At 33.7% G+C, this 144,179-nt stretch overlaps 1 protein-coding gene, 1 non-coding gene and 3 pseudogenes across 2 annotated transcripts; 4 read left to right on the forward strand and 1 right to left on the reverse strand.

The window, feature by feature from the left end:
* The first annotated feature begins 8,921 nt into the window (after nt 1-8,921).
* On the forward strand, nt 8,922-47,531 carry LOC147789926 (exopolygalacturonase-like; annotated as a pseudogene).
* A 13,089-nt stretch (nt 47,532-60,620) lies between these two features.
* TRNAT-AGU (transfer RNA threonine (anticodon AGU)) lies at nt 60,621-60,694 on the reverse strand. Its single transcript has one exon. It is a non-coding gene; the product is annotated as a tRNA-Thr (tRNA).
* Nucleotides 60,695-80,530: 19,836 nt separating this feature from the next.
* On the forward strand, nt 80,531-110,452 carry LOC147789928 (exopolygalacturonase-like; annotated as a pseudogene).
* Nucleotides 110,453-127,854: 17,402 nt separating this feature from the next.
* On the forward strand, nt 127,855-128,396 carry LOC147789929 (polygalacturonase-like). Its single transcript, XM_087129410.1, has 2 exons — nt 127,855-128,001; nt 128,088-128,396. Exons 1-2 carry the CDS (start codon nt 127,855-127,857, stop codon nt 128,394-128,396), a joined length of 456 nt encoding a protein of 151 aa, XP_086985536.1.
* A 368-nt stretch (nt 128,397-128,764) lies between these two features.
* On the forward strand, nt 128,765-129,526 carry LOC147789930 (exopolygalacturonase pseudogene; annotated as a pseudogene).
* The last annotated feature ends 14,653 nt before the right edge of the window (nt 129,527-144,179 follow it).

Raw genomic sequence — 144,179 nt, forward strand, 5'->3', positions numbered from 1 at the left:
ACATGTCGATATCCTACCTTCTCTATTATTGATTCACACCGTGAGATTCATGCGGGACCTCGTGGCAGCTTTTGGACCATCCCCCCACGGAAGGTGTTTGCATGAGTGAATATCAAGGTGAATCTTGAGAAAGTATTTATAGTAAATGAGAGAAGGAAATGTGTCAACATATCCTATGGTCTCCATCATTGGTTCATAACGTGAGATCCATGCGGGGACTCATGGCGGCTTTTGGACCGTCCCCATGCGGAAGGTGTTTGCATGGGTCAATATCAGGGTGAACTCTTGAGAAGGATAAGATAGTAATTTTCCAATACTTGACCTACCCTACGGTGGCACTTGTTGGTATAAAATTACAAGATCTAAAATGATGGGTTACATTTACGAATAGATCATTAAGGTTGTTAATGATGTTCTTGACCGAACTAATGGTAATTAAATATTATAGGAATAAGAGTTATTCTGATATAATGTTTGGTTGAGATTGTCTCAGTTTAGTGAAGGAACACTTGACCTACCCTACGGCTGCACTTGTTCTAAATCACTAAAGTACCATAGCATTAGAAATTGTTTATAGGGTTCATTTTATAAAATTGTTTGTTCTCATGCTCAAATTGAATGGATAGTTGATTGTTTGTAATTAAATAATATTTTATATATTTCAAATATAATATTCAACATCTCCATTGTTTAATTTTCACTACTGATAAGTCATATTGAGAAAATTTTAATACTTGAAAAAATAATATTAGCACTATGATGGAAGTGTATGATTTTTTTTTTCTTTTGTCTTTATTTTGCAATGTTCTCAAGACCTATTGTCAATGTAAATCGAATTATTCGAAGAGCACATGATTGATGAATCAAAGGTGATGAGAAAGCTTTGTTCATATCTTCTAGTTGATAGGTTGGATGTCATGACTAAAAGATAAGAAAATGACAAAAACATATGAGATGTTTAAGTCCATAGAAGCTAAATTTAGATAATTATTTAAATGATCTCCAAATTAAGTATTATAAAATTTAAGAAAAATTTTATGACCAAAGCTATTGATAGGAAATAGTTCCTAGCTTATAGTGAAAGAAATTTTCCAAATTACTCTATGGAAAAAAAACTAAATGATTTACTAGATTTTTTGTGGAGACTAGATGACACCCCTTATAGCTGATATAAGATCTACTATCAAGATTTGTTTTTCATTACACTTGATATGTAATTCTTGAAAAATACTTGATGAGGTAGATGTCAGAATTTAGTGCAAACTTCTCTAGTTTGAATTAATTATGGAATATATGTAATCATTTAATATTTGAAGAATATATTAGTTAGGGAATATATATTAGATATTTTAAATTTGAATAGTAGTATATTTTATTTTATTCACTAAATTTAGTTAGTTTATATTTGTGGTAGGTATTAGGGTTTAGGGTTTAAGGTTTAGTTGATAGTACGAGAAGGACATCTGTCAATAGTATGAGAACATTGTGTACTAAAATTAGTTGATAGAAGGTGGAATTTATTTCCAACTCTCAACGTAATACAATTTTGTAAAATTGTGATGTAAGAGGAGAAAACAATACTATATTAGATATAGTCACGTATTAAAAAAAAATTATACACTATTATTGAACTCTTGTTACGATATGCAACCGAGATTGCATAGTGAACATGATTGCCTTCAAAATTGTCTATGAGACAATTTTTGGAATTATGGAAATGTAGTAAACTTAGTGTACAACACTTCAATAATTGTAATCAAGCATATATGCTAAGACAAATATGTTCAAAATTATGCCTAAGAACATTGTGTACTAAAATTAGTTGATAGAAGGTGGAATTTATTTCCAACTCTCAACATAATACAATTTTGTAAAATTGTGATGTAAGAGGAGAAAACAATACTATATTAGATATAGTCACGTATTAAAAAAAAATTATACAGTATTATTGAACTCTTGTTACGATATGCAACCGAGATTGCATAGTGAACATGATTGCCTTCAAAATTGTCTATGAGACAATTTTTGGAATTATGGAAATGTAGTAAACTTAGTGTACAACACTTCAATAATTGTAATCAAGCATATATGCTAAGACAAATATGTTCAAAATTATGCCTAAGTGTAGGCTACTCCTAAAGATAAACAAAATAGTATTTTTGTAACGCCCCGCTAGGTTTAATATATATGTATTAGAATAAAAATAACAAAATAGAGAAGATGGTTTAATATATATATATATTAAAATAAAAATAACAAAATAAGGAAAAAAAAAAAAAAAAAAAAAAAAAACTGCCCACCTCTCCTTTAATCTCTCATCCCCTCCCCTAAAATACCTCTCTCATCGTGTATCAATACTTCATCAAACAAAACAGAAACGGAAAGAAAATATTGTCTCGAGGAAACAAATGCATATGATGGAGAGATGGTTAGACAATAATGGATAGATGGTTAGACAATAATGGAGAGATCAGAAGAAGGCAGATAATGGAGAGATGGTAGGCAGATAAACGAAGATGGTAGGCAGATAAACGAAGATAGATGTCATTTCAGGTTAGTAGTTTTACTTTTTCCTTTTATGGAGGATATTAGCAATTATTTAGATCTGGGTTAGAAATTTAGAAATTAACTGTTGGAATGATCTGAATTAGAAATTATCTATGTAGTAAGAGTCCTGAGCACGAAAAAAAAGAGATAGATAAGAAAAAAGAGATGAAGATAGGGAAAAGGAAGATCTGGAAAACATATCCAAATAAAAAAAAATGAAGTTTTGGAAAACAGGATAAAAAAAAAAAAAAATAAAGAGAGAGAGGGGAAGATTAGGAAAACAGATCCAATAATAATAATAATAAAAACAATACATGGGAAGAGAAGAAGATAAAAACAATACATGGAAGGAGGAGAAGATTAGATTTGGAAATAGTAAAGCCAAAAAAAAATATATATATGTGAGAACAGAATAAACTGCTGAACAGGATTGAATTAAACGATTTAGAGAATTAAACTATTTAGATATGGGAGTAGACTATTTAGAGAATTAAACGATTTAGATGATTTAGATATGGGAGTAGAGTTAAACTTCTGGGAAGAAAGTAATAAAAGAATTATAGAATTAAACTCAAATTGATTAAAAGAGTTAGATTTAAATTGCTTAAAATAACGAGATAGGGAGGTAGAATTGAACCGCTTAAAACAATTAGAGTTAAAAGAAAAAAAAAACAAAAGAGAAATTTTAGGAAAGAAAAGAAAATTAGAACTGTTTGAAAATGGCAAGTACTATTCAGGTGGCACTGTAAACAGAATTAAAATATAACATAAAGTTAGAGAATGAGAATGGAAGATATAGATATGAGAACGTACTGTTTAGGTGGCACTGTAAACAGAATTAAAATATAACATAAAGTTAGAGAATGAGAATAGAAGATATGAGAAATTATTATATTTGTACCTATATGATATAAAATTAAATGTTGAACTATCCAAGCCACTTGAAATATTAATAATCTTGACATATCTTTAGTTTAAGTTTTAAGTTTTATTATTCTATATAATTTAGAAACAATGAAAACATGGAACTCGATTTTTATTGAGGCCGTTTAGGTATTTTATACTGTTAGTTGGATTATTAATTAAAATGTGAAATACTAACAAAAGGTGACGAACGATGCGATAAGAATCAAACCTTAGCAACCTTTGGAGCAGCTCTCGAGGAACGGGAGCTTATGTTAATTAAATTAGGGAATACTTCGGCTAAGGCCAACCAGGTAAGTGGCCTTACTATAGGATAGGCTAAATAAATTGTATGATGCTTGATGATATGTGCCAGTTTATACATATTTTGTTGAGTGACGCTTAATATGTTTGACGCACGTTATGGCATTATGATGAGCATGATGATTGCATGATTTTTACCTTAATATGATGATGTTTTCCATATTGAGCATGCTAGATGATGATGAGTGCCATATTGCATCATGTCGTTAGATCGATGTAGGACACAACACTAAGAGCATGAAAATGATATTAATATAAATATCCACGATATGCGTTACCTAGAGTAACAAAGAGATGAGACTAGAGGGTTGTGTCAGAAGAGACATTACGATGGATTTAGAGGGACCTCATGCATTTTGTATGTTCATAAGCATAGGGCTACTTCCCCTAGAGATGATGAGTGCGGACGCGCACCTTATGATGAGCGCGAATGCGCACAGGTGCGAAAGCACACAGATGAGGGTGTTCATGAGGCGCATGACACTATGGGGTTCCGCTGACCTCCGGACGTCGCTACAGATTAGCTTGACCAGAGGGTCCAGGGGGTGTGCGAGCGCCCTGGGGACTCACACTCGCACGTGTGAGTCGTGTGTAGGGAAGTACTACACATCCAATTTGTCCGAGACTGGAGGCCACCCCTAAGATGATTAGAGATAGGTCCCTATTCATGATTGCATGTGTTTGCATTAGCATGGCCCCTATAGGTCCCTATTCATGATTGCATGTGTTTGCATTAGCATGGCCCCTATAGTGGGGTCACTTACTGAGTATTTTCAGGCCGTGTACGGTTGACGGTGGCAGGCCGTGTACGGTTGACGGTGGCATCGTGATCAGAGACTGTGGCGCGTGCATAGGATAGTTGCATATTTAAAAGCACGATGTTTGAAACACGTAAGTCCGGCAGTGTTTTCCAATGTTTAATGTATTCTGAAGTTTTAAATTTTTCCGCTAATAAAGGTGAGCATGCCCCTATAGTGGGGTCACTTACTGAGTATTTTCAGGCCGTGTACGGTTGACGGTGGCATCGTGATCAGAGACTGTGGCGCGTGCATAGGATAGTTGCATATTTAAAAGCACGATGTTTGAAACACGTAAGTCCGGCAGTGTTTTCCAATGTTTAATGTATTCTGAAGTTTTAAATTTTTCCGCTAATAAAGGTGAGCATGCTTAGATTTTTATTCTGCATTAGAGATGAGCATGAGACGTTAGTGGCGACTCTAGATATGTGGAAATTCACTTATAATAAGGTGAGATATGTTAGACGAACACGACTCTCCACAATGGTATGATATTGTCCACTTTGAACATAAGCTCTCATGGCTTTGCTTTGGGCTTCCCCAAAAGGCCTAAATTAGTGTTAAATTAGTCGATGTGGGACTTCCATCATAGTCCCATCATCCAACAAGATAGTGTTAATTAAATAGTTCCAAGTTGTTAACAATTTAATTTCGCTTGAGAGTCAAGTGGATCCTAGTCATTAATTCGATAAGTCTCATCGTAGTGGGGGAATTATGAGATGATTCAATCCTACTAAAATTCAAATTGTCATGTTAGATGACCAATTTAAGGACTTATTACCCTCAAAATAGTTATGAGGGATGATGACGAAGGATAAATATTTTAAAGTCATAAAATCCAGAGATTTGTAGATATTCTTGATGAGGTTAAACTCATACGATATGAATTGACCTACAAAAGGAAAATTATGTATAGATAAGAAGATATAGATCTTCAAAACAAGACTCATGACAAAGAGTTGAACTTAATGGGAGAAAGTAGCTAGAAGTAGACTTTCTCTCCTATTGTAATTCTAGAGTCTATTATTATTCTCTAATTCATTTTTGTATATATAAGATATGTTAAATAAATATTTAGAATTCTTTTTGTGAAAAGAAATCTAAGAGGATACATCTGCACATATTATTATATGGATTTATTATTAAAATTCAAAAGCAAAATATTTGCTAAAGGAGTAAAAGTTAATTTATGAAATGAAACTTTAAATAAATTGTAATGAGCTTGTGAAAACAAGAAAATTACTAATTGATGAGTGAATTTTCTCAATTTTTTTTAGATTGGAGACATATTACTCCTTATGAATTGATGTGATCTTTCACTCTACCATAAATAGATTTGGAATAATTTTGTATCTCCTAAAAATAGAAATTTAAGGATAAATGTCAATATTGACTCATATATATTATATTGACAAAATTGTCAAATATTTGATGCAAGACTTCAAAGAATGATAATATCATTGAAATATGAAGTTAGAGGAATAGTATCCTAAGTAACCTCAAATGTTGAGAGTATGATTAATTATTTTTCCTGAGTGGGAGATAATTAATGCATAGATGAGAATTAACCTTAAATATATAGTTAATTAAATTATATTAGTTAAACTAATGTATGACCTGAAAAATTAAAGTTTTCTCAAAGTATCCATGGATAATGAGAATTTTTTTATTGTGTATGGAGTTAAAGATTTGATCTTTAAGTGATACACTAGTTACATAAATTTAGAAAATTTAGGTTAAGATCAATTTTACCTTAGATTGTGAAGTATGGTATACGGAACATTTTTTACTTTTAAAGCAACAAAATGACTGGTATGACTATAATAATTTCTTAAACATTTGGAAGGTGTTTCACATGTGATTTAGTTTGTCACTCTCATTGTGATGATAGTGATACAAAGACTAATATTAAGGAAATTATAAAAGATCAATCTATAAAGAATGATATTGAGAGAGAAAGCATCATTGGTAATGACCAAAATGACTTTTAATGATAATTATTTTGTTTTATATAAAATGACTCTCTAGGTTTAAAGTGTTTGAGGGTCATCTAGAATGTCTAAGATTACGAGACATGTCCCATCTTCAATAGGGCAAGTGAGAGAACATGTTGGGTATAGAGTAAGTGGGAGATTGTTGGGATTTATGCCCTAAAGCCCGGTAATTAATTTACTTTTTAACTATAATTTTTATTATTTTATTTGTAATTTAATTGTTATCCATGGTATCAAAATCCAACATTATTAATATACTTGAACCGTATGTGGTTGACATACAAGAGAATTGTGTTCAAGTAATAACCTAAAGAGTCTATAGTATATGAATAAAGTTAGGTGCTTTATCGTGGTAACACTATTGATATGGCTCACTTTGTAATGGTTACAAATGATTTGATCCAAATCGTTCCTATGGAGATATGTAAGTGGGAGTATACTATACAATGAGTTTGTATAAGACTGAACTAAGAAATATTTAATCTTTCTTTATAAATCCGTTAATTGAGAAGATTAATATTTCACATTATGATCATATGCGACTCAAACTTAATCCTGAGTGAGTTATGAACTCCTACATGTGAGAGATTGTCCTTTAATTTACATGGGTGAGTATGACTCTTTTAGCCCATTCAATATGCCTACCATTTGAGGGACATACCATACTTTGAGACAAGCGATTTTGTTGCTTTATTATAGTCATACAAGTCATTTTATGCGTATGCCTACTATAATATGCCTATAATATGCCTACCATTTTAAGCATGTTTAGTTTGGAACAATATTATGTTAGGCAACCTCTTGAAATTTTCTTAACAAACATGTGGGTAAAGCAAAACATGCTAAAAACAACTCAGGTTGATCGGTAAGAATAATCTCTCTTCTTTGAAACACTTTATGAGGAATAAATAATGTGGTCATAGTGCAAAAGATGTCGAAAAATGCTGGAGCCACTGGGTGTCAAATTCATACTAAAAAATTTGGTTCAAATCCTGTTCTTGGGACATTGCACTAATCGGTTTAACGGGTTCTTGCTTTTTTTTTTCCCCCTTTTGTACAAGTCTTATTTCTAACGATTTTAGGTTGAAAACAGTCTCTAACCAATGTAGTCATAAATAAAAATGTTTGTGGCCCCAAAGCTAGTACTTCGTTGGGTTTGGCCAATGCCCAGTTTCTTTGAGATTCAACCATTCAAAGGCTAGTGAGAGAGATATTACAACACACCCATTAATGAACAACTTACAGAAACAATAAACAGCGTTTAGTTATCAATTTATGTTTGGATTAAAAGAGGGAAATGGATCCATAACTTCTTTTAGTTCCATCCCAACTTATTCCTATTTTTCAATTTGTATTAAATAAATAAAAAGTTCCAAATCTAAAACGAAATATCATTGTCTCTCACTAGTTTTCAAACCATATACATAAAAAAGAAAAGAAAGCACAGGCTTCATGAGTACGATCAAATCGAGTTTCTTGGCTGCTACAATTTTGATGTTACTATTGTTAGCTCTTACCGTCGATGCTCAATCTAGTGCCGATGTTGTTTTTCCTTTGAAAAGATATGGTAACATAGTGTCTGGTACTGACATCACGAAGGTAAATATACAATATGAACATCAATATTATCACTAGTTGAGATGATCAATTGTTTGATATAAGTTTGTGTTACTTGTGAAATGTAGGCTTTAGGAAATGCATGGAAGGATGCATGCACGTCCAATTGTTCTAGTGCAATTTTTATTCCGAAAGGGATATTTAAAGTAAAGCAAGGGAAGTTTGAAGGACCTTGTCATAGCCAATTGACTTTCAACTTGGAGGAACATTGCAGACACAAAAAAGTCTTCAGGGAGATAATTGGATCACTTTTGCACGTGTTGATAAATTGACATTATCAGGTGAAGGAGTTTTTGATGGCCAAGGAAAGGCAGCTTGGAAAAGGAATGATTGCCACAAAGCATAAATTGTGCCCAAACTCCCTGTTGTAATATGCCTTTAGCTTTCCTTCTCAATCTCATGCATCTTGTTGTTTTTGAAAGGGCCTCTTACATGTCTTCTCTAATGTTCTGACATTTACGATTTGGTAAATGTTCTTCATTTTCTAGAGGATAATCTTTAAACAATCAAGTAAAGAAGTTAATTTTTTTTGAGTTTTCAATTTTATTGGGTTCTGTTCAAATTTTTAGCTTCATTACCGACTCTCACAAAATATTATTTGATTATACAAAATGTTTAGAGTTTGAGGTTCAACTTCATCACCAATTCAACCGTTAAGAGAATAACATCACTTGATAGCAAGAACTTCCATATCAACGTCCTCAGCTGCAACAACCTCACATTCCATAATATCAATATAATGGCACCAGAAAACAGTCCAAACTCTGATGGAATACACATCGGTCCATCCAATAAGATCACAATCACAAAGTCCAAAATTGCAACTGGAGATGATTGCATTTCTCTTGGAGATGGAAGCAAACTAATTGAAGTCACCAACGTGACGTGCAGACCAGGACATGGAATAAGCATCGAAAGTCTTGGAAGATACACTAACGAAGAACTTGTTGAAGGTGTCATCGTAAAGAACTGCACGTTAATTAACACCACTAATGGTGTTAGGATCAAAACGTGGCCAGCTTCTGCTGCTAGCAGCACCGCCACCAATATGCACTTTTTGGACATTATAATGGTCAATGTTAGCAACCCTATTCTAATAGACCAAGAGTATTGTCCGTGGAATCAGTGCAATCGGCAGGTATGGATCGCATTCTCGAACCTTTCATTCATTTTTTTTCATTATAACTTAACAAATAAACCATTTGTTGTCTCATTTTAATTTTTAGATTCCTTCAAAAATTAAGATTAGTACAGTGAGCTTCAAGAACATTAGAGGAAGTTCTGCAACTCTGCTGGCAATCAAACTTATTTGCAGCCGTCACTTACCATGTGACGATGTAAAAGTAAGCAACATTGACCTCACTTACAATGGAATAAAAGGTCCTATTTCCTCCCAATGCACGAATGTGAAACCTATCATTTCAGGAAGACCGAACCCCAAGATATGCTCCTGTCCTTATGTTGTCCAATGGATTGTTCATTGCCATAGAACTTCAAATATAATAGACAACCTTAATTAAAAAAGAAGACCGCCTCTATCCATTTGACTCTCATTCTTTTGAGTTTCTTTTGTTGTACTTTTCGAAATAAATAAGATGGTCGACTGTTTGAAGGAGACTTTGTGTCGTGAACAACCTAATGTTTTTATTACCACCACCTTATATAATAAAATTGTTCCAAGTCTTGTTTTTTCGTTCTAGTTTTTTATTGGAAATAAGACAATGTAATTGTAACAACCATTATTAAAAAAAAAACTAATCCATTACTCAAGAAAAGAATCTTTAACCAACAAAAATATCTAACTCCTCTTTCAATTAGTTACCCTAAACAAATCAATTACCATTAGAAATCTTTTAGACAGAATGGATGAGTTAGATTGAATCTCCTAACTACTTCCCATATTGCACAGATCCATCATTATTGTTAAAGAAGAATTAAAATTTGAGGTGACTAATCCAACAAGTCGTGTCCTTAAATCTATCTTTTTCGTCAATGGTGTAATTTTGGTTGCAACTTTTGGATATGACTTGTTAAAATTTAGCTTTCAGATTAGAAAATTAAGTGACAAGTATTAATATGTATTTTAGGAATTTACATTTAATATCGAATTATCTACCTATTTATCCCGACCAAGTTTAGTTATAGGAAAAATGTCGATAGTCCTAGAAAAATTAAATATCAAAAGTAGCTAAATGTTCTAGGAGTTTAATGTACCAGAACTCATCAAAATTTGCCCAAATCCATGGTAAATAAGGCCAAAAAATAACAGAAATCACAAAAGAGAGAAAATAAAAACAGAATTTGGTCTTGATGGATGATGCTATGTTTCCTTTTTTCAAGTCTTAAGATATTTGTTGTTCATGAGTTTAGCTGGGTTGAGTTGAGATATTTTTAGACCTAGCGCAATTAATTGGATCATAAATTTATTCAACTGAAACAACCCTTACTACATAATTAAATCTTTTGATTTTATTGTTTAGAATAAAATCTTAAGAAAAAGAAAAAAAAAGGGAACTAAGCCATTTGGAAATGGCAAATGCCCCTGCTAAGATTTGGACCACGATTTTAAATTTGGATTCAGCAACTAGCAACTGATACCCTTGACGTTCCCCTGCATCTACCATGACATACCTACATTACCAACTTATCTTGAATTGCTTATAAGAGTGAAAACTATCCACACAAACCAACACCATTTTTTGTAGCATGCTTTTTCCTTACTCACATGCCTCCTAAGATGTAATCTCATACCTAAAATTTGGACCTTGGGAATCCAAATTTGGCATCTGATGGCCCCCACAATTTCTTGCATCTTCAATGATATGGTCACATTAGTTACTTGTTTTGAATTGCTCCTAGGAGTGAAAACTATCTCTAAAAATCATGTTGCCTACTTTGGTGCTTCAAGCATAAGACTCAAAAGTTAAACGTGTTTAGTTTCGAACAATATTATGTTTGGCTACCTCTTGAAATTTTCTTAACAAACATGTGGGTAAAGACAAAATATGCTAAAAACAACTCATGTTGATCGGTAAGAATAATCACCCTGCTTAGAAACACTTCATGAGGAGTAAATAATGTGGTCATATTCCAAAAGATGTCAGGAAAATGCTAGAGCCATTGGGTGTCAAATTCATACTAAAAAATTTGGTTCAAATCTTGTTCATGGAACATTACATAAATCGGTTTAAGAGGTTCTTGCTTTTTTTTTTTTTTTTTTTTTTTTTTTTTTTTTTTTTTTTTTTTTTTTTCTTCTGGAGATGTAATCCATTTCATGCCTCCTAAGATGTACTCGGTTTCGAGAATTTTCTCGAGATGTAATCCGTAACACAGTCCCCTTTTCCGATTTTCATATCTTTCAATCTGTAGATCGGATCAATATGATTTCTTAGGCAAAATTCTAGATCATGTTACGGGGTACATCCTAGTATTTTTTTGTAATTTTTTCTTGACTACCGGATGAGTTAAGAGCGTCGAAAGTTCACTCACCATTCTCAGACGATTCTCAGATCTCCGCCTTCGGGTTGAGGTCTTGGCCAAACTTCTTCACTGATCGTGCATAGAGTTGTTCCTAGGTGAATATTTCAGCATTTTAGGACTTGATTCACATAGGAAAAGCTCAGATCTGAGAAATGTCGTTCATAACCTTACCTCGCGAAATGTTCTTGGGTCTTGATGGAGCGTCGGCCTCACTAACCTCTCAATCCTTGTACAAGTCTCTTCCGAAGGTGGATTCCGACGGTGGTCCGTTAAACTTCACGGCTGACTCCTCTCAAATTTCTCTCTAACTCTTTTTTTCTTTTGCAGGGGGTGTGACGGGGTTCTCCTTGGACCCCTATTAGGGCTGGAGTGGCAAAATGACATTTTTGCCCCTCAGTTGACTTAGCCCCCCCCCCCCCCCCCCCCCCCCCCCTTTTTTTCTTTGTGTTACAAACTCTCCCCTCCTTAGGAACTTTCGTCCCCGAAAGTTCCTATCTCTTGGAAGAGTTCGGGATAAGCTTTCCTCACAACCTCTTCTCGTTCCCAAGTTGCCTCTTCCTCACGACAGTTACCCCATGAGACCTTTACCAAGGGAATATCTTTGTTGCACAACCGCCTAGTGTCTCAAGCAAAAATTCTGCTAGACATTTTTCAAAGAAATTCAACATCTCAAGACTTGTTTACTCGAGAAATTTCTTATCAAAGATTTAGGGAATTTGTAATATATTATAGGCATTGAATTTTCTAGGTCTAGAAAAGAAATTTTTATCTCTCAAAGGAAGTATGCTCTAGACATTTTTCAAGACACTGGTCTTACAGGAGCACATCCAGAAAGATTTCCTATGGAGCATAATCTGAAACTTTCTTTAACAGAAGGGGAGAAGTTGAATGATCCAAGTAGATACAGACGGTTGATTGGAAGATTAATATATTTATCCGTTACTAGGCCTGACATAGTGTATTCAGTTCGTGTGCTTAGTCAATTTATGCATGAACCAAGAAAACCACATTGGGAGGCAACTCTTCGAGTTCTGAGATACATCAAAGGTATTCCTGGTCAAGGACTTGTAGTACCACCTGAAATCAACTTAAGATTACAAGCATATTGCGATTCAGACTGGGGCGGTTGTCGAACTTCGAGACCATTAATTTCTAGGTTCTGCATTTTCCTTGGAAATTCAATTATTCCTTGGAAGTCTAAAAAGCAAACCAATGTGTCCAGATCATCAGCAGAAGCCGAGTGTCGAGCGGTGACAAATACTTGTTTAGAGTTAGCTTGGTTAAGATACATTCTTCAAGACTTGAAAGTTCCACTGTCCGAACCAGCATTATTGTATTGTGATAATCAAGCATCATTACAGATAGCAGCCAATCCAGTTTTTCATAAACGTACGAAACACATAGAAATAGATTGTCATATAGTTCGAAGAAAATTACAAGCTAGAATCATCAAACCATGTTATGTTTTGACTAAAATGCAATTGGCGGATATTTTCACTAAAAATTTGGGAAGAAGTCAGTTCGATTTTTTGAAAGACAAGTTCGGTGTGATTGACAGCCACTCTCCAACTTGAGGGGGAGTATTAAGATATAATATTAGGAGAATATATTATAATAATTAGTGTTGGAATATATCTTATACATTCTTAATTAATATTTTTTTTACTTTATGATTTGATTAGTAGTATATTTTATTTGACTCTCAAGATTTAGTTAGTTAATATTTTCCCTTAATTTTAGGTATTCGTCGGTAGCTTGTATCCTATTTAAACATTGTGAATATTAATGAAATTTTAGGTATTCGTCCGTAGCTTGTATCCTATTTAAACATTGTGAATATTAATGAAGATGTAACTTTCTGTCCCAATTCTATTTCTCATTCTTAACATAACTCCAAGTCAGAAATAGAACGGGCCTAATTACTTACAAAAGAAACAAGAACAAGAAAAGAAAGAGTGTGGTGTCCTAGCTTATCAAGGACACGATAAAGAGCCTACAAGTAGGCTACTTGCTGAGTCTTGTACTCCTTCCTTATTTTGCATTTTTTTTTTTTAGGTAATAAGGAGCTAGTCGAGGTTGGGAGCGGACTCCGAAGCAGGTGTCATAGACAAGCCTCACCCGTCGTCTTCAACCCATTTGTTTTGAAATATTTTGTGTTCGTTCCTTATTCGGTGTTTTAACTATTATGTTGTGTTTTAATTACTCATGTATGAACACTGTTTTGTTTTAAGTAATGTTATGTTTTAAATACTGTTTGTTTTATTTCGTGAAAGTTTACTCACCTTTTTGGAGTATCGAGTCAGACCGGTCCTTACATATGATGACCAGATAAAAGCCTCGTTGGGCTAGGTCATGAAACACTATGAAATTAGTCTAGGTGAAGGACCCGAACGACCATGACATAAAATTAATTTTCATATTATAGTTTTACTTTTTTAATTAAAAATTTTAGAGAGAAATAACAGTTTCAATCATATATTTTTCCATTTAAAAAATAACAGTTATCAATCACGGTTCTATTTTTATTATAAACTATTTAACAACAGTAAAAAAAATAATAATAATAAAAGAATTAATTAATAATAACTAATCCCTTCCCTCTCCCAATAACTACCACCCTAAAATACTCAACTAACTTCTTCTCACAAAACCATATGTTACAAAAAAAGAAAATAATGAATTAGAAATACAAACAAATGGGTTAGTTTATTTATTTATTTATTTTTGGGTTATTACCAGATCAACGGTTATCTTCCATTACACTCCTTTTCAACTATAAAGAGTGAAACAAATCATGCACAAACAAATGTGTTCATACCCATCTCTTTTTCTCTCCCATTTCAACCACATGAGTTTATTTTCAACACTTGCACTTTCTCTCTTAATTTCATTATTCTTTGCTAACCAAGTGACTACCATCGAAGGATCATTCCTCCAAAACCCAAAGATTATGGTCAAGATAACAAATGCTCTAAAATCTAAAAATCAGCTCGCTGTTCACTACAAATCAAGCAATGATGACATGGGAGTCCACATGCTGACTCCTTTGGCCAGCTACGACTTCAGTTTTCGTCCAAATTTATGGGGCACAACATTGTTTTACTGTTCCTTCCAATGGCCTAGCTCGTTTCATTACTTCAATGTCTACATAGATAAGAGAGATAGAGATAATTTGAAAGTATGCTATGTTCGTGGCATATGAGTGAGGAAAATGTCTGTATGTTCAACTATAAAACCGATAATTATGATATTTGCTACAACTGGTCAGGCAAAAAATTCATGTATCCATAAATTTGAAAGTTTGATTTTAATATTTAAATAAATAAATATTTTTTATATGTTGTTTATCTGGGATTATTATTATTATTATTACTTTTTTTTTTTTAAAGCTTGACATGATTAGTACGAGTGAAATATAAACGATGTTAATTACCTATCGACATAAATTATAATATGAACATTTGTTAACTTATTTTGGTCACGATTGATAATCAAAACAACTATATCAGATGGGACATTGCATTAGAAGGATTTTGAGGTAGGGCAAAGGTGAGGTAGAGCCTTAGGCTTGGCCTAGGGTAGAGGCAAGTCGGTTAGAGTTGTTACATGTATGATTGAACAAAGTTTAGTTTCTATATAAGTCATGTTCGGTTAGTGACCAACCTTGTCTAAAGTCTAATGTAGCCATAAAGTCAGGCAAAAAAAAGATTTTTCATGAGTGTGACAAAATCGTACCCATAAAGTCAGGCAAAAAAAAGATTTTCCATGAGTGTGACAAAATCGTGACGTTGTATGGTTGAAAATGTACGACTGTGACAATATTTGAAAATGCTAACACAATGTACAGGGAGGTCCATCGAATCAAGTTCACAACCAATTGTTATTAGAAGACAGTCACGGGGTAGTAGTCCCATTTATTTAAGTTCCCAACTTTGGGAGAAATTAATAGAAAATGTTGGGTTTATATAAGGAAATGATAAAACAAATATATGATACAAAAGGCACTTTACATCATGTCATAAGGTAATAATACATACATTTTCCTTGAGAAATGACATATTAGAGGAGGGAAATACGGACTTACCCTAAGAAGGCATTTCGCAACTCGATCGTAGACGGTAAAATAACAATTTAAAGGGTCATTATTTTTTAAAACAAATTGAGAACGAGGAGTTTCCAAAATTTCTAAACCATTTTGGATTATAAAGAACAATAAACGGGGTTTGTCAAATAGTTATCAAATTGTTGTGTCATTTAATGAAAGAAAGTAAGAACTATTTCAAATGAACCCTATGTAGCTGATCTGGATCTCTTCGTGGTGGTTTGGTTTAAGTTTTTGTTTACGATGCTTATGAATGAAATAATTATGTTTGGTGTAGTATGGAAAATGTTATAAGAAAGAGAGGACCAATTCATCTTAGGATCATGTATTCATGATACGTAGATGTACGACATAGAGACTAGTAAAGAGTTAACCAATTCATCTTGGGATCATGTATAAAACTGTGATTGATAAATACGATTTGGGGAGCCAAGTGATGAGATATGATGTAACGCCCAAAAAAAAATAAAGGAAATTAGCTCCAAAAATAACAAGCGCCCCATGTAAGATCCAAAGGATTCAAGGACTTGAAATTAAGAGGATCAAGCAAGTATGCTCTAGACATTTTTCAAAGAAATTCAACATCTCAAGACTTGTTTACTCGAGAAATTCCTTATCAAAGATTTAGGGAATTTGTAATATATTATAGGCATTGAATTTTCTAGGTCTAGAAAAGAAATTTTTATCTCTCAAAGGAAGTATGCTCTAGACATTTTTCAAGACACTGGTCTTACAGGAGCACATCCAGAAAGATTTCCTATGGAGCATAATCTGAAACTTTCTTTAACAGAAGGGGAGAAGTTGAATGATCCAAGTAGATACAGACGGTTGATTGGAAGATTAATATATTTATCCGTTACTAGGCATGACATAGTGTATTCAGTTCGTGTGCTTAGTCAATTTATGCATGAACCAAGAAAACCACATTGGGAGGCAACTCTTCGAGTTCTGAGATACATCAAAGGTATTCCTGGTCAAGGACTTGTAGTACCACCTGAAATCAACTTAAGATTACAAGCATATTGCGATTCAGACTGGGGCGGTTGTCGAACTTCCAGACCATTAATTTCTAGGTTCTGCATTTTCCTTGGAAATTAAATTATTCCTTGGAAGTCTAAAAAGCAAACCAATGTGTCCAGATCATCAGCAGAAGCCGAGTGTCGAGCGGTGACAAATACTTGTTTAGAGTTAGCTTGGTTAAGATACATTCTTCAAGACTTGAAAGTTCCACTGTCCGAACCAGCATTATTGTATTGTGATAATCAAGCATCATTACAGATAGCAGCCGATCCAGTTTTTCATAAACGTACGAAAGACATAGAAATAGATTGTCATATAGTTCGAAGAAAATTACAAGCTAGAATCATCAAACCATGTTATGTTTCGACTAAAATGCAATTGGCGGATATTTTCACTAAAAATTTGGGAAGAAGTCAGTTCGATTTTTTGAAAGACAAGTTCGGTGTGATTGACAGCCACTCTCCAACTTGAGGGGGAGTATTAAGATATAATATTAGGAGAATATATTATAATAATTAGTGTTGGAATATATCTTATACATTCTTAATTAATATTTTTTTTACTTTATGATTTGATTAGTAGTATATTTTATTTGACTCTCAAGATTTAGTTAGTTAATATTTCCCCTTAATTTTAGGTATTCGTCGGTAGCTTGTATCCTATTTAAACATTGTGAATATTAATGAAGATGTAACTTTCTGTCCCAATTCTATTTCTCATTCTTAACATAACTCCAAGTCAGAAATAGAACGGGCCTAATTACTTACAAAAGAAACAAGAACAAGAAAAGAAAGAGTGTGGTGTCCTAGCTTATCAAGGACACGATAAAGAGCCTACAAGTAGGCTACTTGCTGAGTCTTGTACTCCTTCCTTATTTTGCATTTTTTTTTTCAGGTAATAAGGAGCTAGTCGAGGTTGGGAGCGGACTCCGAAGCAGGTGTCATAGACAAGCCTCACCCGTCGTCTTCAACCCATTTGTTTTGAAATATTTTGTGTTCGTTCCTTATTCGGTGTTTTAACTATTATGTTGTGTTTTAATTACTCATGTATGAACACTGTTTTGTTTTAAGTAATGTTATGTTTTAAATACTGTTTGTTTTATTTCGTGAAAGTTTACTCACCTTTTTGGAGTATCGAGTCAGACCGGTCCTTACATATGATGACCAGATAAAAGCCTCGTTGGGCTAGGTCATGAAACACTATGAAATTAGTCTAGGTGAAGGACCCGAACGACCATGACATAAAATTAATTTTCATATTATAGTTTTACTTTTTTAATTAAAAATTTTAGAGAGAAATAACAGTTTCAATCATATATTTTTCCATTTAAAAAATAACAGTTATCAATCACGGTTCTATTTTTATTATAAACTATTTAACAACAGTAAAAAAAATAATAATAATAAAAGAATTAATTAATAATAACTAATCCCTTCCCTCTCCCAATAACTACCACCCTAAAATACTCAACTAACTTCTTCTCACAAAACCATATGTTACAAAAAAGAAAATAATGAATTAGAAATACAAACAAATGGGTTAGTTTATTTATTTATTTATTTTTGGGTTATTACCAGATCAACGGTTATCTTCCATTACACTCCTTTTCAACTATAAAGAGTGAAACAAATCATGCACAAACAAATGTGTTCATACCCATCTCTTTTTCTCTCCCATTTCAACCACATGAGTTTATTTTCAACACTTGCACTTTCTCTCTTAATTTCATTATTCTTTGCTAACCAAGTGACTACCATCGAAGGATCATTCCTCCAAAACCCAAAGATTATGGTCAAGATAACAAATGCTCTAAAATCTAAAAATCAGCTCGCTGTTCACTGCAAATCAAGCAATGATGACTTGGGAGTCCACATGCTGACTCCTTTGGCCAGCTACGACTTCAGTTTTCGTCCAAATTTATGGGGCACAACATTGTTTTACTGTTCCTTCCAATGGCCTAGCTCGTTTCATTACTTCAATGTCTACATAGATAAGAGAGATAGAGATAATTGTGAAAGTATGCTATGTTCGTGGCATATGAGTGAGGAAAATGTCTGTATGTTCAACTATAAAACCGATAATTATGATATTTGCTACAACTGGTCCGGCAAAAAATTCATGTATCCATAAATTTGAAAGTTTGATTTTAATATTTAAATAAATAAATATTTTTTATATGTTGTTTATCTGGGATTATTATTATTATTATTACTTTTTTTTTTTTTTAAAGCTTGACATGATTAGTACGAGTGAAATATAAACGATGTTAATTACCTATCGACATAAATTATAATATGAACATTTGTTAACTTATTTTGGTCACGATTGATAATCAAAACAACTATATCAGATGGGACATTGCATTAGAAGGATTTTGAGGTAGGGCAAAGGTGAGGTAGAGCCTTAGGCTTGGCCTAGAGTAGAGGCAAGTCGGTTAGAGTTGTTACATGTATGATTGAACAAAGTTTAGTTTCTATATAAGTCATGTTCGGTTAGTGACCAACCTTGTCTAAAGTCTAATGTAGCCATAAAGTCAGGCAAAAAAAAGATTTTTCATGAGTGTGACAAAATCGTACCCATAAAGTCAGGCAAAAAAAAGATTTTCCATGAGTGTGACAAAATCGTGACGTTGTATGGTTGAAAATGTACGACTGTGACAATATTTGAAAATGCTAACACAATGTACAGGGAGGTCCATCGAATCAAGTTCACAACCAATTGTTATTAGAAGACAGTCACGGGGTAGTAGTCCCATTTATTTAAGTTCCCAACTTTGGGAGAAATTAATAGAAAATGTTGGGTTTATATAAGGAAATGATAAAACAAATATATGATACAAAAGGCACTTTACATCATGTCATAAGGTAATAATACATACATTTTCCTTGAGAAATGACATATTAGAGGAGGGAAATACGGACTTACCCTAAGAAGGCATTTCGCAACTCGATCGTAGACGGTAAAATAACAATTTAAAGGGTCATTATTTTTTTAAACAAATTGAGAACGAGGAGTTTCCAAAATTTCTAAACCATTTTGGATTATAAAGAACAATAAACGGGGTTTGTCAAATAGTTATCAAATTGTTGTGTCATTTAATGAAAGAAAGTAAGAACTATTTCAAATGAACCCTATGTAGCTGATATGGATCTCTTCGTGGTGGTTTGGTTTAAGGTTTTGTTTACGATGCTTATGAATGAAATAATTATGTTTGGTGTAGTATGGAAAATGTTATAAGAAAGAGAGGACCAATTCATCTTAGGATCATGTATTCATGATACGTAGATGTACGACATAGAGACTAGTAAAGAGTTAACCAATTCATCTTGGGATCATGTATAAAACTGTGATTGATAAATACGATTTGGGGAGCCAAGTGATGAGATATGATGTAACGCCCAAAAAAAATAAAGGAAATTAGCTCCAAAAATAACAAGCGCCCCATGTAAGATCCAAAGGATTCAAGGACTTGAAATTAAGAGGATCAAGCAAGTATGCTCTAGACATTTTTCAAAGAAATTCAACATCTCAAGACTTGTTTACTCGAGAAATTCCTTATCAAAGATTTAGGGAATTTGTAATATATTATAGGCATTGAATTTTCTAGGTCTAGAAAAGAAATTTTTATCTCTCAAAGGAAGTATGCTCTAGACATTTTTCAAGACACTGGTCTTACAGGAGCACATCCAGAAAGATTTCCTATGGAGCATAATCTGAAACTTTCTTTAACAGAAGGGGAGAAGTTGAATGATCCAAGTAGATACAGACGGTTGATTGGAAGATTAATATATTTATCCGTTACTAGGCCTGACATAGTGTATTCAGTTCGTGTGCTTAGTCAATTTATGCATGAACCAAGCAAACCACATTGGGAGGCAACTCTTCGAGTTCTGAGATACATCAAAGGTATTCCTGGTCAAGGACTTGTAGTACCACCTGAAATCAACTTAAGATTACAAGCATATTGCGATTCAGACTGGGGCGGTTGTCGAACTTCCAGACCATTAATTTCTAGGTTCTGCATTTTCCTTGGAAATTCAATTATTCCTTGGAAGTCTAAAAAGCAAACCAATGTGTCCAGATCATCAGCAGAAGCCGAGTGTCGAGCGGTGACAAATACTTGTTTAGAGTTAGCTTGGTTAAGATACATTCTTCAAGACTTGAAAGTTCCACTGTCCGAACCAGCATTATTGTATTGTGATAATCAAGCATCATTACAGATAGCAGCCAATCCAGTTTTTCATAAACGTACGAAACACATAGAAATAGATTGTCATATAGTTCGAAGAAAATTACAAGCTAGAATCATCAAACCATGTTATGTTTCGACTAAAATGCAATTGGCGGATATTTTCACTAAAAATTTGGGAAGAAGTCAGTTCGATTTTTTGAAAGACAAGTTCGGTGTGATTGACAGCCACTCTCCAACTTGAGGGGGAGTATTAAGATATAATATTAGGAGAATATATTATAATAATTAGTGTTGGAATATATCTTATACATTCTTAATTAATATTTTTTTTACTTTATGATTTGATTAGTAGTATATTTTATTTGACTCTCAAGATTTAGTTAGTTAATATTTTCCCTTAATTTTAGGTATCCGTCGTAGCTTGTATCCTATTTAAACATTGTGAATATTAATGAAGATGTAACTTTCTGTCCCAATTCTATTTCTCATTCTTAACATAACTCCAAGTCAGAAATAGAACGGGCCTAATTACTTACAAAAGAAACAAGAACAAGAAAAGAAAGAGTGTGGTGTCCTAGCTTATCAAGGACACGATAAAGAGCCTACAAGTAGGCTACTTGCTGAGTCTTGTACTCCTTCCTTATTTTGCATTTTTTTTTTCAGGTAATAAGGAGCTAGTCGAGGTTGGGAGCGGACTCCGAAGCAGGTGTCATAGACAAGCCTCACCCGTCGTCTTCAACCCATTTGTTTTGAAATATTTTGTGTTCGTTCCTTATTCGGTGTTTTAACTATTATGTTGTGTTTTAATTACTCATGTATGAACACTGTTTTGTTTTAAGTAATGTTATGTTTTAAATACTGTTTGTTTTATTTCGTGAAAGTTTACTCACCTTTTTGGAGTATCGAGTCAGACCGGTCCTTACATATGATGACCAGATAAAAGCCTCGTTGGGCTAGGTCATGAAACACTATGAAATTAGTCTAGGTGAAGGACCCGAACGACCATGACATAAAATTAATTTTCATATTATAGTTTTACTTTTTTAATTAAAAATTTTAGAGAGAAATAACAGTTTCAATCATATATTTTTCCATTTAAAAAATAACAGTTATCAATCACGGTTCTATTTTTATTATAAACTATTTAACAACAGTAAAAAAAATAATAATAATAAAAGAATTAATTAATAATAACTAATCCCTTCCCTCTCCCAATAACTACCACCCTAAAATACTCAACTAACTTCTTCTCACAAAACCATATGTTACAAAAAAGAAAATAATGAATTAGAAATACAAACAAATGGGTTAGTTTATTTATTTATTTATTTTTGGGTTATTACCAGATCAACGGTTATCTTCCATTACACTCCTTTTCAACTATAAAGAGTGAAACAAATCATGCACAAACAAATGTGTTCATACCCATCTCTTTTTCTCTCCCATTTCAACCACATGAGTTTATTTTCAACACTTGCACTTTCTCTCTTAATTTCATTATTCTTTGCTAACCAAGTGACTACCATCGAAGGATCATTCCTCCAAAACCCAAAGATTATGGTCAAGATAACAAATGCTCTAAAATCTAAAAATCAGCTCGCTGTTCACTGCAAATCAAGCAATGATGACTTGGGAGTCCACATGCTGACTCCTTTGGCCAGCTACGACTTCAGTTTTCGTCCAAATTTATGGGGCACAACATTGTTTTACTGTTCCTTCCAATGGCCTAGCTCGTTTCATTACTTCAATGTCTACATAGATAAGAGAGATAGAGATAATTGTGAAAGTATGCTATGTTCGTGGCATATGAGTGAGGAAAATGTCTGTATGTTCAACTATAAAACCGATAATTATGATATTTGCTACAACTGGTCCGGCAAAAAATTCATGTATCCATAAATTTGAAAGTTTGATTTTAATATTTAAATAAATAAATATTTTTTATATGTTGTTTATCTGGGATTATTATTATTATTATTACTTTTTTTTTTTTTTAAAGCTTGACATGATTAGTACGAGTGAAATATAAACGATGTTAATTACCTATCGACATAAATTATAATATGAACATTTGTTAACTTATTTTGGTCACGATTGATAATCAAAACAACTATATCAGATGGGACATTGCATTAGAAGGATTTTGAGGTAGGGCAAAGGTGAGGTAGAGCCTTAGGCTTGGCCTAGAGTAGAGGCAAGTCGGTTAGAGTTGTTACATGTATGATTGAACAAAGTTTAGTTTCTATATAAGTCATGTTCGGTTAGTGACCAACCTTGTCTAAAGTCTAATGTAGCCATAAAGTCAGGCAAAAAAAAGATTTTTCATGAGTGTGACAAAATCGTACCCATAAAGTCAGGCAAAAAAAAGATTTTCCATGAGTGTGACAAAATCGTGACGTTGTATGGTTGAAAATGTACGACTGTGACAATATTTGAAAATGCTAACACAATGTACAGGGAGGTCCATCGAATCAAGTTCACAACCAATTGTTATTAGAAGACAGTCACGGGGTAGTAGTCCCATTTATTTAAGTTCCCAACTTTGGGAGAAATTAATAGAAAATGTTGGGTTTATATAAGGAAATGATAAAACAAATATATGATACAAAAGGCACTTTACATCATGTCATAAGGTAATAATACATACATTTTCCTTGAGAAATGACATATTAGAGGAGGGAAATACGGACTTACCCTAAGAAGGCATTTCGCAACTCGATCGTAGATGGTAAAATAACAATTTAAAGGGTCATTATTTTTTTAAACAAATTGAGAACGAGGAGTTTCCAAAATTTCTAAACCATTTTGGATTATAAAGAACAATAAACGGGGTTTGTCAAATAGTTATCAAATTGTTGTGTCATTTAATGAAAGAAAGTAAGAACTATTTCAAATGAACCCTATGTAGCTGATCTGGATCTCTTCGTGGTGGTTTGGTTTAAGGTTTTGTTTACGATGCTTATGAATGAAATAATTATGTTTGGTGTAGTATGGAAAATGTTATAAGAAAGAGAGGACCAATTCATCTTAGGATCATGTATTCATGATACGTAGATGTACGACATAGAGACTAGTAAAGAGTTAACCAATTCATCTTGGGATCATGTATAAAACTGTGATTGATAAATACGATTTGGGGAGCCAAGTGATGAGATATGATGTAACGCCCAAAAAAAATAAAGGAAATTAGCTCCAAAAATAACAAGCGCCCCATGTAAGATCCAAAGGATTCAAGGACTTGAAATTAAGAGGATCAAGCAAGTATGCTCTAGACATTTTTCAAAGAAATTCAACATCTCAAGACTTGTTTACTCGAGAAATTCCTTATCAAAGATTTAGGGAATTTGTAATATATTATAGGCATTGAATTTTCTAGGTCTAGAAAAGAAATTTTTATCTCTCAAAGGAAGTATGCTCTAGACATTTTTCAAGACACTGGTCTTACAGGAGCACATCCAGAAAGATTTCCTATGGAGCATAATCTGAAACTTTCTTTAACAGAAGGGGAGAAGTTGAATGATCCAAGTAGATACAGACGGTTGATTGGAAGATTAATATATTTATCCGTTACTAGGCCTGACATAGTGTATTCAGTTCGTGTGCTTAGTCAATTTATGCATGAACCAAGAAAACCACATTGGGAGGCAACTCTTCGAGTTCTGAGATACATCAAAGGTATTCCTGGTCAAGGACTTGTAGTACCACCTGAAATCAACTTAAGATTACAAGCATATTGCGATTCAGACTGGGGCGGTTGTCGAACTTCCAGACCATTAATTTCTAGGTTCTGCATTTTCCTTGGAAATTCAATTATTCCTTGGAAGTCTAAAAAGCAAACCAATGTGTCCAGATCATCAGCAGAAGCCGAGTGTCGAGCGGTGACAAATACTTGTTTAGAGTTAGCTTGGTTAAGATACATTCTTCAAGACTTGAAAGTTCCACTGTCCGAACCAGCATTATTGTATTGTGATAATCAAGCATCATTACAGATAGCAGCCAATCCAGTTTTTCATAAACGTACGAAACACATAGAAATAGATTGTCATATAGTTCGAAGAAAATTACAAGCTAGAATCATCAAACCATGTTATGTTTCGACTAAAATGCAATTGGCGGATATTTTCACTAAAAATTTGGGAAGAAGTCAGTTCGATTTTTTGAAAGACAAGTTCGGTGTGATTGACAGCCACTCTCCAACTTGAGGGGGAGTATTAAGATATAATATTAGGAGAATATATTATAATAATTAGTGTTGGAATATATCTTATACATTCTTAATTAATATTTTTTTTACTTTATGATTTGATTAGTAGTATATTTTATTTGACTCTCAAGATTTAGTTAGTTAATATTTTCCCTTAATTTTAGGTATCCGTCGTAGCTTGTATCCTATTTAAACATTGTGAATATTAATGAAGATGTAACTTTCTGTCCCAATTCTATTTCTCATTCTTAACATAACTCCAAGTCAGAAATAGAACGGGCCTAATTACTTACAAAAGAAACAAGAACAAGAAAAGAAAGAGTGTGGTGTCCTAGCTTATCAAGGACACGATAAAGAGCCTACAAGTAGGCTACTTGCTGAGTCTTGTACTCCTTCCTTATTTTGCATTTTTTTTTTCAGGTAATAAGGAGCTAGTCGAGGTTGGGAGCGGACTCCGAAGCAGGTGTCATAGACAAGCCTCACCCGTCGTCTTCAACCCATTTGTTTTGAAATATTTTGTGTTCGTTCCTTATTCGGTGTTTTAACTATTATGTTGTGTTTTAATTACTCATGTATGAACACTGTTTTGTTTTAAGTAATGTTATGTTTTAAATACTGTTTGTTTTATTTCGTGAAAGTTTACTCACCTTTTTGGAGTATCGAGTCAGACCGGTCCTTACATATGATGACCAGATAAAAGCCTCGTTGGGCTAGGTCATGAAACACTATGAAATTAGTCTAGGTGAAGGACCCGAACGACCATGACATAAAATTAATTTTCATATTATAGTTTTACTTTTTTAATTAAAAATTTTAGAGAGAAATAACAGTTTCAATCATATATTTTTCCATTTAAAAAATAACAGTTATCAATCACGGTTCTATTTTTATTATAAACTATTTAACAACAGTAAAAAAAATAATAATAATAAAAGAATTAATTAATAATAACTAATCCCTTCCCTCTCCCAATAACTACCACCCTAAAATACTCAACTAACTTCTTCTCACAAAACCATATGTTACAAAAAAGAAAATAATGAATTAGAAATACAAACAAATGGGTTAGTTTATTTATTTATTTATTTTTGGGTTATTACCAGATCAACGGTTATCTTCCATTACACTCCTTTTCAACTATAAAGAGTGAAACAAATCATGCACAAACAAATGTGTTCATACCCATCTCTTTTTCTCTCCCATTTCAACCACATGAGTTTATTTTCAACACTTGCACTTTCTCTCTTAATTTCATTATTCTTTGCTAACCAAGTGACTACCATCGAAGGATCATTCCTCCAAAACCCAAAGATTATGGTCAAGATAACAAATGCTCTAAAATCTAAAAATCAGCTCGCTGTTCACTGCAAATCAAGCAATGATGACTTGGGAGTCCACATGCTGACTCCTTTGGCCAGCTACGACTTCAGTTTTCGTCCAAATTTATGGGGCACAACATTGTTTTACTGTTCCTTCCAATGGCCTAGCTCGTTTCATTACTTCAATGTCTACATAGATAAGAGAGATAGAGATAATTTGAAAGTATGCTATGTTCGTGGCATATGAGTGAGGAAAATGTCTGTATGTTCAACTATAAAACCGATAATTATGATATTTGCTACAACTGGTCAGGCAAAAAATTCATGTATCCATAAATTTGAAAGTTTGATTTTAATATTTAAATAAATAAATATTTTTTATATGTTGTTTATCTGGGATTATTATTATTATTATTACTTTTTTTTTTTTAAAGCTTGACATGATTAGTACGAGTGAAATATAAACGATGTTAATTACCTATCGACATAAATTATAATATGAACATTTGTTAACTTATTTTGGTCACGATTGATAATCAAAACAACTATATCAGATGGGACATTGCATTAGAAGGATTTTGAGGTAGGGCAAAGGTGAGGTAGAGCCTTAGGCTTGGCCTAGAGTAGAGGCAAGTCGGTTAGAGTTGTTACATGTATGATTGAACAAAGTTTAGTTTCTATATAAGTCATGTTCGGTTAGTGACCAACCTTGTCTAAAGTCTAATGTAGCCATAAAGTCAGGCAAAAAAAAAGATTTTTCATGAGTGTGACAAAATCGTACCCATAAAGTCAGGCAAAAAAAAAGATTTTCCATGAGTGTGACAAAATCGTGACGTTGTATGGTTGAAAATGTACGACTGTGACAATATTTGAAAATGCTAACACAATGTACAGGGAGGTCCATCGAATCAAGTTCACAACCAATTGTTATTAGAAGACAGTCACGGGGTAGTAGTCCCATTTATTTAAGTTCCCAACTTTGGGAGAAATTAATAGAAAATGTTGGGTTTATATAAGGAAATGATAAAACAAATATATGATACAAAAGGCACTTTACATCATGTCATAAGGTAATAATACATACATTTTCCTTGAGAAATGACATATTAGAGGAGGGAAATACGGACTTACCCTAAGAAGGCATTTCGCAACTCGATCGTAGACGGTAAAATAACAATTTAAAGGGTCATTATTTTTTTAAACAAATTGAGAACGAGGAGTTTCCAAAATTTCTAAACCATTTTGGATTATAAAGAACAATAAACGGGGTTTGTCAAATAGTTATCAAATTGTTGTGTCATTTAATGAAAGAAAGTAAGAACTATTTCAAATGAACCCTATGTAGCTGATCTGGATCTCTTCGTGGTGGTTTGGTTTAAGGTTTTGTTTACGATGCTTATGAATGAAATAATTATGTTTGGTGTAGTATGGAAAATGTTATAAGAAAGAGAGGACCAATTCATCTTAGGATCATGTATTCATGATACGTAGATGTACGACATAGAGACTAGTAAAGAGTTAACCAATTCATCTTGGGATCATGTATAAAACTGTGATTGATAAATACGATTTGGGGAGCCAAGTGATGAGATATGATGTAACGCCCAAAAAAAATAAAGGAAATTAGCTCCAAAAATAACAAGCGCCCCATGTAAGATCCAAAGGATTCAAGGACTTGAAATTAAGAGGATCAAGCAAGTATGCTCTAGACATTTTTCAAAGAAATTCAACATCTCAAGACTTGTTTACTCGAGAAATTCCTTATCAAAGATTTAGGGAATTTGTAATATATTATAGGCATTGAATTTTCTAGGTCTAGAAAAGAAATTTTTATCTCTCAAAGGAAGTATGCTCTAGACATTTTTCAAGACACTGGTCTTACAGGAGCACATCCAGAAAGATTTCCTATGGAGCATAATCTGAAACTTTCTTTAACAGAAGGGGAGAAGTTGAATGATCCAAGTAGATACAGACGGTTGATTGGAAGATTAATATATTTATCCGTTACTAGGCCTGACATAGTGTATTCAGTTCGTGTGCTTAGTCAATTTATGCATGAACCAAGAAAACCACATTGGGAGGCAACTCTTCGAGTTCTGAGATACATCAAAGGTATTCCTGGTCAAGGACTTGTAGTACCACCTGAAATCAACTTAAGATTACAAGCATATTGCGATTCAGACTGGGGCGGTTGTCGAACTTCCAGACCATTAATTTCTAGGTTCTGCATTTTCCTTGGAAATTCAATTATTCCTTGGAAGTCTAAAAAGCAAACCAATGTGTCCAGATCATCAGCAGAAGCCGAGTGTCGAGCGGTGACAAATACTTGTTTAGAGTTAGCTTGGTTAAGATACATTCTTCAAGACTTGAAAGTTCCACTGTCCGAACCAGCATTATTGTATTGTGATAATCAAGCATCATTACAGATAGCAGCCAATCCAGTTTTTCATAAACGTACGAAACACATAGAAATAGATTGTCATATAGTTCGAAGAAAATTACAAGCTAGAATCATCAAACCATGTTATGTTTCGACTAAAATGCAATTGGCGGATATTTTCACTAAAAATTTGGGAAGAAGTCAGTTCGATTTTTTGAAAGACAAGTTCGGTGTGATTGACAGCCACTCTCCAACTTGAGGGGGAGTATTAAGATATAATATTAGGAGAATATATTATAATAATTAGTGTTGGAATATATCTTATACATTCTTAATTAATATTTTTTTTACTTTATGATTTGATTAGTAGTATATTTTATTTGACTCTCAAGATTTAGTTAGTTAATATTTCCCCGTAATTTTAGGTATTCGTCGGTAGCTTGTATCCTATTTAAACATTGTGAATATTAATGAAGATGTAACTTTCTGTCCCAATTCTATTTCTCATTCTTAACATAACTCCAAGTCAGAAATAGAACGGGCCTAATTACTTACAAAAGAAACAAGAACAAGAAAAGAAAGAGTGTGGTGTCCTAGCTTATCAAGGACACGATAAAGAGCCTACAAGTAGGCTACTTGCTGAGTCTTGTACTCTTTCCTTATTTTGCATTTTTTTTTTCAGGTAATAAGGAGCTAGTCGAGGTTGGGAGCGGACTCCGAAGCAGGTGTCATAGACAAGCCTCACCCGTCGTCTTCAACCCATTTGTTTTGAAATATTTTGTGTTCGTTCCTTATTCGGTGTTTTAACTATTATGTTGTGTTTTAATTACTCATGTATGAACACTGTTTTGTTTTAAGTAATGTTATGTTTTAAATACTGTTTGTTTTATTTCGTGAAAGTTTACTCACCTTTTTGGAGTATCGAGTCAGACCGGTCCTTACATATGATGACCAGATAAAAGCCTCGTTGGGCTAGGTCATGAAACACTATGAAATTAGTCTAGGTGAAGGACCCGAACGACCATGACATAAAATTAATTTTCATATTATAGTTTTACTTTTTTAATTAAAAATTTTAGAGAGAAATAACAGTTTCAATCATATATTTTTCCATTTAAAAAATAACAGTTATCAATCACGGTTCTATTTTTATTATAAACTATTTAACAACAGTAAAAAAAATAATAATAATAAAAGAATTAATTAATAATAACTAATCCCTTCCCTCTCCCAATAACTACCACCCTAAAATACTCAACTAACTTCTTCTCACAAAACCATATGTTACAAAAAAGAAAATAATGAATTAGAAATACAAACAAATGGGCTAGTTTATTTATTTATTTATTTTTGGGTTATTACCAGATCAACGGTTATCTTCCATTACACTCCTTTTCAACTATAAAGAGTGAAACAAATCATGCACAAACAAATGTGTTCATACCCATCTCTTTTTCTCTCCCATTTCAACCACATGAGTTTATTTTCAACACTTGCACTTTCTCTCTTAATTTCATTATTCTTTGCTAACCAAGTGACTACCATCGAAGGATCATTCCTCCAAAACCCAAAGATTATGGTCAAGATAACAAATGCTCTAAAATCTAAAAATCAGCTCGCTGTTCACTGCAAATCAAGCAATGATGACTTGGGAGTCCACATGCTGACTCCTTTGGCCAGCTACGACTTCAGTTTTCGTCCAAATTTATGGGGCACAACATTGTTTTACTGTTCCTTCCAATGGCCTAGCTCGTTTCATTACTTCAATGTCTACATAGATAAGAGAGATAGAGATAATTGTGAAAGTATGCTATGTTCGTGGCATATGAGTGAGGAAAATGTCTGTATGTTCAACTATAAAACCGATAATTATGATATTTGCTACAACTGGTCCGGCAAAAAATTCATGTATCCATAAATTTGAAAGTTTGATTTTAATATTTAAATAAATAAATATTTTTTATATGTTGTTTATCTGGGATTATTATTATTATTATTACTTTTTTTTTTTTTTTAAAGCTTGACATGATTAGTACGAGTGAAATATAAACGATGTTAATTACCTATCGACATAAATTATAATATGAACATTTGTTAACTTATTTTGGTCACGATTGATAATCAAAACAACTATATCAGATGGGACATTGCATTAGAAGGATTTTGAGGTAGGGCAAAGGTGAGGTAGAGCCTTAGGCTTGGCCTAGAGTAGAGGCAAGTCGGTTAGAGTTGTTACATGTATGATTGAACAAAGTTTAGTTTCTATATAAGTCATGTTCGGTTAGTGACCAACCTTGTCTAAAGTCTAATGTAGCCATAAAGTCAGGCAAAAAAAAGATTTTTCATGAGTGTGACAAAATCGTACCCATAAAGTCAGGCAAAAAAAAGATTTTCCATGAGTGTGACAAAATCGTGACGTTGTATGGTTGAAAATGTACGACTGTGACAATATTTGAAAATGCTAACACAATGTACAGGGAGGTCCATCGAATCAAGTTCACAACCAATTGTTATTAGAAGACAGTCACGGGGTAGTAGTCCCATTTATTTAAGTTCCCAACTTTGGGAGAAATTAATAGAAAATGTTGGGTTTATATAAGGAAATGATAAAACAAATATATGATACAAAAGGCACTTTACATCATGTCATAAGGTAATAATACATACATTTTCCTTGAGAAATGACATATTAGAGGAGGGAAATACGGACTTACCCTAAGAAGGCATTTCGCAACTCGATCGTAGACGGTAAAATAACAATTTAAAGGGTCATTATTTTTTTAAACAAATTGAGAACGAGGAGTTTCCAAAATTTCTAAACCATTTTGGATTATAAAGAACAATAAACGGGGTTTGTCAAATAGTTATCAAATTGTTGTGTCATTTAATGAAAGAAAGTAAGAACTATTTCAAATGAACCCTATGTAGCTGATCTGGATCTCTTCGTGGTGGTTTGGTTTAAGGTTTTGTTTACGATGCTTATGAATGAAATAATTATGTTTGGTGTAGTATGGAAAATGTTATAAGAAAGAGAGGACCAATTCATCTTAGGATCATGTATTCATGATACGTAGATGTACGACATAGAGACTAGTAAAGAGTTAACCAATTCATCTTGGGATCATGTATAAAACTGTGATTGATAAATACGATTTGGGGAGCCAAGTGATGAGATATGATGTAACGCCCAAAAAAAATAAAGGAAATTAGCTCCAAAAATAACAAGCGCCCCATGTAAGATCCAAAGGATTCAAGGACTTGAAATTAAGAGGATCAAGCAAGTATGCTCTAGACATTTTTCAAAGAAATTCAACATCTCAAGACTTGTTTACTCGAGAAATTCCTTATCAAAGATTTAGGGAATTTGTAATATATTATAGGCATTGAATTTTCTAGGTCTAGAAAAGAAATTTTTATCTCTCAAAGGAAGTATGCTCTAGACATTTTTCAAGACACTGGTCTTACAGGAGCACATCCAGAAAGATTTCCTATGGAGCATAATCTGAAACTTTCTTTAACAGAAGGGGAGAAGTTGAATGATCCAAGTAGATACAGACGGTTGATTGGAAGATTAATATATTTATCCGTTACTAGGCCTGACATAGTGTATTCAGTTCGTGTGCTTAGTCAATTTATGCATGAACCAAGAAAACCACATTGGGAGGCAACTCTTCGAGTTCTGAGATACATCAAAGGTATTCCTGGTCAAGGACTTGTAGTACCACCTGAAATCAACTTAAGATTACAAGCATATTGCGATTCAGACTGGGGCGGTTGTCGAACTTCCAGACCATTAATTTCTAGGTTCTGCATTTTCCTTGGAAATTCAATTATTCCTTGGAAGTCTAAAAAGCAAACCAATGTGTCCAGATCATCAGCAGAAGCCGAGTGTCGAGCGGTGACAAATACTTGTTTAGAGTTAGCTTGGTTAAGATACATTCTTCAAGACTTGAAAGTTCCACTGTCCGAACCAGCATTATTGTATTGTGATAATCAAGCATCATTACAGATAGCAGCCAATCCAGTTTTTCATAAACGTACGAAACACATAGAAATAGATTGTCATATAGTTCGAAGAAAATTACAAGCTAGAATCATCAAACCATGTTATGTTTCGACTAAAATGCAATTGGCGGATATTTTCACTAAAAATTTGGGAAGAAGTCAGTTCGATTTTTTGAAAGACAAGTTCGGTGTGATTGACAGCCACTCTCCAACTTGAGGGAGAGTATTAAGATATAATATTAGGAGAATATATTATAATAATTAGTGTTGGAATATATCTTATACATTCTTAATTAATATTTTTTTTACTTTATGATTTGATTAGTAGTATATTTTATTTGACTCTCAAGATTTAGTTAGTTAATATTTTCCCTTAATTTTAGGTATTCGTCGGTAGCTTGTATCCTATTTAAACATTGTGAATATTAATGAAGATGTAACTTTCTGTCCCAATTCTATTTCTCATTCTTAACATAACTACAAGTCAGAAATAGAACGGGCCTAATTACTTACAAAAGAAACAAGAACAAGAAAAGAAAGAGTGTGGTGTCCTAGCTTATCAAGGACACGATAAAGAGCCTACAAGTAGGCTACTTGCTGAGTCTTGTACTCCTTCCTTATTTTGCATTTTTTTTTTTCAGGTAATAAGGAGCTAGTCGAGGTTGGGAGCGGACTCCGAAGCAGGTGTCATAGACAAGCCTCACCCGTCGTCTTCAACCCATTTGTTTTGAAATATTTTGTGTTCGTTCCTTATTCGGTGTTTTAACTATTATGTTGTGTTTTAATTACTCATGTATGAACACTGTTTTGTTTTAAGTAATGTTATGTTTTAAATACTGTTTGTTTTATTTCGTGAAAGTTTACTCACCTTTTTGGAGTATCGAGTCAGACCGGTCCTTACATATGATGACCAGATAAAAGCCTCGTTGGGCTAGGTCATGAAACACTATGAAATTAGTCTAGGTGAAGGACCCGAACGACCATGACATAAAATTAATTTTCATATTATAGTTTTACTTTTTTAATTAAAAATTTTAGAGAGAAATAACAGTTTCAATCATATATTTTTCCATTTAAAAAATAACAGTTATCAATCACGGTTCTATTTTTATTATAAACTATTTAACAACAGTAAAAAAAATAATAATAATAAAAGAATTAATTAATAATAACTAATCCCTTCCCTCTCCCAATAACTACCACCCTAAAATACTCAACTAACTTCTTCTCACAAAACCATATGTTACAAAAAAGAAAATAATGAATTAGAAATACAAACAAATGGGCTAGTTTATTTATTTATTTATTTTTGGGTTATTACCAGATCAACGGTTATCTTCCATTACACTCCTTTTCAACTATAAAGAGTGAAACAAATCATGCACAAACAAATGTGTTCATACCCATCTCTTTTTCTCTCCCATTTCAACCACATGAGTTTATTTTCAACACTTGCACTTTCTCTCTTAATTTCATTATTCTTTGCTAACCAAGTGACTACCATCGAAGGATCATTCCTCCAAAACCCAAAGATTATGGTCAAGATAACAAATGCTCTAAAATCTAAAAATCAGCTCGCTGTTCACTGCAAATCAAGCAATGATGACTTGGGAGTCCACATGCTGACTCCTTTGGCCAGCTACGACTTCAGTTTTCGTCCAAATTTATGGGGCACAACATTGTTTTACTGTTCCTTCCAATGGCCTAGCTCGTTTCATTACTTCAATGTCTACATAGATAAGAGAGATAGAGATAATTGTGAAAGTATGCTATGTTCGTGGCATATGAGTGAGGAAAATGTCTGTATGTTCAACTATAAAACCGATAATTATGATATTTGCTACAACTGGTCCGGCAAAAAATTCATGTATCCATAAATTTGAAAGTTTGATTTTAATATTTAAATAAATAAATATTTTTTATATGTTGTTTATCTGGGATTATTATTATTATTATTACTTTTTTTTTTTTTAAAGCTTGACATGATTAGTACGAGTGAAATATAAACGATGTTAATTACCTATCGACATAAATTATAATATGAACATTTGTTAACTTATTTTGGTCACGATTGATAATCAAAACAACTATATCAGATGGGACATTGCATTAGAAGGATTTTGAGGTAGGGCAAAGGTGAGGTAGAGACTTAGGCTTGGCCTAGAGTAGAGGCAAGTCGGTTAGAGTTGTTACATGTATGATTGAACAAAGTTTAGTTTCTATATAAGTCATGTTCGGTTAGTGACCAACCTTGTCTAAAGTCTAATGTAGCCATAAAGTCAGGCAAAAAAAAGATTTTTCATGAGTGTGACAAAATCGTACCCATAAAGTCAGGCAAAAAAAAGATTTTCCATGAGTGTGACAAAATCGTGACGTTGTATGGTTGAAAATGTACGACTGTGACAATATTTGAAAATGCTAACACAATGTACAGGGAGGTCCATCGAATCAAGTTCACAACCAATTGTTATTAGAAGACAGTCACGGGGTAGTAGTCCCATTTATTTAAGTTCCCAACTTTGGGAGAAATTAATAGAAAATGTTGGGTTTATATAAGGAAATGATAAAACAAATATATGATACAAAAGGCACTTTACATCATGTCATAAGGTAATAATACATACATTTTCCTTGAGAAATGACATATTAGAGGAGGGAAATACGGACTTACCCTAAGAAGGCATTTCGCAACTCGATCGTAGACGGTGAAATAACAATTTAAAGGGTCATTATTTTTTTAAACAAATTGAGAACGAGGAGTTTCCAAAATTTCTAAACCATTTTGGATTATAAAGAACAATAAACGGGGTTTGTCAAATAGTTATCAAATTGTTGTGTCATTTAATGAAAGAAAGTAAGAACTATTTCAAATGAACCCTATGTAGCTGATCTGGATCTCTTCGTGGTGGTTTGGTTTAAGGTTTTGTTTACGATGCTTATGAATGAAATAATTATGTTTGGTGTAGTATGGAAAATGTTATAAGAAAGAGAGGACCAATTCATCTTAGGATCATGTATTCATGATACGTAGATGTACGACATAGAGACTAGTAAAGAGTTAACCAATTCATCTTGGGATCATGTATAAAACTGTGATTGATAAATACGATTTGGGGAGCCAAGTGATGAGATATGATGTAACGCCCAAAAAAAATAAAGGAAATTAGCTCCAAAAATAACAAGCGCCCCATGTAAGATCCAAAGGATTCAAGGACTTGAAATTAAGAGGATCAAGCAAGTATGCTCTAGACATTTTTCAAAGAAATTCAACATCTCAAGACTTGTTTACTCGAGAAATTCCTTATCAAAGATTTAGGGAATTTGTAATATATTATAGGCATTGAATTTTCTAGGTCTAGAAAAGAAATTTTTATCTCTCAAAGGAAGTATGCTCTAGACATTTTTCAAGACACTGGTCTTACAGGAGCACATCCAGAAAGATTTCCTATGGAGCATAATCTGAAACTTTCTTTAACAGAAGGGGAGAAGTTGAATGATCCAAGTAGATACAGACGGTTGATTGGAAGATTAATATATTTATCCGTTACTAGGCCTGACATAGTGTATTCAGTTCGTGTGCTTAGTCAATTTATGCATGAACCAAGAAAACAACATTGGGAGGCAACTCTTCGAGTTCTGAGATACATCAAAGGTATTCCTGGTCAAGGACTTGTAGTACCACCTGAAATCAACTTAAGATTACAAGCATATTGCGATTCAGACTGGGGCGGTTGTCGAACTTCCAGACCATTAATTTCTAGGTTCTGCATTTTCCTTGGAAATTCAATTATTCCTTGGAAGTCTAAAAAGCAAACCAATGTGTCCAGATCATCAGCAGAAGCCGAGTGTCGAGCGGTGACAAATACTTGTTTAGAGTTAGCTTGGTTAAGATACATTCTTCAAGACTTGAAAGTTCCACTGTCCGAACCAGCATTATTGTATTGTGATAATCAAGCATCATTACAGATAGCAGCCAATCCAGTTTTTCATAAACGTACGAAACACATAGAAATAGATTGTCATATAGTTCGAAGAAAATTACAAGCTAGAATCATCAAACCATGTTATGTTTCGACTAAAATGCAATTGGCGGATATTTTCACTAAAAATTTGGGAAGAAGTCAGTTCGATTTTTTGAAAGACAAGTTCGGTGTGATTGACAGCCACTCTCCAACTTGAGGGGGAGTATTAAGATATAATATTAGGAGAATATATTATAATAATTAGTGTTGGAATATATCTTATACATTCTTAATTAATATTTTTTTTACTTTATGATTTGATTAGTAGTATATTTTATTTGACTCTCAAGATTTAGTTAGTTAATATTTTCCCTTAATTTTAGGTATTCGTCGGTAGCTTGTATCCTATTTAAACATTGTGAATATTAATGAAGATGTAACTTTCTGTCCCAATTCTATTTCTCATTCTTAACATAACTCCAAGTCAGAAATAGAACGGGCCTAATTACTTACAAAAGAAACAAGAACAAGAAAAGAAAGAGTGTGGTGTCCTAGCTTATCAAGGACACGATAAAGAGCCTACAAGTAGGCTACTTGCTGAGTCTTGTACTCCTTCCTTATTTTGCATTTTTTTTTTTTCAGGTAATAAGGAGCTAGTCGAGGTTGGGAGCGGACTCCGAAGCAGGTGTCATAGACAAGCCTCACCCGTCGTCTTCAACCCATTTGTTTTGAAATATTTTGTGTTCGTTCCTTATTCGGTGTTTTAACTATTATGTTGTGTTTTAATTACTCATGTATGAACACTGTTTTGTTTTAAGTAATGTTATGTTTTAAATACTGTTTGTTTTATTTCGTGAAAGTTTACTCACCCTTTTGGAGTATCGAGTCAGACCGGTCCTTACATATGATGACCAGATAAAAGCCTCGTTGGGCTAGGTCATGAAACACTATGAAATTAGTCTAGGTGAAGGACCCGAACGACCATAACATAAAATTAATTTTCATATTATAGTTTTACTTTTTTAATTAAAAATTTTAGAGAGAAATAACAGTTTCAATCATATATTTTTCCATTTAAAAAATAACAGTTATCAATCACGGTTCTATTTTTATTATAAACTATTTAACAACAGTAAAAAAAATAATAATAATAAAAGAATTAATTAATAATAACTAATCCCTTCCCTCTCCCAATAACTACCACCCTAAAATACTCAACTAACTTCTTCTCACAAAACCATATGTTACAAAAAAGAAAATAATGAATTAGAAATACAAACAAATGGGTTAGTTTATTTATTTATTTATTTTTGGGTTATTACCAGATCAACGGTTATCTTCCATTACACTCCTTTTCAACTATAAAGAGTGAAACAAATCATGCACAAACAAATGTGTTCATACCCATCTCTTTTTCTCTCCCATTTCAACCACATGAGTTTATTTTCAACACTTGCACTTTCTCTCTTAATTTCATTATTCTTTGCTAACCAAGTGACTACCATCGAAGGATCATTCCTCCAAAACCCAAAGATTATGGTCAAGATAACAAATGCTCTAAAATCTAAAAATCAGCTCGCTGTTCACTGCAAATCAAGCAATGATGACTTGGGAGTCCACATGCTGACTCCTTTGGCCAGCTACGACTTCAGTTTTCGTCCAAATTTATGGGGCACAACATTGTTTTACTGTTCCTTCCAATGGCCTAGCTCGTTTCATTACTTCAATGTCTACATAGATAAGAGAGATAGAGATAATTTGAAAGTATGCTATGTTCGTGGCATATGAGTGAGGAAAATGTCTGTATGTTCAACTATAAAACCGATAATTATGATATTTGCTACAACTGGTCAGGCAAAAAATTCATGTATCCATAAATTTGAAAGTTTGATTTTAATATTTAAATAAATAAATATTTTTTATATGTTGTTTATCTGGGATTATTATTATTATTATTACTTTTTTTTTTTTAAAGCTTGACATGATTAGTACGAGTGAAATATAAACGATGTTAATTACCTATCGACATAAATTATAATATGAACATTTGTTAACTTATTTTGGTCACGATTGATAATCAAAACAACTATATCAGATGGGACATTGCATTAGAAGGATTTTGAGGTAGGGCAAAGGTGAGGTAGAGCTTAGGCTTGGCCTAGGGTAGAGGCAAGTCGGTTAGAGTTGTTACATGTATGATTGAACAAAGTTTAGTTTCTATATAAGTCATGTTCGGTTAGTGACCAACCTTGTCTAAAGTCTAATGTAGCCATAAAGTCAGGCAAAAAAAAGATTTTTCATGAGTGTGACAAAATCGTACCCATAAAGTCAGGCAAAAAAAAGATTTTCCATGAGTGTGACAAAATCGTGACGTTGTATGGTTGAAAATGTACGACTGTGACAATATTTGAAAATGCTAACACAATGTACAGGGAGGTCCATCGAATCAAGTTCACAACCAATTGTTATTAGAAGACAGTCACGGGGTAGTAGTCCCATTTATTTAAGTTCCCAACTTTGGGAGAAATTAATAGAAAATGTTGGGTTTATATAAGGAAATGATAAAACAAATATATGATACAAAAGGCACTTTACATCATGTCATAAGGTAATAATACATACATTTTCCTTGAGAAATGACATATTAGAGGAGGGAAATACGGACTTACCCTAAGAAGGCATTTCGCAACTCGATCGTAGACGGTAAAATAACAATTTAAAGGGTCATTATTTTTTTAAACAAATTGAGAACGAGGAGTTTCCAAAATTTCTAAACCATTTTGGATTATAAAGAACAATAAACGGGGTTTGTCAAATAGTTATCAAATTGTTGTGTCATTTAATGAAAGAAAGTAAGAACTATTTCAAATGAACCCTATGTAGCTGATCTGGATCTCTTCGTGGTGGTTTGGTTTAAGGTTTTGTTTACGATGCTTATGAATGAAATAATTATGTTTGGTGTAGTATGGAAAATGTTATAAGAAAGAGAGGACCAATTCATCTTAGGATCATGTATTCATGATACGTAGATGTACGACATAGAGACTAGTAAAGAGTTAACCAATTCATCTTGGGATCATGTATAAAACTGTGATTGATAAATACGATTTGGGGAGCCAAGTGATGAGACATATTACTCCTTATGAATTGATGTGATCTTTCACTCTAACATAAATAGATTTGGAATAATTTTGTATCTCCTAAAAATAGAGATTTAAGGATAAATGTCAATATTGTTCATATATATTATGTTGACAAAATTGTCAAATATTTGATACAAGACTTCAAAGAATGATAATGATCATTGAAATATAAAGTAAGAGGAAGAGTATCGTAAGTAACCTCAAATGTTGAGAGTATAATTAATTATCTTTCCTGAGTGGGAGATAATTAATGCATAGATGAGAATTAACCTTAAATATATAGTTAATTAAATTATATTAGTTAAACTAATGTATGATCGGAAAAATTAAAGTTTTCTCAAAGTATCCCTGGATAATGAGAATTTTTTTATTTTGTGTATGGAGTTAAAGATTTGATCTTTAAGTGATACACTAGTTACATAAATTTAGAAAATTTAGGTTAAGATCAATTTTACCTTAGATTGTGAAGTATGGTATACGGAACATTTTTTACTTTTAAAGCAACAAAATGACTGGTATGACTATAATAATTTCTTAAACATTTGAAAGGTGTTTCACATGTGATTTAGTTTGTCACTTTCATTGTGATGATAGTGATACAAAGACTAATATGAAGGAAATTTAAAAGATCAATCTATAAAAAATGATATTGAGAGAGAAAGCATCGTGGCTGTGACCAAAATGACTTTTAATGATAATTATTTTGTTTTATATAAAATGACTCTCTAGGCTAAAGTGTTTGAGGGTCATCTAGAATGTCTAGGATTACTAGACATGTCTCATCTTCTCTAGGGCAAGTGAGAGAAGGTGTTGGGTATAGAGCAAGTGGGAGATTGTTGAGATTTATGCTCTAAAGCCTCTTAATTAATTATTTACTTTTTAACTATAATTTTTATTATTTTATTTGTAATTTAATTGTTATCCATGGTATGAAAATAAAGGTTATTAATGTAATCTCGAACAATATGTGGTTGACATAGTAGAGAATCGTGTTCAAGTAATAACCTAAAGAGTCTATAGTATATGGATAAAGTTGGGTGCATACAAGAGAATCGTGTTCAAGTAATAACCTAAAGAGTCTATAGTATATGGATAAAGTTGGGTGCTTTATCCTGGTATCACTATTGATACGGCTCACTTTGTAATCGTTACAAATGATTTTATCCAAATCGTTCATGTGGAGATATGTAAGTGGGGGTATCATATACAATGAGTTTGTATAAGACAGAACCAAAAAATATTTAAAATTTCTTTATAAATCCGTTAATTGAGAAGATTAATATTTCACATGATGATCATATGCGACTTGATCTTAATCCTGAGTGAGTTATGAACTTCTGCTTGTGAGAGCTTGTCCTTTAATTTACATGGGTGAGAATGACTCTTTTAGCCGATTCAATATACCTACCATTTTAGGGACATACCTGTAAAGATCGGGCTGACTCGATGACTCTAAAAAGACGGGTAAATTTTTCAACAAAATAAAACAACCAAAACTTAAAACATATCAAACAAAAATAAAGTTTATACAAAGTATTTTAAAACACAACATAACAGTTAAAACACAAGTTAAGGGACGACACAAAAGGGTAGAAGGACGATGGGTGAGGTTTGTCTATGGCACCAGCTCCAGAGTCCGCTCCCGACCTTGACCAGCTTCTTATTTCCTGAAAAAATGGAGAATAAAGAATGAGTACAAGACTCAGTAAGCAGCCTACTTGTAGGCTCTTAATCGTGTCCTTGATATGCTAGGGTACCACACTTTTTGTTTTTCTTGTTCTTATTCTTGTTCTTGTTGTAAGTTCTTAATTCGTTCTCCAAGACACTCCCCTTATGATTTACGGTACTAGACATAAACTTGTCAACCTGTGTCTGAGGCTTCATACATTCCAAGCGACACAGTCTTAATACCTACGCTCAAGGCTTCTTACGTTCCAAGCAACGTAGTCTAAGTCATACACATGACGTACCATGGGAGGTCTTAGGAGAATCTTAATTCATGGCTAGGGTAACTTACTCTCTTCTTGCTCCATTGTGGCCATAGGTTCTCCCCATGATATACCATAAAGGTCACGTGATCGATACATGCATGAACATGGCATAGACCATAAAGGTCACGTGATCGATGCATGCATGAACATGGCATAGACCATAAAGGTCGCATAATATAACATAGACCATATAGGTCGCGTGATCGGTGCATACATGAACATGGCATCCTGCAAATCATAACATGGCGTAGGGCATCTCATCTAGGTGAGGGGAATGAGGCCAAACGTGACATCCTGCAAAGCAAACATGGTGCAGGGCATCCCACCTAGAGGAGGAAAAAATCCTCCTTAGAAAGCACCGCATGGTGGGAGTTATGGGCCACAATTAGACATGCTTAGAGTAATACCTAGCATTCTTGAATTTTGAGTCTTGTGGACTTTGGTCCCTTATGTTTGAGTGGTACCTAACATTCTTCTTGTCTTGGTGGTTGTATAACTTGTTCTTGGTTCTTAATCTTATAAGTTGCTAAGATTCTTATTTTCTTTAGGCGTAAGTCGTTATATACATTCGTGATCATATGAACCCATCGTAATAACTAGCTTGAATTATTCTAGAAGGTCATAAGTTCATAATGGGCTCCTTAGAGGATTCTAGAAGGGTCTTGAATCTTGACATGTTTTCTTTAGGCGTTTCTTTAAGTTCCATCTTGGCTTATATTCCAAACTTGCTCCAACCAACTTGAAATCTTGAGCTTATTCTCATGTCATATAAAATAAACCTTATAGGACATGGTTGGTGATTTGGAGCATATTTAGACCTTGAGCTAGGATATGACTTCTTGTTTCGTTTTCAGGAACTAATCGTTAGAGGTTGTCATGTCATATATCGTGTTTTAGTCCTGAAAACACTTTCAAAGTAACCCTTAGTTTTCTCCCCATGAGTGCATAGGTGATATTATCACAAACGTGGCATCCTGCTAGCATATCGTGTTGCAGAGCATCTCATTTAGGTGAGGAAAATAATAAGTCCATCATGACAACCTACTCGTGGTACATATAGCAGGGCATCTCACCTAAAGAGGAATAGGAATCTCGTGGTACACTTCGTGATGGGAGATAATGGTTACTCCGAGAATGGATCCTAGCAACTTGTTAAGCATACCATCTACATTAACCTAGGTGTTTCCTTGTACTCTTGGGGATCCTAGGTTTATGCATAACGTCTTGGGTCAAGGTTGGAACCTAAAGGTTCTTCTTAGGAATAGTCCAACGGAACCTTGTACACTTAGAATCTTATTAGCAACCAAGGATACCTATGGGGGAATTTCTTATTTCATGGGTACCTCGTTAGTCATCCTAGGAGGTAAAGTCATGTGGATCGTGATGTACATTTTTTCCAATATCTTGGTTTCGCTATCTAACGTTTCCCAATGATTCCCAAACTTCATTACCTTATACAACATCATGAGATAAAGATTCATACAACATTTCATAATGTTGGGAGGTCATTTAGGACTTAACCCGTAGGTAGTCTTCCTTATGGGCATTATGGTCATTTTACCCCTAAGTCTTGGTTTTGGTACTTAACGAGTTCCAGTGACTTTCAAACTTCACCACCTCATCAATCATCATACAATAAGATCTACTGTGGAGTTTCATAGTATTTGGAGGTCATCTAGCTCATGAACCGTAGGTAGAGATCCTTAAGGGCATTATGGTCATTTTGCCCCGTTTCTTGGTTTACCTAATTATCCTTATCCATTGACCACTAAATTTCACATATAACCTAAACATGCTATAATATGCTCATCATTAAAGTTTCATAGACATCAGGGCTCATTTAGTGGGTTACTTTAATGTTCCTTAAATCCCGAGCAATTTGGTCGGTTCAGCGCCTTAACTTACGGTTCTTTGAGTTTTTTTTTCATAGATCCTTGTGTAATACTTGGTTTATGGTTCATATGAAAATCCAAGCGATTCCTACATGTATTTCTTAAGAAAAGTCCAAGGTGGCTACTTACCTCATTGTTGATGTTCAGGACCTCCGTTCTTGAGCTTCCGGTATTTGAATTACTTCACTTTTCCTTCTATAGACTCCTTATTGTGTCTAGTTTCTAGAACCATAAAGGTATATCATGAAAACTAGCCTGGAAGGGGGTTAAAATTGAAAAACACTGAGGGAAGACCAAATTTTGGGCTTACTTGGCCGGTTCAACTGAACCGGCCACGTCATCGTCTTCTTCCTCTGGACAGGAAGAAGACACGTTCGTCCTTTGCGCCGCCGTCTGGAAGTGGCCTTCCACAGCCCCGATCTCTTCGTTTATCCCCTCGATTTCTTCATGAAACTTAACGATGATATTACAAGGAAGAGCTTGGGATTGATTTCATACCTTTTGGTGGATCATAGCCTAAGATATTAGCCTATTACAAGGAAGAGCTTGAGATTGATTTCATACATTTTCTTGGATCATAGCCTAAGATATTAGCCTCCAAAGTTCGTCCAAAATCATTTTCCTCCCAGAGCTAAAACAGGGGATTTCTTATCGGGTAGCCGATTCTAGGAGTTTTCAAGGCTCGATTTCTTCATGGAACCTCTTAAATATCCTTTCATCAAGCTATAGGAATTGATTTGGAGGAATGTCTTTGAGTGTGGAACCTTAATTTTCAGAAATCGTTCTCGGTATGCAACTCACTCGAAACGCCGGATTTCCGATATCATGGGTATTTTGTTCTATGACGTTTCAGCTCTCAATTCCTTCATATAACTTGTGGGTAATCTTGTTTGGAAACTATTGGAATAAGTTTAAGGAGGAATGGTGAAGAATTGCTCTCAAATTTGGAAGAAACCCGAGAGTAGGAGACCCACAAACTAAACTCTCATAACTCTCGAATGGGTGCTCGACCTTGCTCGAGTCTTATTCCATATTGTTTCTCATACTCCAGACTTTATAGGCGAGCTTAAACCGACATTGAAAGCTCCAGAATCGTCGTGAATTGGCAGTTAGATTTTCTGGAAAATCCGCCCGAAATATCTACTTCAGTCAGAGCCTCACCGACTTTGGTTTTGCAAAATAGCCGTTTGATGTGATGATCTGTCCATCTTCTAGATCATATCCAAATTTGGGGAAGATCCAACGGCTGGGATTTGAGTTTCGTGAGATATTTCTCAGATGGTCACTGTAGATGCATCAGAGGGCCATTTTCGTAATTATACATTCTTCCAGGGGTATTTGGGTCATTTCCCGCTTTCCGAATATTTTAATATTATATTTCCTGAAAAATCCATAATTTTTCTAAAAATCTTTTATCTCATGTTGGTCATTTTTTCTTGAGCATCTCTAAATTCTTTCTAGATAAGCAACTAAAAATTCGGGAAGGTCCTTAATAATTAGTAAAATGACCTTTTTGCCCTTTTCACTTACTTTTACTTTCCAATCCTTTCTCCATAGGTCTTAAACACCTTAACATTACTTGTTAGGGTATAAAAATGACTTGCTTGAGATCATCATCCTTCCTTAATCCTTTAATTCCTCCCCTTTTGATCATTTAGGTCTTACATGGGCGGCTTATTCTTGTTAGATCTAATTCCTTTCATTTTTTGGTGTTACAATACCATACTTTGAGACAAGTGATTTTGTTGCTTTATTATAGTCATACAAGTCATTTTAAGCGTATGCCTACCATAATATGCCTACAATTTTAAGCGTGTTTAGTTTCGAACAATATTATGTTTGGCGTTCTCTTGAAATTTTCTTAACAAACATGTGGGTAAAGACAAAATATGCTAAAAACAACTCAATTTGATTCCTATTTTTCAATTTGTATTAAATACATAAAAAGTTCCAAATCTAAAACGAAATATCATTGTCTCTCACTAGTTTTCAAATGATATACATAAAAAAAGAAAAGAAAGCAAAGGCTTCATGAGTACGATCAAATCAAGTTTCTTGGCCGCTACAATTTTGATGTTACTATTGTTAGCTCCTACCGTCGATGCTCAATCTAGTGCCGATGTTGTTTTTTCTTTGAAAAGATATGGTAACATAGTGTCTGGTACTGACATCATGAAGGTAAATATATAATATGAACATCAATATTATCACTAGTTGAGCTGATCAATTGTTTGCTATAAGTTTTTGTTAGTTGTGAAATGTAGGCTTTAGCAAATGCATGGAGGGATGCATGCACGTCCAATCGTTATAGTGCAATTTTTATTCCAAGAGGGATATTTAGAGTAAAGCAAGGGAAGTTTGAAGGACCTTGTAATAGCCCAATTGACTTTCAACTTGGAGGAACATTGTAGGCACTAAAAAGTCTTCCCAGAGATAATTGGATCACTTTTGTACGTGTTGATAGATTGACATTATCAGGTGAAGGAGTTTTTGATGGCCAAGGAAAGGCAGCTTGGAAAAGGAACGATTGCCACAAATGCATAAATTGTGCCCAACTCCGGGTTGTAAGTAATATTCCTTTAGCTTTCCTTCTCAATCTCATGCATCTTGTTGTTTTTGAAAGAGCCTCTTACATGTCTTGACATTTACGATTTGGTCAATGTTCTTCATTTTCTAGAGGATAATCTTTAAACAATCCACGAAAAAAGTAAATTTTTTTTGAGTTTTCAATTTTATTGGGTTCTATTCAAATTTTTAGCATCATTACCGACTCTCACAAAATATTATTTGATTATACAAAATGTTTAGAGTTTGAGGTTCAACTTCATCACCAATTCAACCGTTAAGAGAATAACATCACTTGATAGCAAGAACTTCTATATCAACATCATCGGCTGCAACAACCTCACATTCCATAATATCAATATAATGGCACCCGAAAACAATCCCAACACTAATGGAATACACATCGGTCGATCAAATAAGATCACAATCACAAAGTCCAAAATTGCAATTGGAGATGATTGCATTTCTCTTGGAGATTGAAGCAAACTAATTGAAGTCACCAATGTGACGTGTGGACCAGGACATGGAATAAGCATCGGAAGTCTTGGAAGATACACTAACGAAGAACCTGTTGAAGGTGTCATCGTAAAGAACTGCACGTTAAATAACACCACTAATGGTATCAGGATCAAAACGTGGCCAGCTTCTGCGGCTAGCGGCACCGCCACCAATATGCACTTTTTGGACATTATAATGGTCAATGTTAGCAACCCTATTCTAATAGACCAAGAGTATTGTCCGTGGAATCAGTGCAATCGGTAGGTATGGATCGCATTCTCGAACCTTTGATTCATTTTTTCATTACAACTTCACAAATAAACCATTTGTTGTCTCATTTTAATTTTCAGATTCCTTAAAAAATTAAGATGAGTATAGTGAGCTTCAAGAACATTAGAGGAAGTTCTGCAACTCCGCTGGCAATCAAACTTATTTGCAGCCGTCACTTACCATGTGACGATGTAAAAGTAAGCAACATTGACCTCACTTACAATGGAATAAAATGTCCTATTTCCTCCCAATGCACGAATGTGAAACCTATCATTTCATTAAGGCAGAACCCCAAGATATGCTCCTCTCCTTATGTTGTCCCTTGAATTATTCATTGCCAGAGAACTTCAAAATAATAGACAGCCTTAATTAAAAAAGTAGACTGCCTCTATCCATTTGACTCTCATTCTTTTGAGTTTCTTTTGTTGTACTTTTCGAAATAAATAAGATGGTCGAATGTTTGAAGGAGACTTTGTGTCGTGAACAACCTAATGTTTTTAGTACCTCGACCTTATATAATAAACTGGTTACAGTCTTATTTTTTTGTTCTAGATTTGAATTTGAAATAAGACAATGTAACTGTAACAACCATTATTAAAAAAAAACTAATCCATAACTCAAGGAAAGAATCTTTAACCAACAAAAACATCTAACTCCTCTTTCCCTTTACCCTAAACAAATCAATTACCATTAGAAATCTTTTAGACAGAATCAATAAGTTAGATCGAATCTCCTAACTATATCCGTCCCATATGGCACACATCCATCATTATCGTTAAAGAAGAATTGACATTAGAGGTGACTAATCTAGCAAGTCGTGTCCTTAAATCTATCTTTTTCGTCAATCATGTAATTTTCGTTGCAACTTTTGGATATGACTTGAAAAAATTTAGGTTTCAGATTAGAAAATTAAGTGACAAGTATTAATATGTATTTTAGGAATTTACATTTAATATTGAATTATCTACCTATTTATCTCGACCAAGTTTAGTTTTAGGAAAAATGTCGATAGTCCTAGAAAAATTAAATAACAAAAGTAGCTAAATGTTCTAGGAGTTTAATGTAGAGGAACTCATCAAAATTGGCCCAAATCCGTGCTAAATAAGGCCAAAAAAATAACATAAATCACAAAAGAGAGAAAATAAAAAAAAAACTTGGTCTCGATCCATGATGCTATGTTTTGTGTTTTCAAGTCTTAAGATATTTGTTGTTCGTGAGTTTAGCTGGGTCGAGTTGAGATATCTTTGAGGCCTAAGTAAGTTAATTGGATCATAAATTTATTCAACTCAAACAACCCTTATTACATAATTAAATCTTTTGATTTTTATGTTTAGAATAATATCTAAAAAAAAAAAAAAAGGAACTAAGCCATTTGGAAATGGCAAATGGTACCCATGCTAAGATTTGGACCACGATTTCAAATTTGGATTCAGCAACTAGCAACTGATTCCCTTGACGTTCCCCTGCATCTACCATGACATACCTACATTACCAACTTATCTTGAATTGCTTATAAGAGTGAAAACTATCCACACAAACCAACACCAATTTTTGTAGCATGCTTTTTCCTTACTCACATGCCTCCTAAGATGTAATCTCATGCCTAAAATTTGGACCAGGATTTGGAATCCAAATTTGGCATCTGATGGCCCCCACAATTCCTTGCATCTTCAATGATATGGTCACATTAGTTACTTGTTTTAAATTGTTCCTAGGAGTGAAAACTATCTCTAAAAATCACGTTGCCTACTTTTGGTGGTTCAATCATAAGACTCAAAAGTTAAGCGTGTTTAGTTTCGAACAATATTATGTTTGGCTACCTCTTGAAATTGTCTTAACAAACATGTGGGTAAAGCAAAATATGCTAAAAACAACTCATGTTGATCCGTAAGAATAATTTTCCTTCTTAGAAACACTTCATGAGGAGTAAATAATATGGTCATATTGCAAAAGATGTCGAAAAATGCTGGAGCCATTGGGTGTCAAATTCATACTAAAAAATTTGGTTCAAATCCTGTTCATGGGACATTACACTAATCCGTTTAAGGGGTTCTTGTTTTTTTTTTTTTTTTTTTTTTTTGAGATGTAATCCTGTTCATGTCTCCTAAGATGTAATCAGTTTGGAAAAATCTCTCCAGATGTAATTTCATTCTCCAAAGAAAGGGGGAGAGATTGGTCTGTTATGACTCTGAGAATGTTTGCAAATAATATAATTACATATTTAATATTATTAGGATATAATATCTCATCTAAACTATATTTAAATATTATAAGATATCCTAATATATATTAAATTAATTTGAACTTGATTCAAATTTCAAATATATTTTTATTTAATGTATCATATTTAATGGTATCATATATAATAAATATATTTTTCTTTTTAAATATATTTAATATATTAAATATTAATTTGAAACCTTCAAATTAAATATATTTATCTAATATATAAATATTAGTTTGACACTTCAAATTAAATTTATTTTCCCCTTTATATTTAATATATCTAATTATTTTAAATATCAATTTGAACACTTCAAATATTCTTTCAAATAAATTGAACCTTTAACGTTGCTATGAGCTAGCAAGAAAACCTTATGGACCTACCGATTATAAGCTCCAGCGATACAAAATTAATTAATTAAACTCTTTAATTAATCAATTTCCATTCATTAACTATAGGTCACTCCACTATAGACCTAGAGTTGCACTCTTATGTACTGTACAAGTTATTTCCATTGATATAATCATTACAAGCAAGTCGATCCTTCATGAGTTGTTCATAATTGTAGCTGGGTCAAAAGTCCGTTTTACCCCTGTAATTACATTTTTCAACTTAAGTACCACTGATTCTCTAATAAACAATTTGTTTATGATCCAATCATAAACCAAGTCCCTCTTGGGCCAAAGAGAAGGTGGGGCCCCATTGTTCAAGTCCCGAAATCAGTACTTAAGAGAACAACTCATCTAGTTTCCTCATCTGGAAAAGAGTGAATTTCATCTCATGATATTATGTTTCAAACTCCCTGATTGGTCAAGTCCTTAAAATTGTAGGCACATTGAATCGGCCTAAAGAGCCATTCTCACCCATGTAAATTAAAGAACAAGCCCTCACTGGCAGGAGTTCATAACTCACTCAGGATTAAGATCGACTCGCATATGATCATTGTGTGAAATATTAATCTTCTCAATTAACGGATTTATAAAGAGAGATTAAACATTTATTGGTCCAGTCTTATACAAACTCATTGTATAGGGTAGCCCCACTTACATGTCTCCATATGAACGATTTGAATCAAATCATTTGTAACCATTACAAAGTGGGTCGTATCAATAGTGTTACCAAGATAAGGCATCCAACTTTATCCATATACTATAGACTTTTTAGGTTATTACTTGAACACGATCCTCTTGTATGTCAACCAAATACGGTTCAAGATTACATTAATAACCTTGGATTTTCATACCATGGATAACAATTAAATTACAAATAAACTAATAAAAATTATTGTTAAAAACTAAATAATTAATTACGAGGCTTTAGGGCATAAATTCCAACAAATATGACATGTATTAAGTGACAACTATATGTACGTAGTCTAGAAAAACTGATATGAACCAAGAGACATCAATCATACAATATACTTCAATGAAGATATGAAGAGAAGGTTGTCAAAATTATCAAAAGATTTTTCAATTCATGCTACATTGAAGAAGAATGAAGTTTGATTGTTGTAAATTTTGGGTGGGTTGCAATTTAGAGTAATTTAGAGTTATTGTATGATTGATGTCTCTTGGTTCATATCATTCTATGCAACTCTATGTAGTTTAGGTTGCATGTAGAATCATTCAAGCTCGACATGATCAATCTTGCTTGTGGAGTGATTCGAATCTCAATCAAGTGTTCTTGTCTTGAGATATTTGATCAACAAGAATCATTGAAGCTAGACATGATCAATCTTGCTTGTGGAGTGATTCAAATCTCAAACAAAGTGTTCTTGACTTGAGATATTCGATCAACAAGGTAATCCGAATCTTACTCCCCTTGTAGTTGATTCCTTATCATATCATTTGGTATCAGAGCTTCAGGCTCAAGATCGGATATATGTTTCCTTTGCGTTTATTTTCAATTTGTTTTTATCTTTATAGTTTTTAATCGACCCAAAATAAAAAAAATCCAATCTGGGCTCTACTAAAAAAATTTGAGAGGTGAGAATGAGAGCTTCATTTGTGTAAATGAGTGCAAACAGAGTGGCCTAAAATTCCTTGAGTGTATACACGTGAGAGAGTGTTGCGAGGTCGTCTATATTTCCATATCTTTTTTTTTTTTTTTTTTTTTTTTGCAGCAAAGTTTCACAAATAGATTCGAGGACGAATCCTCTTGAAGAAGTGGAGAATGATATGAACCGAGAGACATCAATCATACAATATACTTCAATGAAGATGTGAAGAAAATGTTGTCAAAATTATCAAGCAATTCATGCCACATTGAAGAGGAATGAAGTTTGATTGTTATTTAAGACTTTTAATTTACTTTAGGTTACAATTACATAATGGTTAATTATCGCCATTAAGTATGAATGTTACAACTCTTGGAATGTCTTTAATAGTTTCATTTTGAGGCTATATAAAGCCATGTATGTTGTATTTGTAAGTAGACTTGGGAAATATAGAAAGAAGCATTTGTGCTTTTCTTTAGCCAATGGCTAAGTTTCTTTGCAATTCTATGTAGTTTAGATTGCATGTAGAATCATTCAAGCTCGACATGATCAATCTTGCTTGTGGAGTGATTCGAATCTCAAATAAGTGTTTGAGATATTTGATCAACAAGAGTCATTCAAGCTAGACATGATCGATCTTGCTTGTGGAGTGATTCGAATCTCAATCAAGTGTTCTTGCCTTAGGTTGTCAAAATTATCAAAAGATGTTTCAGTTCATGCTACATTGAAGTATATTGTATGATTGATGTCTCTTGGTTCATATCAAAAACACCTCAAGTCGACAATTCCTCTGTGACTTCTAAGCTCCCGAGAACCTTATCGCCACGATCTGTAGCTTCACGGACCTGAAAAAGAAATGTAAATAGGAATGAGTATAAATATATTCAATAAGCAACATACTTATAGGCTCTTATCGCATCCATGTCAGAGTAGGGAACCACCAGCTTACTCTATAGGCTCTAGAGTTTCACAGTCTTGGTACACACACTTGGGCAGAAGATTTAACCTTCATAGCGGTATCCGACATCTAAGGATGAGGCGCTACGACATATAACTTTGTACCAGGTGAGGAACATGGTGAGTGTCAGCCTGCTTGTCGTCGATGGAGGAGTGAACTGGCAAACCCGTCGCACAGGCCATGAGATCGCCCAAGGTTGGGGCGTGCTACTTTTCGATACAAGCCAGCTCGAAAAGTTATTGATGATGTTAATATAACACATGAGGAAGCAATTTGGATCTTAGGCACTCTTAGAACATCAATTATAGTAAATAACTAGCATGTTCATAAGTATTAAAACTCAAGATGTTTGAGTACTAACCTTTTGTAGTTTAAATTCCTTTTTCCTCACGAATCGGTTTCGAACCACCACTAGTGTCTTCTCCACTATTCTCCGACCTTAGAACGGGATTGTGAAATCCAGTGAGTGACTAAACTTGGGAGGGATTTAGTATATATGAAGAGAGAGTTTGTGAGAGTTTTTCTCATGGTTTTTGGAAGGGAGAAGTTCATGTACCTTGATCACTCTATTTATAGAGTTATGTTTGCATGTTGATGCAAATTTGAGATCACAAAATTTTGACACTCAATATTCCACTCAAATGTTTGGGATTATGTGGCAAACATGCAAGTTTGAGTTTACCAAATTTTGACACTCAAAATAATACTCAAATTTGTCTGTGGGTTTATTTGGCAAGCATGCAAGTTTGGTTAAACCAAATTTTGACATCCCAAAATTCCACTAACTCAAACATGGATTCTTCGATGGAGTGAAGCCAACCTTCTTACTTTCTTCATTTTAATTCAACAATTAATTTGAATAATTAATTTCAAATTAAGTAATATTAAATGATTAATTAAACCATTTAATTAATATTTAATATTAATTCAAATCCCAATCCCAATCAATTTCGACAAATATTTGATTAAAATATTTAAATCTTATTTAAATATCTCAGATTCTCTCTTTTTATTTAATTCATAAATAAAACAAAAAAAGGGTTAAATATATCGTATATATGTAGCGCATATTCCCTAATTTGAATTCGAACACTTCGAACCCACTCGTCACACTGTTCTGTGGTTTAGTTTGATATGAGCTAGTAGAGGGACCTAATGGACCTATAGATCATGAGCTCCAACAATCCAAGATTAACCGGTTAAATTCATTAACCTTGTTAACCAACACTCGTCGTAACTAGAGCTGGGTCAATTAACTGTTTTACCCTTGAAGTTACTTCTTGTTTCTTATGTTCCACTGATCCTCTTATGAACAATTGGTTTGTGGTCCAACTAGTAAACCGAATCCCTCTCAGGCCAATGCGAGGGTGAGCCCCTTGTTTAATACCTAGAGTCAGTACCTAAGGGAACTACCTCTCTTCTATCCCCAAAAGTAGGTAGGAGCGAATTCCATCTTGCACCCCACGCCCCAGCCATTCACCTAGTGTTACCCCTGAAATGGGAGACCTATTGAGTCGGCGAACTCGAGTCACTCTCACCCATGCAATTCTAAGGATAATTTTGAATAAACAGGAGTTCATGGTTAGCTCAGGATTAAGATAGAGTTACCTAGGTCATTGAATGAAAAGAAAATCCGTCTCAACAGTAAACAACATTATAAAGTGAGAGTGATTTTCTTCATGGTCCAATGTTATTCAATACTCATTGCGTAGGACGCCTCCACTCACATGTCTCCGCATGTACAATTTAGTGATCACATTGTTATGTCATATACAAAAGTGGGCCGCATCCATAGTGTCCCCAAGATAAGGTACTCAGCCTTATCCCTGTACTATAGATCATTTTGACTATATACTTGAACTTGATCCACTCTTATGTTTCTACATATAGTTCAAGTAATCATACTATAGCTAGAGTATTCTTAGTTTATTGGATTTAGATTAACGATAGTAAAATACAATTTATTCAATAACAATCTTTACTGAATAAACATCAATGATAACTTTATTGAAAATAGAATATGTTTTTATTTACAAACTATGAGTTTTAGAACATAAAACCCAACAACCTGCATGATCAACATCCTCCCATAGGAAATCCTCCGATAGGAAGAATCTTATGTGCAGGTTAACCTCTAACTACTTGCGTGTTCAATGTTCTACCATAGGATGGACCCACCATGCAGAATAGTCAATCTACCACTGAGTATCACAATCCTAACCAATGTAACACCTCGCTTGATGGTATCGTACAAGAGTGGAAAGGTGAGTGGAAACTAGTTGAACGCCATACCAGCTACTATCGGTTTAGAAATCTTTCTTCTACATCCTGAGGTACTAAGGTGGCCTTCTAGGTCTCAAGGGTGGTTAGGCGGTCTTGGTAGGGACTCAAGTCTCCACTCTCATAATTCCTGACTCCTTGAGTCTTTCATGGTTCAGGGTTGTAGGTTCTCACCATTTAATCATCCCTCATGATTCCACTTTACGACAACCATGTTTATGCACTCTACGTATATATCAAATTTTGTGTCATGTGCTGACCATGGAACCCTTCACAATCTTTCACGAACTTTTTCCAAATTCTGGTGCATAACATGTGCTATCCAACTAATTCATAGAGATTATATTCTTCTTGAGACCAGAAATATATCTAAACTTCTTTAATGTCCTGATTTCTTACTCGAGTTTGTTTGCAGACATCTCCATTCATTTCAATCATCAAGGTTTTTGTTGTCGGCAAGATACACCTTAAAAAAAAATTCGGATTTGAAATTTTGAAACAATTTCTTACTTAGAGTAGAATGGAATAATGCGCCTAAATCCAAAATCCAAGATTCAATCGAGCTGTCCACAATAAGAATTATTGCAACACGTTACGTTTAGCATGTTTGGAGATTTTTTTCGGTTCTTTGATTTTCATCGTCCTTGTTTGTTTGGGCTCTTTCATTTACTTTTTCCCCTTTGATCAACACTAAGAGCATTGCCTTAAGAATCTCCAATTTAATTTTCCGTTTTCAAATACTTTCGCTGAGAACTAAATCTCAAATTTAATTAAACTTCAACTTATTAGATATTTGGGAACGGTTGTTCGCGACAACAACAGTATCCCACAACTGTAAAGAGAACATCAAAATCAGTTCTTTAATTTAATCTTCAAAATTAATTTCCACCGAACTCAGTTGACTTAAAATCATATTGAATTCATTTATATGATCCACAACAGATCTACCTTCAGACATTTGTAGATTGAAAAATCTTCGAATCAAATACACCTTGTTCATACTCAACGGTTTTTCGTACCTATTTAATAGCGCCTTCAATAGAACTTACATTATCTTCTCCTTGATAATGTGAAACGCCACATTTTTGGACAGTGTCAACCAAATAAACCCTAAGGCTGGACAGTGTCAACCAAATAAACCCTAAGGCCTGCCGATCCTTGAGCTTTCGCTGCTCTGTGGTTATGATATTCGGTTTCACCCCAATAGAGATTCATGGAGATCTTTCTGGTACAGAAAATCTTCCATCTACATCTTCTAGAAACCAAAATTGGATCAATTGAACTTCTCAATTCCAATCTTTGAGCTTTCCATTTTCACATATGTTATAACCAAGATCAAATTTGAGTCATACATAATTATGTGTCTGTCATGTTTTCATTATGTTTTCAGGCATCTCCGCTACGAGAGAAGCATCAAGGTCTTGCATGGCCAACAAATCAGTAACTTTGCGCCAAACACCAAAATTATTGATTCCATCAAATTTTTCTACTTCAAGATTAAAACTCAAAATTCTCGATCCACATCCTGATTTAATATCAGATGATTCTGCCATTTGTAACAAGTAATCTGGATGAAAGTAGAAAAATACAATTCTTGAAAATTGATTTTCAAGAAAATAAGCACGATTGTGAGCATGTTTTGTAGTTGATGGGGTCAAAACTTTTAGAATACCCCAAATATCACAACCATGCTTTGATACCACTTGTACAAAAATGATACAACCTTCAAAGCTCTGATACCATTTGTTATGCGCCGAAATGCTACAACCACAAAACTATGATATCAATTGTTGTACCAATAGAGGAAGCAAGATCAAATGTACTCACAACACCAACTAATAAAATTTAAACAAAAAGACAAAGATTTATGTGGTTCAGAGACAAGAAATTCCCCTACATCCACGTATAGCCACCAATCACTAATAATCAAAGTGTTTACAAGTGAATACTTCACTCTCACGCTACAAAGTCTCTTACCAAAAAGTTTCTCCAAAATGTCACTCAAAATACAATGTGACACACAAACTCAATCAAATTCCGATATCCTCAATCTCCTAGACAAACCCTTTATATAGGGATAATTCATGTAGAATATGAATGTTATATATATACTAAATGAGGATTAATAACCAAAATAAATAAGATATTACTTAAAATGGTTAAAGATTAAATAACTAAATTAATATTTTTATTTAACCAAAACAGCTATACATGGGATGAGAGTTAATAACTAAATTAAATAAAAAAAAATTATGACAATTTACAACAAGTTCATAATTTGCTTAATCGATGGAGATGATTACCAATTTAACCTTAAGAGTTAACTTTTAACAACGGTAACGACCCTAATTTTCTTTAACCTAATTAGTGACGTCACTCATGTATACATAACTGATTAAGCGTAACCTCATCATAAATAACCTTCTATTTCGTAATCATTCATAGATCCAAAACATTCTTATCTCTAAAAATAAACTTTCAAATAACTGAATTTAAAAATGAATCCGCTCCAAAACAACCTTATCTCCAAAAATAAACTTTCAGATAATTGAATTTAAGAATGAATCTAGACTTTCAAATAACTGAATTTAAAACAACCTTAACTCTAAAAATAAACTTTCAAATAACTGAATTTAAAAATGAATCCGCTCCAAAACAACCTTATCTCCAAAAATAAACTTTCAGATAACTGAATTTAAGAATGAATTAGAGTTTCAAATAACTGAATTTAAAAATAAATGAATTTAAAAATAAATCAATGTAACTTAAAACAATCGAAGGGTAAACTCCTAAAAATATCCCATCTCCAACTTTTATGTGTTCTCAGCTTCCTCAATCGTACATTGGCTTACCTCCTAAAAATATCCCATCTCCACCTTCAAATAACTGAATTTAAAAATGAATCTAAATAAAGCTAAATGAATTTAAAAATGAATCTAAATAAAGCAATACTACGATAACTTAAAACAGTCCAATGCTAAACTCCTAAAAATATCCCATCTCCAACTTACATGTGTTCTCAGCTTCAAGCTTGGTCAACCGTACATTGTTGCCATGCCTTTAGAAAAAAATGTAGGGTCTTTACCTCAAAAATGTTGGTCAACCGTACATTGTTGCCATGCCTCTACATGAAAAAAAATGTAGGGTCTTTATCTAAAAAATGTAGGTAACACGTGGCTTGAGTATTTTATGAAATAATCAGTAAGTCACCCACTATTGGGGTTAGGAATGCAAACACATGCAACATATGAGCGAGACCTTAACTTTTCATAAACTTTTCATAGCCTTGGGCGCTTTCCTATTCTGGGTAGGGTTGGGTGTGTGGTACTCCTTCACACACGACCCATGTACGTGTACATGGACCCACCAGGCGAGCTCGTAAACATACCTCCTGGACCTGACTTGGTCGAGCACAACGTGTTACACGTAGCCAAACACCACAGAACAGAAAAGGGCCGCATGATATCATGACAAACATAAATATCGTATTTCATTCTTTCGTAACATAAAAGGGAAGAATCCCGATGCACGTGACATACATCATGAGGTCCCTTAACATATCTAACATGACATTACATAAGTAGTGCTAACATCGCATATATGTTTCTTACATTACATGGCGTCTCACATGACCCACATTACATGGCATACTACATAACATGATTGTGAGCACGTTTCATGGTTGATGGGGGTCAAAACTTTTAGAATTTCCGAAATACGACAACCACGCTTTGATACCACTTGTTGTGTGCCGAAATGCTCCACAAAACTATGATACCAATTGTTGTACCAATAGTGGAGGCAAGATCGAAAATGGCTTTAATCTTATATTATAATAAAGTTAATACAACCTTCAAAGCTCTGATACCACTTGTTGTGTGCCGAAATGCTACAACCACAAAACTATGATACCAATTGTTGTACCAATAGTAGAAGCAAGATCGAAAATGGCTTTAATCTTATATTATAATAAAGTTAATTGTAGCTTTTGTTGGGGTTCAAGTTGTTACAAGAATTCAACATATAAACAGGTACCTACGACATATAACGTTCATGTTGTAAATGGACATTTGGGGAACGATCCTCTTTTGTTGACGGAAAGAAATATTCTCTATTCTATTCAATGTATTAGCTCACAATCATGGAGAATACGTACTAAAGGGCAATAATGCTCTAAACGGGTGCTCTATCCAACTGAGCTACAAGAGCTGCTTGAAACAAAAAACATACCAATTCTTAAATCACCAAACGAATAAACACCCAAGCTAGTGTATCATAAAATACAAACCAAAAGACATATTTATATGAATGAGAAAAATAAGCCAAATACTAATTTGTCTTTATAATGTAAACCCAAATCAAATAAAATTGTATTACGAAATAGATATGTTATGAAACTCTTGAAATTCGATCTAATATTACTGTTGAAGAACAAGATGTTTAGATCTAAATTATCCAAGAAACCACAAAACGATAAGCAATCAATCCAAGAGAAAGTTTTTGAACCGATTACCTCAATGATTAAGATAAAGAGTAAAAAGAAAAAAAAAAAAAAAAAACTCATTTATAAACTCATGATTCGAATCGCTTCAGCACGTAAATCTAAACACAAGAAATGCAAAAGAACAAGTTCATGGGTAAAGAAGCATACTATTCAACTTTCATTCTAATATCCAAAATCTTTGTATCATACTAATAACATAAATGACTATTTATAACCTTGAAAATAAACCTTTAAAGTAATATATAGTCTATTCAAATGTTGTAAATGTGACCATAACGTCCATTAATTAATTTTAACTTAGAATTTTAATATAATATTCTAAAGTGAAAAAAATACTATAAAACATCTCTAAATTTAAACACCTACCCTACAATCTTATTATCCACCAAGAAGTTTTTGTGGCATAATTAAGACACCTTATTCGTTCATTCTCCCATTCTTCAAGAGGATTCGTCCTCGAATTCAATTGATTTCCTTGTAATGCAAACTTAAAATTATTTTCATTCCGTTGTTTTAATCTTGTCGTGGTCTTCCCTTTTATCTTTAGGTCATGCATGGATGTAAAAGTGAAATGGGAGTGCCGCTTCCTATGCAGCCCATTGGTCTTATTTTTTTCCATGAGTTAGATATTGGCACGAGTTGAAATTAATTATTCAAACTTGCTTTATAATAAGAATTTTAATTTTCGACAAGAATTCAACCGAAAAGGTAGATACACATAGATTGAGTGCTCCCCTTAGAAAGAAAATTCTTTTACTTCCAAGTTTCTGTATTTGTACCTTTGGTATACAAAATATTGTTCTCCTAAAAATCTAGAATCCTTTTTCTTTTTAGTCTCTATACCCACGTCAAATATTTCTTTTTATTTTTCATTTTCTTCACTTTTTGTCTTTAATGGCCATTGAGCAACATATAATTTGTATACTGTATTTGCTGGCCTACCTAGAACCTAAAGCTCGGATACGAAATGACCGCTCTAACCAACTAAGCTACAAGAGCCACTTCGAAAAGTATTTGTACCTTTGGTATACAAAATATTGTTCTCCTAAAAAACTGTATACTGTATTTGCTGGCCTACCTAGAACCTAAAGCTCGGATACGAAATGACCGCTCTAACCAACTAAGCTACAAGAGCCACTTCGAAAAGTATTTGTACCTTTGGTATACAAAATATTGTTCTCCTAAAAAACTAGAATCATTTTTCTTTTTAGTCTCTATACCCACGTCAAATTTTTCTTTTTATTTTTCATTTTCTTCACTTTTTGTCTCTAATGGCCATTGAGCAACATATAATTTGTATACTGTATTTGCTGGCCTACCTAGAACATAAAGCTCTGATACCAAATGAGTTTGCTCTGATACCTAATGACTTTGAAAAACTATGTATGGAAGACTAAAATAATGTGTTATCTTTCACTTAAAATAGCATTTTGGCTAATCCTGACGGCAATAATGCTCTTGTTGAGAGTTTAACTCAAGACCTCCCGCTTACTAAACGGGTGCTCTAACCAACTGAGCTACAAGAGCTACTTGAAACTAAAAACATACTAATTCTTGAATCGCCAAAACGAATAAACACCCAAGCAACTAGGGAAGAGAACGGAAAAGACTACTACAATACACTGTACATAGAATTGTATCATAAAATACAAACCAAAGAGACATATTTATAGGAATGAGAAAAATAAGCAAAATACTAATTTGTCTTTATAATGTAAACCCAAATCAAATAAAATTGTATTACGAAATAGATATGTTATGAAACTCTTGGAATTCAATCTAATATTAAAATTGTATTATTTTGTTTTATATAAAATGACTCTTTAGGCTAAACTTTTAGAATTCAGTCTAACAACATTGAATTTATTTGTGCTCTTGTTGAGAGTTGAACTCAAGACCTCTCGCTTGCAAAACAAGTGCTCTAACCAACTAAGTTACGAGTGCAACTTGAAATAAATATGTATCGAAGACTAAAACGACAACCAAACAAATACTCGAACACTATATCTTAGGTTTTTGATTCCATGTTAACTTTATGAAAGGAAAAAAGAAAAACGACTAGGATATACATTGTATGTAAAATTGTATTATGAAATACATACCTAAGAGACCTATTTTGTTACACCCCGAATTTTGAGGCATCGAAAGATCGAGAGTGACTCAAATACACTATGCAATGCATGAAAATGAAAGAACAACTAACAGAAAAAACAGTTACAAAAAAATTTGTGCGAGTTTAAAACTTTACAAGCAATGTGATAAACTCGGAGCAAGAATCAAAATGTATATTTAAATATGCCTAGTTCATGTAACGAGTGAACAAGATTGGGGGAACATTGAAGAGTTCGTTCCCTTCCATTGGTATAGAGCCTATTGATTTTTATTTTGAATTAAAAATAGTATAGTGGGTATTTGATTTCTCATATATAAGATATATGTAATATTGTTTTGTAAAATTGATTGTTTTTGGCATTAGATTTACCGATTTGTTAGACAAATGTATACGGTTAGGTTCATTGTAAATTGAAAAGTGACAGCGGTGGCCATGACGACGTTCATCCATTTGCGGTACAATTTAGAGTTTTGAAAGCCTAATTTTACTACATTTGGAATTGTTCCAAAAAAATTTTTTAAAAAAAATCTACCTTAAGAATTATTCTAAAAGTAAAATATGTATATTTAGAATTGTTTGAATAGGAAAAGTTCTCTATTTGGAATTGTTCCAACCAGGAAATAATCCTAATTTTTTTTACATATGGAATAGTTCCATACGAGAAAGATCTCAAACCCTAATTTTATTACATATGGAATAGTTACATATCGATGTTGGGTTTTATGTCCTAAAACTCATAGTTTGTAAACAAAAACATATTCTATTTTCAATAAAGTTATTATTGTTGTTTATTCAATAAAGATTGTCATTGAATAAAGTGAACTTTACTATCATTAATCTAAATCCAATAAACTAAGAACACTCTGGCTATAGTATGATTACTTGAACTATATGTAGAGACATAAGAGTGGATCAAGTTCAAGTATATAGTCAAAATGATCTATAGTATAAGGATAAGGCTGAGTACTTTATTCTGGGGACACTATGGATGCGGCCCACTTTTGTATATGATATAAACAATGTGATCACTAAATTGTACATGTGGAGACATGTGAGTGGGGGCGTCCTATGCAAAGAGTATTGCATAAGATCGGACCATGAAGAAAACCACTCTCACTTTATAATGTCGTTTACTGTTGAGACTGATTTTCTTTTCATTCGATAACCTAGGTAACTCGGTTTTAATCCTGAGCTAACCATGAACTCCTGTTTATTCGGAATTATCCTTAGATTTGCATGGGTGAGAGTGGCTCTAGTTCGCCGACTCAATAGGCCTCCCATTTCAGGGGTAAGACTAGGTGAATGGTTGGGGACGTGGGGTGCAAGATGGAATTCACTCCTACCCACTTTTAGGGATAGAAGAGAGGTAGTTCCCTTAAGCACTGACTCTAGGTCTTGAACAAGGGGCCCCACCCTCTCATTGGCCTGAGAGGGATTCGGTTTACTGGTTGGACCACAAACCAATTGTTCATTAGAGGATCAGTGAGGCATAAGGAATAAGAAGTAACTTTAGGGGTAAAACGGTAAATTGACCCAGCTCTAGTTACGAACAACCTGTGAAGGATCGACTTACTAATCATGGTTATATCAAATGGACAAAAATATATCTATACTGAGGGGAGTGCAACTACTAGGCTATAGTGGAGTATCCTAGTAGTTAACGAATGTTGGTTAACTAGGTTAATGAGTTTAACAGGTTAATCTTGGATCGTTGGAGCCCATGATCTATAGGTCCATTAGGTCCCTCTGCTAGCTCATATCGGACTAAACCATAGAACAGTATGACGAGTGAGTTCGAAGTGTTCGAATTCAAATTAGGGAATATGCGCTACATATATACGATATATTTAACCGCATTTTTGTTTTATTTACGAATTGAACAAAAAAGAGAGAATATGAGATATTTAAATAAGATTTAAATATCTTAATCAATTATGTGTCTGAATTGATTGGGATTGGCATTTGAATTAATATTAAATATTAATTAAATAGTTTAAATGTTACTTTAATTTGAAATTAATTATTCAAATTAATTGTTAAATTAAAATGAAGAAAGTCAAAATGTTGACTTCATTTAATGGAAAAATATATGTTAGTGGAATTTTGAGGTGTCAAAATTTGGTTTAACCAGACTTGCATGCTTGCCAAATAAACCCCACACGTTTGAGTCGAATTTTGAGTGTCAAAATTTGGTTAACTCAAATATGCATGCTTGCCACATAATCCCAAACATTTGAGTGGAATTTTGAGTGTCAAAATTTGGTGATCTCAAATTTGCATGAACATGCAAACATGACTCTTTAAATAGAGTGATCATGGTACATGGAAGATCTTCTTCTTCTGGGTGAAAAACCTTGAGAAAAAACCTCTCACAAACACTCTCTTCATATATAAAAAATCCCTCCCAAGTTTAGTCACTCACCGGATTCCACAATCCCGTTCTAAGGCCGTAGGATAGTGGAGAAGACACTAGTGGTGGTTCGAAACCGGTTCGTGAGGAAAAAGGAATTTGAACTACAAAAGGTTAGTATTCAAACTCATTAAGTTTTAATACTTATGAACATGCTAGTTATTTACTATAATTGATGTTCTAAAAGTGCCTAAGATCCAAATTGCTTCCGCATGTGTTATATTAACACCATCAATCAGAAAAATCTCGAATCCTAATTTTATTAGATTTGGAATTGGTTACCATAAGAAAGATCTTAAAATCTAGTTTTATTATATTTGGAATTGTTCCAAACATAAAAGATCTTGAAAATCAAGATATGTCTTCCATCTAAATTATTGGAATTTAATTCATTTTCAATTTCTAGGATATGCTTGACATGTCCGATCAATTTTGATTTTTATTTTAAATGTAATTATGCATATATTCTATGTTTTAAATTGATTGATTAAATGCATCTGGTATGTCATTTAGTTTAAAATCCTATTATAGGTTAAGCATAATCATGCATTTTAATTGTTTTTTTAAATATAAATGTTATATTTGAAATTTTTTTATTAGGTTGTTTTCTTATAGAAATAAGATGATTTCTTAATTAGGATGTATTTTCTATATGCATTTGAGTATAATTGTTATGCTTAGAAATTAAATTAGGATATTTATTTCTTAAATTGAATGCATGATATTTACCTAATACCATAATGGTTTGTTCTAATATAATTAGAATTTGAGTAATCTATTAAATTTAATTTTAAAGAGTTTAAAATGCTAGATTTTTAAGATTATTCCCGAAGGGGATTAGTTTTCAATAGGATCCTAAAGACAGTTTAATTCATTCATTAATCTTGTAATTAATAGTTAATTAAAGAGGAATGAATTTTAAATAAAAAATTGACTACAAGGGAACTCTGTCTAAGGAAGGTTCTGACTAGGCTGAGGTATTTAAGTTGACAGAAATGGAACACCTATACCTCAAACCGACTTGGGAGTTGAATTAGTCAAATTTTATTTAATTTCATTAAGCAAGCTCACGATGTGATTAGTTTTTTTTAATAGTTTAAAAACTTGGCAATTCACATTAAAAGCAATCCACCCAACATAAGGGTTATGAAAGGGTAGATTGGAAACTTAGATAAATGAGATTAGTCTACTTTTTCTGAGTAATAGAAAACCCTATTTCAAAATACTTAGGTGGAGAAGGACATCAATATAAAGATATTAAGGACACATGTCAGGATATCCTACCTTCTCTATTATTGATTCACACCGTGAGATTCATGCGGGACCTCGTGGCAGCTTTTGGACCATCCCCCCACGGAAGGTGTTTGCATGAGTGAATATCAAGGTGAATCTTGAGAAAGTATTTATAGTAAATGAGAGAAGGAAATGTGTCAACATATCCTATGGTCTCCATCATTGGTTCATAACGTGAGATCCATGCGGGGACTCATGGCGGCTTTTGGACCGTCCCCATGCGGAAGGTGTTTGCATGGGTCAATATCAGGGTGAACTCTTGAGAAGGATAAGATAGTAATTTTCCAATACTTGACCTACCCTACGGTGACACTTGTTGGTATAAAATTACAAGATCTAAAATGATGGGTTACATTTACGAATAGATCATTAAGGTTGTTAATGATGTTCTTGACCGAACTAATGGTAATTAAATATTATAGGAATAAGAGTTATTCTGATATAATGTTTGGTTGAGATTGTCTCAGTTTAGTGAAGGAACACTTGACCTACCCTACGGCTGCACTTGTTCTAAATCACTAAAGTACCATAGCATTAGAAATTGTTTATAGGGTTCATTTTATAAAATTGTTTGTTCTCATGCTCAAATTGAATGGATAGTTGATTGTTTGTAATTAAATAATATTTTATATATTTCAAATATAATATTCAACATCTCCATTGTTTAATTTTCACTACTGATAAGTCATATTGAGAAAATTTTAATACTTGAAAAAATAATATTAGCACTATGATGGAAGTGTATGATTTTTTTTTTCTTTTGTCTTTATTTTGCAATGTTCTCAAGACCTATTGTCAATGTAAATCGAATTATTCGAAGAGCACATGATTGATGAATCAAAGGTGATGAGAAAGCTTTGTTCATATCTTCTAGTTGATAGGTTGGATGTCATGACTAAAAGATAAGAAAATGACAAAAACATATGAGATGTTTAAGTCCATAGAAGCTAAATTTAGATAATTATTTAAATGATCTCCAAATTAAGTATTATAAAATTTAAGAAAAATTTTATGACCAAAGCTATTGATAGGAAATAGTTCCTAGCTTATAGTGAAAGAAATTTTCAAAATTACTCTATGGAAAAAAAACTAAATGATTTACTAGATTTTTTGTGGAGACTAGATGACACCCCTTATAGCTGATATAAGATCTACTACCAAGATTTGTTTTTCATTACACTTGATATGTAATTCTTGAAAAATACTTGATGAGGTAGATGTCAGAATTTAGTGCAAACTTCTCTCTAGTTTGAATTAATTATGGAATATATGTAATCATTTAATATTTGAAGAATATATTAGTTAGGGAATATATATTAGATATTTTAAATTTGAATAGTAGTATATTTTATTTTATTCACTAAATTTAGTTAGTTTATATTTGTGGTAGGTATTAGGGTTTAGGGTTTAAGGTTTAGTTGATAGTACGAGAAGGACATCTGTCAATAGTATGAGAACATTGTGTACTAAAATTAGTTGATAGAAGGTGGAATTTATTTCCAACTCTCAACGTAATACAATTTTGTAAAATTGTGATGTAAGAGGAGAAAACAATACTATATTAGATATAGTCACGTATTAAAAAAAAATTATACACTATTATTGAACTCTTGTTACGATATGCAACCGAGATTGCATAGTGAACATGATTGCCTTCAAAATTGTCTATGAGACAATTTTTGGAATTATGGAAATGTAGTAAACTTAGTGTACAACACTTCAATAATTGTAATCAAGCATATATGCTAAGACAAATATGTTCAAAATTATGCCTAAGAACATTGTGTACTAAAATTAGTTGATAGAAGGTGGAATTTATTTCCAACTCTCAACATAATACAATTTTGTAAAATTGTGATGTAAGAGGAGAAAACAATACTATATTAGATATAGTCACGTATTAAAAAAAAATTATACACTATTATTGAACTCTTGTTACGATATGCAACCGAGATTGCATAGTGAACATGATTGCCTTCAAAATTGTCTATGAGACAATTTTTGGAATTATGGAAATGTAGTAAACTTAGTGTACAACACTTCAATAATTGTAATCAAGCATATATGCTAAGACAAATATGTTCAAAATTATGCCTAAGTGTAGGCTACTCCTAAAGATAAACAAAATAGTATTTTTGTAACGCCCCGCTAGGTTTAATATATATGTATTAGAATAAAAATAACAAAATAGAGAAGATGGTTTAATATATTATATATTAAAATAAAAATAACAAAATAAGGAAAAGAAAAAAAAAAAAAAAAAAAAAACTGCCCACCTCTCCTTTAATCTCTCATCCCCTCCCCTAAAATACCTCTCTCATCCTGTATCAATACTTCATCAAACAAAACAGAAACTGAAAGAAAATATTGTCTCGAGGAAACAAATGCATATGATGGAGAGATGGTTAGACAATAATGACGGATAGATGGTTAGACAATAATGGATAGATGGTTAGACAATAATGGAGAGATCAGAAGAAGGCAGATAATGGAGAGATGGTAGGCAGATAAACGAAGATAGATGTCATTTCAGGTTAGTAGTTTTACTTTTTCCTTTTATGGAGGATATTAGCAATTATTTAGATCTGGGTTAGAAATTTAGAAATTAACTGTTGGAATGATCTGAATTAGAAATTATCTATGTAGTAAGAGTCCTGAGCACGAAAAAAAAAGAGATAGATAAGAAAAAAGAGATGAAGATAGGGAAAAGGAAGATCTGGAAAACATATCCAAATAAAAAAAAATGAAGTTTTGGAAAACAAGATAAAAAAAAAAAAAAAAAAAAGAGAGAGAGAGAGAGGGGAAGATTAGGAAAACAGATCCAATAATAATAATAATAAAAACAATACATGGGAAGAGAAGAAGATAAAAACAATACATGGAAGGAGGAGAAGATTAGATTTGGAAATAGTAAAGCCAAAAAAAAATATATATATGTGAGAACAGAATAAACTGCTGAACAGGATTGAATTAAACGATTTAGAGAATTAAACTATTTAGATATGGGAGTAGACTATTTAGAGAATTAAACGATTTAGATGATTTAGATATGGGAGTAGAGTTAAACTTCTGGGAAGAAAGTAATAAAAGAATTATAGAATTAAACTCAAATTGATTAAAAGAGTTAGATTTAAATTGCTTAAAATAACGAGATAGGGAGGTAGAATTGAACGGCTTAAAACAATTAGAGTTAAAAGAAAAAAAAAACAAAAGAGAAATTTTAGGAAAGAAAAGAAAATTAGAACTGTTTGAAAATGGCAAGTACTATTCAGGTGGCACTGTAAACAGAATTAAAATATAACATAAAGTTAGAGAATGAGAATGGAAGATATAGATATGAGAACGTACTGTTTAGGTGGCACTGTAAACAGAATTAAAATATAACATAAAGTTAGAGAATGAGAATAGAAGATATGAGAAATTATTATATTTGTATCTATATGATATAAAATTAAATGTTGAACTATCCAAGCCACTTGAAATATTAATAATCTTGAAATATCTTTAGTTTAAGTTTTAAGTTTTATTATTCTATATAATTTAGAAACAATGAAAACATGGAACTCGATTTTTATTGAGGCCGTTTAGGTATTTTATACTGTTAGTTGGATTATTAATTAAAATGTGAAATACTAACAAAAGGTGACGAACGATGCGATAAGAATCAAACCTTAGCAACCTTTGGAGCAGCTCTCGAGGAACGGGAGCTTATGTTAATTAAATTAGGGAATACTTCGGCTAAGGCCAACCAGGTAAGTGGCCTTACTATAGGATAGGCTAAATAAATTGTATGATGCTTGATGATATGTGCCAGTTTATACATATTTTGTTGAGTGACGCTTAATATGTTTGACGCACGTTATGGCATTATGATGAGCATGATGATTGCATGATTTTTACCTTAATATGATGATGTTTTCCATATTGAGCATGCTAGATGATGATGAGTGCCATATTGCATCATGTCGTTAGATCGATGTAGGACACAACACTAAGAGCATGAAAATGATATTAATATAAATATCCACGATATGCGTTACCTAGAGTAACAAAGAGATGAGACTAGAGGGTTGTGTCAGAAGAGACATTACGATGGATTTAGAGGGACCTCATGCATTTTGTATGTTCATAAGCATAGGGCTACTTCCCCTAGAGATGATGAGTGCGGACGCGCACCTTATGATGAGCGCGAATGCGCACAGGTGCGAAAGCACACATATGAGGGTGTTCATGAGGCGCATGACACTATGGGGTTCCGCTGACCTCCGGACGTCGCTACAGATTAGCTTGACCAGAGGGTCCAGGGGGTGTGCGAGCGCCCTGGGGACTCACACTCGCACGTGTGAGTCGTGTGTAGGGAAGTACTACACATCCAATTTGTCCGAGACTGGAGGCCACCCCTAAGATGATTAGAGATAGGTCCCTATTCATGATTGCATGTGTTTGCATTAGCATGGCCCCTATAGTGGGGTCACTTACTGAGTATTTTCAGGCCGTGTGCCATATTGTTTTTCAGGTAAAGGCAAGGCTCCCATGTACGGTTGACGGTGGCATCGTGATCAGAGACTGTGGCGCGTGCATAGGATAGTTGCATATTTAAAATTCCTAGTCTTGGTTAGGATAGGGCGTTTGCATTTCATTCATTTATATTAATTAATTTGTAATCGTTTTATTTTGTCTTTTGAACTCCAGCAGGATGTTTGAAACACGTAAGTCCGGTAGTGTTTTCCAATGTTTTAATGTATTCTGAAGTTTTAAATTTTTCCGCTAATAAAGGTGAGCATGCTTAGATTTTTATTCTGCATTAGAGATGAGCATGAGACGTTAGTGGCGACTCTAGATATGTGGAAATTTAGGGTCGTTACAGTTGGTATCAGAGCTCTAGGTTTTAGATTCTGTAGACTAGCCTACAATGTAGGCTTGACACGTTCCATGGTCCCAACGTCGATGCCCCGTCACCGTCAGGTACGTCTTGCACAAGATAAGAAAAGAGAAACGTTTTCAAACTCGCATGCATTTTTATGTTAATGTTACTGAAATTGTTTTGATATTTCACGTATTTATTTAAGAGCATGATGTGATGCGTTGCATGATGAGTGATTTTGTTTGCAATATGATTTGAACTTAGTAGATGTGATGCATAGCATAATTTCATAGGTAATGAGCCTTAAATTTAAGAGATGATATCTTGGTTTCTAGAACCATGCTGCCTAGACCATGCGAAAGAGTAAGACGAGGAAGGGGACTACCTCCTATTAGAGATAGAGGACGAGGTGAGGCTGAAGAGAGCCCACCTCGAGAGGGATTAGAGACAGGGTTTGAATTAGAACCCTTATTGTATGTATGGTCGGCAAACAGCCCTGAGAGGGTAGACGTAGTAACTAAGGATAGAGAAAAGAATGACCAAGCAATAGTAGCCGACCAAACTCTAAGCGTAGTCCTAATAGTAGTAAAGATGACCGACTTCGACGTAGTACTAGGCATGGATTGACTAGCTGCTACCCATGATATTATAGAATGTCGCAAAAAAAAAAAAAAAAAAAAACAAACAAAACAAAAAAAAGTGATATTCTCACCATCGGTGGGACCTAGCTTTAAATTTAAAGGCACAAATGCCGGGGCTACCCCAAAGGTAGTCTCGATGATGAAAGCAACGAGATTAGTCCAACAAGGCGGTTGAACTATATTAACATGTGTCGTAGATGTAAGAGGAAAAGAAAAGACCCTAGAAAACATGTCCATTGTTAATGAGTTCCCAAATGTGTATTCGGATGACCTACCAGGAATACCCCCTTCTCGAGCGGTCGACTTCATCATCGAACTCGAGCCGGGAACTAGGCCTATTCCTAAAGCACCTTATCGCATGGCGCTAGCAGAGTTGAAAGAACTCAAAGGCACAATTACAAGACCTACGGGAAAAAGGGTTCATTCGACCTAGCATATTCCCCTAGGGTGCGCCAGTGTTGTTTGTTCAGAAGAAAGATGGATCGATGCGTTTGTGCATCGATTACAGAGAGTTAAATAAGAGAACCATAAAGAACAAATACCCTCTACCTAGAATAGAATACTTATTCGATCAACTAAGAGAAGCAACAATATTTTCTAAGATAGACCTGTGGTCAGGTTATCATTAAATAAAGAGTAAAGAAAAAGACGCACCAAAGATAGCATTTAGGACAAAGTATGATCGCTATAAGTTCGTGGTATGTCATTTAGCCTCACCAATGCTCCAACTGTGTTAACGGAGTTAATGAACCGAGTGTTCAAAGACTATCTAGACACTTTTGTGATTGTGCTCATTGATGACATCCTAGTGTACTCGAAAATAGACTTGGAACACTAGAAACACCTCTGAAAAGTCCTAGCCACCCTAAGAAAGAACAAGTTGTATGCCAAGTTCTCACAGTGTGAATTTTGGTTATGATAAGTCTCTTTCCTAGGATACGTGGCAACAAAGGATGGAGTATCCGTAGATCCTACTAAGATCAAAGCGGTCACGAAGTAGGAACGCCCAACTTCGGTAACACCAGTACAGAGTTTCTTGGGACTAGCGAGATACTATCGAAGGTTCGTGTAGCACTTCGCTAGAATAGCCTCGCCTTTGACACAGCTAACGAGAAAAGGGGTACCATTTATATGAAATGATGCTTGTGAGGCAAGCTTCCAAAACCTAAAAGAGAGATTGGTAACCGTCTCGGTACTCACGGTACCCGAGATCTCAGAAGAGTACGTAATCTATAGTGACGTCGTTAAAGAATGGACTAGGATGTGTGTTAATGCAACACCGTAAAGTTGTTGCATACGCGTCCTGTCAACTAAAAGAAAACGAAGATAATTACCCTACCCACGACCTGGAGTTGGCCGCTGTAGTGTTCACGCTGAAATTTGGTGACACTATCTATATGGAGAGAAAATTCAAAGTTTAACCGACCACAAGATTTTAAATATTTCTTCACCCAGAAAGAGTCAAATATGAGACAGAGAAGGTGGTTAGAATTGGTGAATGACTACGATGTAGATATCCAGTACCACCCTAGAAAAGCAAACGTGGTCGCAGACGCTTTGAGTAGAAAGGTGACCCACTCTTCGACCCTCATTACAAGGGAAGTAAGGGTACAAAGAAAATTCGAGGGAGCCAACATAGTGTAGCGACTGAGAGAGTCATGGCACAGCTGGCCGACTTACAGTGCAACCTACACTTAGGCAAAGAATGGTTACCTCCCAACGAGAGGAACCAAGCCTACAGAAAGTCCTGGGCAAGCTAGACAAAAGTCTAGTAGACAGGTTCTCGAAGTCCTTAGATAAGGACTATTGTATCAGGGATGCCTATGTGTCCCAGAGAAGTTAAGGAAGGAGATACTAATGAAAGCTCACAACTCGCCATTTGCCATGCACCCAGGAGGTACAAAAATGTACCAAGATTTTAAACAACATTTCTGATAGAAGAGCATGAAGAGGGACATGGCCGAGTTTGTGAGCGAGTGCTTAGTTTGTCAACAAGTGAAAGTTCCTAAACAAAAGGCAGTGGGGTTGTTGTAGCCCCTAAGCATACTAGAGTGGAAGTGGGAAAACATAGCAATGTTCATAGTAGGATTACCCAAAACGCACAAAGCATATACAGTGATCTGGGTAGTTGTCGATAGGTTGACCAAATCGGCACACTTCCTACCTAGGAAAGCTACATATACAGTTGACAAATGGGCACAACTGTATGTGAAAGAAATAGTAAGACTACGTGGAGTCCTAGTGTCTATAGTGTCGGATCGAGATTCACACTTTACGGTAGCATTTTGTCGCAGACTTTAAAAAGCGCTAGGTACCCGCCTCGAATTTAGTACTGCCTTTAACCCCTAAACAGATAGAAAAATGGAGCGTTTAAACCAAATTCTAGAGGACATGCTACGTGCTTGCATACTAGATTTTAAGGGAAGTTAGGATTCCAAACTCCACCGGATGGAATTCTCGTATAATAACAGCTTCCAAGCAACTATTGGAATGGCACCGTTTGAGGCCTGATACGAAAAATGGTGTAGGTCCCCACTATGCTGGGACGAAGTAGGTGAGAGAGAGTTAGTAGGACCCGAGCTGGTTGGACTCACCAATGAGGCTGTCTAGAAAATTTGAGCAAGGATGCGTATTGCTCAAAGTAGACAGAAAAGCTACGCCGATGTAAGGTGTAGAAGCCTGGAGTTTGAGATAGGGGACCTAGTATTCCTCAAGGTGGCACCTATGAAAGGTGTCTTGAGGTTCGAACGTAAGGGCAAGTTAAGTCCTAAAGTCATTGGACCATTCGAGATCCTAGAGCGAGTTGGTCCAGTAGCGTATAAGTTAGCCCTACCTCCGACCTCTCAGGAGTTCATGATGTATTTCACGTGTCGATGCTGAGAAAGTACATTATGGACCCTATCCACGTAATAGACTATGAACCACTCCAACTTAATAAAGATCTGAGTCACGAGGAAAAAAAAAAAAACCCAATAAGAATCTTAACCAGAGAAGTAAAAGCATTACGCAACAGAAACATTGCGTTCCTTAAGGTGTTGTGGCGAAATCACCACACCAAAGAGACCACGTGGGAGAGTGAGGTTGAAATAAGTGAAAAACTCTCCGAACTAGTACAAGAGTTGGAGATTTTCGAGGACGAAAGTTCTTTTTAGGGGTAGATAATGTAACGCCCCGCTAGGTTTAATATATATGTATTAGAATAAAAATAACAAAATAGAGAAGATGGTTTAATATATATATATATATATATATATATATATATATATATATATTAAAATAAAAATAACAAAATAAGGAAAAGAAAAAAAAAAAAAAAAAAAAAAAAAAAAAAAAAAAAAAAAGAAATAAACTGCCCACCTCTCCTTTAATCTCTCATCCCCTCCCCTAAAATACCTCTCTCATCCTGTATCAATACTTCATCAAACAAAACAGAAACAGAAAGAAAATATTGTCTCGAGGAAACAAATGCATATGATGGAGAGATGGTTAGACAATAATGACGGATAGATGGTTAGACAATAATGGAGAGATCAGAAGAAGGCAGATAATGGAGAGATGGTAGGCAGATAAACAAAGATAGATGTCATTTCAGGATAGTAGTTTTACTTTTTCCTTTTATGAAGGATATTAGCAATTATTTAGATCTGGGTTAGAAATTTAGAAATTAACTGTTGGAATGATCTGAATTAGAAATTATCTATGTAGTAAGAGTCCTTAGCACGAAAAAAAAAAAGAGATAGATAAGAAAAAAGAGATGGAAAAGGAAGATCTGGAAAACATATCCAAATAAAAAAAAATGAAGTTTTGGAAAACAGGATAAGAAAAAAAAAAAAAAAAGAGAGAGGGGAAGATTAGGAAAACAGATCCAATAATAATAATAATAAAAACAATACATGGGAAGAGAAGAAGATAAAAACAATACATGGAAGGAGGAGAAGATTAGATTTGGAAATAGTAAAGCCAAAAAATATATATATATATGTGAGAACAGAATAAACTGCTGAACAGGATTGAATTAAACGATTTAGAGAATTAAACGATTTAGATATGGGAGTAGACTATTTAGAGAATTAAACGATTTAGATGATTTAGATATGGGAGTAGAGTTAAACTTCTGGGAAGAAAGTAATAAAAGAATTATAGAATTAAACTCAAATTGATTAAAAGAGTTAGATTTAAATTGCTTAAAATAATGAGATAGGGAGGTAGAATTGAACGGCTTAAAACAATTAGAGTTAAAAGAAAAAAAAAAAACAAAAGAGAAATTTTAGGAAAGAAAAGAAAATTAGAACTGTTTGAAAATGGCAAGTACTATTCAGGTGGCACTGTAAACAGAATTAAAATATAACATAAAGTTAGAGAATGAGAATGGAAGATATAGATATGAGAACGTACTGTTTAGGTGGCACTGTAAACAGAATTAAAATATAACATAAAGTTAGAGAATGAGAATGGAAGATATGAGAAATTATTATATTTGTATCTATATGATATAAAATTAAATGTTGAACTATCTAAGCCACTTGAAATATTAATAATCTTGACATATCTTTAGTTTAAGTTTTAAGTTTTATTATTCTATATAATTTAGAAACAATGAAAACATGGAACTCGATTTTTATTGAGGCCGTTTAGGTATTTTATACTGTTAGTTGGATTATTAATTAAAATGTGAAATACTAACAAAAGGTGACGAACGATGCGATAAGAATCAAACCTTAGCAACCTTTGGAGCAGCTCTCGAGGAACGGGAGCTTATGTTAATTAAATTAGGGAATACTTCGGCTAAGGCCAACCAGGTAAGTGGCCTTACTATAGGATAGGCTAAATAAATTGTATGATGCTTGATGATATGTGCCAGTTTATACATATTTTGTTGAGTGACGCTTAATATGTTTGACGCACGTTATGGCATTATGATGAGCATGATGATTGCATGATTTTTACCTTAATATGATGATGTTTTCCATATTGAGCATGCTAGATGATGATGAGTGCCATATTGCATCATGTCGTTAGATCGATGTAGGACACAACACTAAGAGCATGAAAATGATATTAATATAAATATCCACGATATGCGTTACCTAGAGTAACAAAGAGATGAGACTAGAGGGTTGTGTCAGAAGAGACATTACGATGGATTTAGAGGGACCTCATGCATTTTGTATGTTCATAAGCATAGGGCTACTTCCCCTAGAGATGATGAGTGCGGACGCGCACCTTATGATGAGCGCGAATGCGCACAGGTGCGAAAGCACACAGATGAGGGTGTTCATGAGGCGCATGACACTATGGGGTTCCGCTGACCTCCGGACGTCGCTACAGATTAGCTTGACCAGAGGGTCCAGGGGGTGTGCGAGCGCCCTGGGGACTCACACTCGCACGTGTGAGTCGTGTGTAGGGAAGTACTACACATCCAATTTGTCCGAGACTGGAGGCCACCCCTAAGATGATTAGAGATAGGTCCCTATTCATGATTGCATGTGTTTGCATTAGCATGGCCCCTATAGTGGGGTCACTTACTGAGTATTTTCAGGCCGTGTGCCATATTGTTTTTCAGGTAAAGGCAAGGCTCCCATGTACGGTTGACGGTGGCATCGTGATCAGAGACTGTGGCGCGTGCATAGGATAGTTGCATATTTAAAATTCCTAGTCTTAGTTAGGATAGGGCGTTTGCATTTCATTCATTTATATTAATTAATTTGTAATCGTTTTATTTTGTCTTTTGAACTTACAATTTTTCCGCTAATAAAGGTTTGCATTTCATTCATTTATGTTTTATTTTGTCTTTTGAACTTACAATTTTTCCGCTAATAAAGGTGAGCATGCTTAGATTCATTTATATTAATTAATTTGTAATCGAGGTTTGCATTTCATTCATTTATATTAATTAATTTGTAATCGTTTTATTTTGTCTTTTGAACTTACAATTTTTCCGCTAATAGAGGTGAGCATGCTTAGATTTTTATTCTGCATTAGAGATGAGCATGAGACGTTAGTGGCGACTCTAGATATGTGGAAATTCACTTATAATAAGGTGAGATATGTTAGACGAACACGACTCTCCACAATGGTATGATATTGTCCACTTTGAACATAAGCTCTCATGGCTTTGCTTTGGGCTTCCCCAAAAGGCCTCATAGCAATGGAGTTAGTATTCCTCACTTATAAACCCATGATCATTCCCTAAATTAGTCGATGTGGGACTTCCATCATAGTCCCATCATCCAACAAGATAGTGTTAATTAAATAGTTCCAAGTTGTTAACAATTTAATTTCGCTTGAGAGTCAAGTGGATCCTAGTCATTAATTCGATAAGTCTCATCGTAGTGGGGGAATTATGAGATGATTCAATCCTACTAAAATTCAAATTGTCATGTTAGATGACCAATTTAAGGACTTATTACCCTCAAAATAGTTATGAGGGATGATGACGAAGGATAAATATTTTAAAGTCATAAAATCCAGAGATTTGTAGATATTCTTGATGAGGTTAAACTCATACGATATGAATTGACCTACAAAAGGAAAATTATGTATAGATAAGAAGATATAGATCTTCAAAACAGGACTCATGACAAAGAGTTGAACTTGGTGGGAGAAAGTAGCTAGAAGTAGACTTTCTCTCCTATTGTAATTCTAGAGTCTATTATTATTCTCTAATTCATTTTTGTATATATAAGATATGTTAAATAAATATTTAGAATTCTTTTTGTGAAAAGAAATCTAAGAGGATACATCTGCACATATTATTATATGGATTTATTATTAAAATTCAAATTTATTATTAAAATTCAAAAGCAAAATATTTGCTAAAGGAGTAAAAGTTAATTTATGAAATGAATTTAACCTATAGATTTTTGAATAGAAGGTTTGATAACCTTTAACTTTAAATAAATTGTAATGAGCTTGTGAAAACAAGAAAATTACTAATTGATGAGTGAATTTTCTCAATTTTTTTTAGATTGGAGACATATTACTCCTTATGAATTGATGTGATCTTTCACTCTACCATAAATAGATTTGGAATAATTTTGTATCTCCTAAAAATAGAAATTTAAGGATAAATGTCAATATTGACTCATATATATTATATTGACAAAATTGTCAAATATTTGATGCAAGACTTCAAAGAATGATAATATCATTGAAATATGAAGTCAGAGGAATAGTATCCTAAGTAACCTCAAATGTTGAGAGTATGATTAATTATTTTTCCTGAGTGGGAGATAATTAATGCATAGATGAGAATTAACCTTAAATATATAGTTAATTAAATTATATTAGTTAAACTAATGTATGACCTGAAAAATTAAAGTTTTCTCAAAGTATCCATGGATAATGAGAATTTTTTTATTGTGTATGGAGTTAAAGATTTGATCTTTAAGTGATACACTAGTTACATAAATTTAGAAAATTTAGGTTAAGATCAATTTTACCTTAGATTGTGAAGTATGGTATACGGAACATTTTTTACTTTTAAAGCAACAAAATGACTGGTATGACTATAATAATTTCTTAAACATTTGGAAGGTGTTTCACATGTGATTTAGTTTGTCACTCTCACTGTGATGATAGTGATACAAAGACTAATATTAAGGAAATTATAAAAGATCAATCTATAAAGAATGATATTGAGAGAGAAAGCATCATTGGTAATGACCAAAATGACTTTTAATGATAATTATTTTGTTTTATATAAAATGACTCTCTAGGTTTAAAGTGTTTGAGGGTCATCTAGAATGTCTAGGATTACGAGACATGTCCCATCTTCAATAGGGCAAGTGAGAGAACATGTTGGGTATAGAGTAAGTGGGAGATTGTTGGGATTTATGCCCTAAAGCCCGGTAATTAATTTACTTTTTAACTATAATTTTTATTATTTTATTTGTAATTTAATTGTTATCCATGGTATCAAAATCCAACATTATTAATATACTTGAACCGTATGTGGTTGACATACAAGAGAATTGTGTTCAAGTAATAACCTAAAGAGTCTATAGTATATGAATAAAGTTAGGTGCTTTATCGTGGTAACACTATTGATATGGCTCACTTTGTAATGGTTACAAATGATTTGATCCAAATCGTTCCTATGGAGATATGTAAGTGGGAGTATACTATACAATGAGTTTGTATAAGACTGAACTAAGAAATATTTAATCTTTCTTTATAAATCCGTTAATTGAGAAGATTAATATTTCACATTATGATCATATGCGACTCAAACTTAATCCTGAGTGAGTTATGAACTCCTACATGTGAGAGATTGTCCTTTAATTTACATGGGTGAGTATGACTCTTTTAGCCCATTCAATATGCCTACCATTTGAGGGACATACCATACTTTGAGACAAGCCATTTTGTTGCTTTATTATAGTCATACAAGTCATTTTATGCGTATGCCTACTATAATATGCCTATAATATGCCTACCATTTTAAGCATGTTTAGTTTGGAACAATATTATGTTTGGCAACCTCTTGAAATTTTCTTAACAAACATGTGGGTAAAGCAAAACATGCTAAAAACAACTCAGGTTGATCGGTAAGAATAATCTCTCTTCTTTGAAACACTTTATGAGGAATAAATAATGTGGTCATAGTGCAAAAGATGTCGAAAAATGCTGGAGCCACTGGGTGTCAAATTCATACCAAAAAATTTGGTTCAAATCCTGTTCCTGGGACATTGCACTAATCGGTTTAACGGGTTCTTGCTTTTTTTTTTCCCCCCTTTTGTACAAGTCTTATTTCTAACGATTTTAGGTTGAAAACAGTCTCTAACCAATGTAGTCATAAATAAAAATGTTTGTGGCCCCAAAGCTAGTACTTCGTTGGGTTTGGCCAATGCCCAGTTTCTTTGAGATTCAACCATTCAAAGGCTAGTGAGAGAGATATTACAACACACCCATTAATGAACAACTTACCGAAACAATAAACAGCGTTTAGTTATCAATTTATGTTTGGATTAAGAGAGGGAAATGGATCCATAACTTCTTTTAGTTCCATCCCAACTTATTCCTATTTTTCAATTTGTATTAAATAAATAAAAAGTTCCAAATCTAAAACGAAATATCATTGTCTCTCACTAGTTTTCAAACCATATACATAAAAAAGAAAAGAAAGCACAGGCTTCATGAGTACGATCAAATCGAGTTTCTTGGCTGCTACAATTTTGATGTTACTATTGTTAGCTCTTACCGTCGATGCTCAATCTAGTGCCGATGTTGTTTTTCCTTTGAAAAGATATGGTAACATAGTGTCTGGTACTGACATCACGAAGGTAAATATACAATATGAACATCAATATTATCACTAGTTGAGCTGATCAATTGTTTGATATAAGTTTTTGTTACTTTTGAAATGTAGGCTTTAGGAAATGCATGGAAGGATGCATGCACGTCCAATCGTTCTAGTGCAATTTTTATTCCGAAAGGGATATTTAAAGTAAAGCAAGGGAAGTTTGAAGGACCTTGTCATAGCCCAATTGACTTTCAACTTGGAGGAACATTGCAGACACAAAAAAGTCTTCAGGGAGATAATTGGATCACTTTTGCACGTGTTGATAAATTGACATTATCAGGTGAAGGAGTTTTTGATGGCCAAGGAAAGGCAGCTTGGAAAAGGAATGATTGCCACAAAGCATAAATTGTGCCCAAACTCCCTGTTGTAATATGCCTTTAGCTTTCCTTCTCAATCTCATGCATCTTGTTGTTTTTGAAAGGGCCTCTTACATGTCTTCTCTAATGTTCTGGCATTTACGATTTGGTAAATGTTCTTCATTTTCTAGAGGATAATCTTTAAACAATCAAGTAAAGAAGTGAATTTTTTTTGAGTTTTCAATTTTATTGGGTTCTGTTCAAATTTTTAGCTTCATTACCGACTCTCACAAAATATTATTTGATTATGCAAAATGTTTAGAGTTTGAGGTTCAACTTCATCACCAATTCAACCGTTAAGAGAATAACATCACTTGATAGCAAGAACTTCCATATCAACGTCCTCAGCTGCAACAACCTCACATTCCATAATGTCAATATAATGGCACCAGAAAACAGTCCAAACTCTGATGGAATACACATCGGTCCATCCAATAAGATCACAATCACAAAGTCCAAAATTGCAACTGGAGATGATTGCATTTCTCTTGGAGATGGAAGCAAACTAATTGAAGTCACCAACGTGACGTGCAGACCAGGACATGGAATAAGCATCGGAAGTCTTGGAAGATACACTAACGAAGAACTTGTTGAAGGTGTCATCGTAAAGAACTGCACGTTAATTAACACCACTAATGGTGTTAGGATCAAAACGTGGCCAGCTTCTGCTGCTAGCAGCACCGCCACCAATATGCACTTTTTGGACATTATAATGGTCAATGTTAGCAACCCTATTCTAATAGACCAAGAGTATTGTCCGTGGAATCAGTGCAATCGGCAGGTATGGATCGCATTCTCGAACCTTTCATTCATTTTTTTTCATTATAACTTAACAAATAAACCATTTGTTGTCTCATTTTAATTTTTAGATTCCTTCAAAAATTAAGATTAGTACAGTGAGCTTCAAGAACATTAGAGGAAGTTCTGCAACTCTGCTGGCAATCAAACTTATTTGCAGCCGTCACTTACCATGTGACGATGTAAAAGTAAGCAACATTGACCTCACTTACAATGGAATAAAAGGTCCTATTTCCTCCCAATGCACGAATGTGAAACCTATCATTTCAGGAAGACCGAACCCCAAGATATGCTCCTCTCCTTATGTTGTCCAATGGATTGTTCATTGCCATAGAACTTCAAATATAATAGACAACCTTAATTAAAAAAGAAGACCGCCTCTATCCATTTGACTCTCATTCTTTTGAGTTTCTTTTGTTGTACTTTTCGAAATAAATAAGATGGTCGACTGTTTGAAGGAGACTTTGTGTCGTGAACAACCTAATGTTTTTATTACCACCACCTTATATAATAAAATTGTTCCAAGTCTTGTTTTTTCGTTCTAGTTTTTTATTGGAAATAAGACAATGTAATTGTAACAACCATTATTAAAAAAAAAACTAATCCATTACTCAAGAAAAGAATCTTTAACCAACAAAAATATCTAACTCCTCTTTCAATTAGTTACCCTAAACAAATCAATTACCATTAGAAATCTTTTAGACAGAATGGATGAGTTAGATTGAATCTCCTAACTACTTCCCATATTGCACAGATCCATCATTATTGTTAAAGAAGAATTAAAATTTGAGGTGACTAATCCAACAAGTCGTGTCCTTAAATCTATCTTTTTCGTCAATGGTGTAATTTTGGTTGCAACTTTTGGATATGACTTGTTAAAATTTAGCTTTCAGATTAGAAAATTAAGTGACAAGTATTAATATGTATTTTAGGAATTTACATTTAATATCGAATTATCTACCTATTTATCTCGACCAAGTTTAGTTATAGGAAAAATGTCGATAGTCCTAGAAAAATTAAATATCAAAAGTAGCTAAATGTTCTAGGAGTTTAATGTACCAGAACTCATCAAAATTTGCCCAAATCCATGGTAAATAAGGCCAAAAAATAACAGAAATCACAAAAGAGAGAAAATAAAAACAGAATTTGGTCTTGATCGATGATGCTATGTTTCCTTTTTTCAACTCTTAAGATATTTGTTGTTCATGAGTTTAGCTGGGTTGAGTTGAGATATTTTTAGACCTAACGCAATTAATTGGATCATAAATTTATTCAACTGAAACAACCCTTACTACATAATTAAATCTTTTGATTTTATTGTTTAGAATAAAATCTTAAGAAAAAGAAAAAAAAAAGGGAACTAAGCCATTTGGAAATGGCAAATGCCCCTGCTAAGATTTGGACCACGATTTCAAATTTGGATTCAGCAACTAGCAACTGATACCCTTGACCTTCCCCTGCATCTACCATGACATACCTACATTACCAACTTATCTTGAATTGCTTATAAGAGTGAAAACTATCCACACAAACCAACACCATTTTTTGTAGCATGCTTTTTCCTTACTCACATGCCTCCTAAGATGTAATCTCATACCTAAAATTTGGACCTTTGGAATCCAAATTTGGCATCTGATGGCCCCCACAATTTCTTGCATCTTCAATGATATGGTCACATTAGTTACTTGTTTTGAATTGCTCCTAGGAGTGAAAACTATCTCTAAAAATCATGTTGCCTACTTTGGTGCTTCAAGCATAAGACTCAAAAGTTAAACGTGTTTAGTTTCGAACAATATTATGTTTGGCTACCTCTTGAAATTTTCTTAACAAACATGTGGGTAAAGACAAAATATGCTAAAAACAACTCATGTTGATCGGTAAGAATAATCACCCTGCTTAGAAACACTTCATGAGGAGTAAATAATGTGGTCATATTCCAAAAGATGTCAGGAAAATGCTAGAGCCATTGGGTGTCAAATTCATACTAAAAAATTTGGTTCAAATCTTGTTCATGGAACATTACATAAATCGGTTTAAGAGGTTCTTGCTTTTTTTTTTTTTTTTTTTTTTTTTTTTTTTTTTTTTTTTTTTTTTTTTTTCTGGAGATGTAATCCATTTCATATCTTTCAATCCGTAACACAGTCCCCTTTTCCGATTTTCATATCTTTCAATCTGTAGATCGGATCAATATGATTTCTTAGGCAAAATTCTAGATCATGTTACGGGGTACATCCTAGTATTTTTTTGTAATTTTTTCTTGACTACCGGACGAGTTAAGAGCGTCGAAAGTTCACTCACCATTCTCAGACGATTCTCAGATCTCCGCCTTCGGGTTGAGGTCTTGGCCAAACTTCTTCACTGATCGTGCATAGAGTTGTTCCTAGGTGAATATTTCAGCATTTTAGGACTTGATTCACATAGGAAAAGCTCAGATCTGAGAAATGTCGTTCATAACCTTACCTCGCGAAATGTTCTTGGGTCTTGACGGAGCGTCGGCCTCACTAACCTCTCAATCCTTGTACAAGTCTCTTCCGAAGGTGGATTCCGACGGTGGTCCGTTAAACTTCACGGCTGACTCCTCTCAAATTTCTCTCTAACTCTTTTTTTCTTTTGCAGGGGGTGTGACGGGGTTCTCCTTGGACCCCTATTAGGAATGGAGGGGCAAAATGACATTTTTGCCCCTCAGTTGACTTAGCCCCCCCCCCCCCCCCCCCCCCCCCTTTTTTTCTTTGTGTTACAAACTCTCCCCTCCTTAGGAACTTTCGTCCCCGAAAGTTCCTATCTCTTGGAAGAGTTCGGGATAAGCTTTCCTCACAACCTCTTCTCGTTCCCAAGTTGCCTCTTCCTCACGACAGTTACCCCATGAGACCTTTACCAAGGGAATATCTTTGTTGCGCAACCGCCTAGTGTCTCAAGCAAAAATTCTGCTAGGCTTCTCCTCGTAAAACAGATCTTCCTGAAGGGGAAGCATCTCATGCTCGATTACATGAGTATGGTCTGGAGTGTACTTTTGCAGCATGGATACGTGAAACACATTGTGCACGACGGCAAGGTTCGGTGGCAAGGCAATTCTGTAACTAGCTTGCAGCTTTTTTTTTTTTTGTACAAAAGATCATAGTCGATTGTACCTTTGACATATCTCAAGATCCGTCGAGCTGCATCCAAATGAGGCTTCTTTGGACTTTGCATGTACCGACTCATAACCCCAACTGCAGAAGAAATATCAGGCCGAGTTAAAGTTAGATGCACTCTACATAGAACACCATTTTAACTGCTGTTTATCTTATAAATAGAACACCATCACCATTGTTATCCAACAAGACACCCTTTGAAGCACAATACAAAGAACCACATACATTTCACCATCTTAAAGTTTTTGGTTGTAAGTGTTATGCAACTGTAGTACACACCCTAAGCAAAAATTTGAATCTCGGGCAATTCCTTGTGTTTTTGTAGGATATCCTTGTGGTCACAAAGGTTACAAGTTGTGTGACATGCAATCTAAGATTTTTTTTTATCAGTCGTGATGTTCAATTTTGTGACGATGATTTTCCTTTTTCATTAGCTTCACAAACTTTGACGTTAGCTCCTTCAACTCCCATTTTACCACTTCATGATTCATCAAGTCTAACAAGCAAACCAATGTGTCCAGATCATCAGCAGAAGCCGAGTGTCGAGCGGTGACAAATACTTGTTTAGAGTTAGCTTAGTTAAGATACATTCTTCAAGACTTGAAAGTTCCACTGTCCGAACCAGCATTATTGTATTGTGATAATCAAGCATCATTACAGATAACAGCCAATCCAGTTTTTCATAAACGTACGAAACACATAGAAATAGATTATCCTATAGTTCGAAGAAAATTACAAGCTAGAATCATCAAACCATGTTATGTTTCGACTAAAATGCAATTGGAGGATATTTTCACTAAAAATTTGGGAAGAAGTCAGTTCGATTTTTTGAAAGACAAGTTCGGTGTGATTGACAGCCACTCTCCAACTTGAGGGGGAGTATTAAGATATAATATTAGGAGAATATATTATAATAATTAGTGTTGGAATATATCTTATACATTCTTAATTAATATTTTTGTTACTTTATGATTTGATTAGTAGTATATTTTATTTGACTCTCAAGATTTAGTTAGTTAATATTTTCCCTTAATTTTAGGTATTCGTCGGTAGCTTGTATCCTATTTAAACATTGTGAATATTAATGAAGATGTAACTTTCTGTCCCAATTCTATTTCTCATTCTTAACATAACTCCAAGTCAGAAATAGAACGGGCCTAATTACTTACAAAAGAAACAAGAACAAGAAAAGAAAGAGTGTGGTGTCCTAGCTTATCAAGGACATGATAAAGAGCCTACAAGTAGGGCTACTTGCTGAGTCTTGTACTCCTTCCTTATTTTGCATTTTTTTTTTCAGGTAATAAGGAGCTAGTCGAGGTTGGGAGCGGACTCCGAAGCAGGTGTCATAGACAAGCCTCACCCGTCGTCTTCAACCCATTTGTTTTGAAATATTTTGTGTTCGTTCCTTATTCGGTGTTTTAACTATTATGTTGTGTTTTAATTACTCATGTATGAACACTGTTTTGTTTTAAGTAATGTTATGTTTTAAATACTGTTTGTTTTATTTCGTGAAAGTTGACTCACCTTTTTGGAGTATCGAGTCAGACCGGTCCTTACATATGATGACCAGATAAAAGCCTCGTTGGGCTAGGTCATGAAACACTATGAAATTAGTCTAGGTGAAGGACCCGAACGACCATGACATAAAATTAATTTTCATATTATAGGTTTACTTTTTTAATTAAAAATTTTAGAGAGAAATAACAGTTTCAATCATATATTTTTCCATTTAAAAAATAACAGTTATCAATCACGGTTCTATTTTTATTATAAACTATTTAACAACAGTAAAAATAATAATAATAATAAAAGAATTAATTAATAATAACTAATCCCTTCCCTCTCCCAATAACTACCACCCTAAAATACTCAACTAACTTCTTCTCACAAAACCATATGTTACAAAAAAGAAAATAATGAATTAGAAATACAAACAAATGGGTTAGTTTATTTATTTATTTATTTTTGGGTTATTACCAGATCAACGGTTATCTTCCATTACACTCCTTTTCAACTATAAAGAGTGAAACAAATCATGCACAAACAAATGTGTTCATACCCATCTCTTTTTCTCTCCCATTTCAACCACATGAGTTTATTTTCAACACTTGCACTTTCTCTCTTAATTTCATTATTCTTTGCTAACCAAGTGACTACCATCGAAGGATCATTCCTCCAAAACCCAAAGATTATGGTCAAGATAACAAATGCTCTAAAATCTAAAAATCAGCTCGCTGTTCACTACAAATCAAGCAATGATGACTTGGGAGTCCACATGCTGACTCCTTTGGCCAGCTACGACTTCAGTTTTCGTCCAAATTTATGGGGCACAACATTGTTTTACTGTTCCTTCCAATGGCCTAGCTCGTTTCATTACTTCAATGTCTACATAGATAAGAGAGATAGAGATAATTGTGAAAGTATGCTATGTTCGTGGCATATGAGTGAGGAAAATGTCTGTATGTTCAACTATAAAACCGATAATTATGATATTTGCTACAACTGGTCAGGCAAAAAATTCATGTATCCATAAATTTGAAAGTTTGATTTTAATATTTAAATAAATAAATATTTTTTATATGTTGTTTATCTGGGATTATTATTATTATTATTACTTTTTTTTTTTTTAAAGCTTGACATGATTAGTACGAGTGAAATATAAACGATGTTAATTACCTATCGACATAAATTATAATATGAACATTTGTTAACTTATTTTGGTCACGATTGATAATCAAAACAACTATATCAGATGGGACATTGCATTAGAAGGATTTTGAGGTAGGGCAAAGGTGAGGTAGAGCCTTAGGCTTGGCCTAGAGTAGAGGCAAGTCGGTTAGAGTTGTTACATGTATGATTGAACAAAGTTTAGTTTCTATATAAGTCATGTTCGGTTAGTGACCAACCTTGTCTAAAGTCTAATGTAGCCATAAAGTGAGGCAAAAAAAAGATTTTTCATGAGTGTGACAAAATCGTACCCATAAAGTCAGGCAAAAAAAAGATTTTCCATGAGTGTGACAAAATCGTGACGTTGTATGGTTGAAAATGTACGACTGTGACAATATTTGAAAATGCTAACACAATGTACAGGGAGGTCCATCGAATCAAGTTCACAACCAATTGTTATTAGAAGACAGTCACGGGGTATTAGTCCCATTTATTTAAGTTCCCAACTTTGGGAGAAATTAATAGAAAATGTTGGGTTTATATAAGGAAATGATAAAACAAATATATGATACAAAAGGCACTTTACATCATGTCATAAGGTAATAATACATACATTTTCCTTGAGAAATGACATATTAGAGGAGGGAAATACGGACTTACCCTAAGAAGGCATTTCGCAACTCGATCGTAGACGGTAAAATAACAATTTAAAGGGTCATTATTTTTTTAAACAAATTGAGAACGAGGAGTTTCCAAAATTTCTAAACCATTTTGGATTATAAAGAACAATAAACGGGGTTTGTCAAATAGTTATCAAATTGTTGTGTCATTTAATGAAAGAAAGTAAGAACTATTTCAAATGAACCCTATGTAGCTGATCTGGATCTCTTCGTGGTGGTTTGGTTTAAGGTTTTGTTTACGATGCTTATGAATGAAATAATTATGTTTGGTGTAGTATGGAAAATGTTATAAGAAAGAGAGGACCAATTCATCTTAGGATCATGTATTCATGATACGTAGATGTACGACATAGAGACTAGTAAAGAGTTAACCAATTCATCTTGGGATCATGTATAAAACTGTGATTGATAAATACGATTTGGGGAGCCAAGTGATGAGATATGATGTAACGCCCAAAAAAAATAAAGGAAATTAGCTCCAAAAATAACAAGCGCCCCATGTAAGATCCAAAGGATTCAAGGACTTGAAATTAAGAGGATCAAGCAAGTATGCTCTAGACATTTTTCAAAGAAATTCAACATCTCAAGACTTGTTTACTCGAGAAATTCCTTATCAAAGATTTAGGGAATTTGTAATATATTATAGGCATTGAATTTTCTAGGTCTAGAAAAGAAATTTTTATCTCTCAAAGGAAGTATGCTCTAGACATTTTTCAAGACACTGGTCTTACAGGAGCACATCCAGAAAGATTTCCTATGGAGCATAATCTGAAACTTTCTTTAACAGAAGGGGAGAAGTTGAATGATCCAAGTAGATACAGACGGTTGATTGGAAGATTAATATATTTATCCGTTACTAGGCCTGACATAGTGTATTCAGTTCGTGTGCTTAGTCAATTTATGCATGAACCAAGAAAACCACATTGGGAGGCAACTCTTCGAGTTCTGAGATACATCAAAGGTATTCCTGGTCAAGGACTTGTAGTACCACCTGAAATCAACTTAAGATTACAAGCATATTGCGATTCAGACTGGGGCGGTTGTCGAACTTCCAGACCATTAATTTCTAGGTTCTGCATTTTCCTTGGAAATTCAATTATTCCTTGGAAGTCTAAAAAGCAAACCAATGTGTCCAGATCATGAGCAGAAGCCGAGTGTCGAGCGGTGACAAATACTTGTTTAGAGTTAGCTTGGTTAAGATACATTCTTCAAGACTTGAAAGTTCCACTGTCCGAACCAGCATTATTGTATTGTGATAATCAAGCATCATTAAAGATAGCAGCCAATCCAGTTTTTCATAAACGTACGAAACACATAGAAATAGATTGTCATATAGTTCGAAGAAAATTACAAGCTAGAATCATCAAACCATGTTATGTTTCGACTAAAATGCAATTGGCGGATATTTTCACTAAAAATTTGGGAAGAAGTCAGTTCGATTTTTTGAAAGACAAGTTCGGTGTGATTGACAGCCACTCTCCAACTTGAGGGGGAGTATTAAGATATAATATTAGGAGAATATATTATAATAATTAGTGTTGGAATATATCTTATACATTCTTAATTAATATTTTTTTTACTTTATGATTTGATTAGTAGTATATTTTATTTGACTCTCAAGATTTAGTTAGTTAATATTTTCCCTTAATTTTAGGTATTCGTCGGTAGCTTGTATCCTATTTAAACATTGTGAATATTAATGAAGAGGTAACTTTCTGTCCCAATTCTATTTCTCATTCTTAACATAACTCCAAGTCAGAAATAGAACGGGCCTAATTACTTACAAAAGAAACAAGAACAAGAAAAGAAAGAGTGTGGTGTCCTAGCTTATCAAGGACACGATAAAGAGCCTACAAGTAGGCTACTTGCTGAGTCTTGTACTCCTTCCTTATTTTGCATTTTTTTTTTCAGGTAATAAGGAGCTAGTCGAGGTTGGGAGCGGACTCCGAAGCAGGTGTCATAGACAAGCCTCACCCGTCGTCTTCAACCCATTTGTTTTGAAATATTTTGTGTTCGTTCCTTATTCGGTGTTTTAACTATTATGTTGTGTTTTAATTACTCATGTATGAACACTGTTTTGTTTTAAGTAATGTTATGTTTTAAATACTGTTTGTTTTATTTCGTGAAAGTTTACTCACCTTTTTGGAGTATCGAGTCAGACCGGTCCTTACATATGATGACCAGATAAAAGCCTCGTTGGGCTAGGTCATGAAACACTATGAAATTAGTCTAGGTGAAGGACCCGAACGACCATAACATAAAATTAATTTTCATAATATAGTTTTACTTTTTTAATTAAAAATTTTAGAGAGAAATAACAGTTTCAATCATATATTTTTCCATTTAAAAAATAACAGTTATCAATCACGGTTCTATTTTTATTATAAACTATTTAACAACAGTAAAAAAAATAATAATAATAAAAGAATTAATTAATAATAACTAATCCCTTCCCTCTCCCAATAACTACCACCCTAAAATACTCAACTAACTTCTTCTCACAAAACCATATGTTACAAAAAAGAAAATAATGAATTAGAAATACAAACAAATGGGTTAGTTTATTTATTTATTTATTTTTGGGTTATTACCAGATCAACGGTTATCTTCCATTACACTCCTTTTCAACTATAAAGAGTGAAACAAATCATGCACAAACAAATGTGTTCATACCCATCTCTTTTTCTCTCCCATTTCAACCACATGAGTTTATTTTCAACACTTGCACTTTCTCTCTTAATTTCATTATTCTTTGCTAACCAAGTGACTACCATCGAAGGATCATTCCTCCAAAACCCAAAGATTATGGTCAAGATAACAAATGCTCTAAAATCTAAAAATCAGCTCGCTGTTCACTGCAAATCAAGCAATGATGACTTGGGAGTCCACATGCTGACTCCTTTGGCCAGCTACGACTTCAGTTTTCGTCCAAATTTATGGGGCACAACATTGTTTTACTGTTCCTTCCAATGGCCTAGCTCGTTTCATTACTTCAATGTCTACATAGATAAGAGAGATAGAGATAATTGTGAAAGTATGCTATGTTCGTGGCATATGAGTGAGGAAAATTTCTGTATGTTCAACTATAAAACCGATAATTATGATATTTGCTACAACTGGTCAGGCAAAAAATTCATGTATCCATAAATTTGAAAGTTTGATTTTAATATTTAAATAAATAAATATTTTTTATATGTTGTTTATCTGGATTATTATTATTATTATTACTTTTTTTTTTTTTAAAGCTTGACATGATTAGTACGAGTGAAATATAAACGATGTTAATTACCTATCGACATAAATTATAATATGAACATTTGTTAACTTATTTTGGTCACGATTGATAATCAAAACAACTATATCAGATGGGACATTGCATTAGAAGGATTTTGAGGTAGGGCAAAGGTGAGGTAGAGCCTTAGGCTTGGCCTAGAGTAGAGGCAAGTCGGTTAGAGTTGTTACATCTATGATTGAACAAAGTTTAGTTTCTATATAAGTCATGTTCGGTTAGTGACCAACCTTGTCTAAAGTCTAATGTAGCCATAAAGTGAGGCAAAAAAAAGATTTTTCATGAGTGTGACAAAATCGTACCCATAAAGTCAGGCAAAAAAAAGATTTTCCATGAGTGTGACAAAATCGTGACGTTGTATGGTTGAAAATGTACGACTGTGACAATATTTGAAAATGCTAACACAATGTACAGGGAGGTCCATCGAATCAAGTTCACAACCAATTGTCATTAGAAGACAGTCACGGGGTAGTAGTCCCATTTATTTAAGTTCCCAACTTTGGGAGAAATTAATAGAAAATGTTGGGTTTATATAAGGAAATGATAAAACAAATATATGATACAAAAGGCACTTTACATCATGTCATAAGGTAATAATACATACATTTTCCTTGAGAAATGACATATTAGAGGAGGGAAATACGGACTTACCCTAAGAAGGCATTTCGCAACTCGATCGTAGACGGTAAAATAACAATTTAAAGGGTCATTATTTTTTTAAACAAATTGAGAACGAGGAGTTTCCAAAATCTCTAAACCATTTTGGATTATAAAGAACAATAAACGGGGTTTGTCAAATAGTTATCAAATTGTTGTGTCATTTAATGAAAGAAAGTAAGAACTATTTCAAATGAACCCTATGTAGCTGATCTGGATCTCTTCGTGGTGGTTTGGTTTAAGGTTTTGTTTACGATGCTTATGAATGAAATAATTATGTTTGGTGTAGTATGGAAAATGTTATAAGAAAGAGAGGACCAATTCATCTTAGGATCATGCATTCATGATACGTAGATGTACGACATAGAGACTAGTAAAGAGTTAACCAATTCATCTTGGGATCATGTATAAAACTGTGATTGATAAATACGATTTGGGGAGCCAAGTGATGAGATATGATGTAACGCCCAAAAAAAATAAAGGAAATTAGCTCCAAAAATAACAAGCGCCCCATGTAAGATCCAAAGGATTCAAGGACTTGAAATTAAGAGGATCAAGCAAGTATGCTCTAGACATTTTTCAAAGAAATTCAACATCTCAAGACTTGTTTGCTCGAGAAATTCCTTATCAAAGATTTAGGGAATTTGTAATATATTATAGGCATTGAATTTTCTAGGTCTAGAAAAGAAATTTTTATCTCTCAAAGGAAGTATGCTCTAGACATTTTTCAAGACCCTGGTCTTACAGGAGCACATCCAGAAAGATTTCCTATGGAGCATAATCTGAAACTTTCTTTAACAGAAGGGGAGAAGTTGAATGATCCAAGTAGATACAGACGGTTGATTGGAAGATTAATATATTTATCCGTTACTAGGCCTGACATAGTGTATTCAGTTCGTGTGCTTAGTCAATTTATGCATGAACCAAGAAAACCACATTGGGAGGCAACTCTTCGAGTTCTGAGATACATCAAAGGTATTCCTGGTCAAGGACTTGTAGTACCACCTGAAATCAACTTAAGATTACAAGCATATTGCGATTCAGACTGGGGCGGTTGTCGAACTTCCAGACCATTAATTTCTAGGTTCTGCATTTTCCTTGGAAATTCAATTATTCCTTGGAAGTCTAAAAAGCAAACCAATGTGTCCAGATCATGAGCAGAAGCCGAGTGTCGAGCGGTGACAAATACTTGTTTAGAGTTAGCTTGGTTAAGATACATTCTTCAAGACTTGAAAGTTCCACTGTCCGAACCAGCATTATTGTATTGTGATAATCAAGCATCATTAAAGATAGCAGCCAATCCAGTTTTTCATAAACGTACGAAACACATAGAAATAGATTGTCATATAGTTCGAAGAAAATTACAAGCTAGAATCATCAAACCATGTTATGTTTCGACTAAAATGCAATTGGCGGATATTTTCACTAAAAATTTGGGAAGAAGTCAGTTCGATTTTTTGAAAGACAAGTTCGGTGTGATTGACAGCCACTCTCCAACTTGAGGGGGAGTATTAAGATATAATATTAGGAGAACATATTATAATAATTAGTGTTGGAATATATCTTATACATTCTTAATTAATATTTTTTTTACTTTATGATTTGATTAGTAGTATATTTTATTTGACTCTCAAGATTTAGTTAGTTAATATTTTCCCTTAATTTTAGGTATTCGTCGGTAGCTTGTATCCTATTTAAACATTGTGAATATTAATGAAGATGTAACTTTCTGTCCCAATTCTATTTCTCATTCTTAACATAACTCCAAGTCAGAAATAGAACGGGCCTAATTACTTACAAAAGAAACAAGAACAAGAAAAGAAAGAGTGTGGTGTCCTAGCTTATCAAGGACACGATAAAGAGCCTACAAGTAGGCTACTTGCTGAGTCTTGTACTCCTTCCTTATTCTGCATTTTTTTTTTCAGGTAATAAGGAGCTAGTCGAGGTTGGGAGCGGACTCCGAAGCAGGTGTCATAGACAAGCCTCACCCGTCGTCTTCAACCCATTTGTTTTGAAATATTTTGTGTTCGTTCCTTATTCGGTGTTTTAACTATTATGTTGTGTTTTAATTACTCATGTATGAACACTGTTTTGTTTTAAGTAATGTTATGTTTTAAATACTGTTTGTTTTATTTCGTGAAAGTTTACTCACCTTTTTGGAGTATCGAGTCAGACCGGTCCTTACATATGATGACCAGATAAAAGCCTCGTTGGGCTAGGTCATGAAACACTATGAAATTAGTCTAGGTGAAGGACCCGAACGACCATAACATAAAATTAATTTTCATATTATAGTTTTACTTTTTTAATTCAAAATTTTAGAGAGAAATAACAGTTTCAATCATATATTTTTCCATTTAAAAAATAACAGTTATCAATCACGGTTCTATTTTTATTATAAACTATTTAACAACAGTAAAAAAAAAAATAATAAAAGAATTAATTAATAATAACTAATCCCTTCCCTCTCCCAATAACTACCACCCTAAAATACTCAACTAACTTCTTCTCACAAAACCATATGTTACAAAAAAGAAAATAATGAATTAGAAATACAAACAAATGGGTTAGTTTATTTATTTATTTATTTTTGGGTTATTACCAGATCAACGGTTATCTTCCATTACACTCCTTTTCAACTATAAAGAGTGAAACAAATCATGCACAAACAAATGTGTTCATACCCATCTCTTTTTCTCTCCCATTTCAACCACATGAGTTTATTTTCAACACTTGCACTTTCTCTCTTAATTTCATTATTCTTTGCTAACCAAGTGACTACCATCGAAGGATCATTCCTCCAAAACCCAAAGATTATGGTCAAGATAACAAATGCTCTAAAATCTAAAAATCAGCTCGCTGTTCACTGCAAATCAAGCAATGATGACTTGGGAGTCCACATGCTGACTCCTTTGGCCAGCTACGACTTCAGTTTTCGTCCAAATTTATGGGGCACAACATTGTTTTACTGTTCCTTCCAATGGCCTAGCTCGTTTCATTACTTCAATGTCTACATAGATAAGAGAGATAGAGATAATTGTGAAAGTATGCTATGTTCGTGGCATATGAGTGAGGAAAATGTCTGTATGTTCAACTATAAAACCGATAATTATGATATTTGCTACAACTGGTCAGGCAAAAAATTCATGTATCCATAAATTTGAAAGTTTGATTTTAATATTTAAATAAATAAATATTTTTTATATGTTGTTTATCTGGGATTATTATTATTATTATTACTTTTTTTTTTTTTTAAAGCTTGACATGATTAGTACGAGTGAAATATAAACGATGTTAATTACCTATCGACATAAATTATAATATGAACATTTGTTAACTTATTTTGGTCACGATTGATAATCAAAACAACTATATCAGATGGGACATTGCATTAGAAGGATTTTGAGGTAGGGCAAAGGTGAGGTAGAGCCTTAGGCTTGGCCTAGAGTAGAGGCAAGTCGGTTAGAGTTGTTACATGTATGATTGAACAAAGTTTAGTTTCTATATAAGTCATGTTCGGTTAGTGACCAACCTTGTCTAAAGTCTAATGTAGCCATAAAGTGAGGCAAAAAAAAGATTTTTCATGAGTGTGACAAAATCGTACCCATAAAGTCAGGCAAAAAAAAGATTTTCCATGAGTGTGACAAAATCGTGACGTTGTATGGTTGAAAATGTACGTCTGTGACAATATTTGAAAATGCTAACACAATGTACAGGGAGGTCCATCGAATCAAGTTCACAACCAATTGTCATTAGAAGACAGTCACGGGGTAGTAGTCCCATTTATTTAAGTTCCCAACTTTGGGAGAAATTAATAGAAAATGTTGGGTTTATATAAGGAAATGATAAAACAAATATATGATACAAAAGGCACTTTACATCATGTCATAAGGTAATAATACATACATTTTCCTTGAGAAATGACATATTAGAGGAGGGAAATACGGACTTACCCTAAGAAGGCATTTCGCAACTCGATCGTAGACGGTAAAATAACAATTTAAAGGGTCATTATTTTTTTAAACAAATTGAGAACGAGGAGTTTCCAAAATTTCTAAACCATTTTGGATTATAAAGAACAATAAACGGGGTTTGTCAAATAGTTATCAAATTGTTGTGTCATTTAATGAAAGAAAGTAAGAACTATTTCAAATGAACCCTATGTAGCTGATCTGGATCTCTTCGTGGTGGTTTGGTTTAAGGTTTTGTTTACGATGCTTATGAATGAAATAATTATGTTTGGTGTAGTATGGAAAATGTTATAAGAAAGAGAGGACCAATTCATCTTAGGATCATGTATTCATGATACGTAGATGTACGACATAGAGACTAGTAAAGAGTTAACCAATTCATCTTGGGATCATGTATAAAACTGTGATTGATAAATACGATTTGGGGAGCCAAGTGATGAGATATGATGTAACGCCCAAAAAAAATAAAGGAAATTAGCTCCAAAAATAACAAGCGCCCCATGTAAGATCCAAAGGATTCAAGGACTTGAAATTAAGAGGATCAAGCAAGTATGCTCTAGACATTTTTCAAAGAAATTCAACATCTCAAGACTTGTTTACTCGAGAAATTCCTTATCAAAGATTTAGGGAATTTGTAATATATTATAGGCATTGAATTTTCTAGGTCTAGAAAAGAAATTTTTATCTCTCAAAGGAAGTATGCTCTAGACATTTTTCAAGACACTGGTCTTACAGGAGCACATCCAGAAAGATTTCCTATGGAGCATAATCTGAAACTTTCTTTAACAGAAATACTCAGGCCACTTACTGAGTATTCTTTGAAATACTCAGGCCGTGTGCCACATCATTTTTTAGGTAAAGGCAAGGCGCACTTGTACGGAGGACGGCGGCATCGCGAGCAGAGACTGTGGCACGTGCATAGGGTAGATTCATATTTAAATTTCTAGTCTTAAGTTAGAATAGGTTGTTTTGCATTTCATTGTTTTAAATTATTTTGTATTTGTTTTTGTTCTCTAAATTTCAGTTTTCCAGAGAAGTTGTTTTAAACGTTTTTTTTGAAGTTAACGTTATCAACTATGTTCATGTAAGAGTTATATTTCCGCATTATAGATTAGCATGAGACGTTAGTAGCGACTCTGAGTATGTGGAAATTTAGGGTTGTTACAAAGACCACGTAAGAAATCATCAACCTCGCAGCAAACTAGTATTAAGTGAGATTTCTAAAGAAGCTACTTATAAAACAACAAGAGTTGTTGATTAAGCTGGTCCTTCAACAAGAGTTGTTGATGGAGCTGACACTTCTGATCAATCACATTCTTCAAGAGTTGAGAATGCCTCGACGTAGTGGGAGGGTTATAACTCAACCCGATCGTTACTTGGGTTTGGTAGAAACTCAAGTCATCATACTTGATGTTGGCGTTGAGGATCCATTGACCTATAAACAGGCAATGAATGATGAAGATAGAGATCAGTGGATTAAAGCCATGAATCTTGAAATGGAGTCAATGTACTTCAATTCAGTCTGGGAACTTGTAGATCAACTAGATGGAGTAAAACCTATTGGTTGCAAATGATTCTATAAGAGGAAACGAGACCAAACCAGTAAGGTACAAACCTTTAAAGCTCGACTAGTAGCAAAGGGTTATACCCAAAGAGAGGGGGTGGACTATGAAGAAACCTTCTCTCCTGTTGCTCTGCTTAAATCGATTAGAATACTCTTGTCTATTGCCACATTTTATGATTATGAAATTTGGCAAATGGATGTTAAGACAACCTTTCTAAACGGCAATCTTGATGAGAGTATCTATATGGCTCAACTAGAGGGGTTCATTGAACAGGATCACGAGCAAAGGGTTTGCAAGCTTAAAAGATCCATTTATGGGTTGAAGCAAGAATCTCGATCCTGGAATATAAAGTTTGATACTGCGATCAAATCTTATTGCTTTAAACAGAATTTTGACGAACCTTGTGTTTATAAAAGGATAGTCATCTTTACAAGAGCTTTCCTGGTGTTGTGCGTTGACGATATCTTACTTATTGGAAATGATGTGGGATTTCTGACTGACATTAAGCATTGGCTAGCGACACAATTCCAAATGAAAGATTTGGGAGAGGCTCAATTTGTTCTTGGAATCCAAATTGTCCGGAATTGCAAGAACAAAACACTAGCATTGTCTCAGGCATCGTACATCGACAAAATGTTGATTCGATATAAGATGTAGGACTCCAAGAAAGGATTATTACCTTTCAGGCATGGAGTTCATTTGTCGAAGGAACAAAGTCCTAAGACACCTCAAGAAGTTGAGGATATGAGACACATTCCCTATGCATCAGCGGCCGGTAGTCTGATGTATGCCATGCTATGTACCCGACCCAACATATGCTATGCTGTGGGAATTGTCAGCAGATATCAATCCAATCCGGGACGTGCTCATTGGACTGCCTTTAAGAATATCCTCAAGTATCTTAGGAGAATGAGGGACTATATGCTAATGTACGGTGCTAAGGATCTGATCCTTACAGGGTACACTGACTCACGGCTGAAGTGTTTGAAGGGCACGTAGTTAGTCTAGGACTACGAGTTATGTAATCTAGGGCAAGTGGGAGAAAAGGCATGAGAATGTGATACGCTAGTTTATTGTATTTCTCTCTTCTCAACGTTATAAAACCCCATTAGAGTTTTAGTCCAAGTGGGAGTTTGTTGGGTTTTATGTCCTAAAACTCATAGTTTGTAAACAAAAACATATTCTATTTTCAATAAAGTTATTATTGTTGTTTATTCAATAAAGATTGTTTTTGAATAAAGTGAACTTTACGATCATTAATCTAAATCCAATAAACTAAGAACACTCTGGCTATAGTATGAATACTTGAACTATATGTAGAGACATAAGAGTGGATCAAGTTCAAGTATATAGTCAAAATGATCTATAGTATAAGGATAAGGCTGAGTACCTTATTCTGGGGACACTATGGATGCGGCCCACTTTTGTATATGATATAAACAATGTGATCACTAAATTGTACATGTGGAGATATGTGAGTGGGGGCGTCCTATGCAATGAGTATTGCATAAGATCGGACCATGAAGAAAACCACTCTCACTTTATAATGTCGTTTACTGTTGAGACTGATTTTCTTTTCATTCGATAACCTAGGTAACTCGGTTTTAATCCTGAGCTAACCATAAACTCCTGTTTATTCGGAATTATCCTTAGATTTGCATGGGTGAGAGTGGCTCTAGTTCGCCGATTCAATAGGCCTCCCATTTCAGGGGTAAGACTGGGTGAATGGCTGGGGACGTGGGGTGCAAGATGGAATTCACTCCTACCCGCTTTCAGGGATAGAAGAGAGATAGTTCCCTTAAGCACTGACTCCAAGTCTTGAACAAGGGGCCCCACCCTCTCATTGGCCTAAGAGGGATTCGGTTTACTGGTTGGACCACAAACCAATTGTTCATTAGAGGATTAGTGAGACATAAGGAACAAGAAGTAACTTTAGGGGTAAAACGGTAAATTGACCCAGCTCTAGTTACGAACAACCTGTGAAGGATCGACTTACTAATCATGGTTATATCAAATGGACAGAAATATATCTATAGTGAGGGGAGTGCAACTACTAGGCTATAATGGAGTGTCCTAGTAGTTAACGAATGTTGGTTAAGCAGGTTAATGAGTTTAACCGGTTAATCTTGGATCATTGGAGCCCATGATCTATAGGTCCATTAGGTCCCTCTGCTAGCTCATATCGGACTAAACCATAGAACAGTGTGACGAGTGAGTTTGAAATGTTCGAATTCAAATTAGGGAATATGCGCTACATATATACGATATATTTAACCGCATTTTTGTTTTATTTACGAATTAAACAAAAAGAGAGAATCTGAGATATTTAATTAAGTGTCGGAATTGTTATGTGTCGAAATTGATTGGGATTGGCATTTGAATTAATATTAAATATTAATTAAATAGTTAAACTAATTATTCAAATTAATTGTTGAATTAAAATGAAGAAAGTCAAAATGTTGACTTCATTTAATGGAAAAATACATGTTAGTGGTATTTTGAGGTGTCAAAATTTGGTTTAACCAAACTTGCATGCTTGCCAAATAAACCCACACATTTGAGTGGAATTTTGAGTGTCAAAATTTGGTTAACTCAAACATGCATGCTTGCCACATAATCCCAAACATTTGAGTGGATTTTTGAGTGTCAAAATTTGGTGATCTCAAATTTGCATGAACATGCAAACATGACTCTTTAAATAGAGTGATCATGATACATGGAAGGTATTCTTCTTCTTTGTGAAAAACCTTGAGAAAAACCTCTAACAAACACTCTCTTCATATATACAAAATCTCTCCCAAGTTTAGTCACTTACCGGATTCAACAATTCCGTTCTATGGCCGGAGGATAGTGGAGAAGACACTAGAGGTAGTTCGAAACCGGTTCGTGAGGAAAAAGGAATTTGAACTATAAAAGGTTAGTATTCAAACTCTTAAGTTTTAATACTTATGAACATGCTAGTTATTTACTATAATTGATGTTCTAAAAGTGCCTAAGATCCAAATTGCTTCCGCATGTGTTATATTAACACCATCAATCGGAAAAATCTCGAACCCTAATTTTATTAGATTTGGAATTGGTTACAATAGGAAAGATCTTAAAATCTAGTTTTATTAAATTTGGAATTGTTCCAAACATAAAAGATGTTGAAAATCAAGATATGTCTTCCATCTAAATTATTGTAATTTAATTCATTTTCAATTTCTAAGATATGCTACACATGCGGGTCAATTTTGATTTTTTTTTTTAATTTAATTATGCATATGATGTATGTTTTAAATTGATTGATTAAATACATCTGGTATGTCATTTAGTTTAAAATCCCATTATAGGTTAAGCATAATCATGCATTTTAATTGTTTTTTTTAAATATAAATGTTATATTTGAAATTTTTTTTATTAGGTTGTTTTCTTATATAAATAAGATGATTTCTTAATTAGGATGTATTTTCCATATGCATTTGAGTATAATTGTTATGCTTGAAAATTAAATTAGGATATTTATTTCTTAAATTGAATGCATGCTATTTACATAATACGATTATGGTTTGTTCTAATATAATTAGAATTTGAGTAATCTATTAAATTTAATTTTAAAGGGTTTAAAATGCTAGATTTTTAAGATTATTCTAGAAGGGAATTAGTTTTCAATAGGATCCTAAAGACAGTTTAATTCATTCACTAATCTTGTAATTAATAGTTAATTAAAGAGGAATGAATTTTAAATAAAAATTGACTACAAGGGAACTCTGTCTAAGGAAGGTTTTGGCTAGGCTGAGGTATTTAAGCTGACAGAAATGGAACACTTGTACCTCGGAACGGACTTGGGAGTTGAATTAGTCAAATTTTATTTAATTTCATTAAGCAAGCTCACGATGTGATTAGTTTTCTTTAATAGTTTAAAAACTTTGCAATTCACATTAAAAGCAATCCAACAAACATGAGGGTTATGAAAGGGTAGATTGAAAACTTAGATAAATGAGATTAGTCTAATTTGTCTGAGTAATAGAAAACCCTATTTCAAAATACTTAGGTGGAGAAGGACATCGGAAGATATTAAGGACACATGTTAGGATATCCTACGTTCTCTATTATTGATTCACACCGTGAGATTCATGCGGGACCTCGTGGCAGCTTTTAGACCATCCCCATGGAAGGTGTTTGCATGAGTAAATATCAACGTGAATCTTGAGAAAGTATTTATAGTAAATTTGAGAAGGAAATGTGTCAACATATCCTATGGTCTCCATTATTGGTTCATAACGTGAGATCCATGCGGGGCCTCATGGCGGCTTTTGGACCGTCCCCATACGGAAGGTATTTGCATGGGTCAATATCAGGGTGAACTCTTGGGAATGATAAGATAGTAATTATATTTCCAAGACTTGACCTACCCTACAGCGGCACTTGTTGGTATAAAATTACAAGATCTAAAATGATGGGTTACATTTACGAATAGATCATTAAGGTTGTTAATGATGTTCTCGATTGAACTAATGGTAATTAAATATTATAGGAATAAGAGTTATTTTGATATAATGTTTGGTTGAGATTGTATCAGTTTAGTGAAGGAACACTTGACCTACCCTACGGCTGCACTTGTTCTAAATCACTAAAGTACCATAGCATTAGAAATGATTTATAGGGTTCATTTTATAAAATTGTTTGTTCTCATGCTCAAATTGAATGGATAGTTGATGGTTTGTAATTAAATAATATTTTATATTTGAACTTTGTAATTAAATAATATTTTATATATTTCAAATATAATGTTCAAGATCTCTCCATTGTTAATTTTCACTACTGTGTTGAGAAAATTTTAATACTTGAAAAAATAATATTAGCACTATGACGGAAGTGTATTTTTTTTTTTTTTTTTTTTTTTTTGTCTTTATTTTGAAATGTTCTCAAGACCTATTGTGAATCGAATTATTCGAAGAGCACATGATTGATGAATCAAAGGTGATGAGAAAGCTCTGTTCATATCTTCTAGTTAATATGTTGGATGTCATGACTAAAAGATAAGAAAAAGACAAAAAACATATGAGATGATTAAGTCCATAGAAGTTAAATTTTATTTAAATAATCTGAAATTAAGTATTATAAAAATCAAGAAAAATTTTATGACTGAAGCTATTGATAGGAAATAGTTCCTAGCTTATAGTGAAAGAAATTTTCCAAATTACTCTATGGAAAAAAAACTAAATGAAAGTAAATTTGATTTACTAGATTTTTTGTGGAGACTAGATGACACCCCTTATAGCTGATATAAGATCTACTACCAAGATTTGTTTTTCATTACACTTGATATGTAATTCTTGAAAAATACTTGATGATGTAGATGTTAGAATTTAGTGCAACTTCTTTCTAGTTTGAATTAGTTATGGAATATAGGTAATCATTTAATATTTGAAGAATATATTAGTTAGGGAATATATATTAGATATTTTAAATTTGAAGAGTAGTATATTTTATTTTATTCTCTAGATTTAGTTAGTTTATATTTTCTTTTTCTAGTTTTAATTAGTTATGGAATATATGTAATCATTTAATATTAGGGTTTAGGGTTTAAGGTTTAGTTGATAGTACGAGAAGGACATCTGTCAATAGTCCGAGAATATCGTGTACTAAAATTAGTTGATAGAAGGTGGAATTTATTTCCAACTCTCAACATAATACAATTTTGTAAAATTGTGATGTAAGAGGAGAAAACAATACTATATTAGATATAGTCACGTATTAAAAAAAAATTATACACTATTATTGAACTCTTGTTAGGATTTGCAATCGAGATTGCACAGTGAACATGATTGCCTTCAAAATTGTCTATGAGACAATTTTTGGAATTACGGAAATGTAGTAAACTTAGTTTACAACACTTCAATAATTGTAATCAAGCATATATGCTAAGACAAATATGTTCAAAATTATGCCTAACTGTAGGCTACTCCTAAAGAGAAACAAAATAGTCCTTTATTTAATTCTAAATAGAAAAACATATTGGTATGACAAATGTAATTTTCTAAAGAAGTTCATAGAAGGACATACACTTATAATAAGGTGAGATAGTGTTAATTAAATAGTTCCAAGTGGAGCCCTTAATAGTTAACCAAAGTTGTTAATAATTAAATTTCGCTTGAGAGTCAAGTGGATCCTAGTCATTAATTCAATAAGTCTCATTGTAGTGGAGAAATTATGAGATGATTCAATCCTACTAAAATTCAAATTGTCATGTTAGATGACCAATTTAAGGACTTATTACCCTCAAAATAGTTATGAGGGATGATGACGAAGGATAAATATTTTAAAGTCATAAAATCCAGAGATTTGTAGATATTCTTGATGAGGTTAAACTCATACGATATGAATTGACCTACAAAAGAAAAATTATGTATAGATAAGAAGATATAGATCTTCAAAACAGGATTCATGACAAAGAGTTGAACTTAATGGGAGAAAGTAGCTAGAAGTAGACTTTCTCTCCTGTTGTAATTCTAGAGTCTATTATTATTATTCTCTCCTGTTGTAATCATTTCTTAAACATTTGAAAGGTGTTTCACATGTGATTTAGTTTGTCACTTTCATTGTGATGATAGTGATACAAAGACTAATATGAAGGAAATTTAAAAGATCAATCTATAAAAAATGATATTGAGAGAGAAAGCATCGTGGCTGTGACCAAAATGACTTTTAATGATAATTATTTTGTTTTATATAAAATGACTCTCTAGGCTAAAGTGTTTGAGGGTCATCTAGAATGTCTAGGATTACTAGACATGTCTCATCTTCTTTAGGGCAAGTGAGAGAAGGTGTTGGGTATAGAGCAAGTGGGAGATTGTTGAGATTTATGCTCTAAAGCCTCTTAATTAATTATTTACTTTTTAACTATAATTTTTATTATTTTATTTGTAATTTAATTGTTATCCATGGTATGAAAATAAAGGTTATTAATGTAATCTCGAACAATATGTGGTTGACATAGTAGAGAATCGTGTTCAAGTAATAACCTAAAGAGTCTATAGTATATGGATAAAGTTGGGTGCATACAAGAGAATCGTGTTCAAGTAATAACCTAAAGAGTCTATAGTATATGGATAAAGTTGGGTGCTTTATCCTGGTATCACTATTGATACGGCTCACTTTGTAATCGTTACAAATGATTTTATCCAAATCGTTCATGTGGAGATATGTAAGTGGGGGTATCATATACAATGAGTTTGTATAAGACAGAACCAAAAAATATTTAAAATTTCTTTATAAATCCGTTAATTGAGAAGATTAATATTTCACATGATGATCATATGCGACTTGATCTTAATCCTGAGTGAGTTATGAACTTCTGCTTGTGAGAGCTTGTCCTTTAATTTACATGGGTGAGAATGACTCTTTTAGCCGATTCAATATATCTACCATTTTAGGGACATACCTGTAAAGATCGGGCTGACTCGATGACTCTAAAAAGACGGGTAAATTTTTCAACAAAATAAAACAACCAAAACTTAAAACATATCAAACAAAAATAAAGTTTATACAAAGTATTTTAAAACACAACATAACAGTTAAAACACAAGTTAAGGGACGACACAAAAGGGTAGAAGGACGATGGGTGAGGTTTGTCTATGGCACCAGCTCCAGAGTCCGCTCCCGACCTTGACCAGCTTCTTATTTCCTGAAAAAATGGAGAATAAAGAATGAGTACAAGACTCAGTAAGCAGCCTACTTGTAGGCTCTTAATCGTGTCCTTGATATGCTAGGGTACCACACTTTTTGTTTTTCTTGTTCTTATTCTTGTTCTTGTTGTAAGTTCTTAATTCGTTCTCCAAGACACTCCCCTTATGATTTACGGTACTAGACATAAACTTGTCAACCTGTGTCTGAGGCTTCATACATTCCAAGCGACACAGTCTTAATACCTACGCTCAAGGCTTCTTACGTTCCAAGCAACGTAGTCTAAGTCATACACATGACGTACCATGGGAGGTCTTAGGAGAATCTTAATTCATGGCTAGGGTAACTTACTCTCTTCTTGCTCCATTGTGGCCATAGGTTCTCCCCATGATATACCATAAAGGTCACGTGATCGATACATGCATGAACATGGCATAGACCATAAAGGTCACGTGATCGATGCATGCATGAACATGGCATAGACCATAAAGGTCACATAATATAACATAGACCATATAGGTCGCGTGATCGGTGCATACATGAACATGGCATCCTGCAAATCATAACATGGCGTAGGGCATCTCATCTAGGTGAGGGGAATGAGGCCAAACGTGACATCCTGCAAAGCAAACATGGTGCAGGGCATCCCACCTAGAGGAGGAAAAAATCCTCCTTAGAAAGCACCGCATGGTGGGAGTTATGGGCCACAATTAGACATGCTTAGATTAATACCTAGCATTCTTGAATTTTGAGTCTTGTGGACTTTGGTCCCTTATGTTTGAGTGGTACCTAACATTCTTCTTGTCTTGGTGGTTGTATAACTTGTTCTTGGTTCTTAATCTTATAAGTTGCTAAGATTCTTATCTTCTTTAGGCGTAAGTCGTTATATACATTCGTGATCATATGAACCCATCGTAATAACTAGCTTGAATTATTCTAGAAGGTCATAAGTTCATAATGGGCTCCTTAGAGGATTCTAGAAGGGTCTTGAATCTTGACATGTTTTCTTTAGGCGTTTCTTTAAGTTCCATCTTGGCTTATATTCCAAACTTGCTCCAACCAACTTGAAATCTTGAGCTTATTCTCATGTCATATAAAATAAACCTTATAGGACATGGTTGGTGATTTGGAGCATATTTAGACCTTGAGCTAGGATATGACTTCTTGTTTCGTTTTCAGGAACTAATCGTTAGAGGTTGTCATGTCATATATCGTGTTTTAGTCCTGAAAACACTTTTAAAGCAACCCTTAGTTTTCTCCCCATGAGTGCATAGGTGACATTATCACAAACGTGGCATCCTGCTAGCATATCGTGTTGCAGAGCATCTCATTTAGGTGAGGAAAATAATAAGTCCATCATGACAACCTACTCGTGGTACATATAGCAGGGCATCTCACCTAAAGAGGAATAGGAATCTCGTGGTACACTTCGTGATGGGAGATAATGGTTACTCCGAGCATGGATCCTAGCAACTTGTTAAGCATACCATCTACATTAATCTAGGTGTTTCCTTGTACTCTTGGGGATCCTAGGTTTATGCATAACGTCTTGGGTCAAGGTTGGAACCTAAAGGTTCTTCTTAGGAATAGTCCAACGGAACCTTGTACACTTAGAATCTTATTAGCAACCAAGGATACCTATGGGAGAATTTCTTATTTCATGGGTACCTCGTTAGTCATCCTAGGAGGTAAAGTCATGTGGATCGTGATGTACATTTTTTCCAATATCTTGGTTTCGCTATCTAACGTTTCCCAATGATTCCCAAACTTCATTACCTTATACAACATCATGAGATAAAGATTCATACAACATTTCATAATGTTGGGAGGTCATTTAGGACTTAACCCGTAGGTAGTCTTCCTTATGGGCATTATGGTCATTTTACCCCTAAGTCTTGGTTTTGGTACTTAACGAGTTCCAGTGACTTTCAAACTTCACCACCTCATCAATCATCATACAATAACATCTACTGTGGAGTTTCATAGTATTTGGAGGTCATCTAGCTCATGAACCGTAGGTAGAGATCCTTAAGGGCATTATGGTCATTTTGCCCCGTTTCTTGGTTTACCTAATTATCCTTATCCATTGACCACTAAATTTCACATATAACCTAAACATGCTATAATAGGCTCATCATTAAAGTTTCATAGACATCAGGGCTCATTTAGTGGGTTACTTTAATGTTCCTTAAATCCCGAGCAATTTGGTCGGTTCAGCGCCTTAACTTACGGTTCTTTGAGTTTTTTTTTTCATAGATCCTTGTGTAATACTTGGTTTATGGTTCATATGAAAATCCAAGCGATTCCTACATGTATTTCTTAAGAAAAGTCCAAGGTGGCTACTTACCTCATTGTTGATGTTCAGGACCTCCGTTCTTGAGCTTCCGGTATTTGAATTACTTCACTTTTCCTTCTATAGACTCCTTATTGTGTCTAGTTTCTAGAACCATAAAGGTATATCATGAGAACTAGCCTGGAAGGGGGTTAAAATTGAAAAACACTGAGGGAAGACCAAATTTTGGGCTTACTTGGCCGGTTCAACTGAACCGGCCACGTCATCGTCTTCTTCCTCTGGACAGGAAGAAGACACGTTCGTCCTTTGCGCCGCCGTCTGGAAGTGGCCTTCCACAGCCCCGATCTCTTCGTTTATCCCCTCGATTTCTTCATGAAACTTAACGATGATATTACAAGGAAGAGCTTGGGATTGATTTCATACCTTTTGGTGGATCATAGCCTAAGATATTAGCCTATTACAAGGAAGAGCTTGAGATTGATTTCATACATTTTCTTGGATCATAGCCTAAGATATTAGCCTCCAAAGTTCGTCCAAAATCATTTTCCTCGCCAGAGCTAAAACAGGGGATTTCTTATCGGGTAGCCGATTCTAGGAGTTTTCAAGGCTCGATTTCTTCATGGAACCTCTTAAATATCCTTTCATCAAGCTATAGGAATTGATTTGGAGGAATGTCTTTGAGTGTGGAACCTTAATTTTCAGAAATCGTTCTCGGTATGCAACTCACTCGAAACGCCGGATTTCCGATATCATGGGTATCTTGTTCTACGACGTTTCAGCTCTCAATTCCTTCATATAACTTGTGGGTAATCTTGTTTGGAAACTATTGGAATAAGTTTAAGGAGGAATGGTGAAGAATTGCTCTCAAATTTGGAAGAAACCCGAGAGTAGGAGACCCACAAACTAAACTCTCATAACTCTCGAATGGGTGCTCGACCTTGCTCGAGTCTTATTCCATATTGTTTCTCATACTCCAGACTTTATAGGCAAGCTTAAACCGACATTGAAAGCTCCAGAATCGTCGTGAATTGGCAGTTAGATTTTCTGGAAAATCCGCCCGAAATATCTACTTCAGTCAGAGCCTCACCGACTTTGGTTTTGCAAAATAGCCGTTTGATGTGATGATCTGTCCATCTTCTAGATCATATCCAAATTTGGGGAAGATCCAACGGCTGGGATTTGAGTTTCGTGAGATATTTCTCAGATGGTCACTGTAGATGCATCAGAGGGCCATTTTCGTAATTATACATTCTTCCAGGGGTATTTGGGTCATTTCCCGCTTTCCGAATATTTTAATATTATATTTCCTGAAAAATCCATAATTTTTCTAAAAATCTTTTATCTCATGTTGGTCATTTTTTCTTGAGCATCTCTAAATTCTTTCTAGATAAGCAACTAAAAATTCGGGAAGGTCCTTAATAATTAGTAAAATGACCTTTTTGCCCTTTTCACTTACTTTTACTTTCCAATCCTTTCTACATAGGTCTTAAACACCTTAACATTACTTGTTAGGGTATAAAAATGACTTGCTTGAGATCATCATCCTTCCTTAATCCTTTAATTCCTCCCCTTTTGATCATTTAGGTCTTACATGGGCTGCTTATTCTTGTTAGATCTAATTCCTTTCATTTTTTGGTGTTACAATACCATACTTTGAGACAAGTGATTTTGTTGCTTTATTATAGTCATACAAGTCATTTTAAGCGTATGCCTACAATAATATGCCTACAATTTTAAGCGTGTTTAGTTTCGAACAATATTATGTTTAGCGTCCTCTTGAAATTTTCTTAACAAACATGTGGGTAAAGACAAAATATGCTAAAAACAACTCAATTTGATTCCTATTTTTCAATTTGTATTAAATACATAAAAAGTTCCAAATCTAAAACGAAATATCATTGTCTCTCACTAGTTTTCAAATGATATACATAAAAAAAGAAAAGAAAGCAAAGGCTTCATGAGTACGATCAAATCAAGTTTCTTGGCCGCTACAATTTTGATGTTACTATTGTTAGCTCCTACCGTCGATGCTCAATCTAGTGCCGATGTTGTTTTTTCTTTGAAAAGATATGGTAACATAGTGTCTGGTACTGACATCATGAAGGTAAATATATAATATGAACATCAATATTATCACTAGTTGAGCTGATCAATTGTTTGCTATAAGTTTTTGTTAGTTGTGAAATGTAGGCTTTAGCAAATGCATGGAGGGATGCATGCACGTCCAATCGTTATAGTGCAATTTTTATTCCAAGAGGGATATTTAGAGTAAAGCAAGGGAAGTTTGAAGGACCTTGTAATAGCCCAATTGACTTTCAACTTGGAGGAACATTGTAGGCACTAAAAAGTCTTCCCAGAGATAATTGGATCACTTTTGCACGTGTTGATAGATTGACATTATCAGGTGAAGGAGTTTTTGATGGCCAAGGAAAGGCAGCTTGGAAAAGGAACGATTGCCACAAATGCATAAATTGTGCCCAACTCCGGGTTGTAAGTAATATTCCTTTAGCTTTCCTTCTCAATCTCATGCATCTTGTTGTTTTTGAAAGAGCCTCTTACATGTCTTGACATTTACGATTTGGTCAATGTTCTTCATTTTCTAGAGGATAATCTTTAAACAATCCACGAAAAAAGTAAATTTTTTTTGAGTTTTCAATTTTATTGGGTTCTATTCAAATTTTTAGCATCATTACCGACTCTCACAAAATATTATTTGATTATACAAAATGTTTAGAGTTTGAGGTTCAACTTCATCACCAATTCAACCGTTAAGAGAATAACATCACTTGATAGCAAGAACTTCTATATCAACATCATCGGCTGCAACAACCTCACATTCCATAATATCAATATAATGGCACCCGAAAACAATCCCAACACTAATGGAATACACATCGGTCGATCAAATAAGATCACAATCACAAAGTCCAAAATTGCAATTGGAGATGATTGCATTTCTCTTGGAGATTGAAGCAAACTAATTGAAGTCACCAATGTGACGTGTGGACCAGGACATGGAATAAGCATCGGAAGTCTTGGAAGATACACTAACGAAGAACCTGTTGAAGGTGTCATCGTAAAGAACTGCACGTTAAATAACACCACTAATGGTATCAGGATCAAAACGTGGCCAGCTTCTGCGGCTAGCGGCACCGCCACCAATATGCACTTTTTGGACATTATAATGGTCAATGTTAGCAACCCTATTCTAATAGACCAAGAGTATTGTCCGTGGAATCAGTGCAATCGGTAGGTATAGATCGCATTCTCGAACCTTTGATTCATTTTTTCATTACAACTTCACAAATAAACCATTTGTTGTCTCATTTTAATTTTCAGATTCCTTAAAAAATTAAGATGAGTATAGTGAGCTTCAAGAACATTAGAGGAAGTTCTGCAACTCCGCTGGCAATCAAACTTATTTGCAGCCGTCACTTACCATGTGACGATGTAAAAGTAAGCAACATTGACCTCACTTACAATGGAATAAAATGTCCTATTTCCTCCCAATGCACGAATGTGAAACCTATCATTTCATTAAGGCAGAACCCCAAGATATGCTCCTCTCCTTATGTTGTCCCTTGAATTGTTCATTGCCAGAGAACTTCAAAATAATAGACAGCCTTAATTAAAAAAGTAGACTGCCTCTATCCATTTGACTCTCATTCTTTTGAGTTTCTTTTGTTGTACTTTTCGAAATAAATAAGATGGTCGAATGTTTGAAGGAGACTTTGTGTCGTGAACAACCTAATGTTTTTAGTACCTCGACCTTATATAATAAACTGGTTACAGTCTTATTTTTTTGTTCTAGATTTGAATTTGAAATAAGACAATGTAACTGTAACAACCATTATTAAAAAAAAACTAATCCATAACTCAAGGAAAGAATCTTTAACCAACAAAAACATCTAACTCCTCTTTCCCTTTACCCTAAACAAATCAATTACCATTAGAAATCTTTTAGACAGAATCAATAAGTTAGATCGAATCTCCTAACTATATCCGTCCCATATGGCACACATCCATCATTATCGTTAAAGAAGAATTGACATTAGAGGTGACTAATCTAGCAAGTCGTGTCCTTAAATCTATCTTTTTCGTCAATCATGTAATTTTCGTTGCAACTTTTGGATATGACTTGAAAAAATTTAGGTTTCAGATTAGAAAATTAAGTGACAAGTATTAATATGTATTTTAGGAATTTACATTTAATATTGAATTATCTACCTATTTATCCCGACCAAGTTTAGTTTTAGGAAAAATGTCGATAGTCCTAGAAAAATTAAATAACAAAAGTAGCTAAATGTTCTAGGAGTTTAATGTAGAGGAACTCATCAAAATTGGCCCAAATCCGTGCTAAATAAGGCCAAAAAAACAACATAAATCACAAAAGAGAGAAAATAAAAACAAAACTTGGTCTCGATCCAAGATGCTATGTTTTGTGTTTTCAAGTCTTAAGATATTTGTTGTTCGTGAGTTTAGCTGGGTCGAGTTGAGATATCTTTGAGGCCTAAGTAAGTTAATTGGATCATAAATTTATTCAACTCAAACAACCCTTATTACATAATTAAATCTTTTGATTTTTATGTTTAGAATAATATCTAAAAAAAAAAAAAAAAGGAACTAAGCCATTTGGAAATGGCAAATGGTACCCATGCTAAGATTTGGACCACGATTTCAAATTTGGATTCAGCAACTAGCAACTGATACCCTTGACGTTCCCCTGCATCTACCATGACATACCTACATTACCAACTTATCTTGAATTGCTTATAAGAGTGAAAACTATCCACACAAACCAACACCAATTTTTGTAGCATGCTTTTTCCTTACTCACATGCCTCCTAAGATGTAATCTCATGCCTAAAATTTGGACGAGGATTTGGAATCCAAATTTGGCATCTGATGGCCCCCACAATTCCTTGCATCTTCAATGATATGGTCACATTAGTTACTTGTTTTAAATTGTTCCTAGGAGTGAAAACTATCTCTAAAAATCACGTTGCCTACTTTTGGTGGTTCAATCATAAGACTCAAAAGTTAAGAGTGTTTAGTTTCGAATAATATTATGTTTGGCTACCTCTTGAAATTGTCTTAACAAACATGTGGGTAAAGCAAAATATGCTAAAAACAACTCATGTTGATCCGTAAGAATAATTTTCCTTGTTAGAAACACTTCATGAGGAGTAAATAATATGGTCATATTGCAAAAGATGTCGAAAAATGCTGGAGCCATTGGGTGTCAAATTCATACTAAAAAATTTGGTTCAAATCTTGTTCATGGGACATTACACTAATCCGTTTAAGGGGTTCTTGTTTTTTTTTTTTTTTTTTTTTTTTTTGAGATGTAATCCTGTTCATGTCTCCTAAGATGTAATCAGTTTGGAAAAATCTCTCCAGATGTAATTTCATTCTCCAAAGAAAGGGGGAGAGATTGGTCTGTTATGACTCTGAGAATGTTTGCAAATAATATAATTACATATTTAATATTATTAGGATATAATACCTCATCTAAACTATATTTAAATATTATAAGATATCCTAATATATATTAAATTAATTTGAACTTGATTCAAATTTCAAATATATTTTTATTTAATGTATCATATTTAATGGTATCATATATAATAAATATATTTTTCTTTTTAAATATATTTAATATATTAAATATTAATTTGAAACCTTCAAATTAAATATATTTATCTAATATATAAATATTAGTTTGACACTTCAAATTAAATTTATTTTCCCCTTTATATTTAATATATCTAATTATTTTAAATATCAATTTGAACACTTCAAATATTCTTTCAAATAAATTGAACCTTTAACGTTGCTATGAGCTAGCAAGAAAACCTTATGGACCTACCGATTATAAGCTCCAGAAATACAAAATTAATTAATTAAACTCTTTAATTAATCAATTTCCATTCATTAACTATAGGTCACTCCACTATAGACCTAGAGTTGCACTCTTATGTACTGTAGGACAAGTTATTTCCATTGATATAATCATTACAAGCAAGTCGATCCTTCATGAGTTGTTCATAATTGTAGCTGGGTCAAAAGTCCGTTTTACCCCTGTAATTACATTTTTCAACTTAAGTACCACTGATTCTCTAATAAACAATTTGTTTATGATCCAATCATAAACCAAGTCCCTCTTGGGCCAGAGAGAAGGTGGGGCCCCATTGTTCAAGTCCCGAAATCAGTACTTAAGAGAACAACTCATCTAGTTTCCTCATCTGGAAAAGAGTGAATTTCATCTCATGATATTATGTTTCAAACTCCCTGATTGGTCAAGTCCTTAAAATTGTAGGCACATTGAATCGGCCTAAAGAGCCATTCTCACCCATGTAAATTAAAGAACAAGCCCTCACTGGCAGGAGTTCATAACTCACTCAGGATTAAGATCGACTCGCATATGATCATTGTGTGAAATATTAATCTTCTCAATTAACGGATTTATAAAGAGAGATTAAACATTTATTGGTCCAGTCTTATACAAACTCATTGTATAGGGTAGCCCCACTTACATGTCTCCATATGAACGATTTGAATCAAATCATTTGTAACCATTACAAAGTGGGTCGTATCAATAGTGTTACCAAGATAAGGCATCCAACTTTATCCATATACTATAGACTTTTTAGGTTATTACTTGAACACGATCCTCTTGTATGTCAACCAAATACGGTTCAAGATTACATTAATAACCTTGGATTTTCATACCATGGATAACAATTAAATTACAAATAAACTAATAAAAATTATTGTTAAAAACTAAATAATTAATTACGAGGCTTTAGGGCATAAATTCCAACAAATATGACATGTATTAAGTGACAACTATATGTACGTAGTCTAGAAAAACTGATATGAACCAAGAGACATCAATCATACAATATACTTCAATGAAGATATGAAGAGAAGGTTGTCAAAATTATCAAAAGATTTTTCAATTCATGCTACATTGAAGAAGAATGAAGTTTGATTGTTGTAAATTTTGGGTGGGTTGCAATTTAGAGTAATTTAGAGTTATTGTATGATTGATGTCTCTTGGTTCATATCATTCTATGCAACTCTATGTAGTTTAGGTTGCATGTAGAATCATTCAAGCTCGACATGATCAATCTTGCTTGTGGAGTGATTCGAATCTCAATCAAGTGTTCTTGTCTTGAGATATTTGATCAACAAGAATCATTGAAGCTAGACATGATCAATCTTGCTTGTGGAGTGATTCAAATCTCAAACAAAGTGTTCTTGACTTGAGATATTCGATCAACAAGGTAATCCGAATCTTACTCCCCTTGTAGTTGATTCCTTATCATATCATTTGGTATCAGAGCTTCAGGCTCAAGATCGGATATATGTTTCCTTTGCGTTTATTTTCAATTTGTTTTTATCTTTATAGTTTTTAATCGACCCAAAATAAAAAAAATCCAATCTGGGCTCTACTAAAAAAATTTGAGAGGTGAGAATGAGAGCTTCATTTGTGTAAATGAGTGCAAACAGAGTGGCCTAAAATTCCTTGAGTGTATACACGTGAGAGAGTGTTGCGAGGTCGTCTATAATTCCATATCTTTTTTTTTTTTTTTTTTTTTTTTTTTTTTGCAGCAAAGTTTCACAAATAGATTCGAGGACGAATCCTCTTGAAGAAGTGGAGAATGATATGAACCGAGAGACATCAATCATACAATATACTTCAATGAAGATGTGAAGAAAATGTTGTCAAAATTATCAAGCAATTCATGCCACATTGAAGAGGAATGAAGTTTGATTGTTATTTAAGACTTTTAATTTACTTTAGGTTACAATTACATAATGGTTAATTATCGCCATTAAGTATGAATGTTACAACTCTTGGAATGTCTTTAATAGTTTCATTTTGAGGCTATATAAAGCCATGTATGTTGTATTTGTAAGTAGACTTGGGAAATGTAGAAAGAAGCATTTGTGCTTTTCTTTAGCCAATGGCTAAGTTTCTTTGCAATTCTATGTAGTTTAGATTGCATGTAGAATCATTCAAGCTCGACATGATCAATCTTGCTTGTGGAGTGATTCGAATCTCAAATAAGTGTTTGAGATATTTGATCAACAAGAGTCATTCAAGCTAGACATGATCGATCTTGCTTGTGGAGTGATTCGAATCTCAATCAAGTGTTCTTGCCTTAGGTTGTCAAAATTATCAAAAGATGTTTCAGTTCATGCTACATTGAAGTATATTGTATGATTGATGTCTCTTGGTTCATATCAAAAACACCTCAAGTCGACAATTCCTCTGTGACTTCTAAGCTCCCGAGAACCTTATCGCCACGATCTGTAGCTTCACGGACCTGAAAAAGAAATGTAAATAGGAATGAGTATAAATATATTCAATAAGCAACATACTTATAGGCTCTTATCGCATCCATGTCAGAGTAGGGAACCACCAGCTTACTCTATAGGCTCTAGAGTTTCACAGTCTTGGTACACACACTTGGGCAGAAGATTTAACCTTCATAGCGGTATCCGACATCTAAGGATGAGGCGCTACGACATATAACTTTGTACCAGGTGAGGAACATGGTGAGTGTCAGCCTGCTTGTCGTCGATGGAGGAGTGAACTGGCAAACCCGTCGCACAGGCCATGAGATCGCCCAAGGTTGGGGCGTGCTACTTTTCGATACAAGCCAGCTCGAAAAGTTATTGATGATGTTAATATAACACATGAGGAAGCAATTTGGATCTTAGGCACTCTTAGAACATCAATTATAGTAAATAACTAGCATGTTCATAAGTATTAAAACTCAAGATGTTTGAGTACTAACCTTTTGTAGTTTAAATTCCTTTTTCCTCACGAATCGGTTTCGAACCACCACTAGTGTCTTCTCCACTATTCTCCGACCTTAGAACGGGATTGTGAAATCCGGTGAGTGACTAAACTTGGGAGGGATTTAGTATATATGAAGAGAGAGTTTGTGAGAGTTTTTCTCATGGTTTTTGGAAGGGAGAAGTTCATGTACCTTGATCACTCTATTTATAGAGTTATGTTTGCATGTTGATGCAAATTTGAGATCACAAAATTTTGACACTCAATATTCCACTCAAATGTTTGGGATTATGTGGCAAACATGCAAGTTTGAGTTTACCAAATTTTGACACTCAAAATAATACTCAAATTTGTTTGTGGGTTTATTTGGCAAGCATGCAAGTTTGGTTAAACCAAATTTTGACATCCCAAAATTCCACTAACTCAAACATGGATTCTTCGATGGAGTGAAGCCAACCTTCTTACTTTCTTCATTTTAATTCAACAATTAATTTGAATAATTAATTTCAAATTAAGTAATATTAAATGATTAATTAAACCATTTAATTAATATTTAATATTAATTCAAATCCCAATCCCAATCAATTTCGACAAATATTTGATTAAAATATTTAAATCTTATTTAAATATCTCAGATTCTCTCTTTTTATTTAATTCATAAATAAAACAAAAAAAGGGTTAAATATATCGTATATATGTAGCGCATATTCCCTAATTTGAATTCGAACACTTCGAACCCACTCGTCACACTGTTCTGTGGTTTAGTTTGATATGAGCTAGTAGAGGGACCTAATGGACCTATAGATCATGAGCTCCAACAATCCAAGATTAACCGGTTAAATTCATTAACCTTGTTAACCAACACTCGTCGTAACTAGAGCTGGGTCAATTAACTGTTTTACCCTTGAAGTTACTTCTTGTTTCTTATGTCCCAGTGATCCTCTTATGAACAATTGGTTTGTGGTCCAACTAGTAAAACGAATCCCTCTCAGGCCAATGCGAGGGTGAGCCCCTTGTTTAATACCTAGAGTCAGTACCTAAGGGAACTACCTCTCTTCTATCCCCAAAAGTAGGTAGGAGCGAATTCCATCTTGCACCCCACGCCCCAGCCATTCACCTAGTGTTACCCCTGAAATGGGAGACCTATTGAGTCGGCGAACTCGAGTCACTCTCACCCATGCAATTCTAAGGATAATTTTGAATAAACAGGAGTTCATGGTTAGCTCAGGATTGAGATAGAGTTACCTAGGTCATTGAATGAAAAGAAAATCCGTCTCAACAGTAAACAACATTATAAAGTGAGAGTGATTTTCTTCATGGTCCAATGTTATTCAATACTCATTGCGTAGGACGCCTCCACTCACATATCTCCGCATGTACAATTTAGTGATCACATTGTTATGTCATATACAAAAGTGGGCCGCATCCATAGTGTCCCCAAGATAAGGTACTCAGCCTTATCCCTGTACTATAGATCATTTTGACTATATACTTGAACTTGATCCACTCTTATGTTTCTACATATAGTTCAAGTAATCATACTATAGCTAGAGTATTCTTAGTTTATTGGATTTAGATTAACGATAGTAAAATACAATTTATTCAATAACAATCTTTACTGAATAAACATCAATGATAACTTTATTGAAAATAGAATATGTTTTTATTTACAAACTATGAGTTTTAGAACATAAAACCCAACAACCTGCATGATCAACATCCTCCCATAGGAAATCCTCCGATAGGAAGAATCTTATGTGCAGGTTAACCTCTAACTACTTGCGTGTTCAATGTTCTACCATAGGATGGACCCACCATGCAGAATAGTCAATCTACCACTGAGTATCACAATCCTAACCAATGTAACACCTCGCTTGATGGTATCGTACAAGAGTGGAAAGGTGAGTGGAAACTAGTTGAACGCCATACCAGCTACTATCGGTTTAGAAATCTTTCTTCTACATCCTGAGGTACTAAGGTGGCCTTCTAGGTCTCAAGGGTGGTTAGGCGGTCTTGGTAGGGACTCAAGTCTCCACTCTCATAATTCCTGACTCCTTGAGTCTTTCATGGTTCAGGGTTGTAGGTTCTCACCATTTAATCATCCCTCATGATTCCACTTTACGACAACCATGTTTATGCACTCTACGTATATATCAAATTTTGTGTCATGTGCTGACCATGGAACCCTTCACAATCTTTCACGAACTTTTTCCAAATTCTGGTGCATAACATGTGCTATCCAACTAATTCATAGAGATTATATTCTTCTTGAGACCAGAAATATATCTAAACTTCTTTAATGTCCTGATTTCTTACTCGAGTTTGTTTGCAGACATCTCCATTCATTTCAATCATCAAGGTTTTTGTTGTCGGCAAGATACACCTTAAAAAAAAATTCGGATTTGAAATTTTGAAACAATTTCTTACTTAGAGTAGAATGGAATAATGCGCCTAAATCCAAAATCCAAGATTCAATCGAGCTGTCCACAATAAGAATTATTGCAACACGTTACGTTTAGCATGTTTGGAGATTTTTTTCGGTTCTTTGATTTTCATCGTCCTTGTTTGTTTGGGCTCTTTCATTTACTTTTTCCCCTTTGATCAACACTAAGAGCATTGCCTTAAGAATCTCCAATTTAATTTTCCGTTTTCAAATACTTTCGCTGAGAACTAAATCTCAAATTTAATTAAACTTCAACTTATTAGATATTTGGGAACGGTTGTTCGCGACAACAACAGTATCCCACAACTGTAAAGAGGACATCAAAATCAGTTCTTTAATTTAATCTTCAAAATTAATTTCCACCGAACTCAGTTGACTTAAAATCATATTGAATTCATTTATATGATCCACAACAGATCTACCTTCAGACATTTGTAGATTGAAAAATCTTCGAATCAAATACACCTTGTTCATACTCAACGGTTTTTCGTACCTATTTAATAGCGCCTTCAATAGAACTTACATTATCTTCTCCTTGATAATGTGAAACGCCACATTTTTGGACAGTGTCAACCAAATAAACCCTAAGGCCTGCCGATCCTTGAGCTTTCGCTGCTCTGTGGTTATGATATTCGGTTTCACCCCAATAGAGATTCATGGAGATCTTTCTGGTACAGAAAATCTTCCATCTACATCTTCTAGAAACCAAAATTGGATCAATTGAACTTCTCAATTCCAATCTTTGAGCTTTCCATCTTCACATATGTTATAACCAAGATCAAATTTGAGTCATACATAATTATGCGTCTGTCATGTTTTCATTATGTTTTCAGGCATCTCCGCTACGAGAGAAGCATCAAGGTCTTGCATGGCCAACAAATCAGTAACTTTGCGCCAAACACCAAAATTATTGATTCCATCAAATTTTTCTACTTCAAGATTAAAACTCAAAATTCTCGATCCACATCCTGATTTAATATCAGATGATTCTGCCATTTGTAACAAGTAATCTGGATGAAAGTAGAAAAATACAATTCTTGAAAATTGATTTTCAAGAAAATAAGCACGATTGTGAGCATGTTTTGTAGTTGATGGGGTCAAAACTTTTAGAATACCCCAAATATCACAACCATGCTTTGATACCACTTGTACAAAAATGATACAACCTTCAAAGCTCTGATACCATTTGTTATGCGCCGAAATGCTACAACCACAAAACTATGATATCAATTGTTGTACCAATAGTGGAAGCAAGATCAAATGTACTCACAACACCAACTAATAAAATTTAAACAAAAAGACAAAGATTTATGTGGTTCAGAGACAAGAAATTCCCCTACATCCACGTATAGCCACCAATCACTAATAATCAAAGTGTTTACAAGTGAATACTTCACTCTCACGCTACAAAGTCTCTTACCAAAAAGTTTCTCCAAAATGTCACTCAAAATACAATGTGACACACAAACTCAATCAAATTCCGATATCCTCAATCTCCTAGACAAACCCTTTATATAGGGATAATTCATGTAGAATATGAATGTTATATATATACTAAATGAGGATTAATAACCAAAATAAATAAGATATTACTTAAAATGGTTAAAGATTAAATAACTAAATTAATATTTTTATTTAACCAAAACAGCTATACATGGGATGAGAGTTAATAACTAAATTAAATAAAAAAAAATTATGACAATTTACAACAAGTTCATAATTTGCTTAATCGATGGAGATGATTACCAATTTAACCTTAAGAGTTAACTTTTAACAACGGTAACGACCCTAATTTTCTTTAACCTAATTAGTGACGTCACTCATGTATACATAACTGATTAAGCGTAAGCTCATCATAAATAACCTTCTATTTCGTAATCATTCATAGATCCAAAACATTCTATTTCGTAAGCTCATGTGATCACTAAATTGTACATGTGGAGATATGTGAGTGGGGGCGTCCTATGCAATGAGTATTGCATAAGATCGGACCATGAAGAAAACCACTCTCACTTTATAATGTCGTTTACTGTTGAGACTGATTTTCTTTTCATTCGATAACCTAGGTAACTCGGTTTTAATCCTGAGCTAACCATAAACTCCTGTTTGTTCGGAATTATCCTTAGATTTGTATGGGTGAGAGTGGCTCTAGTTCGCCGATTCAATAGGCCTCCCATTTCAGGGGTAAGACTGGGTGAATGGCTAGGGACGTGGGGTGCAAGATGGAATTCACTCCTACCCGCTTTCACGGATAGAAGAGAGGTAGTTCCCTTAAGCACTGACTCCAAGTCTTGAACAAGGGGCCCCACCCTCTCATTGGCCTGAGAGGGATTCGGTTTACTGGTTGGACCACAAACCAATTGTTCATTAGAGGATTAGTGAGACATAAGGAACAAGAAGTAACTTTAGGGGTAAAACGGTAAATTGACCCAGCTCTAGTTACGAACAACCTGTGAAGGATCGACTTACTAATCATGGTTATATCAAATGGACAGAAATATATCTATAGTGAGGGGAGTGCAACTACTAGGCTATAGTGGAGTGTCCTAGTAGTTAACGAATGTTGGTTAAGCAGGTTAATGAGTCTAACCTGTTAATCTTGGATCATTGGAGCCCATGATCTATAGGTCCATTAGGTCCCTCTGCTAGCTCATATCGGACTAAACCTTAGAACAGTGTGACGAGTGAGTTTGAAATGTTCGAATTCAAACTAGGGAATATGCGCTACATATATACGATATATTTAACCGCATTTTTGTTTTATTTACGAATTAAACAAAAAGAGAGAATCTGAGATATTTAAATAAGTGTCGGAATTGATTATGTGTCGAAATTGATTGGGATTGGCATTTGAATTAATATTAAATATTAATTAAATAGTTAAACTAATTATTCAAATTAATTGTTGAATTAAAATGAAGAAAGTCAAAATGTTGACTTCATTTAATGGAAAAATACATGTTAGTGGAATTTTGAGGTGTCAAAATTTGGTTTAACCAAACTTGCATGCTTGCCAAATAAACCCACACATTTGAGTGGAATTTTGAGTGTCAAAATTTGGTTAACTCAAACATGCATGCTTGCCACATAATCCCAAACATTTGAGTGGAATTTTGAGTGTCAAAATTTGGTGATCTCAAATTTGCATGAACATGCAAACATGACTCTTTAAATAGAGTGATTATGATACATGGAAGGTATTCTTCTTCTTGGTGAAAAACCTTGAGAAAAACCTCTAACAAACACTCTCTTCATATATACAAAATCCCTCCCAAGTTTAGTCACTTACCGGATTCAACAATTCCGTTCTAAGGCCGGAGGATAGTGGAGAAGACACTAGAGGTAGTTCGAAACCGGTTCGTGAGGAAAAAGGAATTTGAACTATAAAAGGTTAGTATTCAAACTCATTAAGTTTTAATACTTATGAACATGCTAGTTATTTACTATAATTGATGTTCTAAAAGTGCCTAAGATCCAAATTGCTTCCGCATGTGTTATATTAACACCATCAATCGGAAAAATCTCGAACCCTAATTTTATTAGATTTGGAATTGGTTACAATAGGAAAGATCTTAAAATCTAGTTTTATTAAATTTGGAATTGTTCCAAACATAAAAGATCTTGAAAATCAAGACATGTCTTCCATCTAAATTATTGTAATTTAATTCATTTTCAATTTCTAAGATATGCTATACATGCTGGTCAATTTTGATTTTTTATAATTTAATTATGCATATGATGTATGTTTTAAATTGATTGATTAAATACATCTGGTATGTCATTTAGTTTAAAATCCCATTATAGGTTAAGCATAATCATGCATTTTAATTGTTTTTTTTTTAAATATAAATGTTATATTTGAAATTTTTTTTATTAAGTTGTTTTCTTATATAAATAAGATGATTTCTTAATTAGGATGTATTTTCCATATGCATTTGAGTATAATTGTTATGCTTGAAAATTAAATTAGGATATTTATTTCTTAAATTGAATGCATGCTATTTACCTAATACGATTATGGTTTGTTCTAATATAATTAGAATTTGAGTAATCTATTAAATTTAATTTTAAAGGGTTTAAAATGCTAGATTTTTAAGATTATTCTAGAAGGGAATTAGTTTTCAATAGGATCCTAGATCCTAAAGACAGTTTAATTCATTCATTAATCTTGTAATTAATAGTTAATTAAAGAGGAATGAATTTTAAATAAAAATTGACTACAAGGGAACTCTGTCTAAGGAAGGTTTTGGCTAGGCTGAGGTATTTAAGCTGACAGAAATGGAACACTTGTACCTCAGAACCGACTTGGGAGTTGAATTAGTCAAATTTTATTTAATTTCATTAAGCAAGCTCACGATGTGATTAGTTTTCTTTAATAGTTTAAAAACTTTGCAATTCACGTTAAAAGCAATCCAACAAACATGAGGGTTCTGAAAGGGTAGATTGAAAACTTAGATAAATGAGATTAGTCTAATTTGTCTGAGTAATAGAAAACCCTATTTCAAAATACTTAGGTGGAGGACATCGGTCAATATAAAGATATTAAGGACACATGTCAGGATATCCTACGTTCTCTATTATTGATTCACACCGTGAGATTCATGCGGGACCTCGTGGCAGCTTTTAGACCATCCCCCATGGAAGGTGTTTGCATGAGTAAATATCAACGTGAATCTTGAGAAAGTATTTATAGTAAATGAGAGAAGGAAATGTGTCAACATATCCTATGGTCTCCATTATTGGTTCATAACGTGAGATCCATGCGGGGCCTCATGGCGGCTTTTGGACCGTCCCCATACGGAAGGTGTTTGCATGGGTCAATATCAGGGTGAACTCTTGGGAATGATTAGATAGTAATTATATTTCCAAGACTTGACCTACCCTACGGCGGCACTTGTTGGTATAAAATTACAAGATCTAAAATGATGGGTTACATTTACGAATAGATCATTAAGGTTGTTAATGATGTTCTCGATTGAACTAATGGTAATTAAATATTATAGGAATAAGAGTTATTCTGATATAATGTTTGGTTGAGATTGTATCAGTTTAGTGAAGGAACACTTGACCTACCCTACGGCTGCACTTGTTCTAAATCACTAAAGTACCATAGCATTAGAAATGATTTATAGGGTTCAATTTATAAAATTGTTTGTTCTCATGCTCAAATTGAATGGATAGTTGATGGTTTCTAATTAAATAATATTTTATATTTGAACTTTGTAATTAAATAATATTTTATATATTTCAAATATAATGTTCAAGATCTCTCCATTGTTTAATTTTCACTACTGTGTTGAGAAAATTTTAATACTTGAAAAAATAATATTAGCACTATGATGGAAGTGTTTTTTTTTTTTTTTTTTTTTTGTCTTTATTTTGAAATGTTCTCAAGACCTATTGTGAATCGAATTATTCGAAGAGCACATGATTGATAAATCAAAGGTGATGAGAAAGCTTTGTTCATATTTTCTAGTTAATATGTTGGATGTCATGACTAAAAGATAAGAAAAAGACAAAAAACATATGAGATGTTTAAGTCCATAGAAGCTAAATTTAGATAATTATTTAAATGATCTCCAAATTAAGTATTATAAAATTTAAGAAAAATTTTATGACCAAAGCTATTGATAGGAAATAGTTCCTAGCTTATAGTGAAAGAAATTTTTCAAATTACTCTATGGAAAAAAAACTAAATGAAAGTAAATTTGATTTACTAGATTTTTTGTGGAGACTAGATGACACCCCTTATAGCTGATATAAGATCTACTACCAAGATTTATTTTTCATTACACTTGATATGTAATTCTTGGAAAATACTTGATGATGTAGATGTCAGAATTTAGTGCAACTTCTTTCTAGTTTGAATTAGTTATTGAATATAGGTAATCATTTAATATTGAAGAATATATTAGTTAGGGAATATATATTAGATATTTTAAATTTGAATAGTAGTATATTTTATTTTATTCACTAGATTTAGTTAGTTTATATTTTCCTTCTTGGTGGTAGGTATTAGGGTTTAGGGTTTAAGGTTTAGTTGATAGTACGAGAAGGACATCTGTCAATAGTACGAGAACATTGTGTACTAAAATTAGTTGATAGAAGGTGGAATTTATTTCCAACTCTCAACATAATACAATTTTGTAAAATTGTGATGTAAGAGGAGAAAACAATACTATATTAGATATAGTCACGTATTAAAAAAAAATTATACAGTATTATTGAACTCTTGTTACGATATGCAACCGAGATTGCATAGTGAACATGATTGCCTTCAAAATATTCTATGAGACAATTTTTGGAATTATGGAAATGTAGTAAACTTAGTTTACAACACTTCAATAATTGTAATCAAGCATATATGCTAAGACAAATATGCTCAAAATTATGCCAAGTGTAGGCTACTCCTAAAGAGAAACAAAATAGTATTTTATTTAATTCTAAATAGAAAAACATATTGGTATGACAAATGTAATTTTCTAAAGAAGTTCATAGAAGGACATACACTTATAATAAGGTGAGATATGTTAGATGAACACGACTCTCCACAATGGTATGATATTGTCCACTTTGAACATAAGCTCTCATGGCTTTGCTTTGGGCTTCCTAAAAAGGCCTCATAGCAATGGAGTTAGTATTCCTCACTTATAAACCCATGATCATTCCCTAAATTAGTCGATGTGGGACTTTCATCATAGTCCCACCATCCAACAGATAGTGTTAATTAAATAGTTCCAAGTGGAGACCTTAATAGTTAACCAAAGTTGTTAACAATTTAATTTCCCTTGAGAGTCAAGTGGATCCTAGTCATTAATTCGATAAGTCTCATCGTAGTGGGGGAATTATGAGATGATTCAATCCTACTAAAATTCAAATTGTCATGTTAGATGACCAATTTAAGGACTTATTACCCTCAAAATAGTTACGAGGGATGATGACGAAGGATAAATATTTTTAAGTCATAAAATCCAGAGATTTGTAGATATTCTTGATGAGGTTAAACTCATACGATATGAATTGACCTACAAAAGGAAAATTATGTATAGATAAGAAGATATAGATCTTCAAAACAAGACTCATGACAAAGAGTTGAACTTAATGGGAGAAAGTAGCTAGAAGTAGACTTTCTCTCCTATTGTAATTCTAGAGTCTATTATTATTCTCTAATTCATTTTTGTATATATAAGATATGTTGAATAAATATTTAGAATTCTTTTTGTGAAAAGAAATCTAAGAGGATACATCTGCACATATTATTATATGGATTTATTATTCAAATTCAAAACCAAAATATTTGCTAAAGAAGTAAAAGTTGATTTATGAAATGAATTTAACCTATAGATTTTTTAATAGAAGGTTTGATAACCTTTAACTTTAAATAAATTGTAATGAGCTTGTGAAAACAAGAAAATTACTAATTGATGAGTGGATTTTCTCAATTTTTTTTTAAATTGGAGACATATTACTCCTTATGAATTGATGTGATCTTTCACTCTACCATAAATAGATTTGGAATAATTTTGTATCTCCTAAAAATAGAAATTTAAGGATAAATGTCAATATTGACTCATATATATTATATTGACAAAATTGTCAAATATTTGATGCAAGACTTCAAAGAATGATAATATCATTGAAATATGAAGTCAGAGGAATAGTATCCTAAGTAACCTCAAATGTTGAGAGTATGATTAATTATTTTTCCTGAGTGGGAGATAATTAATGCATAGATGAGAATTAACCTTAAATATATAGTTAATTAAATTATATTAGTTAAACTAATGTATGACCTGAAAAATTAAAGTTTTCTCAAAGTATCCATGGATAATGAGAATTTTTTTATTGTGTATGGAGTTAAAGATTTGATCTTTAAGTGGTACACTAGTTACATAAATTTAGAAAATTTAGGTTAAGATCAATTTTACCTTAGATTGTGAAGTATGGTATACGGAACATTTTTTTCTTTTAAAGCAACAAAATGACTGGTATGACTATAATAATTTCTTAAACATTTGGGAGGTGTTTCACATGTGATTTAGTTTGTCACTCTCATTGTGATGATAGTGATACAAAGACTAATATTAAGGAAATTATAAAAGATCAATCTATAAAGAATGATATTGAGAGAGAAAGCATCATTGGTAATGACCAAAATGACTTTTAATGATAATTATTTTGTTTTATATAAAATGACTCTCTAGGTTTAAAGTGTTTGAGGGTCATCTAGAATGTCTAGGATTAGGAGACATGTCCCATCTTCAATAGGGCAAGTGAGAGAACATGTTGGGTATAGAGTAAGTGGGAGATTGTTGGGATTTATGCCCTAAAGCCGGGTAATTAATTTACTTTTTAACTATAATTTTTATTATTTTATTTGTAATTTAATTGTTATCCATGGTATCAAAATCCAACATTATTAATATAATCTTGAACCGTATGTGGTTGACATACAATAGAATTGTGTTCCAGTAATAACCTAAAGAGTCTATAGTATATGAATAAAGTTAGGTTCTTTATCGTGGTAACACTATTGATATGGCTCACTTTGTAATGGTTACAAATGATTTGATCCAAATTGTTCCTGTGGAGATATGTAAGTGGGAGTATACTATACAATGAGTTTGTATAAGACTGAACCAAGAAATATTTAATCTTTCTTTATAAATCCGTTAATTGAGAAGATTAATATTTCACATTATGATCATATGCGACTCAAACTTAATCCTGAGTGAGTTATGAACTCCTACATGTGGGAGCTTGTCCTTTAATTTACATGGGTGAGAGTGACTCTTTTAGCCCATTCAATATGCCTACCATTTGAGGGACATACCATACTTTGAGACAAGCCATTTTGTTGCTTTATTATAGTCATACAAGTCATTTTATGCGTATGCCTACCATAATATGCCTATAATATGCACAAGCCATTTTGTTGCTTTATTATAGTCATACAAGTCATTTTATGCGTATGCCTACCATAATATGCCTATAATATGCCTACCATTTTAAGCATGTTTAGTTTGGAACAATATTATGTTTGGCAACCTCTTGAAATTTTCTTAACAAACATGTGGGTAAAGCAAAACATGCTAAAAACAACTCAGGTTGATCGGTAAGAATAATCTCTCTTCTTTGAAACACTTTATGAGGAATAAATAATGTGGTCATAGTGCAAAAGATGTCGGAAAATGCTCGAGCCACTGGGTGTCAAATTCATACTAAAAAATTTGGTTCAAATCCTGTTCCTGGGACATTGCACTAATCGGTTTAACGGGTTCTTGCTTTCCCCCCCCCCCCCCCCCCTTTTGTACAAGTCTTATTTCTAACGATTTTAGGTTGAAAACAGTCTCTAACCAATGTAGTCCAACAGTCTCTAACCAATGTAGTCATAAATAAAAATGTTTGTGGCCCCAAAGCTAGTACTTCGTTGGGTTTGGCCAATGCCCAGTTTATTTGAGATTCAACCATTCAAAGGCTAGTGAGAGAGATATTACAACACAACCATTAATGAGCAACTTACAGAAACGATAAACAACTTTTAGTTATCAATTTATGTTTGGATTAAGAGAGGGAAATGGATCCATAACTTCTTTTAGTTCCATCCCAACTTATGCCTATTTTTCAATTTGTATTAAATAAATAAAAAGTTCCAAATCTAAAACCAAATATCATTGTCTCTCACTAGTTTTCAAACCATATACATAAAAAAGAAAAGAAAGCACAGGCTTCATGAGTACGATCAAATCGAGTTTCTTGGCTGCTACAATTTTGATGTTACTATTGTTAGCTCTTACCGTCGATGCTCAATCTAGTGCCGATGTTGTTTTTCCTTTGAAAAGATATGGTAACATAGTGTCTGGTACTGACATCACGAAGGTAAATATACAATATGAACATCAATATTATCACTAGTTAAGCTGATCAATTGTTTGATATAAGTTTTTGTTACTTGTGAAATGTAGGCTTTAGGAAATGCATGGAAGGATGCATTCACGTCCAATCGTTCTAGTGCAATTTTTATTCCGAAAGGGATATTTAAAGTAAAGCAAGGGAAGTTTGAAGGACCTTGTAATAGCCCAATTGACTTTCAATTTGGAGGAACATTGCAGACACAAAAAAGTCTTCAGGGAGATAATTGGATCACTTTTGCACGTGTTGATAGATTGACATTATCAGGTGAAGGAGTTTTTGATGGCCAAGGAAAGGCAGCTTGGAAAAGGAATGATTTGCCACAAAGCATAAATTGTGCCCAAACTCCCTGTTGTAAGTAATATGCCTTTAGCTTTCCTTCTCAATCTCATGCATCTTGTTGTTTTTGAAAGGGCTTCTTACATGTCTTCTCTAATGTTCTGACATTTACGATTTGGTAAATGTTCTTCATTTTCTAGAGGATAATCTTTAAACAATCAAGTGAAGAAGTGAATTTTTTTTGAGTTTTCAATTTTATTGGGTTCTGTTCAAATTTTTAGCTTCATTACCGACTCTCACAAAATATTATTTGATTATACAAAATGTTTAGAGTTTGAGGTTCAACTTCATCACCAATTCAACCGTTAAGAGAATAACATCACTTGATAGCAAGAACTTCCATATCAACGTCCTCAGCTGCAACAACCTCACATTCCATAATATCAATATAATGGCACCAGAAAACAGTCCAAACTCTGATGGAATACACATCGGTCCATCAAATAAGATCACAATCACAAAGTCCAAAATTGCAACTGGAGATGATTGCATTTCTCTTGGAGATGGAAGCAAACTAATTAAAGTCACCAACGTGACGTGCAGACCAGGACATGGAATAAGCATCGGAAGTCTTGGTAGATACACTAACGAAGAACTTGTTGAAGGTGTCATCGTAAAGAACTGCACGTTAATTAACACCACTAATGGTGTTAGGATCAAAACGTGGCCAGCTTCTGCGGCTAGCAGCACCGCCACCAATATGCACTTTTTGGACATTATAATGGTCAATGTTAGCAAGCCTATTCTAATAGACCAAGAGTATTGTCTATGGAATCAGTGCAATCCGCAGGTATGGATCGCATTCTCGAACCTTTCATTCATTTTTTCATTATAACTTAACAAATAAACCATTTGTTGTCTCATTTTAATTTTCAGATTCCTTCAAAAATTAAGATTAGTACAGTGAGCTTCAAGAACATTAGAGGAAGTTCTGCAACTCTGCTGGCAATCAAACTTATTTGCAGCCGTCACTTACCATGTGACGATGTAAAAGTAAGCAACATTGACCTCACTTACAATGGAATAAAAGGTCCTATTTCCTCCCAATGCACGAATGTGAAACCTATCATTTCAGGAAGACCGAACCCCAAGATATGTTCCTCTCCTTATGTTGTCCAATGGATTGTTCATTGCCATAGAACTTCAAATATAATAGACAACCTTAATTAAAAAAGAAGACCGCCTCTATCCATTTGACTCTCATTCTTTTGAGTTTCTTTTGTTGTACTTTTCGAAATAAATAAGATGGTCGACTGTTTGAAGGAGACTTTGTGTCGTGAACAACCTAATGTTTTTATTACCACCACCTTATATAATAAAATTGTTCCAAGTCTTGTTTTTTTCGTTCAAGTTTTGAATTCGAAATAAGACAACGTAATTGTAACAACCATTATTAAAAAAAAAACTAATCCATTACTCAAGAAAAGAATCTTTAACCAACCAAAATATCTAACTCCTCTTTCAATTAGTTACCCTAAACAAATCAATTACCATTAGAAATCTTTTAGACAGAATGGATGAGTTAGATTGAATCTCCTAACTACTTCCCATATTGCACAGATCCATCATTATTGTTAAAGAAGAATTAAAATTTGAGGTGACTAATCCAACAAGTCGTGTCCTTCAATCTATCTATTTCGTCAATCGTGTAATTTTGGTTGCAACTTTTGGATATGACTTGTTAAAATTTAGCTTTCAGATTAGAAAATTAAGTGACAATGATTAATATGTATTTTAGGAATTTACATTTAATATCGAATTATCTACCTATTTATCCCGACCAAGTTTAGTTATAGGAAAAATGTCCATAGTCCTAGAAAAATTAAATATCAAAAGTAGCTAAATGTTCTAGGAGTTTAATGTACCAGAACTCATCAAAATTTGCCCAAATCCATGGTAAATAAGGCCAAAAAATAACAGAAATCACAAAAGAGAGAAAATAAAAACAGAATTTGGTCTTGATCGATGATGCTATGTTTCGTGTTTTCAAGTCTTAAGATATTTGTTGTTCGTGAGTTTAGCTGGGTCGAGTTGAGATATTTTTAGACCTAACACAATTAATTGGATCATAAATTTATTCAACTCAAACAACCCTTACCACATAATTAAATCTTTTGATTTTATTGTTTAGAATAAAATCTTAAGAAAAAGAAAAAAAAAAAGGGGAACTAAGCCATTTGGAAATGGCAAATGGTGCCCCTGCTAAGATTTGGACCACGATTTCAAATTTGGATTCAGCAACTAGCAACTGATACCTTTGACGTTCCCCTTCATCTACCATGACATACCTACATTACCAACTTATCTTGAATTGCTTATAAGGGTGAAAACTATCCACACAAACCAACACCATTTTTTGTAGCATGCTTTTTCCTTACTCACATGCCTCCTAAGATGTAATCACATACCTAAAATTTGGACCTTGGGAATCCAAATTTGGCATCTAATGGCCCCCACAACTTCTTGCATCTTCAATGATATGGTCACATTAGTTACTTGTTTTGAATTGCTCCTAGGAGTGAAAACTATCTCTAAAAATCATGTTGCCTACTTTGGTGCTTCAAGCATAAGACTCAAAAGTTAAGCGTGTTTAGTTTCGAACAATATTATGTTTGGCTACCTCTTGAAATTTTCTTAACAAACATGTGGGTAAAGACAAAATATGCTGAAAACAACTCATGTTGATCGGTAAGAATAATCTCCCTGCTTAGAAACACTTCATGAGGAGTAAATAATGTGGTCATATTGCAAAAGATGTCCGAAAATGCTAGAGCCATTGGGTGTCAAATTCATACTAAAAAATTTGGTTCAAATCTTGTTCATGGAACATTACATAAATCGGTTTAAGAGGTTCTTGCTTTTTTTTTTTTTTTTTTTTCTGGAGATGTAATCCGTTTCATGCCTCCTAAGATGTACTCGGTTTCGAGAATTTTCTCGAGATGTAATTTCATTTTTGAGAGAAAGAGAGAGAGATTGGTGTGTTTGGCTCAACCGGAGAGTCTATTTACAGAGACTCTTCAAGAATTTTTGCCAAGAATATATTTACATATTTAATATTACTAGGATATAATACCTTAAACAAACTATATTTAAATATTATAAGATATCCTAATATATATTTAATTAATTTAAATCTCATTCAAATTTTAAATATATTTTTATTTAATGTATCATACATTAATTGATTTAATATTTAATTGTATCTCACACAATAAATATATTTTTCTTTTTTTATATATTTAATATATTAAATATTAATTTGAAACCTTCAAATTAAATATATTTTCTCAATTTATTTAATATATCTAATATATTCAATATTAGTTTGACATTTCAAATTAAATTTATTTTCTCCTTTATATTTAATATATCTAATATATTAAATACCAATTTCAACCCTTCAAATTTTCTTTCAAATAAATTGAACCTTTAGCGTTACTATGAGCTAGCAAGGAAACCCTATGGACCTACCGATTACAAGCTCCAATGATACAAAATTAATTAATTAAACTTTTTAATTAATCAATTTCCATTCATTAACGGTAGGTCACTCCACTATAAACCTAGAGTTGCACTCTTATGCACTGTAGGACAAGTTATGTCCATTGATATAATCATTACAAGCAAGTCGATCCTTCATGAGTTGTTCATAACTACAGCAGGGTCAAAAGTCCGTTTTACCCCTGTAATTACATTTTTCAACTTAAATACCACTGATTCTCTAATAAACAATTTGTTTATGATCCAATCATAAACCAAGTCCCTCTCGGACCAGTGAGAGGGTGGGGCCCCATTGTTCAAGTCCCGAAATAAGTACTTAAGAGAACAACTCATCTAGTTTCCTAGTATAGGAAGGAGTGAATTTCATCTCATGATATTATGTTCCAAACTCCCTATTTGGTCAAGTCCCTAAAATGGTAGGCATATTGAATCGGCCTAAAGGGCAATTCTCACCCATGTAAATTAAAGGACAAGCCCTCACAGGCAGGAGTTCATAACTCACTCAGGATTAAGATCGACTCGCACATAATCATCGTGTGAAATATTAATCTTCTCAATTAACGGAATTATAAAGAAAGATTAATCATTTCTTGGTTCAGTCTTATACAAACTCATTGTATAGGGTACCCCCACTTACATGTCTCCACATGAACGATTTGAATCAAATCATTTGTAACAATTACAAAGTGTGTCGTATCAATAGTGTTACCATGATAAGACATCCAACTTTATCCATATACTATAGACTCTTTAGGTTATTACTTGAACACGATTCTCTTGTATGTCAACCAAATACTGTTCAAGATTACATTAATAACCTTGGATTTTCATACCATGAATAACAATTAAATTATAAATAAAATAATAAAAATTATTGTTAAAAACCTAAATAATTAATTACGAGGCTTTAAGGCATAAATCCCAACAAATATGACATGTATTAAGTGACAACTATATGTACGTAGTCTAGAAAAACGCCTTAAGTCGACAATTCCTCTCTGACTTCTAAGCTCCCGAGAACCCTATCGCCACGATCGGTAGCTTCACAGACCTGAAAAAGAAATGTAAATAAGAATGAGTATAAATATATTCAGTAAGCAACATACTTATAGGCTCTTATCGCATCCATGTCATAGTAGGGAACCACCAACTTACTCTATAGGCTCTAGAGTTTCAACAATCTTGGTACACACACCTGGGCAGAAGATTTAACCTTCGTAGCGATATCCGACGTCTAAGTATGAGGCGCTACGACATATAACTTTGTACCAGGTGAGGAACATGGTGAGTGCCAGCCTGCTCGTCGTCCATGGAGGAGTGAACTGGCGAACCCGTCGCACAGGCCATGAGATCGCCCAAGGTTGGGGCGTGCTACTTTCCGATACAAGCCAGCTCGACAAGTTATTGATGGTGTTAATATAAAACATGCGGAAGCAATTTGGATCTTAGGAACTCTTAGAACATCAATTATAGTAAATAACTAGCTTGTTCATAAGTATTAAAACTCAAGGTATTTGAGTACTAACCTTTTGTAGTTCAAATTCCTTTTTCCTCACGAATCGGTTTCGAACCACCACTAGTGTCTTCTCCACTATTCTCCGGCCTTAGAATGAAATTGTGTAATCCGATGAGTGACTAAACTTGGGAGTGATTTAGTATATATGAAGAGAGAGTTTGTGAGAGTTTTTCTCAAGGTTTTTCGAAGGGAGAAGTTCCATGTACCTTGATCACTCTGTTTATAGAGTTATGTTTGCATGTTCATGTAAATTTGAGATCGCCAAATTTGACACTCAATATTCCACTCAAATGTTTGGGATTATGTGGCAAGCATGCAAGTTTGAGCTCACCAAATTTTGACACTAAAAATAACACTAAAATTTGTGGGGTTTATTTGGCAAGCATGCAAGTTTGGTTAAACCAAATTTTGACACCTCAAAATTCCATTGACTCAAACATGGATTTTTCCATTAGTGAAGACAACATTTTGACTTTCTTTATTTTAATTCGATAACTAATTTGAAATTATTATATTAAAGGATTAATTAAATTATTTAATTAATATTTATTATTAATTCAAATGCCGATCCCAATCCCAATCAATTACGACGCATATTTCATTAAAATATTTAAATCTTATTTAAATATCTCAGATTCTCTCTTTTTGTTTAATTCGTAAATAAAACAAAAATGCGGTTAAATATATCGTATATATGTAGCGTATATTCCCTAATTTGAATTCGAACACTTCGAACCCACTCGTCACCTGTTCTATGGTTTAGTCCGATATGAGCTAGCAGAGGGACCTAATGGACATATAAATCATGGACTCCAACGATCCAAGATTAACTGGTTAAATTCATTAACCTTGTTAACCAACACTCGTTAACTACTAGGACACTCCACTATAGCCTAGTAGTTGCACTCCCCTCACTATATATATATTTCTGTCCATTTGATATAACCATGATTAGTAAGTCGATCCTTCACAGGTTGTTGGTAACTAGAGCTGGGTCAATTAACCGTTTTACCCCTGAAGTTACTTCTTGTTCCTTATGTCTCATTGATCCTCTAATGAAAAATTGGTTTATGATCCAACCACCGAATCCCTCTCACGCCAATGAGAGGGTGGGGCCCCTTGTTTAAGACCTGGAGTTAGTACTTAAGGGAACTACCTCTCTTCTATCCCCAAAAGTGGGTAGGAGCGAATTCCATCTTGCACCCCACGTCCCCAGCCTATTGAGTTGGCGAACTCGAGCCACTCTCACCCATGCCAATCTAAGGATAATTTCGAATAAACAGGAGTTCAAGGTTAGCTTCGAATTAAGATCGAGTTACCTAGGTCATTGAATGAAAAGAAAATCAGTCTCAACAATAAACGACATTATAAAGTGAGAGTGATTTTCTTCATGGTCCGATCTTATGCAATACTCATTGCATAGGACGCCCCCACTCACATGTCTCCGCATGTACAATTTAGTGATCACATTGTTTATGTCATATACAAAAGTGGACCGCATCCATAGTGTCCCCAAGATAAGGTACTCAGCCTTATCCCTGTACTATAGATCATTTTGACTATATACTTGAACTTGATCCACTCTTATGTCTCTACATATAGTTCAAGTACTCATACTATAGCCAGAGTATTCTTAGTTTATTGGATTTAGATTAACGATCGTAAAATATACTTTATTCAATAACAATCTTTACTGAATAAACATCAATGATAACTTTATTGAAAATAGAATATGTTTTTATTTACAAACTATGAGTTTTAGGACATAAAACCCAACAACCCGCATGATCAACATAGGATGGACCCACATGCAGAATAGTCAATCTATCACTTTGTATCACAATCCTAACCAATGTAACACCTCGCTTGATGGTATTGTACAAGAGTGGAAAGGTGAGTGGAAACTACTTGAACGCCATACCAGCTACTATCAGTTTAGAAATCTTTCTTCTACATCCCAAGGTACTAAGGTGACCTTCTAGGTCTCAAGGGTGGTTAGGCGGTCTTGGTAGGGACTCAAGTCTCCACTCTCATAATTCCTGACTCCTTGAATCTTTCATGGTTCGGGGTTGTAGGTTCTCACCGTCTAATCATCCCTCATGATTCCACTTAACAACAACCATGTTTATACTCTGCGTATAAATTTCATATTTTGTGTCATGTGCTACTACCATGGAACCCTTCACAATCTTTCACGAACTTTTTCCAAAATTTGGTGCATAACATGTGCTATCCAACTAATCAATAGAGTTTATATTCTTCTTGAGACCAGAAATACATCTAAACTTCTTTAATGTCTTGATTTCTTATTGTAGTTTGTATGCTGTCGCAACCCCGTATTTTACTACGGACCGTGACTTACGACAACGCACAAATGCACAAAGTGATTTAAATATGAAATAAAGAAAATCCTTAAATTCCAATAAAGTTTTTGGACGACAAACAACAAAACACATGACAGTTTGGAAATAAAGTTTGAAAGTATCCAAACACAAAATAAAGACTAGATTGACGCCCCGGGACAACCCGTTCCTCTGTGACAATCCCCGTCTCCATCACGCCCGCCCTTGATCGACACCTCGCGCTCCTGAAAAAGGAAAATATAGCAAGGATGAGTATAAAAATTATACTCAGTAAGACACCTACTTGTAGGCTCTCTTCGAATCTTAACTTAACAGGGTCGGCCGGTCCGGTTCGGCTCGGCTCGGCTCACGTTTGCGGTTTGGCTCGGCTTTGCAAGGGACATGTGTTGTCGCCTCGCTGGAGCTGCGTTGCTCCAGCCAATGGTCGACGCGTGTCCGGTGCCTGTCACGCCACCCTTCGCCACTCGCCGACCGACCTCTTTTTTTTTTTTTTTTCTTTTTCTTCTCTGTCCTCTGAAATCCATAACACAGTCCCCTTTTCCGATTTTCATATCTTTCAATCTGTAGATCGGATCAATATGATTTCTTAGGCAAAATTCTAGATCAATTTCTTAGGCAAAATCTGTAGATCGGATCAATTGACTGCCCCTCGGTAGCAGTTGCTCTAACTCACTAAAGTATCGTTGCAAATTAATAATTTTTGGGTACATTACATTTGCTAAAACTGATTGGATTCAACAGGATTAAGTCAAATCACTAATAGAATTTTCTTTATATCACAGCATCACAAACTCAATAGTACAATTACTCGCTTCTGAGAAATTAAACGGCGACAATTACGCAACTTGGAAATCAAACCTAAACACAATACTGATAATTGATGATTTAAGGTTTGTTTTAACTTAGGAGTGTCCTCCAAACCCCAGCTCAAATGCAAACCGAACAGTTCAGGATGCGTATGACAGATGGATAAAGGCAAATGACAAAGCCCGAGTGTACATTCTAGCCAGCATATCTGATGTTTTGGCTAAGAAACACGATGTTATGGGTACTGCTAAAGAGATTATGGAATCTCTAAAAGGGATGTTTGGACAACCGTCCTTCTCCCTTAGACATGAAGCCATAAAATACATTTACAACTGCCGTATAAAAGTAGGGACCTCAATTAGAGAACATGTCTTGGACATGATGGTCCATTTCAATGTGGTAGAAGAAAATGAAGCTATCTTTGATGAGAAGATTCAAGTCAGTTTTATCATGATGTCTCTTCCGAAGGGCTTCTTCAAGTTCTGCACCAATGTGGTAATGAACAAAATAGAATATAACTTGACTGCTCTTCTCAATGAGCTACAGACTTATCAGTCCCTCTTAACGAACAAGGAACAAATAGGAGAAGCAAATGTTGTTATCTCAAAGAAATTACTACGAGGATCGTCCTCCAAAAATAAGTCTGGACCTTCAACTTCTAAAAGTGTTTTGATGAAGAAGAAGGGTAAAGGGAAAAATAAGATTCCTACTAACCGCAAACACAAGATTCAAAAAGAAGATAAAGGAAAATGTTTCCATTGCAACGAAAATGGGCACTGGAAGAGAAATTGCCCAAAATACCTTGCAGAGAAGAAAGTCGAAAAGACACAACAAGGTAAATATGATTTACTCGTTGTAGAAATATTTTTAGTAGAGTTTGACAACTCAACTTGGATACTAGATTCAGGGGCGACTAATCATATTTGTTCTTTTTACCAGGAAACTAGCTCCTGGAGAATGCTTGCGGACGGCGTGATAACACTTAGGGTTGGAACAGGAGAGGTTGTCTCAGCAAGATCAGTAGAAAATTTAAAGTTGTTTTTTTTGGAGATAGATTCATTATATTAGATAATGTACTTTTTGTTCCTGAAATAAAAAGAAATCTAATATCTATCTCTTGTTTATTAGAGCAATTGTATAAAGTATCTTTTGAAATCAATGAAGTGTTCATTTGCAAAAGAGGTATTCATATTTGTTCTGCAAAACTAGAAAACAAGTTATATATGTTAAAACCGAGCGAAAAAAAAGCTATTTTAAATACCGAGATGTTTAAAACAGCTGAAACTCAAAATAAACGACAAAAGATTTCTCCTAATACCTATCTTTGGCACTTAAGACTAGGCCACATTAATCTCAATAGGATTGAGAGATTGGTTAAAAGAGAACTTCTAAATGAGTTAGAAGACAACTCTTTACCTCCATGTGAGTCTTGTCTTGATGGTAAAATGACTAAACGATCGTTTTCCGAAAAAGGTTATAGAGCCAAAGAAACCTTAGAACTCGTGCATACAGATTTCTGTGGTCCAATGAATTTCAAAGCACGAGGAGGGTATGAATATTTCATCAATTTTATTGATGATTATTCAAGGTATGGCTATCTTTACCTAATGCGTCACAAGTTCGAAGCTCTTGAAAATTTTAGAGAGTATAAGACTAAGGTTGAGAATCTATTAGGTAAAACTATTAAAACACTTCGATCAGATCGAGAAGGAGAGTACATGGACTTAAGATTTCAGAACTATATGATAGAACATGGAATAAGATCTCAACTCTCAGCCCCTGGTATGCCTCAACAAAATGTTGTATCAGAAAGGAGAAATAGAACTCTGTTAGACATGGTTCGGTCTATGATGAGTTTCGCTCAATTACCCGATCCGTTTTGGGGATATGCAGTGGAGACTTCTACATACATTTTGAACATGGTTCCTACTAAGAGTGTTTCAAAAACACCTTATGAGTTATGGAAAGGGCGTAAAGGTAGTTTACGTCACTTCAGAATTTGGGATGTCCAGCACATGTGTTGTTGCAAAACCCCAAGAAATTAGAACGTCGTTCAAAATTATGTCTATTCGTAGGATACCCCAAAGAGACGAAAGGTGGTTTGTTTTATGACCCTCAAGAAAATAGAGTGTTCGTATCAACAAATGCTACATTCTTAGAGGAAGACTGTAACGACCCGAAAAAAAAAAAGAAAATAATAATAATAAGTAAATAATAATTATAAAAAAAAAAAAAAAGTTATCGACCCTCTCTCCACCTTCCCCAAATATTTCCCCAACACCTCCAACTGCAAAATGATCTGCAAAAGAAAGAAACAAAACAGAAACAAAAAAATGGTAGATTTTGGGAAGGAGAAAAATGGGAGAAAGAAACAAAAGAAAGATAGAAGATTTTGGGAGAGAAAAATTGGATCGAATGGCTTCACTCCAAGGAGATTTGATAGGAAGGAAAAGAGAGAAAACTTATGGGTAAGTTAGATCTCCTCTTCTCTTATTTTTGCACGAAATAGAAAAGTTATTTTAGATCTCTTTTTTCAATTATTTAGATTTTTGGATATCTTGTCGAAAATCAAAATTGATTGAAAAATGATTTTGTCAATTGCATGGATCATCATTTTTAGGAAAGAGAAGAAAATCATAATTGATTGATGCATGGAAAGAGAAGAAAATCATAATTGATTGATTGAAAAATGGTTTTGTCAATAAGAATGGATTGTAATTGACTTATTTGATTGGATAGTCATTTGAAAAAGAGAAGAAAACGACTTATTTGATTGGATAGTCATTTGAAAAACAGAAGAAAACATAATAGATTGAAAATGGCTTCGGTTAATAATAGTAGTTTGTAGGAAAGAGAAGAAAACAGAATAGATTGAAAATATTTTTCTGTTAATTAGAGAGTGGAAAGAGAGGAGAACAGAACTGATTGAAATTTGTTTTATAATTGCATAATCATTTATAGGAAGAAAAAAAAAATACAGAGAGAAGAGAACAAAAGGTACAACATAAGAGAAGGAAAATGGAAGATGTGAAAAATTATTATTGTTTGCATCCAAAGAATATAATATTATAACAAACCATAGTTGGATTGAATGATTCAAAGAAGCATGAAATAATATTGACATATTTTCAATTTGAGTTTTAGAAAATTTAGAAACAATGAAAACTTGGAATTCGATTTTTACTGAGACCGTTTTAGAGCTGTATTTCACATTGTTAGTTGGATTATTAATTAAAATGTGAAATACTAACAAAATGTGACGAACGGTTGGATATGAAGCGAGCTCCAGCAACCTTTGGAGCAGCTCTCGAGGAACGGGTGCTTACGTTAATTAAATTAGGGAATACTTCGGCTGAGGCCAACCAGGTAAGTGGCCTTACTATAGGATAGGCTAAAAATTGTATGAGTTACGATGATGTATGAACTATGTCGTACGATGCGGTAGATGAGTTATGATAATGTATGATGTATGACTTTGATGATGTATGAGTTATGATGATGTGTGGGTTATGATACCTGATGATGTGCTCAGTATATATATATTTTCATGAATGTCGTACTTGATATGTTTGATGCACTTTGTGGCAATATGATGAGTATGATGATTGCGTGACGTTTACCTTAATATGATGACGTTTTCCATATTGAGCATGCTATATGATGATGAGTGCCATATTGCATCATGTCGTTAGATCGACATAGGACACAACCCTAAGAGCGTGAAAATGATATTAATATAAATATCCACGAATATGTGTTACCTAGAGTAACAAAGAGATGAGACTAGAGGGTTGTGTCAGAAGAGACATTATGATGGATTTAGAGGGACCTCATGCATATTGTATGTTCATAAGCATAGGGCTACTTCCCCTAGAGATGATGAGTGCGGACTCGAACCGTATGATGAGCGCGTATGCGCACAGGTGCAAAAGCACACAGATGAGGGCGTTCATGTGGTGCATGACACTATGGGGTTCCGCTGACCTCCGGACGTCGCTACAGATTAGCTTGACCAGAGGGTCCAGGGGGTGTGCGAGCGCCCTAGGGATTCACACTCGTACGTGTGAGTCGTGTGTAGGGAAGTACTACACATCCAATTTGTCCAAGACTGGAGGCCACCCCTAAGATGATTAGAGATAGGTCCCTAAATCATGATTGCATGTGTTTGCATTTGCATGGCCCCTATAGTGGGGCCACTTACTGAGTATTCTTTGAAATACTCAGGCCGTGTGCCACATCATTTTTCAAGTAAAGGCAAGGCGCACTTGTACGGAGGACGGCGACATCGCGAGCAGAGACTGTGGCACGTGCATAGGGTAGATTCATATTTAAATTTCTAGTCTTAAGTTAGAATAGGTTGTTTTGCATTTCATTGTTTTAAATTATTTTGTATTTATTTTTGTTTTCTCTAAATTTCAGTTTTCCAGAGAAGAAGTTGTTTTAAACGTTTTTTTTGAAGTTAACGTTATCAACTATGTTCATGTAAGAGTTATATTTCTGCATTATAGATGAGCATGAGACGTTAGTAGCGACTCTGAGTATGTGGAAATTTAGGGTCGTTACAAAGACCACGTAAGAAATCATCAACCTTGCAGCAAACTAGTATTAAGTGAGATTTCTAAAGAAGCTACTGATAAAACAACAAGAGTTGTTGATTAAGCTGGTCCTTCAACAAGAGTTGTTGATGGAGCTGACACTTTTGGTCAATCACATTCTTCAAGAGTTGAGAATGCCTCGACGTAGTGGGAGGGTTATAACTCAACCCGATCGTTACTTGGGTTTGGTAGAAACTCAAGTCATCATACTTGATGTTGGCGTTGAGGATCCATTGACCTATAAACAGGCAATGAATGATGAAGATAGAGATCAGTGGATTAAAGCCATGAATCTTGAAATGGAGTCAATGTACTTCAATTCAGTCTGGGAACTTGTAGATCAACTAGATGGAGTAAAACCTATTGGTTGCAAATGATTCTATAAGAGGAAACGAGACCAAACCAATAAAGATTGTTTTTGAATAAAGTGAACTTTACTATCATTAATCTAAATCCAATAAACTAAGAACACTCTGGCTATAGTATGAATACTTGAACTATATGTAGAGACATAAGAGTGGATCAAGCATATAAAATTACAAGATCTAAAATGATGGGTTACATTTACGAATAGATCATTAAGGTTGTTAATGATGTTCTCGATTGAACTAATGGTAATTAAATATTATAGGAATAAGAGTTATTCTGATATAATGTTTGGTTGAGATTGTATCAGTTTAGTGAAGGAACACTTGACCTACCCTACGGCTGCACTTGTTCTAAATCACTAAAGTACCATAGCATTAGAAATGATTTATAGGGTTCATTTTATAAAATTGTTTGTTCTCATGCTCAAATTGAATGGATAGTTGATGGTTTGTAATTAAATAATATTTTATATTTGAACTTTGTAATTAAATAATATTTTATATATTTCAAATATAATGTTCAAGATCTCTCCATTGTTTAATTTTCACTACTGATAAGTCATGTTGAGAAAATTTTAATACTTGAAAAAATAATATTAGCACTATGATGGAAGTGTATGATTTTTTTTTTTTTTTTTTTTTTTTTTTTTTGTCTTTATTTTGAAATGTTCTCAAGACCTATTGTGAATCGAATTATTCGAAGAGCACATGATTGATGAATCAAAGGTGATGAGAAAGCTTTGTTCATATCTTCTAGTTGATATGTTGGATGTCATGACTAAAAGATAAGAAAATGACAAAAACATATGAGATAAGTCCATAGAAACTAAATTTTATTTAAATAATCTCGAAATTAAGTATTATAAAATTCAAGAAAAATTTTATGACTGAAGCTATTGATAGGAAATAGTTCCTAGCTTATAGTGAAAGAAATTTTCCAAATTACTCTATGGAAAAAAAAAACTAAATGAAAGTAAATTTGATTTACTAGATTTTTTTGTGGAGACTAGATGACACCCCTTATAGCTGATATAAGATCTACTACCAAGATTTGTTTTTCATTACACTTGATATGTAATTCTTGAAAAATACTTGATGATGTAGATGTCAGAATTTAGTGCAACTTCTTTCTAGTTTGAATTAGTTATGGAATATATGTAATCATTTAATATTTGAAGAATATATTAGTTAGGGAATATATATTAGATATTTTAAATTTGAATAGTAGTATATTTTATTTTATTCACTAGATTTAGTTAGTTTATATTTTCCTTCTTGGTGGTAGGTATTAGGGTTTAGGGTTTAAGGTTTAGTTGATAGTTCGAGAAGGACATCTGTCAATAGTACGAGAACATTGTGTACTAAAATTAGTTGATAGAAGGTGGAATTTATTTCCAACTCTCAACATAATACAATTTTGTAAAATTGTGATGTAAGAGGAGAAAACAATACTATATTAGATATAGTCACGTATTAAAAAAAAATTATACACTATTATTGAACTCTTGTTAGGATATGCAATCGAGATTGCACAGTGAACATGATTGCGTTCAAAATTGTCTATGAGACAATTTTTGGGATTACGGAAATGTAGTAAACTTAGTTTACAACACTTCAATAATTGTAATCAAGCATATATGCTAAGACAAATATGTTCAAAATTATGCCTAACTACTCCTAAAGAGAAACAAAATAGTTCTTTATTTAATTCTAAATAGAAAAACATATTGGTATGACAAATGTAATTTTCTAAAGAAGTTCATAGAAGGACATACACTTATAATAAGGTGAGATAGTGTTAATTAAATAGTTCCAAGGGGAGCCCTTAATAGTTAACCAAAGTTGTTAACAATTTAATTTCGCTTGAGAGTCAAGTGGATCCTAGTCATTAATTCAATAAGTCTCATTGTAGTGGGGAAATTATGAGATGATTCAATCCTACTAAAATTCAAATTGTCATGTTAGATGACCAATTTAAGGACTTATTACCCTCAAAATAGTTATGAGGGATGATGACGAAGGATAAATATTTTAAAGTCATAAAATCCAGAGATTTGTAGATATTCTTGATGAGGTTAAACTCATACGATATGAATTGACCTACAAAAGAAAAATTATGTATAGATAAGAAGATATAGATCTTCAAAACAGGATTCATGACAAAGAGTTGAACTTAATGGGAGAAAGTAGCTAGAAGTAGACTTTCTCTCCTGTAATTCTAGAGTCTATTATTATTCTCTAATTCATTTTTATATAGATGAGATATGTTAAATAAATATTTAGAATTCTTTTTGTCAAAAGAAATCTAAGAGGATACATCTGCACATAAATATTTATTATTATATGGATTTATTATTAAAATTCAAAAGCAAAATATTTGCTCAAGGAGTAAAAATTGATTTCTGAAATGAATTTAATCTATAATAGAAGGTTTGATAACCTATAACTTTAAATAAATTGTAATGAGCTTATGAAAACAAGAAAATTACTAATTGATGAGTGGATTTTTTCAATTTTTTTTTAGGCTGGAGACATATTACTCCTTATGAATTGATGTGATCTTTCACTCTAACATAAATAGATTTGGAATAATTTTGTATCTCCTAAAAATAGAGATTTAAAGATAAATGTCAATATTGTCTCATATATATTATGT

Source organism: Cucurbita pepo, chromosome 12 (genome assembly GCF_057944985.1).
Source record: "Cucurbita pepo subsp. pepo isolate OVF chromosome 12, ASM5794498v1, whole genome shotgun sequence".
Taxonomy (NCBI): domain Eukaryota; kingdom Viridiplantae; phylum Streptophyta; class Magnoliopsida; order Cucurbitales; family Cucurbitaceae; genus Cucurbita; species Cucurbita pepo.

Coding starts and splice junctions, on each gene's coding strand:
- LOC147789929 (XM_087129410.1), top strand. CDS start 127,855: ATGAGTACGATCAAATCGAGTTTCTTGGCTGCTACAATTTTGATGTTA. Junction 128,002..128,087: donor CTGGTACTGACATCACGAAG/GTAAATATACAA, acceptor TGTGAAATGTAG/GCTTTAGGAAATGCATGGAA.